The sequence below is a fragment of the Corythoichthys intestinalis genome, chromosome 1, assembly GCF_030265065.1.
Source record: "Corythoichthys intestinalis isolate RoL2023-P3 chromosome 1, ASM3026506v1, whole genome shotgun sequence".
Lineage (NCBI taxonomy): Eukaryota > Metazoa > Chordata > Actinopteri > Syngnathiformes > Syngnathidae > Corythoichthys > Corythoichthys intestinalis.
This window is the reverse complement of record NC_080395.1, coordinates 75,340,736-75,484,914: the sequence shown is the minus strand read 5'-3', so window position 1 is coordinate 75,484,914 and position 144,179 is coordinate 75,340,736. Positions and strand designations below refer to the sequence as shown.

General features: G+C 39.6%; 2 protein-coding genes and 1 long non-coding RNA gene across 6 annotated transcripts in view; 2 read left to right on the top strand and 1 right to left on the bottom strand.

Annotated features, from left to right (window-relative positions):
* The window catches only part of LOC130920112 (uncharacterized), a 56,836-nt gene extending 16,261 nt beyond the window's left edge, over nt 1-40,575 (bottom strand). The window contains exon 1 of the mRNA XM_057843028.1: nt 40,385-40,575. Coding sequence (XP_057699011.1) covers nt 40,385-40,520 — 136 coding nt within the window. The 5' untranslated portion in view covers nt 40,521-40,575. The remainder of the gene's footprint in view (nt 1-40,384) is intronic.
* Nucleotides 40,576-42,652: 2,077 nt separating this feature from the next.
* On the top strand, nt 42,653-43,538 carry LOC130920117 (uncharacterized). The gene is made up of 3 exons (XR_009064106.1): nt 42,653-42,792; nt 43,310-43,390; nt 43,488-43,538. It is a non-coding gene; the product is annotated as an uncharacterized LOC130920117 (long non-coding RNA).
* A 3,829-nt stretch (nt 43,539-47,367) lies between these two features.
* efl1 (elongation factor like GTPase 1) lies at nt 47,368-142,903 on the top strand. Of its 4 annotated transcripts, XM_057839962.1 has the most exons (23): nt 47,368-47,577; nt 47,647-47,745; nt 47,849-47,916; nt 52,365-52,449; nt 56,606-56,739; nt 59,887-60,024; nt 62,298-62,509; nt 72,106-72,229; nt 84,668-84,747; nt 84,850-84,986; nt 85,074-85,196; nt 88,806-88,905; nt 96,820-96,980; nt 103,767-103,921; nt 113,526-113,661; nt 114,388-114,519; nt 114,606-114,753; nt 119,913-120,042; nt 126,680-126,806; nt 137,236-137,440; nt 139,259-139,776; nt 139,866-140,050; nt 141,809-142,893. In XM_057839962.1, exons 2-23 carry the CDS (start codon nt 47,655-47,657, stop codon nt 141,995-141,997), a joined length of 3,378 nt encoding a protein of 1,125 aa, XP_057695945.1. In that variant the 5' UTR covers nt 47,368-47,577; nt 47,647-47,654; the 3' UTR covers nt 141,998-142,893. The 4 variants fall into 4 exon arrangements, with proteins under 4 accessions (XP_057695945.1, XP_057695937.1, XP_057695954.1 ...); XM_057839954.1 differs by having other exon boundaries at nt 84,850-85,196; nt 141,809-142,898; XM_057839971.1 differs by lacking the exons at nt 59,887-60,024; nt 62,298-62,509; nt 72,106-72,229 and having other exon boundaries at nt 84,850-85,196; nt 141,809-142,903.
* The last annotated feature ends 1,276 nt before the right edge of the window (nt 142,904-144,179 follow it).

Sequence of the window (144,179 nt, the reverse complement as noted above, 5' to 3'; positions counted from 1 at the left end):
GCCTTGCGTACGACCAAAACCAGATATTACTCATCCTTAAAGAGTATGTCATGCCCTGGGAAAATGTTAATATTCCATCATTTATCCATAAACGCATGCCTTTTGTATTCATATAATGCCACTTCGTGTAACTACACACAAGAAAATGAGAGAAATTTGGCTCGATTGTCAAGCTAAAACGACCGGCGCCCGAGATCTGGCAGATTGCGTGCGTGACGTCACTACAAGTGAAGAGAGTGCCACCGGCCACTAGGGGGGCAGCGCCTGTCTGCATCAATGTAATTCCTTCTAGTGAGGGGAGAATTAGGGGTGTTTTGAGCTGTTTATGCTGATGCATTGTGTTCGTCCTGCACATATTCCAGGGTCCCTCATGAAGAAACACCCCTCGTTGTCAATAAAAGAGAATTCAGAATTGACAGTGAGGGGTGTTTCTTCAACAAGAAAAAGGCTCAGTGCTTTAATACTGAATGGCGGCGATGATGGCGGACAATTTCGTTTCTAGTTTCAGCGACGAATCCAACGTAGAAGGACGTAACGAATGTTCGTCTAATGGTGACGAGGAGAGTTACGAAGCTTTAATCAGTGTTTTAGGTTACCAATTTGAGCCCAAACGAATGCCAATGCAGCGTAATGAAACGGTCATTGAGGGGAGCAATGACACTGATGAAACATCGGCAGCAGATCGTGTGGGAAACACCAATGATTTGTTTTGCATTTCTTTTTGTGAAGCTGATACACCGTGAATGCAAAATAAAGTAATGCATAGAATAATTATCATTTATTGCGCTATCATAACTTTTCGCTCTGCCAACAGACACAAATATGAATGGGATCAGAGGATTTGTTCTATATATTTTACGAGCGATAATTTATACATGTGTCCAGTCCTGTATCCAATGCGTGATATTTTTTTTATTATAAAAGAGTACTCACTCTGGCCATTTTGAGCTTGGCTGCTCCCCTCCTTCGCTTATCCTTAGCCTCCTTTGCCAGTCATCGTCCTCTTTCTTGATATCTCGGGACATTTAGGTGGCTGCGCGTGTATGGTAGGCACCGCATCTCCTTTGAGCAGCAATCTTTTAGCAAAACCCGATTTCACTTGTCCATAGTTCGAGAAGCTTTCAGGTGGAAAATGCCCACCATAGAAAACCGTGCCGGAGGCTCTGTCTAGAAAATTAGCCCTATTTGCACGGACGAACTTTACCCATTGTCTGCGTAGTCCAGCTTTTTTTTTTCGCGTTTAGGAACTCATGGATACTATATTCCGATAAATAGTTATTTGTACACCACATAGCACAGCAGTTTTGAACCATTCTAGTGATGTTTTGGTCAAACAAACCGGAACGCTACTCTCTCGTCAATAAAAAACAATGGCACCTGGCTCCGCCTCGACTTTCATTCACTTGTCGTGACGTCCCCGCCCCATTCGGATGTTTCCGGAACAATTTCGGAAATGTTCGTCATTTTCGATCTGTTTTCGATAATTGCTCATTAATATTATTGATTTTTTTTGTTAACTTTATCAATATTTGTTATATTGGCACATAACGGTTCTATTGATGTCTCACACCCCATTTGCCGTTACATACCCTTTAATAGATGAAAACAAAAATAATCCTAGGTTTCTGTTCAGCACTGTAGCAAGGCTGACAGTCACAGCTCAATATAACCTTATATCCCAACCACCCTTAGCTGTGATGACTTCCTAAAAATTTTTAACAATAAAATCGCAACTATTAGAAATAAAATAAATGAATTACTTCCAACTATTAGGTCTGATAAAGTGCAGACTAAAAATTCAGAATCTCCTATAAACCCCTCTAAAATATTAAATAACTTTACCACTGTAGACAAAATCGATGTAATTTCAATTATAATGTCCTCCAAACCATCAACGTGCCTCCTAGACCCGATCCCAACCAAACTTTTTAAAGAGACCCTGCCTCTAACTATTGATATTATCTTAAATATAATAAATACCTCATTTGTTACTGGCCACGTGCCGCAGTCCTTTAAATATGCAGTTATTAAACCGCTTTTGAAAAAAAACAACTACTTTTGATCCTGATGTTTTGGCCAATTATAGACCTATCTCTAATTTACCATTTCTCTCCAAAGTCCTTGAAAGAGTGGTAATTAAACAGCTTTGTCAGCACCTACAGGACAATAGTTTATTTGAACATTTCTAGTCTGGCTTTCGAGCTCATCATAGCACTGAAAGTGCATTAGTCAAAGTAACTAATGACTTGTTACTAGCCGCTGACATTGGATTAGTCTCGATCCTGGTTCTGTTGGACCTGAGTGCAGCCTTTGACAAAATCGACCATAATATCTTATTGCAGAGACTAGAATGTGACATAGGCATTAGAGGAGCAGCCCTCTGCTAGTTTAAATCATATTTATCTAATAGGTACCAGTTTGCCAATGTAAACCAGCAATCATCACCATACTCTAGAGTTAGTTATGGTGTGCCGCAAGTATCGGTCCTCGGCCCCATCTTGTTTACGCTGTATATGCTTCCTCTAGGTAATATCATCAGAAAACATAGCATTAACTTTCATTGTTACGCTGGCGACACACAACTGTATTTATCAATTAAACCTGAGCAGATCAGGCAAGTGGACAAACTAAGCACCTGCGTCCAAGATATAAATACCTGGATGAGCACTAACTATCTTCTACTTAACCCTGAAAAGACAGAAGTCCTTATAATAGGCCCGAAAAGTGTGAGGGACTCTTTAGCTGCCCAGATAGTCACTCTGGACAATGTAAGTGTAGCCTCCAGCGCCACAGTTAAAAACCTAGGCGTTTTATTCGACCCTGACTTATCGTTTAAAGCACACACTAAACAAACCTGTAGAACGGCCTTCTTTCACCTGCGCATCATAGCCAAAATCATAAATATTTTATCTAAAAGCGATGCAGAAAAATCAATGTATGCGTTCGTTACATCGAGATTGGATTACTGTAACTCCCTACTTGCAGCTTGTCCTAAAAGTTCTCTAAAAGGTCTTCAGCTAGTCCAAAACGCAGCAGCAAAACTTTTAACAGGAACTAATAGAAGAGAGCACATCACCCCTGTGCTCCAGGCCCTTCACTGGCTTCCAGTCGAGTTTAGAATTAAATTTAAAATCCTCCTTCTTACATTTAAGACCATTAATGGGTTGGGGCCATCTTATCTCACCGATGCTCTGGTTCCATACTGCCCCAACAGAACACTCCGCTCTCAGAATGCAGGTCTACTGGTAGTTTCCAGGGTTTCTAAAAGTACTGTCGGAGCTAGAGCCTTTAGCCACCAAGCCCGTTTTATGGAATCAGCTTCCAGCTAATATTAAAGAAGCCGAGATAGTCTGCACATTTAAGATTAGATTAAAAACGTTCCTATTCGGCAAAGTTTATGGTCAGGCTAGTTGAAGTCGGAGTAGACTCACGGTTTAGTCTAAGCTGCACTAGAAGCTATAATGCTGGGGGAAGTACAGCCACTGAGCTCTGTCTCCTTTCTCTAACTCTACCTACCACTTGTCTTACTTTATTTCTATTTTCCAATGCTAATATCTAGTTGTCTAGTCTCTTCATCACTAGTCACCCAGTGTCCCCTTTCCCCCCTCCCCTCTGGGGAGGGGCTATTTTTCAGCTGCAGCCTCCTGACTGTCCGGACCCCAGTCCTGGGGCTTCCTGTCTATCCGTCCTGGGAGTGGATCTCTCCTGACTGTGGTACTCCCCAAGGTTTCTCATTTTCTCCCAAAGGCTTTGGAGTTTTTGGAGTTTTTTCCTTGCCGACATGGAGGATCTAAGGATGGGGTATACCCAGGACTTGAACTTCATCTTTGTTGCTTCATTTGCTGTTTCTGATTGTGTATCATATTGCCTCTGCAAAGCCCTTTGAGACAACCTTGTTGTGATTCAGGGCTATACAAATAAAATTGAATTGAATTGAATTGAATGGAGGAGTGGAAGAGCATTCCAGTGGCAACCTGTGAAGCTCTGGTCAACATCATGCCCAGGAGAGTAAAGGCAGTTCTGGATAATAGTTGTGGCCACACGAAATATTGACATTTTGTATCTTAATATTGACAACTTTCACTAAAGGGTGTACTCACTTTTGTTGCCAGGGGTTTAGATATTAATGCCTATATTTTGAGTGGAAAATAAATGAACTCTATTATATAAGCTGCTCGTAGACTAGTTTTCATTGTGTCAAAGTGTCATTTTGTCAGTGTTGTCCCATGAAAAGATATACTTAAATAGCTGCAGAAATGCGAGGGGTGTACTCACTTTTGTGATACACTGTAAATAGAAAGTGAAATAAATGTTGAAATAAATAAGCATATATTGGAATAAATAAATACATGTTTAAGTAAATAAATAAAAATGGAAATTGAAATAAATATAAATTGAAATTAAAAAAATAAGTGGGAAATACAAATAAAATTGAAATAAATATAAATTGAAATAAATACTGTAAATATAAACTGAAATACAATAAATAAATACGTATTGAAATAAATAAGTAAATGTTGAAACAAATATTGAAATAAATAAATAAATATTGAAATAGAAGTATTTTAATGACAAATTTAATTATTTGTGTATTTATTTATTTAATTTTGGCACTCCAGGTCCTCCATAGTTGACAGAGGAGGCATCGGCGAAATTGCGCAAAAACAGAGAGACAGCGAGAACGAAAAGTGGTATTTGGTATGTGGCCCGGGGCGTCACTTGGTTTTAAGAACAAGGGAGCTTATCCCCCAGGAGTAGCACAGGATGTATGTGAACGTAGAGTACAAGCACAAAACTGAAAACAAAACCCAAATGGCTAACAAAGACCAATTTTATATGTGTGTAAATACAGTGCCTTGCAAAAGTATTCGCCCCCTTGAATCTTGCAACCTTTCGCCACATTTCAGGCTTCAGACATAAAGAAATGAAATTTAATTTTTTTGTCAAGAATCAACAACAAGTGGGACACAATCGTGAAGTGGAACAACATTTATTGGATAATTTAAACTTTTTTAACAAATAAAAAACTGAAAAGTGGGGCGTGCAACATTATTCGGCCCCTTTACTTTCAGTGCAGCAAACTCACTCCAGAAGTTCAGTGAGGATCTCTGAATGCTCCAATGTTGTCCTAAATGACAGATGATGATAAATGGAATCCACCTGTGTGTAATCAAGTCTCCGTATAAATGCACCTGCTCTGTGATAGTCTCAGGGTTCTGTTTAAAGTGCAGAGAGCATTATGAAAACCAAGGAACACACCTGGCAGGTCCGAGATACTGTTGTGGAGAAGTTTAAAGCCGGATTTGGATACAAAAAGATTTCCCAAGCTTTAAACATCTCAAGGACCACTGTGCAAGCCATCATATTGAAATGGAAGGAGCATCAGACCACTGCAAATCTACCAAGACCCGGCCGTCCTTCCAAACTTTCTTCTCAAACAAGGAGAAAACTGATCAGAGATGCAGCCAAGAGGCCCATGATCACTCTGGATGAACTGCAAAGATCTACAGCTGAGGTGGGAGGGTCTGTCCATAGGACAACAATCAGTCGTACACTGCACAAATCTGGCCTTTATGGAAGAGTGGCAAGAAGAAAGCCATTTCTCAAAGATATCCATAAAAAGTCTCGTTTAAAGTTTGCCCCAAGCCACCTGGGAGACACACCAAACATGTGGAAGAAGGTGCTCTGGTCAGATGAAACCAAAATTGAACTTTTTGGCCACAATGCAAAACGATATGTTTGGCGTAAAAGCAACACAGCTCATCACCCTGAACACACCATCCCCACTGTCAAACATGGTGGTGGCAGCATCATGGTTTGGGCCTGCTTTTCTTCAGCAGGGATAGGGAAGATGGTTAAAATTGACGGGAAGATGGATGCAGCCAAATACAGGAACATTCTGGAAGAAAACCTGTTGGTATCTGCACAAGACCTGAGACTGGGACGGAGATTTATCTTCCAACAGGACAATGATCCAAAACATAAAGCCAAATCTACAATGGAATGGTTAAAAAATAAACGTATCCAGGTGTTAGAATGGCCAAGTCAAAGTCCAGACCTGAATCCAATCGAGAATCTGTGGAAAGAGCTGAAGACTGCTGTTCACAAACACTCTCCATCCAACCTCACTGTGCTCGAGCTGTTTTGCAAGGAAGAATGGGCAAGAATGTCAGTCTCTCGATGTGCAAAACTGATAGAAACATACCCCAAGCGACTTGCAGCTGTAATTGGAGCAAAAGGTGGCGCTACAAAATATTAACGCAAGGGGGCCGAATAATATTGCACGCCCCACTTTTCAGTTTTTTATTTGTTAAAAAAGTTGAAATTATCCAATAAATTTTGTTCCACTTCACGATTGTGTCCCACTTGTTGTTGATTCTTGACAAAAAATTAAAATTTTATACCTTTATGTTTGAAGCCTGAAATGTGGCGAAAGGTTGCAAGGTTCAAGGGGGCCAAATACTTTTGCAAGGCATTGTATGTATATATATATATATACATATATGTATGGCGGAAAACACAGACAAGGCTGAAAAAGCAGTTTCTGCTCTCGCACCCCTCTATAAAATAAACTGCTATATTTTAAGCCTAAAGAACTGTTGTGTCTGATAGAACAATATGTCTATATGCTGCCATAGCAGATTCATGGCGCATTAAGCCCCCGAACTATTTTTAATTTGTCCGTTTTACCCTGAAAACCCCTGTTTACAGACGTCGCGCAACCGCTTTTGTTTCAACCCAGCCAAAAACAGAAGGTAAGTAATTATATTTATTATTTAAAATGTCATTTTAGGCTTAGAATCATTAATTGATGTCTAATATTTCGTTTAAAAATAAAGACGATTTAAAAAAATGATTCACTCGCATATTTTAAACTTTTAAACAAATTATGTCACAATGAAAAAATTGGCGTCTGTAAAAAAAGTCACGGATATCTACCTCAAAACTATCTCTTAAAGGGTATTACAACACCTGGGGAAATGCTAATATTTCATCATTTATCCATAAACGCATGCCACTTTGTGTAATTACACTAATCGCAACACCAATATAATGATAAAAATTTGGATCAATTGTCAAGCTAAAATGACCGGCGTCTAGCATATTGTGTGCGTGACGTCACAACAAGGAAACAACCGGCTCAGTGCTTAGTACTGAATGGCAGCGATGATAGCGGACAATTTTGTTTCTAGTTGCAGCGATGAATCCGATGTAACGAACGTTCTTCTAATGGTGACGAGGAGAGTTATGAACCTTTCTTTGGTGTTTTGGGTTATCAATTTGATCCCAAACGAAAGCCAATGCAGCCTAATGAAAGGGTCATTGAGGGGAGCAATCACACTGATGAAACACTGGCAACAGATCGTGTGGGAAACACCGAATGGTTTCTTTTGCATTTATTTTTTGTGAAGCTGATACACCGTGACCGCAAAATAAAGTAATGTATCGAATAATTATTATTTCTTGTGCTATCATAGGTTTTCGCTCTGCCAACAGACACAAATATGAATGGGATTAGAGGATTTGTTCTATATATTTTACGAGCGATAATTTATACGTGTCCAGTCGTACATCCAATGCGTTATATGTTTTTTATTATAAAAGAGTATTCACTCTGGCCATTTCGAGCTTGGCTGCTCCGCTCCTTTGGTTAGCCTGGGGCGGTGGGGTGGTCTCATTAGAGCCAGTCATCGTCCTCTTTCTTGATATCTTGGGACATTTAGGTGGCTGCACGTCTATGGTGGGCACCGCATCTGCTTTCAGCAGCAATTTCTTAGCAAAACCTGATTTTATTAGTCCATAGTTCGAATAGCTTTCAGGTGTAAAATGCGCACCACACAAAACCGTGTTGGAGGCTGGATCTGCAAAATTAGCCCTCTTAGCACGGACGAACTTTACGCATTGTCTGCGTAGTCCAGCTCTTTTTCTCACGTTCGGGAACTTATGGGTACACCATTGTGATAAATGGCTATTTGTACACCACATAGCATGACAGGTTTGAACCATTTTAGCGATTTTTTGATAAAACACAAACGCAACTCTCTCGTCGATAAACAACGATGGCACCTGCCTCGACCTTTTGTTTCCTTGTTGTGACGTCTCCGCCCCATTCGGCTGTTTCCGGAATACTTTCGGAAATGTCCGTAATTTTCTATTTTCGATAATAAATGTGATTTTTTTTTTTGTTAACTTTATTAATATTGGTTATCTTGCCACATAACGGTTCTATTGACATCTCACAGCCCCTTATAATACCCTTCAATTGTATTTTTTTCATTACTGTCGCATTTCCCCCAATATTTTAGATGATAAATATTCGATCCAAACAAAGAAAATTTGAAAAATAACGTTTAAAAGGGTAACTACAGTGGGGAAAACAAGTATTTGATACACTGACGATTTCGCTGGTTTTCCCACTTGCAAAGCATGTAGAGGTCTCTAATTGGTATCATAAGTTCTCTTCAACTGTGAGGGACGGAATCTAATACATTAAAACAGAAAATCATGTTGTATGATTTTTAAATAATAAATTTGCATTTAATTGCATGAAATAAGTATTTGATACATCACAAAAATCGAACTTAATAAACCTTTGTTTGCTACTACAGATACCAAACGTTTCCTGTAGTCCTTGACAAGGTTTGCACACACTGCAGCAGGGATTTTGGCCCACTCCTCCATGCAGATCTTCTCCAGAGCCTTCAGGTTTCGGGGCTGCTGCCGGGCAACACGGACTTTCAGCTCCCTCCATAGATTTTCTATCGGGTTCAGATCTAGTGACTGGCTAGACCACTCCAGGACCTTAAGATGCTTCTTACGGAGCCACTCTTTAGTTGCCTTGGCTGTGTGCTTTGGGTCGTTGTCATGCAGGAAAACCCAGCCACGACGGATCTTCAGGACTCTCACTGAAGGAAGGAGGTTGTCAGCCAAGATCTGGCGATACATAGCCCCATCCATCCTCCCCTCAATATGGTGCAGTCGTCCTGTACCCTTGGTAGAGAAGCAGCCCCAAAAAATGATGTTTCCTCCTCCATGTTTCACGGTTGGGATGGTGTTCTTGGGGTTGTACTCATCCTTCTTTTTCCTCCAAACACGACGAGCCAAGTTTAGACCAAAAAGTTCGATTTTGGTCTCATCCGACCACATGACCTTCTCCCATTGCTCCTCTGGATCATCCAGTTGGTCAGCAGCAAACTTCAGACGTGTCTGAACATGCACTGGCTTCAGCAGCAGGACCTTGCGTGCGCTGTAGGATTTTAATCCATGACGACGTAATGTGTTTCCGATGGTTTTCTTCGAGACTGTGGTTCCAGCTCTCTTCAGGTCATTGACCAGGTCCTGCCGTGTAGTTCTGGGCTGATCCCTCACCTTCCTCATGATCAGTGATGCCCCATGAGGTGAGATCTTGCATGGAGCCCCAGAACGAGGCAGATTGACCGTCAACTTGAACTTCTTCCATTTTCTAATAATCGCTCCAACAGTTGTTACCTTCTCACCAAGCTGCTTGCTTATTTTCCTGTAGCCCATCCCAGCCTTGTGCAGGTCTATTATTTTATCCCTGATGTCCTTACACAGCTCTTTGGTCTTGGCCATTGTGGAGAGGTTGAAGTTTGTTTGTTTGAGCATGTGAACAGGTGTCTTTTATACAGGTAACAAGTTCAAACAGGTGCAGTTACTTCCGGTAATGAGTGGAGAACAGGAGGGGTTCTTAGATTTAGATTTACGATCATATTCAAGTTAATAATGACAGGTTATATAACTACTGATTTCAACAAATATTCTGGCAACTTCATAAATAATATGTCAGCATTTTTTTTTTTTAAATAAAACAAAAAACATTTTTTGGGGGGGCTTAAGAATATTTTAAGCCCCCCCTAAAATAGGCCTAACGACGTGTATATGGTTATTTATTTATTTATTTATAATAATTATTCACGGTAAAATATTTGACGCAATTAACGCACATGCCCTGCTCCAACAGATTAAAATGACAGCAGTGTCATGTCCACTTGTTTTTTGTCGCCCTCTGCTGGCGCTTGGGTGCGACTGATTTGATGCACCATGAGAACTGTGTAATTATTGACATCAACAATGGCGAGCTACTAGTTTATTTTTTGATTAAAAATTTTACAAATTTTATTAAAACCAAAACATTAAGAGGGGTTTAAATATAAAATTTCTATAACTTGTACTAACATTTATCTTTTAAGAACTACAAGTCTTTCCATCCATGAATCACTTTGACAGAATGTTAATGTTAATGCCATCTTGTTGGTTTATTGTTATAATAAACAAATACAGTACTCATGTACAGTATGTTGAATGTATATATCCGTCTTGTGTCTTATCTTTCCATTCCAACAATAATTTACAGATAAATATGGCATATTTTATAGATGGTTTGAATTACGATTCATTACGATTAATTAATTTTTAAGCTGTAATTAACTCGATTAAAATTTGTAATTGTTTGACAGCCCTAATATATATATATTAGAGCTGGGAATCTTTGGGCACCTAACGATTCGATTACGATTCAGAGGCTCCGATTCGATTATAAAACAATTATTGATGCACCCCCCCTCCTTTTTTTTTTTTTTTTTTTTTTTTTTTTTTTTAATGTTTTGTACATTAGTTCCAAAATTGTTCAAAAATACTCTCAGGCTAAACCAAACTACTATTTTAGTATCAAGTTAACATATAGCAGTAAACAAATATACAAAAATAACAGTAAATAAAAAACTCCAGTCCCCATTCTGTATCAGCAGCTTTAAACTACATTCAATTAATTTAATGTTGTGAATCAACCGTAAAGTTGTTAAAATTGCTCCCGTTATTCCATAATTTCCCTTTTGTCTACTTTCGACATGTGAAAGTTTTAAAACTATTTTAAAGATAGATTCAAGTCAATATTTTACCGATTTAGGAGTATTTTAGATAAAAAGTTAATTAGGTTTGCTTGGAAGGTTCGCTACAACAGCCTTGCAGGGAAGTGTACTGATTTAAGATGGCGGCTGTCTACTAACGCCCGCATCTATCTTTTTGTAGGTGTGCTGCTAACGCTACCGAATCTATATTGCATCTAGTCCTATATAAATGATATCTACCGTAACATTATGTGGATGTACTTAGTAGCAGCTTTTCGGCAGCAGTCAGGTATGTTGTTGCGTTTTTTTATCTCGTGGCATGAGTTGAGCGAGAGCCGTGAGTTGAGCATTGGCATTACCCGAGGGGCCGGGTAATGAGAAGCATGATGTTTAGCTACTCTCGCTCCGTTCCTCATTGACCGCACGGTGCGCTGAGTGTGTTGTACTTCCGCTTTACTTGGCATATTTCAGTAATCGGAATTTGGATGTTTGTGAATCGTTCTCGAATCTTCCACGGCCGAATCGCAAATAATCTAAGAATCGGAAATTTTGCACACCTCTAATATATATATATATATATGTATATATATATATATATATATACATACAATATATACATATATTAATTATCGCGTTAACGGGCGTTAATTAATTTTTTAAATTAATCACGTTAAAATATTTGACGCAATTAACGCAGATGCCCCGCTCAGATAGATTTAAATGACAGTTCAGTGAAACGCTCACTTGTTTTGATTTATGGAGTTTTGCCGCCCTCTGCTGGCGCTTAGGTGCGACTGATTTTATAGGCTTCAGCACCCATGAGCATTGTGTAAGTAATTATTAACATCAACAATGGCGGGCTACTAGTTTATTTTGTGATTGAAAATTTTATTAAAACCAAAACATTAAGAGGGGTTTTAATATAAAATGTCTATAACTTGTACTAACATTTTTCTTTTAAGAAGTACAAGTCTTTCTATCCATGGATCGCTTTAACAGAATGTTAATAATGTTAATGCCATCTTGTTGATTTATAGTTATAATAAACAAATACAGTCCTTATGTACCGTATGGTTTGAGTTGCGATAAATTACGATTAATTAATTTTTAAGCTGTGATCAACTAGATTAAAAATTTTAATCGTTTGACAGCCCTAATATATATATATATATATATATATGTATACAGTGCCCTCCATAATTATTGGCACCCCTGGTTAAAGGGGATGTAGCGCCCTGGGAAAATTTTGATATTCCATCATTTATCCATAAACGCATGCCTTTTATATTCATATCATGCCACTTCGTGTAATTACACACAAGAAAATGAGAGAAATTTGGCTCGATTGTCAAGCTAAAACGACCGGCGCCCGAGATCTGGCAGATTGTGTGCGTGACGTCACGTCAAGTGAAGAGAGTGCCACCGGCCACTAGGGGGGCAGCGCCTGTCTGCATCAATATAATTCCTTCTAGTGTGGGGAGAATTAGGGGTGTTTTGAGCTGTTTATGCTGATGCATTGTGTTCGTCCTGCACATATTCCAGGTTCCCTCATGAAGAAACACCGCTCGTTGTCAATAAAAGAGAATTCAGAGTTGGCAGTGAGGGCTGTTTCTTCAACAAGAAAAAGGCTCAGTGCTTTAATACTGAATGGCGGCGATGATGGCAGTCAATTTCGTTTGTAGTTTCAGCGACGAATCCGACGTAGAAGGACGTACAGAATGTTCATCTAATGGTGACGAGGAGAGTTGCAAAGCTTTAATCGGTGTTATAGGTGACCAATTTGAGCCCAAACGAACGCCAATGCAGCGTAATGAAACGGTCATTGAGGGGAGCAATGACACTGATGAAACATCGGCAGCAGATCGTGTGGGAAACACCAATGATTTGTTTAGCATTTCTTTTTGTGAAGCTGATACACCGTGACTGCAAAATAAAGGAATGCATAGAATAATTATAATTTATTGCGCTATCATAGCTTTTCGCTCTGCCAACAGACACAAATATGAACGGGATCAGAGGATTTGTTCTATATATTTTACGAACGATCATTTATACATGTGTCGAGTCCTGTATCCAAAGGCGTGACATTTTTTTTTATTAATTATAAAAGAGTACTCACTCTGGCCATTTCAAGCTTGGCTGCTCCCTTCTTTGCGTAGCTTTAGCCTCCTTTAGCAGTCATCGTCTCTCTCTTGATATCTCGGGACATTTAGGTGGCTGTGCATCTATGGTCGGCACCGCATCTCCTTTGAGCAGCAATCTTTTAGCAAAACCCGATTTCTCTTGTCCATAGTTCGAGAAGCTTTCAGTTGGAAAATGCGCACCACAGAAAAGCGTGCCGGAGGCTGTGTCTAGAAAATTAGCCCTCTTTGCACGGACGAACTTTACCCATTTTCTGTGTAGTCCAGCTTTTTTTTTCGCGTTCAGGAACTCATGGATACTATATTCCGATAAACAACTATTTGTACACCACATAGCACAGCAGTTTTGAACCATTGTTGTGATGTTTTGGTCAAACAAACCCCAACGCTACTCTCTCGTCGTTAAAAAACAATGCCACCTAGCTCCGCCTCGACTTTCAATCACTTGTCGTGACGTCGCCGCCCCATTCGGCTGTTTCCGGAACACTTTCGGTAGTGTTCGTCATTTTCGATCTATTTTCGATAATTGCTCATTAATGTGATTGATTTTTTTGTTAACTTTATCAATATTTGTTATCTTGGCGCATAACGGTTCTATTGATGTCTCACACCCCCTTTGCCGAAACATCCCCTTTAAGATGTGTTTTTTAGCTTCTAATATTTTTTTTTTCTCTTCAAATAATATGGGACCTTTATAGAAAAAAAGGGAAAAATCCAACCTTCAATACAAGTGCATTTATTCAGTGGGGAAAAAATCCCACATAAAGAAATAATTATTTGACATCAAATAATGTGTGTCCCAATGGCGTACCGCACGCAGGCTATTTTTAGACCGTGACGTCGCATCGTAAAGCGGAAGTAAAGCCGAAGCGGGACATTATAGACTCGCCCTCGCATAGAGACAACGTAATTTGTGCTACTTTTCGCCGTTAATCTTTCAAAAACGAACATGCCGATCAGGCATTGCTGTTTTGGAACTTGTAGAAACGACTCTAGACATTACAACACATGAAGGATGTTTTCTTCATACGTTTCCGGAAACCAAACACTCAGGAGGAAAAAATGTGAAGACCGAATCAACTTGCGCGGACTTTAACACAAGCTCGGTGAATCCATTCACATTTCATATGCAGTAAACATTATGTTGGGTTGGCATGGTCTTTCAGAGGACAAAGAGGTAAGCCATTTTTATATTTTTATAGCGTAACGTTGTGCCGGACTGCTTCTGTCTGACAATGAATGACCTGAAAGAATTACAATGGTATCTGACTGCCACTGTTACCGTTTCTGTTATGTATATACATATATATATATTAAAAAAAACAACATTAGTAAGGGGGAAGTGTAAATAAATTATAGGATTAGAATGTGTTATCATGAAAAAATTAAAAGTGTTCGTTGGCTGTCACTGAGTAGCATTTGCGATCGCTACACAAAGCTAACTAAATTACCCCCAAGAACGGTAAGAGACGTAGGACAACCAGAGTATATATATAAGAAAGACAGGGCTGATGGTAAAGGATAGCTTGTTGAAACAGGAGAATGTCATTGTCAGTTGCGTCGATTAAAAAAGCTAAAGCTATGCTTAGGTCGGCTCGTTTTTTTCGTCTTTTTCAGCCTTCGACACTAAAGCCATCTCTTTAACGGAACATTTTTATGTTCTTCGACATCTTGCCAGTCAATTTGGCACCAGGCACATCATTTTCGGAGAGAATTGGTAGGTTTAGCTATGAAAACATCTCCTTCGTACACGATTTCCATTCATTTCCTATTAGGGAATAGGGACAAACGCTTGTCCCTACTTAGCAACAGTAGCTAATGTCATGAATATTAATGAGCGGAAGTGACGTGTTGCTTGCGATACGCCATTATTAGCACCACTGGTGTTAATACTTTGTACAACCCTCTTTTGCCAACAAAACAAGGTCTGGGGACTGAGATGGCCATGGGAGGAGCTTGATTTTGTGTCTGGTGAACCATTTTTGTGTAGATTTGGCAATATGTTTAGGGTCATTGTCTTGCTGAAAGACCCAGTGACGACCCATCTTCAGCTTTTGGGCAGAGGGCAACAGATTTTGATTTAAAATGTCCTAGTATTTCAAAGCATTCATGATATCCATAACTTTTTTTTACAGACGCCATTTTTTTACATTGTGACATAATTTGTTTAAAAGTTTAAAATATGTGAGTGAATAATTTTTGAAAGTCCTTTTTTTCTCTCTTAAATATTAGACATTAAATAAGGATTCTAAGCTAAAAATGACAGACATTTTGAACAATAAATATGATTCATTACCTTCGTTTTATGGCTGGGTTGAAACAAAAGCGGTTGCACAACATCTGTAAATGGGGGTTTTCAGGGTAAAATGGACAAATTAATAATAGTTTGGAGGCTTAATGCGCCATGGCAGCATATGGACATATTGTTCTGTCAAACACAACAGTTGTTTTGGCGTAAAATACAGCAGTTTCTTTTAAAGAGGAGTGCAAGAGCAGAAACTGCTTTTTCAGCCTTGTCTGTGTTTTCTGCCATATTTATATGGCTGAAAACATTCAGGTGACTTGAAGTTCCGCTCTGAGACCACCAATTTGGCCAACTTTCAAAATTGTCTGATATCCATGTGTGATACATCATTGGAAAGTTTTAAAATCTAAATTTTCAGGGGGGGAAGAAAAATTTTGAAAAGGAGGGCATTTAAAAAAAAAAAATGCTTTAAAAACAGCAAAACCGTATCTGGAGGTGAGAGCACGCGAGAGCAGAATTACAGACGCCATAATTTTAACGAGATATTATCGCGTACTGACCTTGTTTTGATCCAAAAACTCCATGTCGCATGTATCAGTGAGTGTCAAGGCACAGCTGTGAATGGCCACTGCTGGATTTTTGGGGGATTTTATGGGTGAAACATGGTAATATAACAAGGGTCCCGATGCAGAAATCGCAGACATCAAGGAGTGGTGGAGATGTTCTTTTTTATATATATACCCTTTTAAACGTATTTTTTTTCCATTTTTTTCTTTTTTGGATCGATTATTTATCATTTAACATATTGGAGAAAAAGGACAGTAACAAAAAAAATACAATTAAGCAATAGTTATGAGGTAGATATCGGTGACTTTATTACAGACGCCTTTTTTTTTTTCATTGTGACGTACAGTTGGGCAAATAAGTATTCAGTCAACCACTAATTGTGCAAGTTCTGCCACTTGAAAATATTAGAGAGGCCTGTAATTGTCAACATGGGTAAACCTCAACCATGAGAGACAGAATGTGGAAAAAAATACCAGAAAATCGCATTGTTTGATTTTTAAAGAATTTATTTGCAAATCATGGTGGAAAATAAGTATTTGGTCAATACCAAAAGTTCATCTCAATACTTTGTTATGTACCCTTTGTTGGCAATAACAGAGGCCAAATGTTTTCTGTAACTCTTCACAAGCTTTTCACACACTGTTGCTGGTATTTTGGCCAATTCCTCCATGCAGATCTCCTCTAGAGCAGTGATGTTTTGGGGCTGTTGTTGGGCAACACGGACTTTCAACTCCTCCTCATGCCGTGGCGTCAAAATGATAACAAGAACGGTGAGCAAAAATCCCAGAACCACACGGGGCGACCTAGTGAATGGCCTACAGAGAGCTGGGACCACAGTAACAAAGGCCACTATCAGTAACACAATGCGCCGCTAGGGACTCAAATGCTGCACTGCCAGACGTGTCCCCCTGCTGAAGAAAGTACACGTCCAGGCCCGTTTGCTAGAGAGCATATGGATGATCCAGAAGAGGACTGGGAGAATGTGTTATGGTCAGACGAAAACAAAATAGAACTTTTTGGTAGAAAAACAGGTTCTTTTGTTTAGAGGAAAAAGAATACTGAATTGCACCATACCAACTGTGAAGCATTGGGGTGGAAACATCATGCTTTGGGGCTGTTTTTCTGCAAAGGGACCAGGACGACTAATCTGTGTAAAGGAAAGAATGAATGGGGCCATGTATCGAGATATTTTGAGTGAAAATCTCCTTCCATCAGCAAGGGTATTGAAGATGAGACGTGGCTGGGTCTTTCAGCATGACAATGATCCCAAACACACAGCCAGGGCAACAAAGGAGTGGCTTCGTAAAAAGCATTTTAAGGTCCTGGAGTGGCCTAGCCAGTCTCCCGATCTCAACCCCATAGAAAATCTGTGGAGGGAGTTGAAAGTCTGTGTTGCTCAACGACAGCCCCAAAACATTACAGCTCTAGAGGAGAGCTGCATGAAGGAATGGGCCAAAATACCAGCAACAGTGTGTGAAAAGCTTGTGAAGAGTTACAGAAAACGTTTGGCCTCTGTTATTTCTCTCATGGTTGAGGTTTACCCATGTTGACAATTACAGGCCTCTCTAATATTTTCAAGTGGGAGAACTTGCACAATTAGTGGTTGACTAAATACTTATTTGCCCCTCTGTAATTTGTTTAAAAGTTTAAAATATGTGAGTGAATGATTGTTTTGTCGTTTCTTTTTTTAAAAACAAAAAATGAGACATCAATTAATGATTCTGAGCTAAAAACGACAGAAATTTTGAATAATAGATATAATTAATTACCTGCGTTTTATGAATGGTTGAAACAAAAGCGGTTCCGCGACGTCTGTAAACGGGGGTTTCCAGGGTAAAACGGACAAATTAATAACAGTTCGGGGGCTTAATGCGCCATGAATCTGCTATGGCAGCATATACACATATTATTCTATCAAACACAACAGTTGTTTTGGCTTAAAATACAGCAATTTCTTTTATAGAGGAGCGCGAGAGCAGAAACTGCTTTTTCACCCTTGTCTGTGTTTTCCGCCATATATATATGTACATTGTACACACATATAAAATTGGTCTTTGTTAGCCATTTGGGTTTTGTTTTCAGTTTTGTGCTTGTACGCTACGTTCACATACATCCTGTGCTACTCCTGGGGGATAAGCCCCGTTGTTCTTAAAACCAAGTGACGCCCCTGGCCACATACCAAATACCACTTTTCATTCTCGCTGTCTCTCCGTTTTTGCGCAATTTCGAAGAAACTGCTTTTTCAGTCTTGTCTGTGTTTTCCGCCACATATATATATATATATATATATATATATATATATATATATATATATATATATATATATATACACTCACTGTCCACTTTATTAGGTACACCTGTCCAACTGCTGTTTACCCCTTAATTTCTAATCAGCCAATCACATGGCGGCAACTCAGTGCATTTAGGCATGTAGACATGGTTTAAGACAATCTCCTGTAGTTCAAACCGAACATCAGTATGGGCAAGAAAGGTGATTTGAGTGACTTTGAACGTGGCATGGTTGTTGGTGCCAGAAGGGCTGGTCTGAGTATTTCAGACACTGCTGATCTACTCGGATTTTCACGCACAAACCATCTCTAGGGTTTACAGAGAATTGTCCGAAAAAGAAAAAATACCCAGTGAGCGGCAGATCTGTGGGCGGAAATGCCTTGTTGATGCCAGAGGTCAGGGGAGAATGGCCAGACTGGTTCGAGCTGATAGAAAGGCAACAGTGACTCAAATAACCACCCGTTACAACCAAGGTAGGCAAAAGAGCATCTCTGAACGCACAGTACGTCAAACTTTGAGGCTGATGGGCTACAGCAGCAGAAGACCACGCCGGTTGCCACTCCTTTCAGCTAAGAACAGGAAACTGAGGCTACGATTTGCACAGGCACCTTTAACATTGTGTTTTCAATTTTTATTGAAGTGTGCAATAGATAGTTTAGTCTTGGCCATAGGAGCAACAGTTTTGTGGTGAAAGTTTGGGTTTTGTAGTTGAAAGTTATAATACTGCAATGCATGACTTTATTCTTTTAATATGACTTTTTTCTTGTAGTGACACTATGACTTAAATCTCTTAGTTGCATTTTTTTCTCTTTTGTTTAGCCTTAATACTCAGTCACACAAAAGCAACACGCTATAAATCCAAAACCATAATCTACTGACCGGTGCTTAATTTGTCAATCATAAGGTGCCAGAACGCAAAGTACATATGACAGTGTAAGGATGACGAGACGGGCACATTTCCCGGAACATACGCAGAACATGGTGCTGAACACAACACGCAAATGCCCACGTGCCATACTGTGGGACTTACAAGCCTCAATTTCAGATAATATCCTTGGTATAAATGATATGACAACAATTTACAATTATTTAGACTATACTGTTCACAGCAATTGCCCACATAACCACAGGTGGGACTTAGAGTAACGTACAGTCTAACTTGTAAAATAAAACATAACTGTTGAGTGGGATGCTCACATTGAATCACTATGGCAACCAAATGGTGTGTCACATGTTCAAATTAGCAAATGTATTTCACCTGTGTTGGACTGAATAAAATGTGTGTACGCCTGCTGGTGTTTGCACGACAAAGAGAAACGATCACTGCTGTGCTGGTATATCCGCTGTGCAATCGAGCCTGCCAGCAATAACAAAAAAAAAAAAAATCAGATCACAATAAATAACACAAACCCATTCTTTTGCAAGTCCCCCCCCCCCCCCCCCCCCCCCCCCCCCCGTCTTCCCCAGCTCCCCAGATGCTGCAAATTTCTTTTTTCCATTTTTTTAAATGTCAGGGGCGTAATTTGTTGGTCCAGCTTTTCAGTGTGTAAGCAGGATTTGTATATAATTATTATTATTACAGGTGTTTTAGCTCATTTCAATTTATTTTATTTATATGGGCTCTTATTTATTTTATTTTATATTTCTGTTTTCAAATGTGATGCAGTATTCATTTATATTCAATATTTTATGTTGTATAATTTTAGTTCCTATTCGAATATTAGTTCCTGCTTGTTGTGTTGTGATAGGATGATTTTGAGTTGAACACGAGAAGTTCTGGTGCGCACCGCGCTGAGAATAAATGAGAGTTATACTGTCCTGCCGTGTTGACGTTCAATTTTATAACCAACATGCAATTCTTGGGATTTGTTCTGTAAATGAATTTATGCATTGTATTATTTCATGTTATACTGTAAAGTCCGTAACTATGCACGGTCCCTTTAAGAGACGCTGGTACTGGAGAGCTGTGAGGTAGTAGGAAGCGAGGGGGAGACGGGCGAGAAGCAAAAGTTAGCGGTCAAATGTGGCGGCAGTCCGCTGTTATTTTGTTAATTGTTTTCTTATTGTTACCACAATAAGGTGGAGAGAGTCATCAACGATTCCTCTCTTTCTTTCCCCCCATTCGGATACATTTTTTATAAAGGTTTTAAATCATTATTATTATGTTCTAAACACGAGAGGTGCCCAAATAAGTCCCGGAACACAGGGAGGCCAAAATCAAGAGGTGCCGGATCTTGTTCCGGCCGGATGCGGCACAAATTAACCCCTGCTACTGACGCAAGGCAACACTTCAGAAGTGGCTCCAGCAGATACCTGTGGCCTGTGCTACGAACTGAGTTCAACCTCCCCAGAAGTAATCCCCTCACCAGCGGGTAACCGGACTTGACAAAACCTGGTTTTCTAATTTGTGGTCAATCAGTGCTACGACGCTGATTATGAGGTTGATTAGTCGAACCTGTGGCAACCCAATCAGAGTTACTGCGCGTTCACATAAAAGGGGGCGGAGACCAGAGTCAAACACTACTTGTGACGATGGCACGGGCACCTTACTTCACGGAGGAGGAATGCACGATAATCATGCGGAGTTATGAGGAATTAAAATCCACCCTCACCTCGAAATCCAACACTGCTTCAGCGAGTAGCGCGCCACTGGTCTGTTGGCAGCGAATTACGGATTATGTGATTTGTGAATGCGTCACTATGCCAGTTTACTCATGAAAAGAAATAAAGCCTGCTGTCAGGACAATAAAATAAGATTTGGTTCGTTAACTGTAAGAATAAATTATCGTATGTGCATCACCACATGAAACAGGATGATTGTATGTTTAGTCCCATTGATTACAGTATATAATAAACCGCAGGATTCAGTGAGGGAAAATGTAGCGGTTTATATTCCGGAAATTACGGTGACTGTATAACATAACCTGCATGTACACTTTTTGCTGGGGACAGGACATTAATAAGACCAAACAGATTATTGAACGGGGGTCAGGGCCACATTTGTTATGTATATGAACCTAATGAATTGATAGGCAAATTATCAAAGCAAAATAAAACTATTGATTTACACTGTTATGTGAATTGGTTCAAGTGAAACAATGTTTGATTATTCATTTTATTTTATAATATTATTTATTTTCAAAACTACTAAAGAAACATTGTGAAGTGCAAGTCCCTTTATCAAAGGGATCCACGGATAAAAACACTTCTTAAAAGATAAATGTTATTACAAGTTATTATAATTTGATATTCAGGCATGAAAATGGGTAAGGGTTTAAAAAGGTGAGAAGGGTGTGGAGGAAATATGTTTCGGTAGGGCTGTCCGAAACGACTAATTTTCTCCCGGCTAGTCAGCCGACTATTTTTACAATTAGTCGACGAATAATTTTTAATTTTTTTTTCAACGATATTGGAAAAAACTATCATTGCGATTTTTGGGGAGTTTGCGATATTAAAACAAGAAATTTTTTACCAAAGAACCTGAATATTTCCATTTGGAATAGCTGCACTGTTGATCAAGAAAAACAGTTTGGTCGCTCTTCCTAGCAAGAGGGAGAGTGAGACCCTGCGGCGCTGTACGAGCATGAAGCAGAAAAACATGGATGTATGTTGTTTTTAAATAAAAACCCGATCCTTTTCACCCGATTCCGATGCTCTGAAAATGGGCGCCGTCGGCCCTAATTCATATAACGCAGTTTAATACAGGATCTGCACACTTTCTGCGTTCATGAAGTAAAACAAGAGTTCAAATGTTGGAAAAAAAAAACAACTGTGTGCGGTAAAACCTGAAAGGTTGGAGGGGAGGAGCATGCTGTGACGTCGTTACTCTCGCGAGACTCCGTAGACGCATGACGCAATCAACTGGCTAGGCTAGCAAGTAACTTTGCTCAAGAAGACTTAAACTAATTTTTCCCTAAAAATTTTCACGATCGTGATTTACCTTTTTTCTCCGACTCCGCCACACATCAAGGAAACGCCATGGCAACATCCAGTCAACGCAGTGATCTCCCGGCGAAGCGTAAAAAGGCAGATTCTATTGATTCGGCTACATCGACCGACGATCTGTTGTTAGCAAGCCCACCCGAATACACAAAGTCACTTAGCGAGGGAATTGGATCAATCGATAAGAAAATATCGATAGCATTAGAAATCCTTCAAGCCGAGATTAAAGAGTTAAAAGAAAGCCTCGTGTTTACTCAGCAGGAGGTAGTATATCTCAAGTCGCAAAACGATATCCTTAAAGGCGCCTTCGAGTCGACGACAGGTCTATTACAATCCCTGAAAAAAGAGAACAAGATAATGAAAGAATCTATTTTGGACCTTCAATCAAGGAGCATGAGGGACAATTTAATTTTCTCTGGCATCGAAGAAAATACAGTAGACAAACCAGAAGCCCTCGTTAAGTCATTTATGGCAACATCTCTCAAGCTGCCCAAGGAAATGGTGGATTCGATCAAGTTTGCGAGGGTACACCGTCTTGGGAAGCCAAGAGGAAGCGGTCCGCGTCCAATAATCGCCAAGTTCGAGCTCTACCAGCAGAAAGTACTGGTGAAATCCAAAGGAAGAGAATTACAAGGAACAAGATTCGGTATGAATGATCATTTCCCGCGCGAGATCAACGAAAGACGGAAAATCCTCTATCCAATTCTGAAGCGGTCCAGAGCAGAGGGCAAACGTGCAATTATCACGCTTGACAAACTTTTCATTGATGGTCAACTATACCGAGACCAAGTGCTCACCCCATGGCTATTCTGACCGATAAGTAATGCCTAAATATTTCTATTATGCATACAATGCTGAATGTAACTGTCTTGATTTAAGCAAGACATATGTATAGATTAGGGATGCTTAATACTTAGTTTGCTATTCCTAAACACTTCCAGTATGCATATAATGCTGAATTAAATTGTTTTGGGTTGATTAAGGCACATATGTAGATTAGGGCTGCATGATAACTATTTTGTCTGTACCTTCGAAACACTTCCAGTTCGTATATAATGCTGAATTAAGTGTTTTTTTTGTTTGAGCAAGGCACATGTGTAGATTAGGATTGCATGATAATCACTTTGTCTGTACTTCCTAAACACTTCCAATATGTACACAATGCCGTATTAAGTCGATTTTATTTCAACAATGCACACGTACCGATCAGGGTTGCATGATAATCACTTAGTCTTTAAGAGTCACGCATGTCTCACACTACACATTTCTGTACTGGCGCTCATATCTTTTCTTTTTCTGGGTTATTTGTCTCACCTTTTCCACACCGCTGTTTTCAAACACACACTAAGTACACGCTTTAAAATTGTAATGTTTAGTGATGATGCTACCCATGTATTTAATCCTTCTAACAACGTCTTAATATCGTGTGAATTATGCCAAGCGGTTTACAAAAAATTGCATTCATTTCTATTAGAATTTGATTTATTACATACTCGTATGGCTTCCAATGAATGTGAATGGTTGATGACACGCAGGACCAAATATTATAACACACATCCTGAGATCATTACTTTCCTTAAGATACTTAGAAATATCCGCATATGACATATATAAATTTTGTTTCATTTAATGTGAATGGCTTCCGATCGCAGGCAAAGAGAACTAAAATTATGGAATACATCACCAAATTAAAGGCAGACCTCTTCTTCATGCAAGAATCACATCTAGCCAAATCCGAAGAGAAATATCTTAAACACTCAAATTTTAACTTGATGTATTCAGCCAGCTATAACAGCAGACAAAGAGGAGTATCAATATTAATAAATAAAAGAATCTCATACACATTAAATAGTGCAATTGCAGACCCGGAAGGTAGATTCATAATAGTACAAGCTACCATAAGTAATAAACTGTTCACATTAGTGAACATATATGCCCCAAACAACGAGGATACACAGTTCTTCCACAATATCTTTGGTAAACTGAGTGACATGTCAGTGAACTCAACAATTATTATAGGAGGGGACTTTAACACTACACTTGATCCAAGTATAGATAGCTCCAATTATAAACTCACTAAACAGTCACAAACTGCAAGAACCATTAGGAAATATATGGACGATTTTGGCTTAAGTGACGTCTGGAGAGCAAAACATTTAACAAAAAGGGAATATACCTTTCAATCCCTAGCCCATGGTTCGTGCTCAAGAATCGATTTTTTTCTGGCGAATAATTCCGCTATTAATAATATTTCGCCAAGAATACATCCAATAATCATCAGTGATCATGCACCAATTTCTTTAGCCCTTAAAACTGACTCCCGCACGATACCCCACGCAACCTGGCGCTGTAATGATTCCTTATTAGATGACCCAGCATTTGATACATTCGTTAAGAAAGAATGGAAAGACTTTATGGAACTTAACGATTCCCCAAACATCTCACCGTCATTGTTTTGGGAAACAGGAAAATGTGTAATTCGAGGCAAGATTATCTCATATTCATCATATTAAAAAAAACAAGAACAGAAGCTGGAAAACGAATTAGAAATGAAAATCAAACAACTGACGGAAGAATTCGCCAATAATCCCACAGACAATACCACAAAAGAACTTTTCAGCGCCAAAGAACGGCTCAATAGTATTCTGTCTAAAAAAACTCAGTTTCTGTTACAACAACTACGATATACCAATTTTGAGCATAATAACAAATCCGGGAAATATTTAACAAACCAACTTGAACGTAACAAAGAAAAAACATTAATTACAACAATACAAGATTCAGCCGGCATAATAACACAATCACCAGAAAAAATTATACTTATACTTGGGGACAAACGATCATAATGAAGACATTGACCTATTCGTTAATAATCTTGACATCCCCCAAATAACTGAAGAAAGCCAACAATTGCTAGATACCCCACTTACCCTCGCTGAATTATGGAATGCCGTAAAGGACATGCCAAAAGGTCGCGCACCGGGGCCCGACGGGTTCTCGACATCATATTTTAAACACTTTTGGAATATGCTGGCACCACTTTTCTATAGAATGGTTCAAGAAATCAGTGCCAAGGGTCAAATTAAAGACAACATGAACACTGCAGTAATCAAACTACTGCCAAAAGAAGGGAAAGACCTAACCCAACCAGCAAACTATAGACCAATATCCTTAATGAATACAGATATTAAAATTATTGCAAAGGCTTTAGCTACTAGATTAGAACAAACTCTTCCCACTATAATTCATAAAGACCAGACCGGCTTTATTAAAGGACGTAACTCTACAAACAATATAAGACGCTTGTTAAATCTTATTAATATTGCACAGAATTATAAACAGAAAGCAATTATCCTCTCTTTGGACGCAGAAAAAGCATTTGACAAAGTCAACTGATTTTTTCTCTTCAAAGTTTTGGAAAAATTTGGCTTCGGTGAGCCATTTATCCGCTGGATAAAAATATTCTACAACGCCCCAAAAGCCACTGTAAACACAAACGGGGTCATTTCACAAAGTTTCTGTCTTCAAAGGGGAACTCGACAAGGCTGTCCACTCTCACCCCTATTATTCGCTCTATTTATTGAACCATTAGCAATTGCAATAAGACAAAACGCTAATATCAAAGGGATCTGCTCGCACACATCGGAACACAAAATTAACTTATACGCAGACGATATACTTTTATATCTAGAAAAACCAGAATCCTCACTACATGAGACTTTTGAACTAATAAAGACATTTTCACAAATATCAGATTATGCTATAAATTGGTCAAAATCAATTATAATGCCCTTATCAACAAACTCATGGAATCCTGCAAATCAAAATCACAATATTCCAATAGGGAATATAAAGTATCTTGGAATCAACATTTCACCAAAACTTACAGAATTAACTAAACTAAACCATACACCCCTCCTAGCAAAAATATGTGAAGATTTGACACACTGGAATAATCTACCCATCTCACTTTTGGGCCGGATAGCAACAGTCAAAATGAAAGTATTACCACAAATAAACTATTGGTTCTCAATGATCCCCTTTAAACCCACTCAAAAATGGTTTCAAGACCTAGACTCAGCCGTCACAAAATTCTACTTTAAAAACAAGAAAAACAGAATTAGCCTTGCCAAATTGCAAAGAAATAAACCAGAGGGGGGTCTAGAGGCCCCTAATTTCCAACACTATTATATAGCAAATCAAATACAATATCTTATTAGGTGGTTATACCTTAACACTGAACAACAGTCATGGCTAGAATTAGAGCAAACAGACTGCAACCAAATACAATTGGCAAACCTCCCCTTTATTAGTTCTAGTATTAAGCACCATAGCTGCTTCAAAAACCCAATGATAGCATGTACCTTGAAAGCCTGGTGGAGAGGTATGGAAATTACGCAATCACAACAAGCCCCGTGTAAATTCTCACCAATCTGGCACAACCCAGACTTTGGAGTTAATAAAATTCCTATTTATTTCAGCACATGGGATGATACGGGAATAAACCAGTTACAGCATTTGTTTAAAGATAATACATTCATGTCATATGAAAAAATATTACAAGATTTCCAGATCAAAGGGGTCAATTTCCTTCAATACAATAAAATCAGGGCAGCCATCAGAAGCAAATTTCCATCACTAACGGGTACGTTAGACCCACCACCTTTCGTAAATAAAATAATAAATATACATCCTCAACAAAAAAAAATACTTTCAAAAGTATATAAAGCCCTCTCATGTAACAACTCTACTTGCCTACCAATCGAAAAATGGAATAACGAACTTTCGGTAACATTAGATAATAACTATTGGTCCAACATCTGTAAAAATGCATTTATAATGACAAAGAATAAGAACCTTCAGCTTATACAGTTCAAAATACTGCACAGATGGCATATTACTCAATCTAAAATGCACAAAATGGGGTTCTCCCAATCCGATAAATGTACAAGCTGCAACGAAGATACTTCAGATACATACTTTCATGCTCTTTGGCAATGTAAACCAATACAAGATTTCTGGGCACAGGAAACGAAGAAACTCTCTTTCCTATTGAACTGCAGGATTCCATTGTCTCCAACTCTTTGTCTGCTTGGCGATCTGAATACAGTGAATATCTCTATCCATCAAACCCGTCCACTACTAGCAAGTCTAACGATAGCCAAAAAAACAATACTGTTGAATTGGAAAAACGAACAAAACATTAGCATTAACCAATGGCTAAATCTAATCATTGAATATATAACATTAGAGAAAATATCTGCCAAACAGACAAATAAAATGGACAAATACGAACAACAGTGGGAAACGGTCGCAAGAATGATGAACATAGACTAAGGATTCTCTCTCACCTGCGAAGGAATGCCACAAAAATAATAAAATTGTATACATAAATGGATGTATGCGGGGTGTCCAGGGAAGTTGTATGCATCCTTCTGCAGCTGGAAACTGGACATGTTTAAATCCGAATTGTTTTATACACTCCCAACAGCATGTAATAAATAATTTTTCTTCCTTCACAGTTTAGTCGGTCAATGGGCTTATTTTACAAGGATACTCATGGACAATTTGGTTTCCAGCTGCTGGGGATCATATGCAACTTTTTTTGGAACACCCTATATATTACTTATCAGACTTGGAACAATTAAGGAACTATGCGTAAATAATACACTTCACTGGTCCTTGGCATACATCTAATGGTGTTTGATAAACCTCTTCTTCTATCAGCTTTACAGGTGGAGTTTGTTGGCGTCCTGCCCTGGGCCGTCCCGCCGCCGGTCTTGGCCCCCGGGATTTTCGGCCGGGGCTTGTCTGGTTGCGTCTGGCTGTGCGGGGGGTCCCGTCGGGCGCGCGCTGGTGTCGTGGGCGGGTGCGGGAGCCGCGCGGGTGCCGGTCCGGGGCCGCGGCCCTTCCCCGGCCGGCCGGGGTGGGGTGGAGTTGGGGTGGGGGCCGGGGGGTGTATGCGGCAGCCATGGTTCCCTCCCAGGTCCGCCCGGCCGGAGCCGCGTCTCCCTGTACCGGGTGCCGGGGAGGTGCCCTCTGGTGCCATTCCGCGCGCCCCTCTTGGCCCGGGGGTGGGTTGTGGGGGGTGCGCTTCCCTCCCCTTGGTCTGTTTCCGGCCCTGTCCGCCTCCCTAGGCCGCGGCGGCCGCGGCTGCCCCCCGGCCGGTGGGGTCGTTGGCGGGGCCTCTTGGGGCCCGCGGGGCCTAGGGTGAGGCTCGCTGTCCCTTGCCGGTGGGGTGAACGCCCCCTGGTCGCCGGCGCTTGGTGTGGCGCCTGCTCGGGGTGCGGGGTGGGTGCTCGGTGGGTGGGAGGGGGGTGGGCGGTCGCGGAGGCGCCGTGGGTGGTCTGGGGCGGGGATTGATCGGGGCCCTGACGCTTCTTCCGCCCTGGGGCCGGTGGTTCTGGTGGACGGGGCCACGCCCGCGGGAGCCTGCCTCTTAACTCACGCACTTCTCACTTCGGCACTGTAAATATTTTTCACCCTGGCACTTACATGCTCATACATTTCTCCGGGGAGAGTTGGGACGGGGCTTTACAGTCCCGGCCCAGCTCCCCCGTTTTTAATACACCACACACCAAGGCTGTGGGATGGTTGGGACCTGTTGGGGGGGGGGGGGGCCTCACGGCTGCCTCCTCACCACAGGCCCCGCCATCCCTGCACCTTTTTTAAATGCACCACACACATCATACTCCACAGGAGAGCTCCGGCAAAGGGCGGTGGGACGGGCGGCTGGACAGAAACTCCATGCTGCGGTCCCATTGCCCCAAGCCAAGCTCTCCTATTTTAATGCATACATTGCACTACCCTCCCCTCAAACCCCCATCATGGTGCTGGGTGATGGCTGCCAGTCGGGAACCTGGCAGCCACAGTAATAGGGTGGTAGGTGGGTCCCACACTATTTCTATATGGCGTGGCTCCCGGGGTGTGGCCTCCCCTCTGCCTCGGCTGCCGGCCGCGGGAGTGGGTTGGGGGGTCGGGTCTCCGATCTTGCATCGCCCCGTGGCAGTTCCTGGGCGTTCTCCTGCCTCCGCCTTCCCCTCTCTTCTCTGGCTGGGCATCCGCCCTGCGCTCCGTCGCGGGTCGCTGGCTGGGCGCCGGTGTATCAGCGGGGTGTCGCCTGCACCGGCGGGGGACCCTGCCTTGCCTGGGGCTTGGTGGGCCGCTGGGGGTCCCGTGACGTGCTGTGCCGGTTGGGGGGCTGTGGCTGTGGCTCGTGGCCCGGGTGGGCGGGCGGGGGTGGGTGTAGGCGTGGGGTTGGTGATGCGTCCCCTCCTGCCATCCCTGAAGGCCGGTTGATGGGCGCGCGGGTGGCCCAGGGGACCACCCTGGGTCCCGGGGGGGGGGGGGGTGGGGGGGGGGCGGTGAATCCTTTGCTGGGCGGCGGGAGGAGTGATGGGCTGCGCTGTGGCCCTGGGTTGGCGCCCGCGCGGTCTCTCCGCCCGTCTGCGTGGCTGTCGCGCGCCCGGTGGGGCTTGCACGCTGCTGGATGTGGTAGGGCATGCTCGGGTTGGGGGTTCCGGTGCCGGGATTGGCGATGCGGCGGCGTAGGGCTGGTCGCCAACGGGCTTACACTCATAAGAGATTCACACGATTACTGGGTTCTAGATCACAGAACTGATTTGTGTACACTCTACCCCTTTCAATCACTTAGCTTATAGTCTTATAGACACCCCCACCCCCATTCTCCTCTTTCACTGGCCAATTGGCCCCCACATGGTGTAAACCGGAAATACATCTCGCTGACGATAGCACCAGCATATTAGTAACTAGTTTAGATGTTCAATGTATTTCTTGTTGTTGTTTGTGTATGTGTTTCTTTTCTTTCTTCTCTTGTATTTCTTTTCTTCTGTCCCCCCATAATCCCTTCCTGTTCGCTGCTTTGTCATAATAAAAAGGTATTTTGAATGATCACAATGGGAGTATGTCAGACTCTCCATGTGAAACATTAAAACTGTTCAGAATCCGGGAACTTAGACTTCCATTCTCTGTGTCAAACAGCTGAACAGGACAGGTTTAAAAAAAAAAAAAAAAAAAGGAAAAAAAAAACAATTGCATGTCCTGCGATGTGACTATTGCGCATGCGCACATTGCGATGAAGATGTGCAAGCTTAGCTGATCGCATTTACTAGTGCGAAAAAATGGGATGTAAACAGATTCAGAACACTGACTTACCTTTTCCAACATTATTCAAAACAATTGTTAATTATAAAAATCTTGCATTATTATTATTATAGTATACTACTATATATAATAGTATTATAACAATTATAATATTCATTGCCAGTCATCTTTTTTAAAAAGGGTGTCATTTTAAAGCTATTCTTAGTGTAGAATCTGAATTCTTTGGTATTATAGTATTTACATATTATACTATTAACCCCACATATTTCAAAATTAACTCCAGAAATCGTTATCTATATGATGAACGCGACGGGCTTTTATTTTGAAATGTTCACCGGAAGGACGTTCACTAAACCGCTAACAACTCGCAAAAAGCACTTAACGTCATTGCTTGTGGTGTCACCAATAGATTTTTTTCATTTTTTTCATTTTTTCGTTTGCAAATGCTGTTAACCAGCGATTTTTCATGTTTGAAATGTCACCTTTTAACTCCAAGCTCGCGTTTTGGATAAGACTGCCAAAGTTTTATAGCAGGCTAAAGTAGGTCGTCTTTTGTTCCCCATTAGTGTCAATGTAGCAATGCTAACGTTTACAGTGTTTAATATAGATGTGTTTCCTTATTTTGTATGTGTGAACTGTAATTCTACGGCGTGTTGATGATCAATCAACATCTGGACACAATAACTGGAGTCATATTATATGTCATCTAAACGCACGCACAAATGTATGCACGCACGTGGTGATAAAACGCAGCCTTGAAAATTACTCATTTTTATTTACCTTGCGATAAATGGACTCATTGCATATCGCGACAGGCTTAGCGACTTCAATAAAACATGTTGTTAGTTAGATGAACTCACGAACCCCCCCACCCCTAAAAATTTTCTTCTCGGATCTACACAATTCATGTTGGTCACCCTTTTTGACTTCAAAACGGCAAATTTCGCCGAAAGGTGAGTGATTTTCATGCCTGGATATTGAAACCCCTCTTGATGTTTTTGTTTTTATATCATATGTAACATTATTTTAACTAGGCCATTGTTGTTGACGTCGCAGGGCGGTGACCTCACAAGGCCACGCTGCCAGAATTCAACCTGTAATTCTTAAAAAAAAAAAAAAAAGTGTCACTCTTTAATTATGTAAGGTAGTGATTTAAATACGCCACAAAGTGTAAATGGTGAGTTTTACATTAATTAGGGATCAAGCCAATGAGTGCGTTTTTCCCTTGACTGACGCTGTAGTTTCTTTAATCCACAGTGGGAGAGAGAAAGGAGAGTGGACACAGGCATTCAGATTCGTAGCTCGGACCGTGCCGTTTATTGGCATAAGCTTCGGCAACTCAAACACAACACACATACTGTAAGTATCATATAGTGAAAATACTACAAGACTAATACTCATATCTCTCGAAAAACGTCACCAAGAAGAAAAGTGCTTCAATCTGTATTACTGAGGCCCTATTCTCACACAGTTAACACAACAATGCAAAGCGTGGCATCCGCAATCAAAATAGATGCGCAAAATACACATAAAACTTACTCAGACTTTGGTCAAACTATATTTAAAAATTTAAGCAACTCCTTTAGCTCAACAAATACACTGGATGGCAATATTTAGTCACAATACAAAAATTATGATGCTGGGAGCCATTTTCAGGAGTCTTGTGAAGACAACACTTGAATGAACGTGAATCACAATAGACCCAATCTAAAAAAAAAAAATCAGGGAGATACGGCGTCAGTTGAGGGACTAAACGCACACATTGGCTTGATGTCTTACTAGGAGTGTAACGGTACACAAAAATCTCAGTTCGGTACGTACCTCGGTTTTGAGGTCACGGTTCGGTTAATTATCGGTACAGTAAGAAAACATAAAGCAAAATATAAATGTGCTAGTTGTTTATTATACACTTTTGTGCTTTCAACAATAGGAACATTAGCCTATACAAAGCTGGAATTCTGCTCAAAAAGTAGCGGGTATTTAAACATAATCCAACAACAATTTGCCTTTCACACCGCGCGTATTGGTCAGCTTTCTTTCTGAAAGAAAGAAGAAAAAAGAAGTCCTGTGCTAAAGAGAAGAGCAATCCCAATGACAAAGATTTTAACATGTATTTTACAAATGAAATGCCCCAATGAATCTTTTTTTTTTTTTTTCTTATGAACAGTTTTCAAAAGCTTTATTGGTGGATTTTCTCAAGTTAGAGCGCCACACAGAAATTAATCAATTTAATTGTGTAAGCAGGATTTGTGTATTATTCTTATTATTTCATTACAGGTGTTTTAGCTCATTTCAATTTATTTTATTTAAATGGGCTATTATTCATTATATGTTTACATTTTTACAAATATATTCATTAGTAGTATTCATATGTAGTATTTATTTATATTGTATATTTTATGTTGTATAACTTTAGTTCCTATGTGAATATTAGTTCCTACTTGTTTTGTTGTGGTAGGAGGGTTTTGTATTGAATATGGGGCCGTGTTGGTTATTATTATAGCAGAGAAGACAGTTGTAAATCAACAAAGACAAGTCAACTGTGCCCCCGATCTACACCCTCGCTACACGTTACTACATCTACACGCTATTGACACCTTGTGTTGTATTTAAATTACAACCTTACATAGTTAGAGTAACTGTGAAGTACGGCAGCGTGGCCCTGTGACGTCACCACCATGCGACGTCAAAAACAATGGCGAGCTACTAGTTTATTTTTTGTTATTGAAAATTTTACAAAATGTATTAAAACGTTAAGAGGGGTTTTAATATCAAATTATTATTACTCGTACGAACATTTATCTTTTAAGAACTACGTGTCTTTTTATCCGTGGTTCCCTTTAAAAAAAAATGGGTAGGTATCAAGGAATGGTTCCACTTCTGAGGGACACTGGAGCACCACTAGACTCAAACTAAAGTATTGTAAAATAAAAGTGATTTGGGGGGGTGGGCTAGTTTAGTCTGTCCATTTCAGCTTTTGACATGGAGAATGGAAATCTGAGTGTCGGATTGGTCTGAACAGTTTTAATGTATCACATGGGAGTATGACGTACTGCCATTGTAATCAATCAGCATGCCTTGTTTATTAGGAGAAAGCAGCGAACTGGAAAGGGTAACGGGGGAACAGAAGAAAAGAGAGAAGGAGAGAGAGACAGATGTTTATTTTCTTATTTCTTGACTCTAGACTTATTGTCTTGAGCTTGACTCGCTCAACTCAAACCCCGCCTAGTTAACGCCCGCTCATCAAATCTGATGAGCCAATGACAGAAAAAATTATTTCATGCAGCCCACTGGGGAACAAGAGTGCAAGAATGAAATAAATAAAAAAGTGAAATAAATAAAGGTTGACATATAAAATTAAATAATGAAATAAATGAATAAAAATGGAAATAAATATATAGATGTTGAATAAAGAAATGTTGAAATAAAGTAATAAAAATGAAAATAAATTTTGAAATAATTAAATAAAAATTTAAATAAATATTGAAAAAAAAATAAAAAGTGAAAAATGTTTATTAAAATTGCAATAAATAAATCAATATAAATTGAAATAAATAAAAATTGAAATAAATAAATTCAAATTGAAATAAATAAATATTGAAAAACAAAGTCTTTTAATGACATACTTACTAATTTATTTCATTTTTGCATTTCTGGTCCTCCATACTTGAGTGATGTCGTCGTACGTGCTTTTTCTGATGCTGTACCGTGTTTTGTTTGCATAAACATGTTAACACAAGGGCGTAGGTTTGCATAGGGACAGGAGGGACAAAACACTACCAACTTTTCAGGAGGCTCAAATTGTCCCCACCAACTTTAAAGCAACCTTATTTGCATTAGATAATGTGTTCAGTTATATAGTTCATTTAGATTGTCTTCCCATATGTTGTAACACTACAATTGACCCTACCATTATAAAGTGAATTATTTTCAGACTTACATTTACCCCTTTTTCACTTGCTGAATGTGCCATTCGATGTTTTTTTTTTCCTCAAATGCACGTTTGATTAGCTGATGACTTGGACCCCCCTCCACACACACACACGCAACTAGTGCAGAATTACGTTACATGGGAGGGATATTAAAAGTTTTTTTTTTGGCCAGCCGCCCGCTCTAAGTAATGTCAAACGTAATTGTTGTGAAACGCATCACTAATTTTGCTTCTGGAAGTGTGACCTGCATCACAGTTTAGCATTACCATTAGATTAAACTGTGTGAACTTGCTAACAGAGTAGGAAGCTGTTTAGGAGAAGTGTCCTTCTGTATGTTTTTTCTACTATTTTAACGTTAATTAAAATGTGAGAAATATAGTGAACTCTGCTCAGCTGTAGGAAATTTAGTGTACCAAGGTTTACCCCCTTCTCACGAGTTTTCATTTTTATTTTGCTTATGTGGTCTTAAAGCAGCCCAAAGGAGCTTTCATTTTTTGTTGAGTTTGGCTGTGCTTGTGAAGAAGAGCAGTAGTGTTTTACCTGAAGGAAGGCTCCATTTTGATTTATTTTTGTTATTCCCTGACTCAGAATTTTTTTCCTTGTATTTAATTTATTCAAATAAATAGGTTTCAGTGGTATTAAGACGAATGTTTATTTACTTTTTTTTTTTTTTTGCATTCCTAGATACTTAAGAGATGATTAACAAATTTGTATTTCTTGTGTATGTTTCTTTAGTAGTTTTTAAAAACAAAGGTTTGAATCAAATGGTGCATCACCCGAACCAATACTTATGCGCAGCAAAAACCCACCTTCTTCAAACTGAAAAAAAAAAAAAAAAAAAATTACATCCCCCTGATTTCAGTGTAAATTTACAAGAAATAAGTGACATTATCTGCCAGTGCTTCAAGTAAATTTTACTCAAATTTCTTGAAATAAGAAAAATATCTAGCTTATAATAAGCTTAACAGACTTATTTTAAGCAAAAGGTTTGTATATTTAATCTTTAAAAAAAAATTGTCAGAATGTTCTTAATTCAATAATATAACTAGCTAACAATATCACCAACATATTCATAGTTAGTGTAGGCGTTCAATGCATTTGTTGTTGTGCTTTTCCCGTCTGTCACTCCTTCTTTTCTTCTGTTCCTTCCTGTTCGCTGCTTTCTCCTAATTAACAAGGTACGTTGAATGATTACAATGGGAGTATGTCACACCCATGAGATATATTAAAACTATTTAGACCAGGGGTCGGGAACCTTTTTGACTGAGAGAGCCACGAACACCACATATTTTTATATGTAATTCTGTGGGAGCCATACAATATGTTTAAAACTAAAAATACAAGCAATATGTGCATTTTATGTCATTTCAACACTTTTAAAGTACAACAAGTCTGAATTCTTTTTAATAACTGAAATGAATAATAATAATTTGATTAAGTTCAATAATAAATAATTATTAAATCATATTAAAATAGTTATTTTAATATTTTGTTGTGTCCACAGATAGATTCACTTTATGGTTAAAATGTTCCATCTTATTTCGTTGTTTGTGGAAAATATACGCACAAGTTTCAGCCTGAAAAGACTGTTGGACTTAGGATTTTAAACCAACAGGGGGCAGCATTCGCTTCTTGGTGTGCATGGGCAATAAATGTTCGCATTTTAGAGCGAATAAGAAATGAGCCATGTGTGTGCAGCAATGCGAGACGGACGTTGTAAACTAGTATTTTTTTCTTGTTTCAGGTGAGAAAAAGAGTATAATTTGACTGTGTATATTAGTGGATTGCTTTATTTTGGGATAACTGTGATGTGTACTGTGTGTTAATATAGTTCAGAAATATGTTAATCGTTAAGTATGTTTATGTATGACTGCAGATGTGTTGGTAATGGCGAGCGGACGACGAGTGAATGCTAGTAGTGTCGAAAATGCAGTTCAATGTTTTGTCCCAACAACTTGAATTTGTTTATTAATATAATCATATAAGAATTCGAATTTTATAGCATATAAGAAATGAGCCGTCTGTGTGCAGCAATGCGAGACGGACGTGGTTGTTGTTGTTGTTTTTTTTTTTTTCCATTTTCTTGTTTCAGCTGTACAAGAAAAATGAAAATAAAACAAAATTAAATGTGTTGCAACAGACTGAAGCACTTAATCTCTGTCTGCACCATGCTACAGATGCATAGCTATTATTTCAACCAAGGGCATAGGTTTGGTGTCAATGTTGACAGGGACAATATAACCTTAATCATAACCTGCATGTACACATATTTCTGGGGACGGGACATTAATAACATCAAACAGATTGGGTGAACAGGGGTCAGGGCTACAGTTCTCTCCAATAAGAATCGAATTAATTGATAGGCTAAATTATAAATGTAAAATAAGTCTGTATTGATTTATACTAACTAAAATTTTCACACTGCAAATTTGCAGTATATCGTCTTAATCTGATAATTTTTCTTAAATCTAGTCGCATAATTTTCATCTTGTTTAGAGTTTTAAAGGCTAGTTAACGGATTAATGCGTCAGATTCTTCCACTTACTTTTAGTAAATATTACCATTTCTTCTTATTAAGCCCATACATCTAAACGTCATTTTTCACCTAAATCAAGAAGGAAAATGCTTTCAAAAAATGTTCCGAACAATATCTATGCTTGAATTAAGAGCATTACTTTTTCTTTTTTTTCTTTAACCTGTCCTATTAAGCTGCTTGACACAGAGAATGGAGATCTGTGTGTCCGATTGGTCAAAACAGTTTTAATATATCAGATGGGAGTATGACATACTCCCATTGTGATCATTCAAGGTACCTCGTTTAGAAGAAAGCAGCCAACAGGAGGGGAACAGAAGAAAAGGAGGAAAGAGAGAGACAGAAGAAGCACAAACAACAACAACAACAAATACATTGAACACCTACATTAACTATTTACTTGAAGCACTGGCAGATAATTTCACTTATTTCTAGTAGATTTACACTGAAAACAAGGGAAGTTTTTTTCTTCAGTTTTAAGGAGGTGGGTTTTTGCAGTGCATGTGTATTATTTCAGATGATTCAAACCTTTGTTTTACAAAACTACTAAGGAAACATTTTAAAAAACTTCCAGAATAAATGTCTGGATTTTTATTAGGAAACTTAGAAACTGTATTATTTGAACACAAATTATATTAACATACACAAGAAATATAAACTTCATCATCTCTTAAGTATCCAGGAATGCAAAAAAAAAAAAAAAAAAACTCGTCTTATTGCCATTCAAAACTGTCTGTCTAAATAAATTAAATACAACAAAAAATCTTCTTAGTCAGGGAATAACAAAAATAAATAAAAACGGAGCCTTCTTTCAGGAAAAACACTACTGCTTTTTTCCACAAGCACAGCCAAACTCAACAAAAAAATGAAAGCTCCTTTGGGCTGCTTTAAGACCACATAAGCAAAATAAAAATGAAAACTGGGGAGAATGGGGTAAAATTTGGTACACTAAATTTCAATAAAAACTCAGCTGAGCAAAGTTTACTAAATTTCTCTCAGTTTAATTAACGGGAACATAATAGAAAACACATACAGAAGGACACCTCTCCTAAGCACCTTCCTACTCCGTTAGTAAGTTCATACAGTTTAACGTAATGGTAATGCTAAACTGTGATGCAGTTCGGACTTTCAGTAGCAAAATTAGTGGTGCGTTCACAACAGTAACTTTTTACATTACTTACAGTGGGCTGCTGGCCAAAAAACCCCTCTAATATCCCTCCCATGTAACATAATTCTGTACTGTGAGAGTTGCGTGTGTATGTGTGGAGGGGTGGGGTGGTGGTAGTGGGGGGGGGGGTTATGTTATCATCCAATCAAATGTGTGTTTGAGGGGGAAAAAAACATGGAATGGCACATTCAGCAAGTGAAAAAGGGGTAAATAAAAATCTGAAAATAATTCACTTAATAATGGTAGGGTCAATTTTATTGTTACAACAAATGGGAAGACAATCTAAATGATCTATATAACTGAACACTATCTAATGCAAATAAGGTTGCTTAAAAGTTGGTGGGGACAATTTGAACCTCTTGAAAAGTTGGTAGTTTTGTCCCTACCGTCCCTATGCAAACCTACGCCCTTGATTTCACCAGACTGCCACATGCATCATCAGACTTTTCAGACGTTCTCCACTGCCACACCTGTCCTGAATGTCGCCTGATCACCAATGGAAAAAATGTGAGCGCCCCTTACTGGTTGCTCTTTTAAACGCTTCCTCTGTGACCCTTAAACCCGCCAGGTTTTCCCCATTACATTATTACATTAAATTTAAAACATTATTTGAAATCATTTTTTCTTGATTTAGGTGAAAAAATGACTGACTTTAAGATGTGTAGGCTTAATAAGAACAAATGGTAATATTTACTAAAAGTAACTAGAAGAATCTGACGCATTAATCTGTTAACGAGCCTTTAAAACTCAAAACAAGATGAAAATTATTCGACTAGATTTAAGAAAAATTATCAATTATGACATTTTACTGTAAATTTCCAGTGTGTACGTTAGTATAGGTCAATGCAGATTTATTTTGCATCAATCATCAATTCTATCAATGAATTATGTTCGTATTGGAGAGAAATTTAGCCCTGACCGCCGTTCACACAATCTGTTTAGTCTTATTAAAGTCCTGTCCCCAGCAAAATGTGTACATGCAGGTTATGTTTTTATATCGTCCCTACCAACATTGAGACCAAACTTACGCCCTTGTGTTAACATAAATATATATATAAATGAGTACACATTATCTTTGAGTTGGGCGCTCACATTCTATTGATTGTGCTGATTAATTGCCACGGCAACGAACTAGCTTGTGTGTGACACATGTCAAATTAGAGCATGTATTTCACCTGTGTTGAGCTAAATAAAAAGCGTGTATCCCTGCTGGTGATTTCACGTGGCGGTTTTGGACCAAAATTACCCGGGGGCCGAGGTGGGGCCAGTGTTTATTCTGGGGGGTGGGGGGTGGTGGGGGGGGGGGGTAGATATAAGGACAAAAAAGGCAATATTTAAACTTTTAAAAACGTTTCGTGTATTTCGTGTGAGTTTTTAACAAACTACACAGTCACATTCACTACACAATGAATGGATATATGAATGAATAAACAAACCAAAGTGTGCTCAATAGAGCGTCATCTCTCTCAAACCAGAAAAAAAACTTTAAAAAAAAAATTTTAAATACTGCGGTCTATAACACTATAAGTCAATACATAAAGCTTTATGATATATTTTCTATTTTTATCATTTTCCTATTTTCTGGCGGCGATCAGAAGCCGCTCGTTCGTTTTTGCACCATTTTAACGCCTCCTCTGTTAACAGTTACCTAGTCCTTATTAAATGTGTAATTTAAATCTTGTCCATATGAGGGAAGCAAAGGCCTATTTTTTTTAAATGCGACCAGGGTCATGTGCATTTGCATGTGTTCAATTATTGAGCCATGATTCTGAATAGGAACATACACAGAAAATAACGGAATTATAAATAAATGATTTAATAAGGACAGTGTAGTAACTTTCCGTTTCAACAAACTTTTCTTCGAAATGAAAAAATCGCTCATTCGTTTTTGCGCCATTTTAACGCCTCCTCTGTCAACAGCTACAGAGCCCTTATTAAAAGTATAATACAAATCTTGTCCACACGAGGGAAGCAAAGGCCAATTTTTTTTTAGAGGCGACCAGAAGTCAAAAGTGCGTCTGCATGCGTTTATTTATTTATTGGGTAAAGTTTTCAACTAGCGCCTCGGCAGCCACGATTCCGAACAAATCCAGAAATAAAACGGTATTAAATACTACTGCCACATAAGGACAAACTAGTAACTGGTAGCAAAAAAAAAAAATTAAAAAAAATTAAATACACTTTTTCAACATATATTCAACCCCTGTAATACGCTATTGTTTTAATGTTATATATATATATATATATATATATATATATATATATATATATATATATATATATATATATATATATATATATATATATATATATATTTTTTTTTTTTTTTTTTTTTTTTTATCAACAACAACAACAAAAACAAAAAGGCTACCAGTCGGAAATCCCCGTATGCCTTGACTTGTTTCAGAATTTTCAGAAAAAAATATGTAGGGAAAAAAGTGCTCATTAACTGAGATTAAAATGTTTAATCCCTTGACAGCACCAGTTTTAACACAAAAATGAATTCTCATCACCGGGATCTGCCTTTCGTCTCGTCTTTGTAAAATATACAATATTTATGTCAAAGTTAAGTTACCTTCTAGTCTGTAAAGAACCACCTTTGCGTGCATAATTTTGCACTCAGCTGAGTGTCGGTGACGTGACGGTTCCTGTTTCAATCGACAAAATTCATCCTGGAACTTGTCCTGGAACGGTGTCCTTGTAACAGACATTTTTCTCGATTTACGACGCCCGAGAGAGCGCTTCCTCAGTGTCTGACCCCCAGGGTCTTTTCGTCAAATTAACTAGGTAGCGTCTGGCAGAGCGGAAGTCACTCATGTAAAAACACAGTGGATCCGGTCAAATTTCAAAATAATATACAACTTTTATTATTATTATTTTTAATCAGTTTCGTACTACTGAAAAAAAATATAACGCTGTTATTAACAACATTAGCCTTGAATGAATAAAGTAAACACCCGCTAGGTTGTAAAAAGTATATATTGGAGTCAGGTTCTGGAACGTGTGTGGCTCATTCCCAAGGGCGTAGGTTTGGTCTCAATATTGTTGGGGACGATATAACAGTATAACCCGTATGTACACTTTTTGCTGGGGACGGGACATTAATAACATCAAACAGATTGGGTGAACAGGGGTCAGGGCTACATTTCTCACCAATACGAACCTAATTCTTTGATAGGCTAAATGATTAATGCAAAATAAGTCTGTATTGATTTATACCAACTTTCATACTGCAAATTTACAGTATAACATCTTAATCTCATCATTTTTCCTAAATCTAGTCAAATAATTTTCTCCATCTTGTTTTGCGTGTTAAAGGCTAGTGAACAGATTAATGGGTCAGATTCTTCCACTTACTTTAAGTAAATCTTACTACATTATTTGTTCTTATTAAGCCCATACATCTAAAAGTTGGTCATTTTTCACCTAAATCCAGAAAAAATGCTTTCAAAAAATGTTTTCAACGATATCTATTCTCGATTTAAAACCATTTCTGTCAAACATGTTTTTTTTTTTTTTTTTTTTTTTTTTTTTTTTTTTTTTTTGTTAATATTAAATATATAAACGTTTTTGCTTAAAATAAGTGTTAAGCCCTTTTTCAGCTGGCTATTTTATTTCAAATCGGAGAGAGTGAAATTTCTTGAAGCACCTGCAGATAATTTCACTTATTTTTAGTAGATTTTCACTGAAAATAAGGGAGTTTTTTTTTTTTGGGGGGGGTTGACGATTTGCAGTGCATATGTATTGGTTTACAGCATGACAATGATCCCAAACACACAGCCAGGGCAACAAAAGAGTGGCTTCGTAAGAAGCATTTCAAGGTTCTGGAGTGGCCTATAGTCAGTCTCCAGATCTTAACCCCATAGAAAATCTGTGGAGGGAGTTGAAAGCCCGTGTTACCCAACGACATCTCCAAAACATCACTGCTATAGAGGAGATCTGCATGGAGGAATGGGCCAAAATACCAGCAACAGTGTGTGAAAAGCTTGTGAAGAGTTACAGAAGACGTTTGGCCTCCGTTATTGCCAACAACTGGTACATAACAAAGTATTGAAATGAAATTTTGGTATTGACCAAATATTTATTTTCCACTATGATTTGCAAATAAATTCTTTAAAAATCAAACAATGTGATTTTCCGTTTTTTTTCCCACATTCTGTCTCTCATGGTTGAGGTTTACCCATGTTGACAATTACAGGCCTCTCTAATCTTTTCAAGTAGGAGAACTTGCAAATAGTGGTTGACTAAATACTTATTTGCCCCACTGTACATAGTGTAGCACTTGCAAGAATTGCCAGCGGAAATTAGTTTCAGTAAATCAGCACAGAAGTCTAGCTCACTTTTTACTTTTTATTTTTCTCCGCGCTCTCTTTGCGTTGCCGCATCAAAAACACCAACAAAAGAGTTGCGCTGACGACAGCACTTCCAAGTGACGCTACAATAGTATTAAGAAGAATGTCTTTTCCTATAGTCATCAAATGACCTGTATACATTTTGTTTTGTGTAAATGTCATTAAAATATGGTTAAAATTAGATGCATAATACTTGTATTAACATTATTTACTTTGTTGCAAATACTACACTATGTATGTGTATGTGCGCGCGTTAGAGGTAAGATCTTAAACCCGAACCTGACCCGCCCCGAATTTCAGGCATGCAGGGTCGGGACTAAAATTGTCAATTGTTATGTTCGGGTCCGGCTAGGCTTCTCTCTCTCGCTAACTTTTTTGTATAAACATATATATTTATATATGTAAATAAAAACGATGTATGGATGTTAAACTAAGGAATACAGTACTTGTTAAAAAATAAATAATTTGGATGAAACAGAGAGGGCGCTGGATGGGAATAGCGAACACGAGCCGCGCAGAGCCTCTCCTTGACAGAGAGGCGCACCTATGCCTATTACGGTAATTGCACACGCTTCTACAGTGTTTTCGGATGGGCAGGCATATGTAGGCGTCAAGCTGCCGCCAGCTCCCGGTGAGTATGAGAACATATTCTTGCCGGTGACAACTTCCGGTAACTAAAAACAAATACACGGAGCATTTTTCAATTTTTGTCTCGTGGTAAATTCTATTTTGGTTAAAGAATTTAGAAAAAAAAAAAAAAATCAAACTGTTTTGGGTTTTTTCCCTACTCGTTCCAGAAAAGAAACAAGAAAATCAAGCTGTATTTCAATTTTGATTTTTTTGTTTTAAAACGAAAAATAAATAACCGGCCGTTTTTCTGTTTTTCAAACCCGTGTCAAAATGTAATACCCAATTAACAAAAGAGACAAGGACCCTCAAGGCTCAAACACCTTTTTTTTTGTTTGTTTGTTTGTTTGTTTTTTGCGAAGCGAGGGAGGAGCAGTTTCAAGGACGACTCTGACCTTCAAAAGATACAACGTAACATTTAATTCGGTTTAGCACAAGGAACAATGCCATTTTATATCAGAAACAGTGTAGATGACTCAGATAGATAGATGATTCACCTGTGCATTATGTTGTCGTTTAAGGAATGAGGATGATTTTGCCTCCCCAAAAAGTTTCACCATTTGCTCCGAAACAGTTGCCAAAAGTCCTACTTCATTCACTGTGTGAGTACAGTACTGTAACCAGCGGATGTGCTCACATGCAGTGTTCATTTTATTCATATTTCTTTTTGTGCTCTTTTTTTCTGTGTTTAAATGTTAGACCACCTCTTACTGCCTGGAAGTGATATAGTCTGCACTCAGTGGAGCAACTACGCGAAGCAGCAAATTCGCCGCATATGGACGTAAGCCGACAGGAGCCGCCATCACAAGGAATCTCCAGTCAAAATTACTCCCACTCATTGCTCCCTCTAACCCAGGGGTCCCCAACCCTTTTTGCACCTTTGAGCAGTGTAGGTCTTTTTTTCACGGACCGGTGTTCTGTCAAATTTTGCACCCATATAAAATTTTGCTCCCAAAGCTATTGTGGTGAAAAAGCCCTCTTTTGTATTCAGTTGGACTCTCAATGTTATCCAACGGTGCTAAAAAACTATTCACGTCATAAACATACATGTGCAACACGAAAATGGCGTAAATTAATCAGGGCTGTCAAACGATTAAAAGTTTTAATCGAGTTAATCACAGCTTGAAAATTAATTAATCGTAATTAATCGCAATTCAAACCATCTATAAAAATGCCATATTTTTCTGTAAATTATTGTTGGAATGGAAAGATAAGACATTAGATGGATATATACATTCAACATACTGTACATAAGTACTGTATTTGTTTATTAAAACAATAAATCAACAAGATGGCTTTAACATGAACATTCTGTTAAAGCGATCCATGGATAGAGACTTTTAGTTCTTAAAAGATAAATGTTAGTACAAGTTATAGAAAATTTATATTAAAACCCCTCTTAATGTTTTCGTTTTCATAAAATTTGTAAAATTTTCAATCATAGAATAAACTAGTAGCTCACCATTGCTGATGTCAATTATTACACAATTCTCATGGTGCTTAAACCCATAAAACCAGTTGCACCAAAGCGCCAGCAGAGGGAGACAAAAACACAAGTAACAAATGGCCATGACACTGCTGTCATTTTAATCTGTTTGAGCGGGCATGTGCGTTAATTGCGTCAAATATTTTAACGTGATTATTTTAAAAAATTAATTACCGCCCGTTAACGCGATAATTTTGACAGCCCTAAAATTAATGATTAATGACACGACGAAGTCATTAAGTGAGAGAGCTTCGTGCAGTTGTTGTGTGCAGCTAACATAGCAAACGTGGGTTAATACCCGTCTTTAAAGAAAGTTTGTAGTGTTTACTTTGGAATCGCTGCATTCGCAGCCATTTTTAACGTTACGCGCATGCAAAATTTGTCAGAACACCGGCAGTGTGCGGCAGAAAAATACAGCAAATATAAAATAATATTTGTTTTTAGCCCCGTCGTGTCAAGTGCAGGGAAAATATAACTCATCCGCTGAATCAGTGGGAGGCCTGAGCTTGTTTCGTTGAGACGAGATGGTCCCATCTAGGTGTAATGGGAGAGTGAGAGAAGCCTGCTTCACAAAGATACAATGTTGGAAACTGTAGCACGGTTTTCAGTGCTCTTCTAGCGATGTCAGGATATTCCGGAATGACTTTAATCCAGAACCTCGGTAGAGTTGTTGTCTCAAATGTAGGTCGCCGTCATTTGCGATCTCTACAAGCTGATCCTCCTGTTGCACAGGCATGCTCGAATCACTTGGTTTATTCACAAACGGGTCACAAATCCACTCCTTTGCAGTTTGTGGGTCTTTAGTGATTGGGAAGTAGTGTAGATTTTGTTTTCTTCGAGGTTGTGGGCTGACCTTCTCATCTTCTTCATCGTAAAAAATATGTCCAGAGACATCTGTTTTTCAGTCATTCTAGTGTGGGGGCTAATTATTTCCGGGAAAAAATGTGATGCGCCCGCCCTACGTCATACCTTATTATCGAGGGCAAGGGCACATACATATACAAAACAAGATGTACTGCTAGCAGTCCAATCAATGGATTTTTATGACCACATTCTATCCTGTAGTATTATGTCTACAGTAGACAGGGATATTGGTGTGTTTAGGGGCACAGGCCAAAGTTAATTTGGCCAGAATGCAGTTGTTAATAAACTATTATTTCTTTCGCGGCCCGGTAGCAAATGCGCCATGGACCGGTACCTGTCCGTGGCCCGGCGGTTGGGGACCCCTGCACTAAGCTGCGCGCGTGTGCAGTCGCACACTGCTTGAACATACTCAGCGCACAAGACAATCGATGCAGCACACAAAATAAAATTCAACAGAAACGTATTTTAGTATCACTGTCAGCACCACAGTGATGTGTCAGCCCGACACCCCATTTGGTGCGTTCAATACGCCAACGCGACGCTCCCAATGGTGGTGAAACGTGAGCTTGACCCTGGTAACACACCAGAAATGTCTACGGCGCGATAACGTTGCCGCCACGACTACGCAGTGAAACGCAGCCATTAAAGTATATCAGCTAATGTACACCAGTCACAGTGCGGCCGCATCTTAGACACGTCCCAGAAGCGGCTCAACACGTTGCACGCGATAACAACGGCAGAGTTTATTATTTGACGCGAGACGTGGCCCTCCTGCATCAATACTACTAGGTAGGATCGGGCAGACCGGAAGTCACTCGTGTGACTCGTGACCCACTAAGTGGATGTGCAATTACACTTCATTCTAGTGCGGCAAAAAGTACGTTCCCCGAGTTCACATGTGCGACCCCCGGCATCGGACTATTTGAGAAGTAGCATCCTTTGCACTGTTACTTATGTTACATCAATATCTATGCACAAACTGTCATTTGCACTATCATATCAAGTAGCCATCTGGCTCCCAGTCTGAGTACTGTAAATTATATGCACTGTTATGTTACCACAACATCATCATTTGCTGCCAGTCACCTATTCACTTTATTCCCAATTTATGTACACTCTAACCATTCTAAAGATTTTGAATGTGAAAAAAATATTTGACACTCAGAAATTTGCATTTGAACACTTAATTTGTCATTGAAACCGTTTTCTTTGATTGAAGCAATCCTTTTTGTGTTTGGGCCATATTGTGGGAAGGACATTTGTGTCTAAATCATTCAATCCCAAATAAAGTTGCTTCAATCAGAAAAACTATATTAGTAATTAATATATTATATTAAAGTATGTAATATTATATTTATATTTAAAATTAATATTTTTTTCGCATTCAAAAACTTTTTTTCTATGATTGATTTTTTTTTTTTTTTTTTTTAATTTTTGATTAAAGTGATTCTTATTATGAAAATATTTTTGTTTTTGTTTTGAAGCAATTTATTTTTTTTGTTTGAATAATAAAGACACAAATGTCCTAGCCAAAACATGGCCCAAACCCAAAACTACATTACTTCAAACAAAAAAAGTTGTTTCAATAAAAAAAAAAGGACTTCAATAAAAAAAAATTCAATTAAAGAAAAATAGTTTTCAAATGCATTTTTTTGAGTTTTAAATTTATTTTTGCATTCAAACACATTTTTTGATTAAAGTGACTTTTTTTTAAATTTAAAATATATATTTTGATTGAAGCGACTTTTTTTTTTAATTGAAGCAACTGTTTTTTTTTTTATTGAATAATAAAGACACCAATGTCCTAGCCAAAATGTGGGCCAAATGCAAAAACACATTACTTCAAACAAAAAAAGTTGTTTCAATTAAAAAAAAAAAAAAAAACTTCAATCAAAAAAAAAATTCAATCAAAGACAAAAAGGTTTCAAAGGCATTTTTTTGTTTCAAATTTATTTTTGCATTCAAACACGTTTTTTGGATTGAAGTGACTTTTTTGTGATTGAAAATATATATTTGATTTGAAGCGACTTTTTTTTTTTTTTTTTTTTTGATTAAAGCAACTTTTTTTTTTAAATTGAAAAATAAAGAGACAAATCTACCTCCATACATAAACTGTTGTCTATGCTTTGTCTTTGATGGGAACGTCGCCCCTGCTAACATGGTCGTCACTTCAGCACGTTGTTTTGCTGGGCTATGTGGTAAGACCATGATGCAACGCGGCGTGACGATTCCTTCACACACACGCAACCTCTTCCGCCCGGAACTACGGTTGTCATTTGTGTGGCACGTGAAATACAACGCTGTTTCTGCATACTATATTCTGCAAATGTTTGAATGAATTGGACGTCACTGGGTGGCTTAAATTGATGCGAGGAATAATTTAGAAGTACTGTTTTCATTTAATATCGTTTCGCTCTGATATATGAGCTCCGCTCTCAGGTTTGTTTTGTTTTGTCTTTCATTGACAGTGTCATCGTCTAGCTAATGTGTAAAAATATTTATATTTAGGATTCGCTATGGTGCATACAAGTCTGGATAGGATCATTGCACTGCAAAAAAAACCTGCCAATATTAGAAACCTTTGCATCTTGGCACATGTTGACCACGGTGAGTTTAGTCTTTGACAAGCGTTTTGCTTTTGGTCAAGTAGGCAAGTTTCCAAGTGGTGTGACTGATCATGATCCTGCTTTAAATGCTATTTTTTGTTCAGGTAAAACTACTCTTGCGGATTGCTTAGTGGCAAGCAATGGTATCATATCAACTCGTCAGGCAGGGAAGGTAAGTTTTTGTCTCTTTATAAAATGTCCTCATTCCCCTGTTGACTTATGTTGTAAATGAAAGACTGGTTCATTATGTCATAAACTTAAATCATGTTTTTTATTTATTTTTTATTCTTTGTAGTTTTTTACTCCATGAATGAGCCTGTGTAACTTGTACTTCTAAGAGTAGTCTGACCACACCATACTTTTTACTTGAGTAGATTTGTGAAGAAGAAACACTATTACGCCACTACTTTGGGATACACGAGAGTCGTTACTTTTTTACTCTTTAGTCTATATATTAGATGTTACTTAATTACTTTTACATAAGTTTCACCAATGAGACGTCGCAGCAATGATCACATGACTCCAACAATCAGATGTAACAATACGGTCACATGACCACGCACAAGTTTGCAGTCGGAAGACCTATGATCATGCCGGCCTGCTCTATCACGTGGCGTCTATAAAGCACCATAAAAAATAAAGTACAGGTAGTTCCCGGGTTACGACGTACTCGACTTAACACGATTTCGACTTTACGACGTCGCATAAACGGTGCCTTATTGTACCTCACAGTATCTTATTTTTAAACTTTACTAATATGACGTGTTCTGTCCCACTAAATGTGAAGTTGTTCAGCTTGACAGACAGCAAACAGGGCAATTGTGCATTTGACAATTTGTAAAGTTGTAACACATGTACACTTATGTTCAAAATGACACACATTTTAACAATAAAACACGACGCAAAACAATTGGTGTTCAAACGTCCATCTAGTATGATCGAGACGTCCAAGTCTGCTCCTAAGTCATACAGTCCAGCCAGACCCATCAGAAGGCAGTGTAGTCCCCGGGTCACGACGTACCCGACTTACGTGATTTTGATTTTACGACGCCGGAGTCTTGTCCGCCATTCTGTCTCCAGTTGCTTTTTTGTCGCATAAACAGTACTTAGTTCTTGCCATGTCAGGATCACCTCCTCCTCCAGCAGCGTCAACGCCGTCCTGCAGTTCTTGACGGCGTCAGGTCCCACTTCCTTGTTCTCATGCTGCTGCAGCTTCTCGACCGGCGCGGACTCCTCTTGCAGGTCTCGATCCGTTTTTTTGAGTTTGGACTGCGGGCCAAAACCATTTTGTTATATTTTAAAAAAAAACGTTGACTAGCTGGATGGTATTGTATATAACTTTGTTTTTATTCATGCTGTACAAGTGCTCAATGTGACCACTACCACCAGCGGCACTGACAACATCAAGCCGATAAGACTTTTAATTTGTTAAAATTATTGACTTGTTAAAAAGACTTTTAATTGTTATTTTAATTCTTATTAAATTATTAATTAATAATTCAGTCTATTTCAATGACTTTAAAATGAATAAATGCATGATAATTTTGGCACATTCATATTGAATCACCCTGTTTATATTCAATCTTTACTCGCGAGTGAGTCGCCTTGCTGAGAAACGGGCGTTGTGGAAAAAGTAGGGAGGCGAGGGAGGGGGGTTATCATGGCCGCTCTGGTTGCCAGCGTCGCCTGTCTTAACGCGAGCCCATCGTCTGAACTAAAAAAAAACGGCCTGGGACTCGCAAGGGGAGTCCGCGCCGGTGGAGAAGCAGCAGCAGCAGCGGCAGTAGCATATATTTTTTTCAAGTCCTTATAGTCATCCAATATAACGGCATTTAACACAACGTACCCCACAGTATCTTTTACTTTCTTATTAAAGGGTACCACGGATAGGAAGACATGTAAATCTTAACAGATAAATGTTGTTAAATGAGTTATACTAACGTAATATTAAAACCCCTCTTAATTTTTTCATTTTAATAAAATTTGTAAAATCATTTTAACTAGTAGGTCGCCATTGTTGTTGACGTCGCAAGGCGGTGCCGTCACATGGGTACGCTGCCGCACTTCTAATGTCATTCTTTAACTGCATTAACATGTTGTCGGTTCTGCCCTTCCAATTTGTACCTGAGCGGAATATTAATGAGTAGGATAGCCCTGTCGATATTTCATAAAACAAGCAGCAAAAGCAAAATTAACCGGAAGGACAGGATGAGACGAGTAGCGTCGCTAGTGACAGTACACTCCTGCTCTAGTGATGGAGCAGGAGAGTGATGTCAAAAACTGTTTGCAGATCTTCATGGTAAACTACTGTGTGATCAAATTTATTCCAATATTATTATGGAGATTAGGGGTGTGACAAAATATTGAAATGGTGATATATTGTGATAGTTTGTATCCCAAAAGGTTATCGATATGCTTCTGCCAAGAATCGAGATATTGTTTTAAAAAGGTGTCAATGTCTAGAAAAAAAAAAAAAAGAACCTAGAAGTTGCTACCAAAATTTTCCGTTATAATGGTGTCTCAGTAAACTCTAACGCTGCATTGACGGTGCTCGACGCCCAATCCATTTAGTCTGGGAACATTCGTTCATTCAAAACCAGAGCATTCACAGTCATCCTGTCTGATTTTCAGGGCATTTACAGGGCACTTGCTGTTCATTTTAGGGCATTTACAGTTCCTTTCCTGTTGAGTTTGAGTCACTACCTATTCATTTGGGTGATTCCCAGGTCACTTCCTGTTCTGTAACTCAAAATAAAAAGGAAGAGACCCATAAAATCCACCAAAATCAATAGGAAGTAACTTGAAATCAGCAGAGAAATGACCCTAAATGGTCTTAAACTACTTCATTGCCTAGCATTGGCTGCCACTGGTGGCCATAGACGTTCAGTCTGTTTGAAGTGGGAGGGATGACAGCGAATAAACGGATGGGACGTTTACTAGTGATAAACTCCAACTCATAGCAGAAGCTTGTTTTTCTGTTTATTAGTTGTTTGTAGAATATCCTAGAATGATTTCCTGACCAATGTATCGATAACCGTTGTATCGCCATATCGTCAGATCATCGTTATCGTGAGCTTTGTATTGCAAATCATATCGTATCGTGAGGTACCAAGAGGTTCCCACTCTTAATGGAGATAGTTAGCATCCAGAGCTGTCGTGTGCTTTACATATCATTAAGGTTCACCAAACCCAGTTAAACACAGCAGCTTGATTATTCTTTGCAGATACACCGTACATCACAGCACACGAAAATGTTGATGCAGTTTGCCTCTACTGAGACGCCTAATGGCGTCTTACCTTATTTTAGTCACGTAAAAGTGCTGTCCTGATCGATGATCATCCTCAACTCAAACTGACATATATCTTTTAAGAACTACATGTCTTTGTATCTGTGTTCCCTTTATTATGACATATAATACATGTTTTTGGACAGTTATTTTGTATTTAGCGGTACTTAAAGGGTTAACTCGGATTTATGCGTAAATTCGGATTACATCGCCAGCATAGGAACTGAACTCGTTCGTAACATGGGGACTACCTGTACAATACTTTTGGACTTTTTGGATAGTTATTTTGAGATTTTGTTCTTAACTCATTCACTCCCAGCCATTTTCACCGGAGCAAGGGCCTTTGCTCCCAGCCGATTTACTGGATTTTAACAGATTTAGCAAGGCCCCAAGAAAATTCTGTTCTATTGCTATATAAACATGGAACCCACCAAAAGAAAGATTAGACTCTGTTTTTTAAGCAAGAAAAAAAAAGTTCGTTCATATCTTTTTCCATTCTTTAGAAATCAGCATTAGAAAATAGCTTAGTTTGAGCAATTTTCCAATTTTTGATGAAAAAACAGAGAAATTGAGCTTTTTGTGAAAGCGTACATTTCAAACATAACTTTGACTTTAAAGCAGCAATATTTGCTTTAGTTACATCCCAAACATCTGAATAATGTTTTCCTTTTACAAAATAACATAAACAACAGGACAAATAGAGCTTTTGTTTGCAAAGTAACAATTTATTTACACATAATTAAACTATTGAACTGTTGAACTATTTGCGCACATAACAACGGGGAAGGCTCTTGGCTGCTCCCGGTTGAATAAGGTGGCTCCCAGTAATCTGATGAGTACGGATCAAGATCGGTCTCACTTTTTTAATCATCTTCATCGGTGGTTTCAACGGGCTCAGGAGTAACGCAACGTGAGCTCCGCAGAACGCGTGTGGAACCTGACGCTGTTGTGGCCGTCACCGTCGTCTCATCAAGATAGATTTTTTTTTTATCCTTCTTTGACGATGGTTTCGTTTTCTTTTCAAAACACTCCTCCACTGTCGTTTGCCTTTTTTCCCGATCGTTCTCCACATTTTTCTCAATTTCTCACACGTCTTCACAAGATCCCTCCAACTTTGTTTTCAAAAGCCATAGGTTTCAAAGGGAGAGAAAAAAGTGGGTTATACTCCCAAAAATATTGTTTCTTCTGGAATTCACAGACGTGGCTAAATGAACAAAGAAATTTAATTCTGGCATGGCTTATTGTTCTAATTGGTCACTTTTCTATGTCATGTTTACTTAAACATGATTGGGATTGTCAATTAGACCTGCTTTCTGTTTCTTTGTGTTTGCAGCTAAGATATCTTGACAGCAGAGAGGATGAGCAGATCAGAGGAATTACCATGAAGTCCAGTGCCATCTCTCTTCATTATCAAGAAGGTAATAGTGATTTCAAGTCATTGAGATGTTTAAATGTTTCTGCAACTACACTGCTCCAAAAAATGAGGAACACATCAGATTTAAATAGGAGGAAAAATTATCCTGATAATCTCTTATTATTTTAAGTAGGTAATGTATTAGTAACAAAATGATGCCACACTTCAGTAGAAATGAAAATGATCACCCTATAGAGGCGCGAAATCTCTGTAGTACACATGCCTGACAACGTCTGGACATACTCCCAATGTAGTGATGGATGGTGTCCTGGGGGATATCCTCCCAGATCTGGACCAGGGCATCATTGAGCTCCTGGACATTCTGAGGAGCAACCTGGTGGCGCTAGATAGACCAAAACATAAAGTCCCAGAGGTGTTCTTTTGGGTTTAAGTCAGGTGAACGTAGGGGCCAGCCAACTGTATTAATTCCATTATCTTCGAGGTACTGCCTGCATACTCCAGCCACATGACCAGGAAGAGCCCAGGTCCCACTTAACCAGTGTAAGTTCTGACAGTGGGTCCAAGGATTTTATCCCGGTACCTAATAGCAGTCAGGTTGCCATTATCGAACTTGTAGGAGTCTTTGCATACTTCCATGGATATGCCTTTCCTGACCATCACTGACTCACCTCCGAACCGGTTATGCTCAATGTTGTTGCAGGCAGCAAAATGTTCTCCATGGACTCTCCAGACCCTTTTAACGTCTGTGGCGTCTCCTTAGGTTGAACCTACGCTCATCGGGAAAGAGCATAGAGCGGGAGTGTCGTAGTTGCCAATTCTGATGGTCTATGGCAAATGCCAATCAAGCTCTACGGTGCTGGGTTATGAGCTCAGAGTCCACTACAGCAGGGGTCTCCAACCTTTTTTGCACCACGGACCAGTGTGATTTGGGTCTTTTTTTCATGGATTGGCAATATGCGGCAGAAAAATACAGCAAATATAAAATGACACGACGGGGCTACAAACAAATGTTAAGTGCAGGGGAAAAAAATATAATTCATCCGCTGAATCCGTGGGAGGCCTGAGCTTGTTTCGTTGAGACAAGAGGGTCCCATCTAGGTGTGACCAGAGACAGTGAGACAGTGTTCCTTATGTCCAGTCTGCTCCGTAACTTTGTCTTGGTTGCCGTCATCGCAAAGAAGCCTGCTTCACAAAGATACAATGTTGGAAATTGTAGCAAGGTTTCCAGTGCTCTTGTAGCGATGTCAGGATTTTCCGGAATGACTTTAATCCAGAACCTCTGTAGAATTGTTGTCTCAAATGTATGTTTAAGGTCACCGTCATTTGTGATCTCTACGAGCTGATCCGCCGCACAGACATGCTCTAATCACTGGGTTTATTCACAAACGGGACACGAATCCACTCCTTCGCAGTTTGTGGGCCACATAGTATGCAGAGCAGACTTGCGGCGCCTGACAGTCACCTGTTGCGACAAACCCATATTTTAGGCAGGTTTGTTGGAAGAGTTTGTTTTCTTCGAGGTTATAGGCTCATCTTCTGGCTCGTCAGGTGCCCTTTTCCTTTAAAAAATCTGTCCAAAGATTTCTGTTTTTCAGTCATCTTTGCTAATGTGGGGGCTAATTATTTCCGGGAACAAATGTGATGCGTCCACCCTACGTTCTACGTAATGCGTTTTTATCGAGGACAAGCGCACATAGATAAAATAAAACAAGACGTACTGCTAGCATTCCAATGGATTTCTATGACGACACTCTGTTCAGTTGTAGTATTATATCTAGAGTAGACAGGGATATTTGTGTGTTAAGGGGCACAGGCCAAAGTTCATTTGGCCAGAATGCAGTTGTTAGTAAGTTATTTATCATTTCTGTGCGGGCCGGTAGCAAATGCTCCACGGACCGGTACCAGTCCGCGGCATGGCGGTTGGGGACCCCTGCACTACAGGACATAGGGCCCTCAGCTCACCCTCCTGGAGCCTGTGTCTGATTGTTTGGTCAGAAACATTCACAAGTGGCCTTCTGGAGGTGATTTTGTACATCTCTGGCATTGCTCATCCTCCTTGCACCAAGCAGCAGATAGTTTAATCCGGAGCATACTCAAGACGTTGTCAGGCTTGTGTACAAACACATGGGGCCCACACAAACTCCTGAGAACCATTTTGATTTGATACAATGAGATTTTGGCAAATTGAAACAGTCTGCTGCATCATTTTTTCATTTTCATTTCTATCCAATTATGTGGCTTCACTTTGTTACTAATACTTCACTTACATACTATAAGGAAAGATATTAAAAATAATTTCCCCCCCGTTTAGATCTGAAGTCTTTTCGAAATGTTCCTCTAATTTTTTTGAGCAGTGTATTAAACATGCAGTATTAGAAATGTTAGCATTGTCGAACATGCCGACAACAATGTCACCGTCCTTTGAATAAACTTATACACTAGAGCTGAAAGAATAACCAACATCGCATTGACATCGAGGTTTTTACCTCATGAAGCTGAGGTATTTTGTTGTGAGTAATGGTTTTTTTTTTTGTTGTTGTTGTAATTTTCTTATGCTTGGTCTGAATAACTTCATTGAGAAACCTACTCGTCAATCAGCGTCGAGCCTCACGTTTCCTGGCTTTGATGGCCAATCAGAGAAATGGTAATGGGGACATGTTTGTCTGCATTGCACTGGCTGCTAAAAACAAGTAGCTCACGCAAGGGCTCAAAGCGCTCCATCATGATGACGAAAATCCATCAGCAGGGGGCGCTAGAGGGCAATCACGAGATTGATGCAGATCAGTGCAGGAAGCAGGGGTTGGAGTGCTAGTATTCTGTATTCTGTATTGCCCTATGATTAATTTCACAAGCATTGGTGATTGTTACAGTTGTTGTTGAATCGTATCATATTTTTTGTATTAGGATTGTTTTGCTCAGAATACAGACACACAAAAATATTCCAAGAACACCCACCAAGATCAGAAAAAAAATCACTAATAGCACACAAAACCTGAAACCACTGAAAATCTCATACAAAGAAAATACATTAAAGCAAAAAAATTCAGGGAACCCTCCCCCCACACACACCAAAAAAAAAAAAAAAAAAAAATCACAAAACGAGCATGTGCAAACCCTGGCAAAAAGTATGGAATCACCAGTCTCGGACGCACACTCACTCAGACATTTTATCATGTAGAACAAACTCAGATAAAAAGCTTGAAAAAATAATGAATTAGTTCAAAAGTGCAACTCTTTAGCATTCAGAAACACTAAAAGAAATGAATAGAAAACATTGTGGTGGTCAGTAAATGTTACTTTTATTGCGCAAGTGCAGGGAAATATATATGGAATCACTCCATTCTGAGGAAAAAAAATATGGAATCATAAGGAACAAAGAAAGAAATAACAATTAAAACACATCTTAAGTATTTAGTAGCACCACCTCTGGCTTTTACGACAGCTTGCAGTCTCTTAGGCATGGACTCGATGAGTATTCTTCATCAGTTTGGTGCCAACTCTTTTTGCCAGATCATCCTTGCAGGTTGGAGCCTTGTTGTGGACCAGTTTTTTCAATTTCCACCATAGGTTTTCAATAGGGTTGAGATCTGGACTATTTGCAGGCCATGACATTGACTGGATGAGTCTTTCTCCAAGGAATGCTTTAACAGTTTTAGCTCTGTGGCATGATGCATTGTCATTTTGGAAAATTACATATTTTCAATTGAAGGGATAAGAAAGCTGTCTAAAATTTCACTGTAAACTTGTGCATTTATAGAAGATTTAACCACAGCCAGTGCCTTTGCCTGATATACACCCCCATGTCATCAAGGACTGAGGGAATTTTGATGTTTTCTTCAGTCAGTCATCATTGTAAATCTCACTGGAACAGCACCAAACCCAAGTTCCAGCGTCATCACCTTGTCCAATGCAGATTCTTGACTCTTGACAAGGCGATGATGCTGGAACTTTTGTTTGTTTGTTCAGCGCAGCCCATCCTATCCCAGGAATTACTACCTTAAGGGTATAATGTAATGCATTACTATTTCTGAGAATAATGTGTTACTTTTTTGACTAACTCGGTGAAATCCAACTGATTTTTGTTTTTACTTCCATGGCAAAATCTGTGGCTAACATTTTTCCATACAAGCTAAAGATTCACTATTATGGTACTTTCTTGGAATCAAGTTTTTTTTTTTTTTTTTTTTTTTGCCTGTCAGGTGATAGAGAATACTTACTGAATTTGATTGACTCTCCGGGGCACGTTGACTTCTCTTCTGAGGTTTCCACTGCTGTCCGGCTGTGTGATGGTGCCATTGTTGTTGTTGATGCTGTAGAGGGAGTATGCCCGCAGGTACGTGTATCGTGCTTTCTTCTAAAGATAGACGGGTAGGAAAGATGTTTGGCCCATCGCAATCCCAGGGCTCAAAGCTAACCACTTCCCTTTCAGCGATACCAATACTTAGTATTGGATCACAACACTACAACACTACAAATCAACAGAAATGGTCTCAAAAGCATTAACTCATTTCCTTACCGTTTTCATTAGTATCCACTAGAGGTGCACGATAATTATCGGTTCGATAATTGTCGGTCCAATAATAGGAATTAAGATGTCATCCCAATAAATCCAATAACATTATTTATCGGTCCGATAATATACTGTATAATGTTTTTGCCACGGTGTCGGTGGATTGGTATGTGTGCGTTTGTTTCCATTCCTGTTTTGCCAGTATGCAAAGATTTTTTTTTACTGTTCTAGAGGCCGTATTTTTCCATCACTGAGTGATTAACCTTACTATATCAATTAGCAAATGTTTTCATTTTACAGTGTTAGTTATAAGTTAGTAAGTTACTGAGAGACCTTTTGGTTATTGTTAGGCTTCCTGTCCTATAATTGCCAGGTTAAGAAAGTTGTTTCATGGGCCAAGACCACAAAAGTCTCCTGTCCTGTTGCACCAAATGTTTTATCTGCTGACAAAGCACAATACCTGTTTGGTTTATGTTTGTGATAGTTCCGTGCTCATTGTTCAGGGGAACACATAGTCAATAGTATTGAGTGATTGTGATTGACTCAAATTATATTTATTTGAAAAAATAAATATGGGCACTTTATTTGAAGTCAAAACTGTTCTTGTCTTTGTATAATCTTCATGTCATCATGAAAATTCTGGTTAGGTCAAAGGTAAATCTATGCTGAATCCACCAGTAGTATTTTTGACTTACATGTGTTCAAAAACTCGGGTGAATATACATTTAAAAATTTATATATATATATATATATATATATATATATATATATATATGTGTATATATACTGTAATTTCCCGATTATAATGCACACTTTTTTTTCCCCAAAATCAACTTGTAAAATCATGGTGCGCATTATAAACTGGTACATGGATGGAGACAGAAATATACATATATTACATATATATGTATAAACCGATTTTTTTTTTTTATTGACACGGCCACATTGTGTTGAAGAAACGTATGCAGCGACCCGTTGCCGACCATTACGGTACGTGACGTCACCATTTTGTTTCGTTAATACTTCCCTTTAATCGGCCGAATGATTTAGTCTGTTAAATTCTGCTTTTTTCACTCTTCATAAAGCACAGAATTTAGTTTCTTGAACTCATTTGAGTCAACGTTTATTGCAGCTCCGCAACTCGGACCATAACAAACGTAACAGACTTCCTGTGTCTGTCCGTCAACTATATCTGTCCCTCGGGAAACTCAAACCCAAATAACAATAGTTCCTATTGTTACTGTCGTGTTGACAGCGATGAGCTCTCACGGATTTCCGACTTACGTTCTCACTTTTATTTTACCGTATCAATCCGTGGAAGAAACATTTATTCATCATGATGAAACGAGCAAGTTATACAGTGGACTTAAAAAGAAAAGTCACATCTGTTTTGTTTTCTCCTAGATTCTGGTAAATTGGAGAAGTTGTCAAATCATATTATTACCGTAAATATTGTCAGTTTATGGTAATGTTTTGAACTACCCATGTGCTATCCTTGTGCTGTGTTTCACCAGTCAGTAAATTGACATTTCTGTATCTGTACACGAGCTCTGTTTTCTTGTGTTCTTCTGTTTATTGGTGCTAAAATTAGGGTGCGTGTTATAAACGGGTACAATAATTTCCCCTAGATTTTACAAGTAAATTTGGGGTGCGCATTATACATGGGTGCGCCTTATATTCAGGAAATTACGGTATATATACAGTGCCCTCCATAATTATTGGCACCCCTGGTCAAGATGTGTTTTTTAGCCTCTAATATTTTTTTTCTATTCAAATAATATGGGACCTTAATGGAACAAAAAGAGAAAAATCCAACCTTCAATACAAGTGCATTTATTCAGTGGGGAAAAAATCCCACATAATGAAATAATTATTTGACATCAAATAATGTGTCACAAATATTAATCCAACAAAACAAGGTCTGGGGACTGAGATGGCCATGGAAGGAGCTTGATTTTGTGTTCCATTTGAAGCCCAGGACCGTGTGCTTTGGTCAGATGAGACCAAGATTGAGCTTTTTGGCAACAAACATTCTAAGTGGGTCTGGCGTGCCATGAAAGATGCGCATGCTGAAAAGCACCTCATACCCACTGTGAAGTACGGGGGTCAGTGATGCTGTGGGGCTGGTCCGCTTCCAAAGTCCCTGGGAACCTTGTTAGGAACCATGGCATCATGAATGCTTTAAAATACCAGGACATTTTAAATCAAAATCTGTTGCCCTCTGCCCGAAAGCTGAAGATGGGTCGTTACTGGGTCTTTCAGAAAGACAATGACCCTAAAGATATGGCCAAATCTACACAGAAATGGTTCACCAGACACAAAATCAAGCTCCTCCCATGGCCATCTCAGTCCTCAGACCTTGTTTTGTTGTTGTTGTCTTGTTGTATTTGATGTCAAATAATTATTTCTTTATGTGGGGTTTTTCCCCCACTGTATAAATGCACTTGTATTCTTTTTTTGTATATCTTAACCAGGGATGCCAATAATTATGGAGGGCACTGTATATTATCGGTTATCGTATCGGTATCGGCATTGAGGAGCAGGAAGTTATCGATATCGATTTCAAAAAATGGATATCGTGCACCCCTAGTATCCACACGGGCAATTTCTTTACAGGTTCTGGATAAAGATCCCCTTTTTCTAATTTCACACCCGTTTGAATAATTCCACGTCTGTTTGCGCTAGATTAGCCAGCGAATACATAAGGCATAATACGCCAAATAATAGAATTATTAGTTTCTCTTCTCCAAAACTTTTACAGATTTTCAATGTAAAAAAAAATCGATTAACCATTGCAGCTCTAGTTGATATAACATTGGAATTATGGTACTGTATTTTTGTTTTAAATATAAAAGTACAAAATGTCATTGCACCAAAGTGAAATACAGGTTCACGTCTTGCTTTTGTTGCTTTCTCTTCCATGTTCTTCAAATGTGTACATATATATATGTTATGTTTGTTTCCTAATAGACTCAAGTCGTGCTGAGGCAGGCATGGTTGGAGAACATAAGGCCTGTTCTGGTTATTAATAAAATAGATCGACTTATCATGGAGCTCAAGCTTACCCCTCAGGAAGCTTATGCCCATTTGCAAAAGATCATGGAACAGGTGACTATCTAGATATTTTCTACACATACTCTTAGGCTAGGTTCATACTACAGGTCTTAATGCACAAATCACATTTTTTGTCATATCCGTTTTTTTGGCATGCTCGTTCAGACTGCCTTTGTCCATTGAGACTGTTCAAGTATTACGCATGCACACTAATTCGCAGTCCGAGTTGCGCATAGCAAAGAGACTCGCATGCGCAGAAGCATCAAAACAGATTACACATGATAGGTGTACGTCATTCCAGAGTGATCATATTTTGATTTCCAAAAAAGAGGACACAAAAAGCAGACAGTAATAATCCCCGCTTAGTCTTATATTCAAAGTTTATATGGACTGATACAACGCATACACGCACACACATGAGCCTTGACGTGTGTGTGTCAAATGACGTGGGTGCGTCAGTTTGCCCCGACTCGACCATGTGTGCAATATTGAAATATTGCTCATTTGACACACAGAATGAAAATCTAAAATTGTAAGGCTTATTCTTCCTTTTAGTTTTTTATGAAAAAATCTGAAAAAATGTGGCCCAGATCGGATTTGAACCACATACGAAAGTGACTCAGATCGGATTTGAAATGGTCCACTTCTATACGACTTGTCCTGTTCAGACCGTCAAGTTAATGCCTGACTCGAGTCGGAAAAACACGAAAAAATCGGATTCGTGCATTGAGACCTGTAGTATGAACTTAGCCTTATAGTGTGTAGAGCAGGAGTGGTCAAACTGGTCCTCAAGGGCTGCAGTGGGTTTTTGTTCCAACCAATCCCGTACAGACGGTTCGACCAGTGAGGTTTCTGCAGAAACAAGAAGCACCATACGACAATCATGAGGCCTGTCAAAACTTCTGTAGGTTTCATTGATCCATTGCATTTCATAGTGTTAGGAGGTGGTTGTCTTCTTTTTTTACTGTACGACAGAATAACAAACAGAGACGGGTGGGCACTGGGGGTGGTCTGAGGTGGGAGGTGGTCGGGGCCCTGGTGCCTCTCTCCCCCTGTGGCCGGCAGTTCTGAAGGGCGGTGCCTCGCCGGTGGGAGCTTGCCTCTTAACTCACGCACTTTTCACTTTGCACTGTAAATATTTTTCACTTTGGGCACCTACACACACATTCAGGTTTTTGGGGAGAGCCTGAACAGGGTCATACAGTCCCAGGCCGGCTGCCCTTTGATTTTAAAGCATCATACACCGAGGATGTGGGGCGGCTGGGGTCACTGACATGACAGTTCCCTCCATGATGGTCTCATTGGTCTCAAACCTTTTTTATTCTACTTGGTATCAAAAGACCTTTCCATAGAGTACCCCACCTAGGTCTAGGACGTTAACAAATCCAAGTTAACGGAGGATTGTGCTAAAATTCCTCTTATATTGTATGAGATCCGACCGTCCTTATGTAATTACACCAACCTAATTATGAACTTGTTAATATTTGGGACAACAAAAGAGATTCTCTGCCCCTGCTGTCTGGACTAGCTGAACTTTCTGTGTGTGCGGGCTTTCTCCACAGCATCTGAGAGGGTGTTCTCCACTGTTGGAGACACCATAAGTCCAGAAAGATCACGTATCCTACCTGAAAAAGCAGACATGCTTATTTTTCCGCAAAAGAATTGTTCATTTTGCACATTTGCACAACGCACTGTTCTGTTATATTTGACAGTATTTATCTTTTTTTATTATTATTTTTGAGTTCTATCAGCTCATGTGTCCTTTTAAAAAGGAAGTTTTTTTTATTGCTATTAGAAAAATGTTTCAGTAAAATGTTGCACATTCTTGTCTATTTGCTACAGTTACATATTGCCACAGTTAACATCGAGGCTTTGGGCCTCTTTTGACCTCGTCGTGAGTTTTTAAGGTTGTGACCTCTGATTAAACAAACTAGATGCCAATCAAAATGTTTGCTCTTCTTTTTCCCCAAATTAGAATCGAAAAGGGAATCGATAAAGAATCGAATCGTTAAGCAATATCGATAATGAAATCGGAATCGTAAAAATCCTATCAATTCCCATCCGTAGTAGTTACTTTCATAATTGAAGAACTACTAATGATTTACTTTTTCAGAGGAGTAACTATTACTATTACTCCTTTTTAAAAGTAACTTGCATGACACTACTTGTAAGGCACCAGATTGGTGAAAATTTGTCGTCTTGATGGTTTGGAACAAAAACACGCACCCACTGCATCCCTTAGTGGAATAGTTTACCTATCCCTGGCTTAGAGTGTTCGCCCATTTCAGCTTCAGTACACTGATGCGCTATGCCTTTTTTATCTTGAGGTTAATGCGGTGACGGGAACCTTGTTCACATCCAGAGTGATGGAAGGGCAAGCGGAGAAAACAAAAGAGGAGAAAAGGAATGAGTCACCAAATGGAGATCAAGTCTATGACTGGAGTGCTGGGCTGGAAGAGGTTGATGATTCTCATCTCTACTTCTCTCCTGACCAAGGGAATGTGGTCTTTGCAAGTGCTATTGATGGGTGGGGCCTGAGGTGAGGCTGCTCCCTTTTGTTTTATGTATTTTGGACTGTGATCAGTGTTGCTAAAACAACAAGACTCAAACAAAAACAGTTGGCAGGTCAATAAAATGTGAGTTTCTTTTAAAAAGAAATTGCTGGTTTAACCGTTTTGATTAGTTATAACAGTTAACCCTATATGTCTACATAAAGTACAATGGCAGGCCCTGGCACTGTCTGGTAGGGGTGCAGGCACAGGAGGTGCATTCGAGTGATTGTCTACTGTTATAATTGGCGGTCATAGCGTTGCAATGACGCCCCTGTGGACTGCAGTTACTGTCTGTATGCAAGGAGGTGGGAAGAGGGATTGGATCAGTTAACAGTGTCACTCACCTAGGGTTGACTTTGATTCTCAATGTGCGAAGAATCTTCGTTCACACTCATAAATTCGTACAGTAGTTCTAGCTTGTTTTTTATTGGGTACGACTGTTAGCATCATATCAAAAATAATTAATGTGAGCAGTGAATGTAGTGGTTTAAAGGGAGATAGTGTGCAAAATGTTCACTATAGTTGGTTTATAGTTAAAATTGTACGGTTTAATGTTAAATAAGCTTAACACTTTAAGAGGACTTTGAATGTTGACTTTATGTCTGTATGTTATTCATCAGATACCAAATGTGTGTACATGTATACACACTTTAACTTGAGCCTAAAAAAGTATTTGATTTCATCTCTTGTGCTAACTGGAGCCCTGAGGTGGTCAACATGTCTTAACCGACTAGTCCCAAGTAGAATCTTCCACTTTCTTTATTATTTCTACAATTTTTAAAAAATGTTTGTGATGTTACATTCATATTCACTTGTACATATTTATTGTTGTGCACTTTTAACTGGTTTGATAGCGTTAATAAATGTAACCTCAAATACAGGACAGGGGGTGGTGCTGTATTTTGTGGGTCACAGCATCTTCAATCTAATGAACCGAACTGGCATTTTATTGCCTCACAACTCATGAGCTTTGAACTGCATGTAATTGCAGCTTTGTAGGTATGCAGTCAAATTTAACAGTTCTAGAAATTAACATTAAAAGGCACTAGATGAACTGTGTTATTTTTGTTTGGTAGCGTTTCTGGGTATACAGTGCCTTGCAAAAGTATTCGGCCCCCTTGAACCTTTCGCCACATTTCAGGCTTCAAACATAAAGATATAAAATTTTAATTTTTTGTCAAGAATCAACAACAAGTGGGACACAATCGTGAAGTGGAACAAAATTTATTGGATAATTTAAACTTTTTTAACGAATAAAAAACTGATAAGTGGGGCGTGCAATATTATTCGGCCCCCTTGCGTTAATACTTTGTAGCGCCACCTTTTGCTCCAGTTAGCTGCAAGTCGCTTGGGGTATGTTTCTATCAGTTTTGCACATCGAGAGACTAAGATTCTTGCCCATTCTTCCTTGCAAAACAGCTCGAGCTCAGTGAGGTTGGATGGAGAGTGTTTGTGAAAAGCAGTCTTCAGCTCCTTCCACAGATTCTCGATTGGATTCAGGTCTGGACTTTGACTTGGCCATTCTAACACCTGGATACGTTTATTTTTGAACCATTCCATTGTAGATTTGGCTTTATGTTTTGGATCATTGTCCTGTTGGAAGATAAATCTCCGTCCCAGTCTCAGGTCTTGTGCAGATACCAACCTGTATTTGGCTGCATCCATCTTCCCGTCAATTTTAACCATCTTCCCTGTCCCTGCTGAAGAAAAGCAGGCCCAAACCATGATGCTGCCACCACCATGTTTGACAGTGGGGATGGTGTGTTCAGGGTGATGAGCTGTGTTGCTTTTACGCCAAACATATCGTTTTGCATTGTGGCCAAAAAGTTCAATTTTGGTTTCATCTGACCAGAGCACACATGTTTGGTGTGTCTCCCAGGTGGCTTGTGGCAAACTTTAAACGAGACTTTTTATGGATATCTTTGAGAAATGGCTTTCTTCTTGCCACTCTTCCATAAAGGCCAGATTTGTGCAGTGTACGACTGATTGTTGTCCTATGGACAGACCCTCCCACCTCAGCTGTAGATCTCTGCAGTTCATCCAGAGTGATCATGGGCCTCTTGGCTGCATCTCTGATCAGTTTTCTCCTTGTTTGAGAAGAAAGTTTGGAAGGACGGCCGGGTCTTGGTAGATTTGCAGTGGTCTGATGCTCCTTCCATTTCAATATGATGGCTTGCACAGTGCTCCTTGAGATGTTTAAAGCTTGGGAAATTTTTTTGTATCCAAATCCGGCTTTAAACTTCTCCAAAACAGTATCTCGGACCTGCCTGGTGTGTTCCTTGGTTTTCATAATGCTCTCTGCACTTTAAACAGATCCCTGAGACTATCACAGAGCAGGTGCATTTATACGGAGACTTGATTACACACAGGTAGATTCTATTTATCATCATCGGTCATTTAGGACAACATTGGATCATTCAGAGATCCTCACTGAACTTCTGGAGTGAGTTTGCTGCACTGAAAGTAAAGGGGCCGAATAATATTGCACGCCCCACTTTTCAGTTTTTTATTTGTTAAAAAAGTTTAAATTATCCAATAAATGTTGTTCCACTTCACGATTGTGTCCCACTTGTTGTTGATTCTTGACAAAAAAATTAAATTTCATATCTTTACGTTTGAAGCCTGAAATGTGGCGAAAGGTTGCAAGATTCAAGGGGGCTGAATACTTTTGCAAGGCACTGTATATACAGTGGTACCTCTACATACTATTCATACATAATTCGTTCCAGGACGTCGTTTGTAAGTCGCAATGGTCGTATGTCGAGCAGGATTTTCCCATAAGAATACATCATACTTCCATTTATTTGTTCCACAGCCTGAAAAACTACACTAAATCTTTAATAAATGCTGCTGGTACTATTGCAAATACCAATTACAGAGAAAATAAATTATGAATAAAAATCGGAATAAAAATAAAATAATAGTAATGATAACAATAATAATACCTGTAATAATATAACGAATTGGGTTCTAATGTGGCGGATATGTTTTGCGTGGTGTACCTGAACGCACCGTGTAGCTGACTTTACAGAGTGAGGGAGGACTTTTTACTTTCACTTTGTTCAGCTGTGGCGGACAGTAGGCATGTTGTGTTGCACAAGTTCTGAAATACATGATTAAAAACCTGACAAAGCTGGCGATTTTTTTTGGGGCGATGTTACCACAATAATATTTGTCACCTTAACTTATAAAGACGTACGGAGGTTGGAGGAGGACCATCGAGATCGTAGACATTCTACGGCCGTATTGTCGAGCCAGTTCAGAGACGCCCGCAGCACGCTCAAATTTTTCTATCATTTCCATCTTCATTTCAATGTTGAGCTTCATTTTTTCCCCCTTTTTTTCACCACCTGCACTAACATTCTTGGAAGTCATGTCGATTTCTCTCACAAGAAATTCCGCTGTGCGCCTGTGTTCTGGTTGCGGCGCATAAATTGTCGTATTTTGAGCATGTCGTCGGATGTAGAAACAAATGGCGAGTCAGATTTTACATTGGATGTCAAAAAGATCGTGTATCGAAGAGATTGTGTGTCGAGGTACCACTTAAGTCTGTCGCGATATGCAATAAGTCATATTATTGCACAGTAAATAAAAAAGAGGGCGGCAATTTTCCCGGCTGCGATTTATCGCCGAGTGCTTGCGTAAATACATTTGTGCGTGCGTGTGCTGCGTGCACTCGGCACACGTGCATGTTGATTGCATATGAGAACCCAGTTGCTTTCACAGATGTTTATTGGCCATAGACACGCCATGGAATTGAAGTTCAGACATACAAAATAAAGAAACACTTCTATATTAAACATTGTAAAATAGTGATGCACGATAGTACATTTTTCAACCGATACCGATAACCGATAATGTCAAGCCGATAATTCTATTAAAAGATTTATGTAAAATTTTAAAGTATACACAAAAGAAAATATTACTGTGCAAAAATATAATTTATTGCTCTTTTTTTTTCAACATAAAATATGAACAAGTCGTCAATTCAAACATCTAAATAATGACAGATTGTCTGACATTGTGTAATGGTAAACTTTTGGCAACAATTACTTAAAGAGTAAATACCTAAGTTGCACAAAATGCCTTTAAAAGTAAGCCATTCCTAACTTATAACATTAAAACACTGCAAAACACACCTCCTTAAAACTAGTCAGTTTTAAGTGTGAATCTATTGGCAATAAGTGAAATTATCTGCCATCGCTTCAAGTGTATTTATTTCTCTCAGATTTCTTGGAAGAAAAATAGCTAGCTGAAAATAATCTTAACAGCCTTGTTTTAAGCAATACATTATTATACTTAATCCTAAAAAAAAACAAAAACTTGGAAGAAGGAAAGATTTTGAATAATATTTGTTGCTACAGAATATTGATTTAAGAATTTGATTATCTACTGTGACTGTAATTGATTAGAGAAATATGTTAAATAATTTGAAAAGTGATTGCTAATGTTATATGCTTTGTTGCACACTGTGAAAATGATTAACTCAAAAGAGCGAGATGTCATGTACCCATTCTGCAGCGCTTTGTTTACATTTGCCGCTTTCACGACATTTGCTTCACAGCAGCTAAACTGATACACCTGATACACGGCAGTACTATCTGGACGGAGTTGGAGCTCGCATCCGCGTGCGTGTTGTTTTGTGCCTGAGTTTTGTTAAGCCGAAAATAAAGGCAGCGTTACAAAGTCATCTGGCCGCTCGTCATTTTACATACTGAATGCATTATTGACTGGCTGACTTCGTTTTCTCCATGTTTAAATTATTATCTAACCATTGTGCCATCATGATAAGCTTGCTTACTGGACATCACTTTTTCATGAAGAATGGTGGTCGTATAAACTGCATTATTTTTTTCTATCCAGGGCTTTGGTTCTCGGGTCATTTAGGTAAAAAAAAAAAAAAGTTTCGTCGCGGCGGCAGCTACGTTCGTACCGGATAATCCGCCCGCCCCCGCCTATGGCGAGGCGGCAGCGGCCTGCCTGCCGGACCAGCCAGAGCGGCGGGCTCCGTCGGAAGACGGCTACTTGCCGACTATCGGTCTCCAGTCGTGCCGGTGTTTAGCCTTAGATGCGAATTTACCACCCGCCTTGGGCTGCATTCCCAAACAGCCCGACTCTGTATCGTCACAAGCCCTGTAGTTTAACTTGGTTAGTGTTTACAATAGCTTTAGCATTCCCTCTAGCAGCAGCCTCGTATTCGTTCCAAAAAACTTTGTGATGCAGTTTTAAATGGCTGCTGGGTTAGTGGTTTTGAATGAGGACGCTTTCTTTCTGCCTCGTGGAACTTCTACGGTACATGTTTCGAAGATGGCGAAAGCGTAGTTTTTTTTAGTAACAGCCGCCATAATATTCAACTACTTCTTGTCGTGTAACACCTCCTCCTCAACCCCTCCTCCCTCAGGGGCTTCAGAGAGGGGAGGGGTTGAGGAGGCGGCATGCTGAATTCTTCGGTTGTGCACATTTGGAGGCAAAATCAAGTATATAATTATCGGATTGCATTATCGGTTGAATTTTTTTATTATCTGGATTATCTGTGTGACGTCATAATTGCCATTATCGGCCGATAATTATCGGTGACCGATATTATCGTGTATCTTTAAAAAAACGTTAGCATTGCTAAATTGAGGCTAATGGAAAAACGACAATGTACTCATGACTTTAGCCTGCTATAAAACATTGGCAGTCTTCTCCACAGTGCAAAATTGTGCTTAAAAGGTGACACTTCAAACATGAAGACTTGCTGGATTAAAGAATTTGCAAGCGATGCAAACAAAAGAAAAAAAATCTATTACTGATACCACATTCATGACGAAAGCGAAGTGCACTTTGTTTTTGCTTCTTTTTACTTAGTGTAAAGCTTATTGTTAGTGGCTTAGCAAACGTACCTCCGGTGGACATTTCAAAACAAAAGCATGTCATGTTCAGATTTCTGGAAGCAATCGCATATACTTCAGATTCTACACTAAGAATAAATTTAAAATGACACCCATAATGAAAAATCTGATTGGCCATGATAATATGATGTAATCAGGCATCAAAATCTCTCACCTTTCGGCAAAATTAGCTGTTTTGAAGTCAAGTAGGGTCACCTATGGGAATTGTGTAGATCCGAGGAGAAAATTTATTGGGGGGTGGGATCCTAAGTCAATCTAACTCACTAACGACATGTTTTATTGAAGTTGCTAAGCCTGTCGCAATATGCAATGAGTCAATTAATCGCAAGGTAAATAAAAATGAGGGTGGCAATTTTCACAGCTGCGTTTTATCGTGCGTGCGTTCATGCATACATTTGTGCGTGCCTGTAGATAACATATGAGACTCCAGATCTTTTCGCAGATGTTTATTTGTCATCAACACGCCGAAGAATTACAGTTCAGACATACAAAATAAGGACACACATCTAAATTCAACACTGTACGTTAGCATTGCTACATTGAGACTAATGGGGAAAAAAAAAGACAACCTACTTTAGCCCAGACCCGGCTGGAGAAAGAAATTACAGGGGGGGCATTACATTTTTTTGGGGGGGCACACTTCTTCAACGTAAATTTAGCCGTAACAGTGGCGTTTTTACCCGTTATATTTCCTGATGAAAGTGTCAGTCTGTGAAACTGCAGGAGGTGGCAGCACTATCCCTTCATGTTGACGTTCGGCCGCGTCTTTGTCATGGCTTGAGTTCGTCTTTAGTTTCTTGAAAAAAACACGAATGTCCATTCCAATTTGAATTAGCAACGGAGGAGCCGCTCAATCGCCATTTCTGTAACCGGAGCAATCCCTATCCAATCGCAGTACCCAATGGCCAGCTACTCAGCCCGCCCCCCCTTATCTGTGATTGGCTAGAGATTGCCTACATTCGCTGCTCAGATTGGTTGAATTGAATGAGGACCGATCAGGATAGGATGACTAGAGCAGTGTTTTTCAACCTTTTCTGAGTCACGGGACGTTTTTCATGGGAAAAAATCTCGCGGCACACCACACCAAAATGTTCCAAAATTACTTTCCGTACAGTCTATTTAATTATAAAATAATTTCTCAGTATTTGTACTTACTCAGTGTGAAACGTTTAGCAATTAGGCTTGAAAAACTATCAGACAGGGGACTTGAGCAATGTCTTTTAAGCACATCAGTGCTGGTTGTCTCGCTGACAGTGGCTTTGCAGGCAGGTAGTATTAACGTCTCTGCCACAGTTTGGGACTTTTGGGATTTAGCAACAAAGTAACTGGCTTTCAGGGCTTTCTTGGTAGGTTCTTGGCTTACTTTGTAGTTTTTCTCAAAAAAGTTGCCCATTTCTCTGTGTTTTCACAAAGGCGTACAAAATAGTCCATCGACTTGTTCTGAAGCGACAGGCGTTCATTTGGAGATGACGTTTAAGCTTGTATGGCGCCATGGCGCTAGATAGCCGCTCGTGTCGCGTTCAATAACTGCTCGGTTTTCTAGCCCTCTCCCACCTTGCTGTCCTCGATAATGTGTTGGAATAAAACAAAGAGGGAGGATCAACGGTCATCACATATGGATAAAATGAAAAGGACACTTTTGTGTATATCGACACTTGACGAGTCAAACAATGAGCCGTAGACGTGCTGGGGTCCACATTGTTGCGGAGAGCAAGGTGGCTGATGGCTAGAAATCCGAGCAGCTCTTGAACGCAACACGACTCGTCTGCACACAACCGAGAACTTTTTGCTTACTCCTTCCTTCCTACTGCAACTTTTCCCGACGATGTTAAAAAAAAAAGCGACATTGGATAATTTCTCGCAGCACACCTGACGATCTCTCGCGGCGGCGGCACAATCGGTTGAAAAACACTGGAATGTAGGGTTCATCCTCTCCGTGTGTGTATGTTTTTGTGGAAGATTAAAAAAAACATTACACAATTCAGTTTAATCGCGCTAGGGCGGGCACGGCCGTCCCTCAGGGCAGGCACGGCCCCCTAATGCCCGCCCATGCCGCCGGGTCTGCTTTAGCCTACGATAAAACATTGGCAGTCTTCTCCAAAACGCAAACGTGGGGTTAAAAGGTGACACTTCAAACATGAAAAATCGCCGGTTAACAGCATTTGCAAACGAAAAAAAAAAAAAAAAAATTGGTTAGTGACACCAAAAGCAATGACAAAAAGTGCTTTTTTGCAGACTGTAAAGCTTACGGTTAGCGGTTTAGCGAACGTACTTCCGGTGAACATTTCAAAATAATAGCATGTCATGTTCGTCGTATGAATAACCATTTCCGGAGTTAATCCCACAAACTTCAGAATTAATACTAGAATATGTAAATACTATAATGCTACAGAATTCAGATTCTACACAAAGAATAGCTTTAAAATGACACACTTTATAAAAAAATATGATTGGCAATGAATATTATAATTATTATAATACTAATTTATATAGTAGTATAACTACTATAATAATAATGCTATTTTTTTTTTTTTTTTTTAGAATTGTTTTGAATAATGTTAGAACAGCGAAGTCAGTGTTCCATATCTGTTTACAGTCCATTCTTTTGCACTATTAAATGCTATCAGCATTTGACCTCATTGTTTATGTGTAATTCATTATTGTTAATTACATGTTTATTTGTACTTTAATAAAGAATTTAAGTGTTCCAAAATGTTTTTATGAACTAATAAGTGTCAACAAAAATTAATTGCTAAATTAATATTTAAAAAAATATATGATTAGTAGACTAATCGTAAAAATAGTTGGCTGACTAATCGGGAGAGAATTAGTCGTTTGGGACAGCCCTAGTGAACCGGAACATATTTCCTCCACACCCTTTTCACCTTTTTAACCCCTGACCCAATTTCATGCCTGTGTAATGTTAATAATTTGGCTTCAAATTTAATGCATGCACATTTAGCAGGACAAGATGACAGTCATTTTGGATCAAATTAACACTTAATGGGCTCTAATTTGTAGACAACATAAATAACATTGGATTTCTCACCTATTTCATATTCTGCACCCAACTAGCTTTAAAATGACTCATTATGCATTGTTTTTTTTTTTTTTTTTTTTTTTTTTTTATGCTTATAAATTTTAATATAGTTTGTGTTTTTTTTTTTTAAGAATAACAATTTATTGCGTTTGAATCGCTGATTTATTAGGATGTATTGTCACTATATTTGTGGTTGAATAGGTTGAAAAAATAACAGGCAATAATATTGCATATCGGCAATAATTATGAGACAATATATCACTGACTAAAAAATTTTTCGCGACAGGCCTAGTACCACTGTATATACTGTATATATTTTCTTCTGGTTTTAATAACAAAACTATAGATTGAGATGTATGAGGAAAACTTTGAACGGGAGGTTGTAAATTAGGCTGTTTTTTTATTGAACTGGGCTGATTTATGGTGTATTTTATTTTCCCCAAAAAACATACAGTGGTGATGTTTGTAAGGAATTTTTTAATATTCAAACATAAATACTAATATTTGCGTGCTGTTGGTAAGTACATATTTTTAAAGGTTAAAGTGTGCGGGTGACTACTTACCCACCTGATGGCCTCTTGTGAGGGTCATGCTATGCATTTGGCCAGGTCTGTCTTAAACCTTATATCTTGTGTGTGTGTCTTTTCAGCATCCAACATTTTGCCCAAATATACAGTGAAAAGATGGGAATTAATCCACAGGTACTTCTCAAAACTCTTTGGGGAGATTTCTATCTCAATACAAAAGTTAAGAAGATCATGAAAGGAGCTCAGGTAACAAAATTATAATTGTTATAGTAATTATATATGTGTATTACATACAGTGGGGCAAATAAGTATTTAGTCAACCACTAATGTGCAAGTTCTCCCACTTGAAAATATTAGAGAGGCCTGTAATTGTCAACATGGGTAAACCTCAACCATAAGAGACAGAATGTGGGGTAAAAAAAACAGAAAATCACGCTGTTTGATTTTTAAATAATTTATTTGCAAATCATGGTGGAAAATGAGTATTTGGTCAATACCAAAACTTCATCTCAATACTTTGTTATGTACCCTTTGTTGGCAATAACGGAGGCCAAACGTTTTCTGTAACTCTTCACAAGCTTTTCACACACTGTTGCTGGTATTTTGGCCCATTCCTCCATGCAGAGCTCCTCTAGAGCAGTGATGTTTTGGGGCTGTCGTTGGGGAACACGTACTTTCAACTCCCTCCACAGATTTTCTATGGGGTTGAGATCTGGAGACTGGCTAGGCCACTCCAGGACTTTGAAATGCTTCTTACGAAGCCACTCCTTTGTTGCTCTGGCTGTGTGTTTGGGATCATTGTCATGCTGAAAGACCCAGCCACGTCTCATATTCAATGCCCTTGCTGATGGAAGGAGATTTTCACTCAAAATCTCTCGATACATGGCCCCATTCATTCTTTCCTTTACACAGATCAGTCGTCCTGGTCCCTTTGCAGAAAAATAGCCCCAAAGCATGATGTTTCCACCCCCATGCTTCACAGTGGGTATGGTGTTCTTCGGATGCAATTCAGTATTCTTTCTCCTCTAAACACGGGAACCTGTGTTTCTACCAAAAAGTTCTATTTTGGTTTCATCTGACCGTAACACATTCTCCCGGTCCTCTTCTGGATCATCCAAATGCCCTCTAGCAAACTGCAGACGGGCCTGGACGTGAACTTTCTTCAGCAGGGCGACACGTCTGGCAGTGCAGGATTTGAGTCCCTGGCGGCGCATTGTGTTAGTGATAGTAGCCTTTGTTACTGTGGTCCCAGCTCTCTGTAGGTCATTCACCAGGTCCGCCTGCGTGGTTCTGGGATTTTTGCTCACCGTTCTTGTTATCATTTTGATGCCACGGGGTGAGATCTTGCATGGAGCCCCAGATTAAGGGAGATTATCAGTGGTTTTGTATGTCTTCCATTTTCTAATAATTGCTCTCACAGTCTATTTCTTTACACCAAGCGTTTTACCTATTGCAGATTCAGTCTTCCCAGTCTGGTGCAGGTCTACAATTTTGTCTCTGGTGTCCTTCGACAGCATTTTGGTCTTGGCAATAGTAGAGTTTGGAGTGTGACTGACTGAGGTTGTGGACAGGTGTCTTCTATACCGATAATGAATTAAAATGGGTGCCATTAATACAGGTAACGAGTGGAGCCTCGTGAGAAGAAGCTAAACCTCTTTGACAAGCAGAAATCACCAAATGACCAAATACTTATTTTCCACTGTAATTTGGAAATGAATTCTTTAAAAATCAAACAATATGATTTTCAGTTTTTTTTCCACATTCTGTCTCTCATGGTTGAGGTATACCCATGTTGACAATTACAGGCCTCTCTAATCTTTTCAAGTAGGTGAACTTGCAGAATTGGTGGTTGATTAAATACTTATTTGCCCCACTGTACGCCGTAATTTCTGGACTATTGGGCGCCCCTGATTACAAGCCTCACCCAGTACATTTTTAAAGGAAAAAACATTTTGTACATACATAAGCCTCTCCTGCCTATAAGTCACGTGTGCCCACTTAGTAACAAGAGACTAGAGCTGAAACGAATACTCGAGCAACTCGAGTAACTCGAGTTTAAAAACTATTCGTTTATTTTGACAGCTTTAAGCATCACGTTTTGCTCGGACTACTTTTAATGTGGGACAACGTGCTGATGTGACGTGCGTAGAGGACGAAGCAAAAAAACAACAACAAAACTTACTGCAGCAGACAGCAACAACACACAACGCCGACGTTGCTAAATACTTGCCCGCACGATGCTAGTTGGTAGCAGGTATGTTGAACTAGATGCAAAATGACAGACTCGGCCGCGTCTGGGCAGCGTTAGTAAACGGCCGCCATCTTAAAGCAGTAGAGCGCTAAGCGCTAATAAAGAGCGCTAAGCGCTAATAAATAAGATTAACATTACTGTCACAAGCTCACGTAACGTTAGCCCTGCAGAGGGCTAGGTTTCTATTAATTATGACCACTGTCGATGCGTGGCTAACGTGTCTTACATACAGGCTTTAACATAACATAGTGTTGTGGAGTGATGAGGGTGTAAAATAAAAACTCAATAATGCTAACTATCAATTTTAGCTCAGTAGTCATTGCTGGATAAAACACCAAGTAGCACTGGTCCCTAATGTGCTCCAATACATCCTGTATCATACATTTATTTTGAACTCTGCAAAAACTCAAAATCCTATCAGGACTTACAGTTTAGACTAACTTAAAACTTAACTAGAACTTAAAAATGGCTTGACACAAAGAGAAATTCAATTGAAACACGTGGGAAAAAATCTTTTAAGTGATGTGTGTTATCAAGCGTAACGGCATTTTTAGGTAAGATATATATATAAATATATATATATATATATATTTTTTTTTAATAAGATCTAAAAGTTTTTTGCAGTGAATTAGTCTTTTTTTTTTATTCTAGTTACATCTGAGATGCAATTGTTGGCTGCTTTCAACAATATACATCGAAAATAAAGACATTGATTGACTGAAAATGGATCAAGATTAGATGAAATGTCTTGTTTTCTCATGTATATTTATAATTGCTCTTCACCTAAAAATATATTTGTTTTGTCCAATTACTCGATTAATCGATAGAATTTTCAGTCGATTACTCGATTACTAAAGTATTCGATAGCTGCAGCTCTACAAGAGACATTGACAAAGAAATACAGTTTTCAAAGTTTTAATAACACACCTTAACTTTTCGTTCCAAACAGCGCCGGCACTAGGGTGTCCCAGGCCCCCTATATAAAATCACGTATTAACAGATTCGGACTCACACACCCCTTCATTGTATTCCACTTGCTAAAAGAACCGAGCACACGAAATTTCACTCCCATAGCTGGTTGCTAAGCCTTCCCTCATTGACATTCCTACTGGACTGGCAGTGGTTAACGTGTCGTCTCTTCTGACTAATGATCGCCTCTCTCCCAGACCGATTGTCTACCTTGCACATTTCACATTGGACAAGGTGTTACATGCACTGGTGTGCAATACAACTGGATAGTAGCAATACAACTGGATAGTAGCAATACAACTGAAGACAGGGAAACGACAGCTGCACTACTGGAACCTGGCCTTGTCAGCCATGGGGAATTGGCGACCTGAAAGATGAGCTGCCGCTCGTCTTCGTCCTTCGTCGGAATGTCGGTCGCCAGCTTCACCGCTCGCTCGGCAACACCATTCACCGACTTCAGCTTGGACACGACAACTGGAACTTCCCGCAGATCCGCGACTGTAGCTGTGAGAGGCAGCTTCAGGCAGTGAAACAGGTTCTACGACCTCCGAGTGATGAAGTCGCCCAGGTCAGCCCTCTTGAGTGTAAGGGTCCTCCTTCCTTCCAGCCGCCGCCGCAGTTCCTTCCCTTTCTCCTGAGCATCGTAGAGGTTGTAGTCGATCTTGTGATCTTGGCCTTCTCCTCTTCCTCGGTCTTTGTTGAAAACATCGCCAGGGGGGCCAAGTCCTCGCTCAAGTACCAGAGATGCCCACGGTACTTCTTGAGAGCAGCCGAGCCGACTTCACTGTCAACAGCTGTGTATCTGTCCAGCTCCTCGCATATCTCCAGGTCGTTGACAGGTGCATCGACGGTCACTGGAGCTTCGAACCACCGCTTGAGGTAGACCGTCACTGCGAACACGTTGATGTTGCGCAGAGCTCTTGCTTCATGTGGAGTGAGTTGGAACTGCTTCCGGAAGATGTAGATTTTCAGCGAGTAGATGCCTTTGGCCATTCATCGAGCCCGGTGGTACGCCCCAGGCCGGTTGAAGCAGAAAACTTCTGTCCCGGGGCCCGTGAGGAAGAAGCAGGCGAGGAGGAGGAACTCGCGGTAGTCGTCCCTGTGGTGGGTGGTCTCCAGCTGGCTGTCAATAAACCCGACGACTTCGTCCTTCTTGAGACGCACCCAGTCGGAGAGGTTGTCGTTCGGATCGTCGTCAAAGGGAGATGCCTTTGAGTGGTCCAGAAAATTCCATTCTGCTTTGAAGCGGACGAACAGGGAAATATCAGGGCCAGAGGATCGGAAGAAGAGGTCGAAGACAGCTGCGATGACCAGTTCCATGCTATGATGGTGGCAGGCGAGGAAAAGGATGTGGCGGTCCAACTGTGCCTGGAGGAAGGTGCACGCTCCACTGTGGATGCTGGTATTTGCCGCTGTGGTATCGAAACAGAGGCCCGTGACGCACGGCAAGACCTGAGGCCAGTCCTCCAGCAGTTTGAGTATCGCCGTCGCCATGGACTGCCCGGAGCTCTCTGGGATCTTGGGGATGGCGAGGAGCCAAGTGCGATTTTCTCAAAGTAAAGTCACATTCCATCAGAAAAAGACTTGCTTAAACCACCTCCCACGTGGTAAGCTTCCCAAATCCAATGAGTTTTTCAAAATCGGTGATATTTTGGGGGGAAATCCCCCCGCCCCCTTCGAGTTTCAGATACTGTAGCTTTTCTGGATCAGCCACTGTCAACACCAGGTCAAGGCAACACCGCATACGTTCTATGCATGTGAGTGCAAATGGACAGTTGAAAACAGATCAGGATGACGTCCCTATCCGGCTGGCCCCTGTATATGGCATAGCAGACATTACATGTGCTCTGAGGGAACCCTAAATATTAAGCGATCATTGTGAATTTTTTCTCACAGTACTATGGCAAGAAGTGGAATGCATTGAGAGGGTGTGCGAGATTAGTTTCCTGGATTTACTTTTTTGGGACACCCTAGCCGGCATACACGGCAGTTATATAGCAGCGGCATGGAAGATACATAGCATCAGCATGGCGGTGCCGCACTAATTGTGCTGCTTAATAAAAACATAAAAGTATTTGTTAGCAATCTTCATCTTCCTCCTGTGCATTCAAATCATGGAAGTCTTCACCCTCAGTGTTGGATATGAAGACGCTCAGATGCACTTCGCCAAGCACCTACTCAGTCTCTCCTTCGTCGTCGCCTTCAACGTCTCCCATAATGAGGCATATTCACTCCCAGCCTGTGCCGTCTTCCTCGCCTCGTCACGCAGCAGACTGGCCCCTCAAAACCCGTTGGTGATGGCGGACTCTTTCACAGCGCTTCATGCTGCCAGGCTCCCCCGGCAAACCTGTCCAAAAGCTGCTCTTCGCATGCGGCAAGTCTTGTCAAACGATCTCTCGCCGCTCATCATCAAAGTGTCCCATACAACTCGGATGGCCAATTTAATTTCTTGTCGCATTTTCCATGATGCAGTTCTGCCAATTCTACTCATGCACAAAGACGAGGGTCCGCCACCTCTATTCATGCACAACGCACAAAGTTAAACTACCGGAAATAGTGCAAACTAGCGTCTTCCTCGACACATATATTACACGTGTCTCACTCCCACATTCCATGCTCGAGCGCCCCTGGCGGCCGTCAGAAAAATACACAAATTGGCCGCATCATTGCACACGCCGCAGGACCCAAAATGAGGGAAAAAAGTAGCGGCTTGTAGTCCGGAAATTACGGTATGTTATTTATTCATTAATTTTCCATGCCGCTGATGATTGTTTTTTTTTTTTTTTATTGGCATTGACCGTTGGAAATGTCAATTTATTAACAAAAAAATTCCCACATGATTATTCAGATGGATTATCATATTGATGTAAACATAAAGACCGAGCCAGTAATTAATGGTTGAAAATGACCAGGGATTTGAGGTGTGTGTATGTTTGTTGGGGGGGGGGGTCTGCAAAATAAAGAGAACAACTTCAACTGAAGATATCATACCTGTCAACCCGAGGCCGTTGGCAATCAAATAGTGACAAATGCCCTTACAAATTGGTGACTAATCTTACAACGTTTTATATAGGGTGCAATATGAAACAAGAATAAAACTCAATTTTTAAAATAATATGAATTTATTGATAATATTGTAACATATAACCTGGTGCAATCAAAGAACAATCAATATCTTCAGCTACATCATGATTACTAAAATTTAACAGCGACTTTTGTTATAATTGTCTGTAGCACTTTTAGCAATTTCTATCATGTCTTTTGATGGCTGCACTTCAGTTCACAGTTCAGTTTAACTTGAAAGTAGTTTGATAGTGTGTCCAAATATAAATTAAAAAGGTCAATTGATAAAATTAACTTACTGATGCAATGTTTGAGTCAGGGAACATTTCTTTTGCCAATTCTGAGAAGTGATCAGCAGTAGTTGCAGGCAAATTGTGTTCGGCAACAAATTAGCAGAATAAAATCTCTGCTTTCATCACCTTTCATTCTGCAAACTTCATCTTTATGACCAGTGTTGTTAATCTTACTTTAAAAAAGTAATTAATATTTACAAATTATTTCTCCCAAAAAGTAATTGAGTTAGTAACTCAGAGACCTGAATGTAAGTAGTAAAGTAACTGGTGTTACCTTTGATGTTTTTTTCTTAATTTCTCCCCCCCCCCCCCCCCCCCCCCCCAAAAAAAAAAAAAAAAAAAAAAAAAACAGTAACCTTTATTTACTATGTTTGGAAGTCATTTAAAGGGTATGTCATGCCCTGGGAAAATGTTAATATTCCATCATTTATCTATAAACGCATGCCTTTTGTATTCATATCATGCCACTTCGTGTAATTACACACAAGAAAATGAGAGAAATTTGGCTCGATTGTCAAGCTAAAACGACCGGCGCCCGAGATCTGGCAGATTGTGTGCGTGACGTCACGACAAACGAAGAGAGTGCCACCGGCTACTAGGGGGGCAGCGCCTGTCTGCATCAATATAATTCCTTCTAGTGAGGGGAGAATTAGGGGTGTTTTGAGCTGTTTATGCTGATGCATTGTGTTCGTCCTGCACATATTCCAGGTTCCCTCATGAAGAAAAACCCCTCGTTGTCAATAAAAGAGAATTCAGAATTGACAGTGAGGGGTGTTTCTTCAACAAGAAAAAAGCTCAGTGCTTTAATACTGAATGGCGGCGATGATGGCAGACAATTTCGTTTCTAGTTTCAGCGACGAATCCGACGTAGAAGGACGTAACGAATGTTCGTCTAATGGTGACGAGGAGCGTTACGAAGTTTTAATCAGTGTTTTAGGTTACCAATTTGAGCCCAAACGAACGCCAATGCAGCGTAATGAAACGGTCATTGAGGGGAGCAATGACACTGATGAAACATCGGCAGCAGATCGTGTGGGAAACACCAATGATTTGTTTTGCATTTCTTTTTGTGAAGCTGATACACCGTGACTGCAAATTAAAGGAATGCATAGAATAATTATCATTTATTGCGCTATCATAGCTTTTCGCTCTGCCAACAGACACAAATATGAATGGGATCAGAGGATTTGTTCTAAATATTTTACGAACGATAATTTATACATGTGTCCAGTCCTGTATCCAATGCGTGACATTTCTTTTTTTATTATAAAAGAGGACTCACTCTGGCCATTTCGAGCTTGGCTGCTCCCCTCCTTTGCTTAGCCTTAGCCTCCTTTATCAGTCATCGTCCTCTTTCTTGATATCTCAGGACATTTAGGTGGCTGCGCGTGTATGGTCGGCACCGCATCTCCTTTGAGCAGCAATCTTTAAGCAAAATCCGATTTCACTTGTCCATAGTTTGAGAAGCTTTCAGGTGGAAAATGCGCACCACAGAAAAGCGTGCCTGAAGCTGTGTCTAGAAAATTAGCCCTCTTTGCACGGATGAACTTTACCCATTGTCTGCGTAGTCCAGCTTTTTTTTTTCGCGTTCGGGAACTCATGGATACTATATTCCGATAAATAACTATTTGTACACCACATAGCACAGCAGTTTTGAACCATTTATGTGATGTTTTCGTCAAACAAACCGGAACGCTACTCTCTCGTCGATAAAAAACAGTGGCACCTGGCTCCGCCTCGACTGTCAATCACTTGTCGTGACGTCCCCGCCCCATTCGGCTGTTTCCGGAACACTTTCGGGAATGTATTTTCGATAATTGCTCATTAATGTGATTGATTTTTTTTGTTGACTTTATCAATATTTGTTATCTTGGCACATAACTGTTCAATTGATGTCTCACACCCCCTTTGCCGCTACATATCCTTTAATGTTGTGAATCAACTTCTAAAGTTATATTTGCTGCTGTTTTTGCATTAATACACTTCTGTCTACTGTCGACATGTGAAAGTTTTAAAACTGTTTCATCATTTAAAGATTCAAGTCAAGATTTTGCCGATTTAGGAGTATTTTAGATCAAAAGTACTTAGGTTTGCTACGAAGGTTCACTACAAAAGAGCCTTTCTGAGAAGTCTACTGCTTTAAAATGGCGGCTGTTTACTAACGCCGCCGAATGTCATTTCGCATGTAGTTCTATATACACGTGATATCTAGTGTAGCATCAAGTGGGCGTATATTGTAGGCTGTCGGCCACAGTCAGGAAATATTGGAGCCACCTAAACTAGCATCGCGTTTGCAACAGCATCACAACACTCTTACCCTATTCCCACTCCCGCTGTTCTCTCTCCATGTCTCTGATTTTTCTCACGTCATTCAACCAGCGTAGTAACGCACAGTAACACACATTTTCTCCTTGCCGAAACGGTGACAAAATCCAAACGGAGTTAAAAAAAAACAAAAAAAAAAACAATGCACGAAAAACATACAGATTTTGAACTTACAGCGTACACATTTAAAAATCTCTGCTCACTTGTACAAATTACGCCGAAACCGTACAACTTCACAGGTATGAGCTGTGAAAAAAGTGCCAATGTTGCACCACTATATTTATTATTCAACTCAAAATGGGGAGAACATTTTTTTTTTATCATGTTCTCTCTGTGATAAACCTGGCAAGGACAAAGTGTCAATAAGGCACTGCCATATCAAACATGGCTCACAAAGTGAGCACAGGCCGGCAATTCTTGGACCAGAGTCCAGACCGGGGGTCGGCAACCCGTGTTTTAGCGCTGCCCGCGTGGCTCCCTGCAGCATTTTCAAAAATGTTTGAAAACGGACTAAGATGGTTGAGGGAAATATATTTTTTGTTTTGATATGGTTTCTATCAGCAGGGCGGGATGCCATGCAGATGGCAATTGTAAACAAGCCACAACACCTGTTGGCAGCCAAGTACCCAGTTGGGAGTGAGAGAAAAGGTGTGATTCCATTACTTCTGGAGAACTTAGGCTCGGTTCATACCGTAGGTCTTAATGCACGAATCCATTTTTTTCGTGTTTTTCCCGACTCGAGTGAGGCATTAACTTGACGGTCTGAACGGGACACGTCGCATAGAAGTAATCCATTTCAAATCCTATCTCGGTCATTTTGGTATGTAGTTTATATCCGATCTGGGCCACATTTTTCCAGAATGTGGCGGGCGGTCTGAACTGTCAAGTCTCCTGAATTGGAATACATGCAGCAATTACATCAGCAAAGTACGAGAGAGACTGGGCGCTACAGTAGCGGTGCAGCTGTGCGTTAGCGCCTAGCTTTGCTTAAACACGGCTTTTGGGGAAGGGTTGGGCTTGACAACAGTCATAAAAAAATAAAATGGGTTGAGGATAAGCCTGAGAATGCTTGGTTTTCTTTCTGCTCCATATGAGCAGTATTTCAAGATTGCTTACACAGCCGAGACTCGCAAACTGTCCGTATGTGCGTGTGTGTCATGCACGGACGGTGCGTGCATGCTATCGATCCCTATAAACTTTGAATGCAAGACTAAACGGGGATTATTTATGTCTGTTATTTGTGTCCTCTTTTTGGAAATCAAAATATGAGGGACCTTTGAATGAGGTTGAGCCAGCATGTGTGGTCATTTGTTTTGATGCTTCTACGCAAACTTCAAAAACAAAACCAAGGTAATAAAGAAAATAAAAGACATGCCCAGAAAAGGGGCATGTCATGCACGTTCCATTTTGTTGTTTTTCGAAACCTCAGAAAAACAACAACAAAAATCGGATTTCTTTATTGCATTTTTATAATTTCATGAAAGCAATGAAACAATTCATTAATATTGTAATGAAGTTAGACTTGAGGTAGGCATCATACAACAGAGTAGTCACGAGGTGCCTTGGATGCATTGCACGGAAAATAAACATTAAATCCTGAAGGCTCATTATGTATTTTTAGCCGATTTAGTAATTTTGATAGTTGGCTAATATAGCTAATTCAGATACCTACAACGTGTTGCCTTCATTATTAGGCTTTTTTAAATTTCCAGACATATTTGTTTTTTTTTGGTTCAATATGGCTCTTACAACATTTTGGGTTGCCACCCCCTGGTCCAGACAATGCCATTTAGTGTCAATTCCCAAGATGCATTTCGCTGGGCTTTTGCACAGATTTTTAATGATAAATTATGTGTTGTATTAGTTTTCTCAGTGACTATTTCTTTCTGGTAATGCAGTATTTATATGTGAGGAGTTTATTATTCATTATTTTTCCATTTATTATTCATTTTATTTATGCACCATGAATGCAAATGATCTTTGCTCCCTCAACAAATCCCAAGCATTGTATTTTAGAGACACCTAGAGGTCATTCTAAGCATAGTTGCTATGACTGACCGATGGACAAAGGCTCCAAACATTTACATTTTAAGCTACCATACATATTGGTGTAAAAACCGACTCCAATATTTTGTGACAATGGCGCGAGAAGTGGGGTGTTGAGCACCCTCTGATGGTCGGTAGATTTTGTTGTCGTTAAAAATAAATCTATAGATAAAACATTGAAACAATGGAGTATTTAACTTTGGGAATTAAATATATCTGGTGGAAAAGTTTTTTTGGTTTAATACCATGCTTGCTGCCAGGTCACGTTTTGGATGGTCACATGCCGCAAAAAGAATTGGCAATTTTTTTTTTCTTTACAAGAACAGTGACATTTTCTAAAATTCGATTCGAGGTCAAAAATAAAGATGATTATGATAGTTTATAATAGTGCCCAGCGAAGATAAGGTAGCTGTAGATTTAAACCGTGGAGAACATCAAGTAGTTTGCGTTGTAGCCAGAATTGTTAATCTAACTGGTGTTACTTTTCGTGTTTTTTTTACATTAAAAAAAAAATCAACAAAAAAAAGCATAGGTCACACTATGTGAAGTTCAAAACCAAATTCTTAACCCTAAACTTAAGAGACACAGGGATATTGTGGATATTGCGATAACTAGATAGTAACCTTTGCTATGTTTGGAAGTCATTTAATGTTGTGAATCAGCTGTTGAAGTTGTTAAAATTGTTCCCGTTATTGCATTAGTTACCTTCTGTCTACTTTCAACAAAGTTTTAAAACTGTTTCATCTCTTAAAGATGGATTAAGTCAAGATTTTGCCGATTTAGGAGTGTTTTAGATATAAAGTTACTTAGGTGCGCTAGGAAGGTTCTCTACAGCAGAGCCTTCCTGAGAAGTATACTGCTTTAAGATGGCTGCTGTTTACTAACGCCGGCGAGTCTATCATTTCACGCCGCCATGTCTGTCATTTCACATCTAGTTCTATATAGAAGTGATATCTAGCGTAGCATCAAGTGGGCGTAGTTTGTAGGCTGTCGGCTACAGTCAGGTATTATTGGAGCCACCTAGCCTAGCGTCGCGTTTGCAACGACATCACAGCTCCTTTCACTCCTTCCCACTCCCGGTCTTCTCTCTGTGTCTCTCAGACTTTTTTCGTGTCATTAAACCTACGTAGTAACGTATAGTAACGCAGACCTTTACATCCTGAGTAACGGTAAAGGCCTTGCCAAGATGAGAAAAGCAATTAATTAGATTACTCACTTCTGAAAAAAATAACGCCGTTAGTAACGCTGTTATACTATAACGCCGTTATTAACAACACTGGTTGTAGCCATCTTACTCTTTGTTGTTGCTGTTCAGCTGTCGCCGGGCAGAGCCCTATCTGAGGCTTCTTGGACCTTTTAGTTTTCAAATGTGTTTGTGTGTCATTGCGCCATCTAGCTGCGGTTATTTGCTTTATAATAAACAGGCGTTTTCATTTCCAATACAAAAACTATACTATACTATAACTATGAATACACACTGTAGGTGAAATAGAATGCAGCCCCCCCGCTGTGAGTGACTTTCAGGGCCCGTTTTCCGATATTATTTTAAATGCTTTTTTATCGGCCGATGTTATCTCCCATATTGAACAACTTTAAAGTAGGATATAAATGTTAGATCTTACTGTTCAAATCTCCTTGACAGCCAGTGGCTATGGTAGTGAATAATCATTTTATACCACTGTAATGAGTTTGCACAACACTTTCCTGATGTACTGTCTTTCCCCTTGTTTTCTCTAGGCCAAAGGCAAGAAACCACTGTTTGTTCAGCTTGTTCTGGATAACATTTGGAGTTTATATGAAGCTGTCGTTACCCGTAGGTGGGTCAGAAAATCTTTTAAGAATTGTATATCAAACAGCCTCACTTCTTTGCATATTTTTACACATGATATTATACCTGTCATTTTGTAAATCTTTAACAGAGACAAGGAGAAGGTTGAGAAGGTGCTGGCATCTCTTGGTATCAAGGTGATGGCGAGGGATTTTCGCCACTCTGACCCCAAAGTCCTTCTGTCTGCTATATGCAGCCAATGGTTACCAGTGTCTCAAGCTGTCCTCTGTATCCTTCTTTATTGTGTAATTCTTTTCTCATTGTTTGTCAGATTGTATTACTATTATTTTGGATTATTCTTTGACGCTGCTATAGCAATGGTGTGTAACAAGCTTCCTAGTCCATTGGACATTACAGCAGAGAGGGTGGAGAATCTGATGAGTGTAGGAGTGCGGCGATTTGACACCTTGCCTGCGAGAACACAAGAACTAAAAAATGGTATGAATGCAAGCACAGCTTGCTTTCTGTACTCTTTAACTTAGTTTTAAACAAGCAGTAAAGTGAAAAATAATTGGGTTGTACAACCCCTAGCAAAAAGTATGGAATCACCAGTCTCGGACGAGCACTCACTCCAGGGGTCGCGTTAACCGAATATTTTCCGTCGTTGACCGATTTTCTAAAACGGTGACGGAAAAAACTGAAGTCCATCTGTCATTTTGACAGGTTGCAATTCACACCCCAGACCACAGGGTGGCGAGTGAGCATATTAATTAGCTATTGTCTCTCTTGATGCATGACGTCGTTGGCCTTACTCTGAAAAATGTCAATGCAACTGAGTGTCCGAAGTTTCTTCAAAAAGCCCCAAAACGACGATGGTGTTGATAAAAGAGGTGAAAAAACAGGGACTGCACAAGCGGGCACGCAATTCAAGTCCATGCGCACCAGGAGGAAGGTGTAAGACTCCGTTCAGGCCACAGCAGGTGAACTGTTAATTTCATTGTTCCATATGTAGCCGAGACCATGGTCCTCAGTCGGAAAAGGGTGGAGTGCCCTCTCCGGGTCGGGGATGAGATCCTGCCCCAAGTGGAGGAGTTCAAGTATCTTGGGGTCTTGTTCACGAGTGACGGTAGGAGGGAGCGGGAGATCGACAGGCGAATCGGTGCGGCGTCTGCAGTAATGCGGACGCTGCACCGGTCCGTAGTGGTGAAGAAGGAGCTGAGCCGAAAGGCAAAGCTCTCGATTTACCAGTCGATCTACGTTCCTACCCTCACCTATGGTCACGAGCTTTGGGTCGTGACCGAAAGAACAAGATCCCGGATACAAGCGGCCGAAATGAGTTTCCTCCGCAGGGTGTCCGGGCTCTCCCTTAAAGATAGGGTGAGAAGCTCGGTCATCCGGGAGGGACTCGGCGTCGAGCCGCTACTCCTCCGCGTAGAGAGGAGCCAGCTGAGGTGGCTCGGGCATCTGGTTCGGATGCCTCCCGGACGCCTCCCTGGAGAGGTGTTCCGGGCATGTCCCACCGGCGGGAGGCCCCGGGGACGACCCAGGACACGCTGGAGAGACTATGTCTCTCGGCTGGCCTGGGAACGCCTTGGGATCCTGCCGGAGGAGCTGGTTGAAGTGGCTGGGGAGAGGGAAGTCTGGGCTTCCCTGTTAAAGCTGCTGCCCCCGCGACCCGACCCCGGAACAAGCGGAAGATAATGGATGGATGGATGTAGCCTATCTACTGGGGCCACAGTCAGCTGTTTTTGTCACTATGGAGAAAAAGTTACATATTCATCTGCTTGATGTGTGATGGCACGGTGTGGATTCTCTGTTAATATTCTGTCCAAACAAGCTTAATTTAAAATGAATGAAAACTAAATACTATTGAATATGTTGAAGCGGTATGCAATGTTAAGAGTCTTGTTAGCTCGAATTGCTGTGTCCAGCCGCTGTAGCTCTGCTGCTCTCTGTGAACTCTCTATTCAAGCCGGAACGCGCGCGGCTCTTAAGTGTCTCTGTCACGTGACTGTGTCGTAGCCGGTAACGCGTTCAGCCAAATGCCAAACAAAGGGACACCACAATGTCATTATCATCATTTAAAAAATTTAAGTGACGGGTAAAAATAGATTATGACCGGATTTTTATGACCCTGTCAGTCAAAATGACGTACAACGAAAAAGTCTAGCGCAACCTCTGACTCACTCAGACATTTTATCATGTAGAACAAACTCAGATTAAAAAAAAAAAAAAAAAAACTTGAAAAAAATAATGAATTAGTTCAAAGGTGCAACTCTTTAGCTTTCAGAAACACTAAGAGAAATGAATAAAAAACATGGTGGTAGTCTGTAAATGTATGTTAGTTTTATAGAGCAAGTGCAGGGAAATATATATGGAATAACTCCATTTTGAGGAAAAAAAATAGGTAATCATGAGAAACAAAGAAATAACAATCAAAACACATTTGTAGAATTTAGTAGCACCACCTCTGGCTTTTATGACAGCTTGCATTGTCTGAGACATGGACTTGATGAGTATTCTTCATCAATTTGGTGCCAACTCTCTGGTTGCAGTTGCCAAGTCATCCTTGCAGGTCCAGAGCTTTGCTGGGGACCATTTTTTTCAATTTCCACCAGTTTTTCAATAGGGTTTAGATCTGGGCAATTTGCAGGCCAGGACATTGACTGGATGAGTCTTTCGCTCAGGAATGCTTTAACAGTTTTAGCTCTGTGGCATGATGCATTGTCATCTTGGAAAATGACATATTTTCAATTGAAGGGATAAGAAATCTGTCTAAAATTTCAATGTAAACTTGTGCATTTATTGATGATTTAACCACAGCCATCTCCCCAGTGCCTTTGCCTGATATGCAACCCCATATCATCAAAGACTGAGGGAATTTTGATGTATATTCTTCAGGCAGTCATCTTTGTAAATCTCATTGGAACAACACCAAACCCAAGTTGCAGCATCATCACCTTGTCCAGTGCAGATTCTTGACTCTAGTCAGTGTTGTCAGGTTGGGTGGGTCCCCGGCCAGTTGGGTTGTTTTTAACGACATGTGTCAGGAGAGAAAAAAAATGTTATTCATGTTATTCACGCAAATGGTTGATTTTCATAATTATTGAGATCAATAACTGACGTGTTAACCTGGGCCAGCGGTTTTGATAGTTGAGCCAGTTGACTTCAAAAGCCACTGGCCCACAATTTCCCTTATCGTCGACCCGTGTCGTTCCTTTTCGAGGCTGGCCTGACCGCAGTAGTTTTGCAGCTTGGCAAGATTAGCACCATTTAATGTTATCCTAACTCTGATGCAGGTCGGACTTTCAGTAGCAAAATTAATGTTGTTTCACCCACCTCTACAACATTGACGTCTTTTCGCATTACTTAAAGTGGCTGCTGCTGGCCGAAAAAATGTCTAATATCCCTAATCTTCAAAGGGGGCGGAGGAGGCAGTATGTTGTCGACATGAATCTGTTGGAGCTGTTTGAGTGTGAGTGTGCGTGTATGGGGGTCAAGTCATCAGCTAATCAAACATGAGTTTGAGGGGGAACAAAATGGACCCCTAAGTCCCTAAGCCCAAGTGATTAGGGATAAATGTAAGTCTGAACATAATGAAAATGATTCGCTTAATAATGGTAGGGTCCATTCTATCCTTACAACATATGGGAAGACGATCGAAATTACCTGAAGTTATTATATAATGCAAATAAGGTTAAAAAGTCGGTGGGGACAATTTGAGCATCCTGAAACGTTGGTAGTGTTATGTCCCTACCGTCCCTATGCAAATCTAAGTCCTTGTGCGAGAACTAATCTCCGAATTAAACTGGACAGATATAGTCTCCTGATAAAGCTTGTCAGATAGAAAAGCAGAAGAGACGGGCAGATTCTTGCAAACTATGGTCTGATGATGTGATATTAGTGTAACAATCATTTTACCTCAAAGTTTTTTTTGTCCCTTGTGATCACAGTCAATCAACTGCTTGCCAGAGAAAGTCATAGAATTTAAAACAACAAAATAGAAAGATAAGATAAGAATCAGTAACTGTTAAAGGTGGCTTTTCAGAATCAGTACATCTTCTCTATATGTAACGATTCTTGCTTTTCATTCATCATGTTTTCCAGCATTTCTCCAGTGTTCAAGTGATGGAGACGCCCCTGTTATTGTTTTTGTGTCCAAAATGTTTGTTGTAGACGCAAAAGCTTTGCCTCAGAACAAACAAAGGTAAGCATGACATTGCATATAGAACATATTTCTGTTAGGCAAGCACCTACCATGGAAATTTCAAACCCGCCCCTTGTTTCTAGGTGGGAGAACTTACAAAATCGCAGGGTGTTCAAATGCTTATTTTCCTCACTGTAAATGTGTGGGTGTGTGTTAGAGCTGTCCTGACTAGTCGACGTAGACGTAAATGCGTCTACATCCCGTCGACGGTTGATGAAGGGTTAAAAAAGGTTAATGAAGGGTTAAAAAAATATTTGCGTGGAACGTTGAGAATATCGGACCCTCGCTATGCAAGCGGGGAAAACGGCCCAAAGCCAAAAAAGCGAACCAGAGTGGCCAAAACATTGACTTATTTCAGCGAAACAAAGGAGGGTACACTCTTGTGTCCTGTCTCTTCAGTGCCAAGCTTGGCTGCACGTCGGACGTGAATAAACACCTAAAGTGCCGTCCCCAGTCGTAATTTTGGAAGACGACAAGAGACAAGAAGCTCGCAGATCGTAAGTCCATCAAACTAACTAACGATTGCCAAGCCAGTCGCGATATGTAATGAGTCCATTAATCGCACAGTAAATAAAAATGAGAGCGGTAGTTTTCACGACTGCGTTTTATTGCCGTGTGCGTGCATACATTTTTGCGTGCCTGTTGATGGCATATGAGACTCCACAGTTTCACAGATGTTTATTGGTCATCAACACGCCCTAGAATTAAAGTTACTGTATTTTTCAGACTATAAGTCGCGTTTTTTTTTTTTTTTTTCATATTATGGCTGGGGGTGCGACTTATACTCAGGAGCGACTTATGTGTGAAATTAATAACACATTATGATATCATTTCATATGTTATTTTGGTGTTTTGGAGTGACACTCATGGTTTGGTAAACTTGTTAGCATGTTCTTTATGCTATAGTTATCTGAATAACTCTTAATAGCTATGGCCACGTTCGCGTTCTGCCTTTGGCAATGTGTGTTTGTATTATTGACTTTTTTATATTGAAATGCATGCTTTTAGTTTGTGGCGCTTTCACGCCCACGTGAGGGCGCACTCGCACTTGTTTACGTGAAGAAGAGCGCTCACACGCCAGAAGAAGACGGACAGCTACGTAGCTGTGAGTGAGTGGGCGAGTTAGCGAGAGAGAAACACGGCTGCAAACCTACGTTCATTGTTTATGCTTTTAAAATATCTCTACAGAGGCAACGCCTGTGTGTATCATCTTTTCTGTTGTTGTTTGTTGTGTGTTTTCCACTCGCGATCGGACACTTAGAGCCAGTTGTGTGGTTGTTTGAACGATGTGCTAATGCTAGCGAACGCATGCTAACCGTTTATGTCATTGCTGTAAGAGCACCTAATTATCATTATTTACATTAATCCGAACCTGTTTAGTATCGAGGACCAAATTGATTCAGCAAATTATACGGACGTCCAGCATCGCCATTTGGGAGTTCGCTGTATAGCCAGGACCGAGCCGTAGCGTCCTGGTGAGGGCTGTATATTCGCATTTCATTGTTCATGCACTGTACACTGTACATTTATTCAGCATGTTGTTCTATATTGTATTTTTATATTAAATTGCCTTTCAAGATGACATATCTGTTCTATGTGTTGGATTTTATCAAGTAAATTTCCCCCCAAAATGCGACTTTTTTTTCTCTTTGTGGCATTTTATGGCTGGTGCGACTTGTAGTCCGAAAAATACGGTAATACATACAAAATAAGGAAACACATCTATGTTAAACACTGTAAACGTTAGCATTGCTACATTGAGGCTAAGGGGGGAAAAAAGACAACCTACTTTTGCCTGCTATAAAACATTGACAGTCTTCTCCAAAACGCTAATTTGCAGTTAAAAGGTGACACTTCAAACATGAAAAATCGCTGGGTAACAGCATTTGCAAACGAAGAAAAAATCTATTACGGACACCACATATGCAATGAGGAAAAGTGCTTTTATTGCTGAGTCTAAAGTGTACGGTTATCGGTTTAGCGAACGTACTTCCGGTGAACATTTCAAAATAAAGACACGTCGTGTTCGTCATGTAAAGATTTTTCGAGTTAATCCCACACACTTCAGAATTCAGATCCTACACTAAGAATAGCTTTAAAATGGCAGCCTTTCTGAAAAATCTGATTGGCAATGAATAATTATTACAATCACTATAACACTATTATGTATAGTAGAATACTATAATATTAATGCTCGATATTTTTTAAGAATTGTTTTAATCATGTTGGAGACGAATTCAGTGTTCTAAATCTGATTCCATTCCATTCTTTTGCACTAGTTAATGCTATCAGCATTTGACCTCATTGTTTATTCGTGCTTTAATATGGCTATTTATTTATTTATTTATTTTTACTTTAATAAAGAATTTAAGCGTTCAAAAATGTTTTTTGTGAATTAATAAGCGTCAACAAAAATTCCATTGGTAAATTGGTAAAAGGAAAAATCTTTTTTTTATTAGATTAGTCGACTAATCGTAAAAATAGTCGGCTGACTAATCAGGAGAAAATTAGTTGTTTGGAACAGCCTCAGTGTGTGTATTACATATAGTGTTGGGGTTACCTGTAGTCAAAGATTTTGGTATCCCTCAGTTTTCATAAGAATAGATATTTTAAAAATGCTGTACTGTCCCCATCCCATGGGCTCACCTTCTGTGGGAGGGCCCAAGGAGGTCCGATGCGTGGGCAGTAGGGTGGCAGCCAAAGGAGGGGTCCTATTCGGTCTGATACCTAGCTGCAGAAGCTGGCCCTAGGAACGTGGTCTGTCACCTCTCTGGTCGGGGAGGAGCCTGACCTCGTGCGTGACTAGATGTAGTCGGGCTTATCTCTATGCACAACTGGGGCTGTCTTCTCGAGGGTGTTTGGACACGGTTCTGCTCTCCTTTGCCCATGGTGAGAGGCGACAAGCTTGTGTGGGCGTACTTATTGCCCCCTGCCTGTACATTGGGGTTCACCCCAGTAGCCGAGAGGTTAGCCTCTCTGACTGTTGGTGGAGGGACGGGTCCTAACTGTTGTTTGTGCTTATGCACTAGGCCTGAACGATATTGGAAAAAACTATTGCTGCGATTTTTGGGGGGGTTTGCGATATTGTATTGCGATATTAAAAAAATATGTATATATTTTTTTCAAAAAAATAATTACACTAGATGACTTGAATAGCTGTTTGGAAAGACTTTGGATGACTCACCATGACCACAGTGTACAGTGATCCCTCGTTTTTCATAACCTGCCGTGATAAGGGAAAAACCGCAAAGTTGCGCACCCCGCCCCCTAAATTTTAAATTTTTTTGTGCGTGTGCTCAATGTATTTATTCAGATTTAGCATTGGGGAGAGATACATATAAGACATGTTTTTTTTTCTGACTTCTTCCCCAAAGTATGATTTTAAAAAATTGTGTGTGTGTGTGTGTGTGTGTGTGTGTGTGTGTGTGTGTGTGTGTGTGTATATATATATATATATATATAAATGGTTTTAAGCACTTCAAATGTAATAATTATGATCAGTTTTAAACATAACTGTCCAACCAAATCATTTTTGAACAAGAATAAAGTACTGTAGTAGAAAAATGCTAGGCTTTATTAGATACTTCTGTTTATCTACCTTAGCTGTGACATGTAGAAATTACAAACTCCTCATGATCACTTCTGGCATTTATTTTATATGTCTCGAACGTCTCCACACACACGCATTCATTCCAAAGCGGCTTCCTTGCAGAAACTGTTTAACAGGTGAAACGATGATTGACACTTGCTGCTCTATGATGTCCGCCTCTTTGGCAAGATCAAAGACAACCAGCATTTTTAACTTTAATAAGCAAGAGCTGCAGTGACTGTGAGATTCAAAGAGCTGGGAGAGGGAGGGGGTGAGGCTGTGAAGAGCAGAAAGCAAGGCGTATGTGGATTAAAAAAAAAAAAAACTATCGCACGTCCTTGCGATGGGACTATCGCGCACATCGCGATGGCGATGTTTAAACGATATATCAAAAACAGCAGCTCAGCGCACCCACACTTTTTGGAGTTCTTGGAGGGGATTCTGGAGAGTAGGGATGGAAATTGATGATTTTTAAGATTTCGATTCCATTATCGATATTGCTTAATGATTCGATTCTTTATCAATTCTCTGATCGATTCTAATTTGGACTAATGGACGTATGAGGTTCTGGGTTCAATGTTTTTCATGGTTCATTCGCCTCGGGAGTCGGTGAGAACACAAGGAGCGAAGAGTGGAGTTGGTCTTTGGCAGTTTTAATCCAACTGGGCAACAGGCACAACTATATACAGGCAATGGCACTTGATATGAGAATCACTCAATGAGCAGATGAGAGCATACCCAGAAAGATGTTGATGTATTTGTATGTGTGGAAAAAGACTGGAATGTGTGGGTACAGTGTATCACAAAAGTGAGTACACCCCTCGCATTTCTGCAGATATTTATATCTTTTCAAAGGACAACACTGACAAAATGAAACTTTGACACAACAAAAAGTAGTCTGTGTGCAGCTTATATAATAGTTCATTCATTTTCCCCTCAAAATAACTCCAAAAAATAGCCATTAACATCCAAACCCCGGAAACAAAAGTGAGTACACCGCATGGGAACTACGTACATCCATAAATGTCCAAATTGAGTACTACTTGTCATTTTCCCTCCAAAATGTCATGTGACTCGTTACAGCAGTGCTGTCAGCATTGGTGCCGAGATTGAAGAGGTGGTGGTGGGATGGGGTTGGGGGGGGTGTTCATTCCCACCACCATGCTTGACTGTAGGCATGACACACTTATCTTTGTCTCACCTGGTCGCCGCCACACATGCTTGAGACCATCGGAACCAAACAAATTCATCTTCGTCTCATCAGACCATAGGACATGGTTCCAGTAATCCATGTGCTTTGTTGACATGTCTTCAGCAAACTATTTGCGGACTTTCTTGTGTACCGTCTTCAGAAAAGGCTTCTTCCTGGGGTGACAGCCATGCACACCAATTTGATGTAGAGTGCGGCGTGTGTTCTGAGCACTAACAGGCTGACCCCCCTCCCCACCTCTTCAATCTTTGTAGCAACGCTGACAGCACTCCTGTAACGAGTCACATGACATTTTGGAGGGAGAATGACAAGCAGTACTCAATTTGGATATTTGGGGATGTACGTAGTTCCCATGCGGTGTACTCACTTTTGTTGCCAGGGGTTTGGATATTAATGGCTATATTTTGAGTTATTTTGAGGGGAAAATGAATTAACTCTGTTATATAAGCTGCACACAGACTACTTTTCATTGTGTCAAAGTGTCATTTTGTCAGTGTTGTCCCATGAAAAGATATACTTACATATCTGCAGAAATGCGAGGAGTATACTCACTTTTGTGATACACTGTATATGTGTGGATCTGAAAGGAAAGAAAAAGACATCATATTAGTGCTGATGCAATAAACAATGCAAATTGACTGTAAAGCAGTCAAGAACACACATGACTCTCACAGTATAAAGAACATAAAGGTGTGGGGGGGGGGGGGCGAGTCTGCGCGCACAACCCGGAAGCACGCTGCGTGCACGTGCGGTCATCTTGGCCATAAAAGTGGCGAAAACTAAGCACTTTACACTTGGATGTACAACAACATCTTAAGATGCTAAACTAACACATTCCCTCTTAACACTAATGTGCAACGCGAACATCATGTAAACAACGCTCTCCTCGACACAGCGAGGATGAGCTGGAGCAACCAACCGACGGAACAGTAAAAACATGAAACGGTCTCACTTTTAATGGCTCCAACTTATCATAAGAACTTTATGACATGAAGAGGAAATACTTACATTTTTTCATGGACGCACACAGATTAACACATCCTCGCACACATCTTAACAGGTGGCCGCACTCTGCTTGAAACACGCACCTTGCGCCTATTCTCCGTCCCAGAATACGCAGCGCATTTGACGTAGGACAATAAAAGGAAGTAACTGACTGGCTGCTATGGGAACGAACGCATACCCAAGGAAACTTTCTAACAGGAGTATTAAAATAGCTAATAAAATCATTTAGGATTATTTGGATAAATATGTTATACTTTTCTCATAGAGTATTCGACGAGGAATTTGATAGACCCATTAAGATGTTTTTTTGGGAAAAATCAACGTTTTTTTAAAGTAGTCTCATAAATAATGACGTAGCCTTTGAACATCAATGCAAAATTACTCGGTGACAACTGTACAGATTGTACTTGGTGAGTGGTCCCTCTTTGAGTAATCATTTAGTCATACTTACTGAATCGAATGTGTTGAACATGACTAAGTTATGTGACGTAAATCGTGCTGAATGAAATCTATAAGTGAATCGTTAGATAATATGCCAAACGGTTCCATGGAATTGAAACATACAGAACTGGTTCTCGATTCCCATCCCTACTGGAGAGAGCTCATTGAGGAGCGTGATTGGGAACTCAGTTTCCTCCACAGTGTGTCCGACTCTCCCTCAGAGATAGGGTGAGAATCTGGTAGGGGCACTGAATAGAGCCGATGCTCCTCTGCATTGAGAGAAGCCAGACGAGGTGGCTCGGGCATCTAATTAGGACGCCTCCCTGATGAGGTGTTCTGGGCATGTTCCATTGGGAGGTGGCCACGGGATGACCCGGGACACACTGGGGAGACTGTCTCCCAGATGCCCCGGGAACACCTCGGGGATCCTCCCGGAAGAGCTGGATTAAATTGCTGGGGAAAGGGAAGTCTGCACTTCCCGACTGAAGCTGCTATCCCCGCGAGTCAAGCTTGGATAAGCGGGAGAAAATAAATGGGTGGATGAATGCAGTACTGAAAAAAAGAGACTAAAGCCAAACATTGTGGGAAAGCTATTATTTGTAAATAACTGTTTTTAACAAATTATGCTTATAGCACTTGGTGCATTTCGTAAGTATAGTAATACAAGCACATTCATATTTTCTTGAATAAATATCCATAAAATTTTCAAAACATTTGACCAAGACCACATGATAGTGCCACCGAGAAAATGAACCATGAAGCTTTGAAACAATTGGCTAAAAACATCCATTGCCTCAAGAACCTTCATTTGACCATCAATCACTTCCCTTGGGATTTTGTCCAACATTGCTTCGCGGGCTGCACGCATTTTAGCATGCAGTGCAGCGCTACGGATCTAAATAACATCCCAAGTTCATGTTCTGTGTTAATTATTTCTTCAATTTCTGTTCCAGTTATTTTTTTAATTCCTACTTATGCTATGTTTAGTTTGTTATATGGGTTAATTTTAGTTTCACTTTGAAATCGCAAGTTTGAATGACCTTCGATTTAATGACCTGATATTGCAGGCTCTTTTTCCGCTTACACATAAGTGTGAACTGTTCCCTCCTGCCTCATGATCATCAGAAAACGACTGGTTTCTAACTTGCTACTCGTGGTAAAGTTGCTCGGTCAGTAAATCGATTCGCCCAAGATATTTATGTTGCAGTGTATACTCTTTATTTCGCGATCCACTTTTTCTCCAACTCGATGCACATCTTGACGTTTATGTTTCGCGATATATTTAACAATAATAACAATAACGATATTAAGTCCCAAATCTAATGCACCGTACTCACTCATGAATAATCCCATGCTGAAAGGAAAGCCATTTAATCATTGGCTACTTCAACCATAAAAATGTGAAATGTCATAGTTTGTCCATCTACCTTTTACCTTAACCCTTATTGTGATGTATGCTCATTTTTTATCCTTTTCAAAATCTTTTGAATTTTGCTCCAATTTGTAAATTATGCTTATTATTGACTAGAATTGACAAGGAAAATAAGGAAAAATATTATTTGCAAAATTTAGAAATGTTTATCAAATAATGTGCGATAATTAACATTGCAATGACTTAAATGATGTTTTAATAGACCTTTTTTGTGTGTGTTTGTGTCTAAATATGGAGACCTTTGACTCAGGCAGAGATTGCCCAGCGTAGTGAACTGGCAAGGCAAAGGCATGCTGAAAGGATGGCAGCAGGACAGATGGGAACAGTAAATCAACAAAACCAATCACTGAATGCTCCTTCAGATGTTCAGTCAGGAGGACTCTGCAAAGGCAAATTGGGTACGTTAACCCCCTTTTCTGCTTCTTTTGCAACCGACTATGTGCAGTTTTTTAGTATGCTTTCGAAGCCTTAGAAAACCACCTTGGTTGAACAGCCTTGTCTCGGTCCATCATATTTTTAGGAGTAAAAAAAAAAAAAAAAAAAAAAAAGAAAATATATATATATGGCGGATAACACTCAGGTGACTTGAAGTTCCATTCTGAGACCCCTAATTTGGCCATATTTCAAAATTGTCCTGTATGCATGTGTGATACACCATTGGTAAGCTTAAAATCTTACCGTAATTTCCCGAATATAACGCGCACTTTTTCCCCCCAAATCAACTTGTAAAATGCGCATTATAAATGGGTACAGGGATGGAGACAAAAATATAAATATATAAAGACCGATTTTTTTTTTTTTTTTGACACGGCCATGTTGTGTTGAAGAAACGTATGCGGCGATCCGTTGCCCACAATTACGGTACGTGACGTCACCATTTTGTTTCGGTCGTGGTGAGCTAGGGAAGGAGTCGGAGTATCAAACAACGGAGCTAATCCGCGTTGCTTTATTGACATTTAGGCTGCAACAAAATACGGTAGTAATATCTGTCTCACATGCAACCCGCGGAATATAACTATCTTTCCGGCTGTTCCCTCGACAAAACCCCCCCCCCCGGGAACTATACAACGTGCCAACATAAGTTCCGCCGTTTAATTCTGTTTAACTCGCTACACGGTAATACTTCTCTTATTGGTCGAATGATTTCGTCTGTGTTAAATTCTGATTTTTTCACTCTTCATAAAGCACAGAATTGAGTTTCTTGAACTAATTTAAGTCAACGTTTATTGCAGCTCCGCAACTCGGACCGTAACAAACGTAACACAACACAGACTTTCTGTGTCCGTCAACTATATCTGTCCCTCCGGAAACTCAAATCCAAATAACAATAGTTCCTATTGTTACATTCAAGTCCACAGCGATTTGCTCTTCTGATTTCCGATCTAAATCACCACTTTTATTTTACCGTATCAATCCATGGAAGAAACATTTATTCATCATGATGAAACGAGCAATTTATACAGCAGCCTTTAAAAGAAAAGTCACATCTGTTTTGTTTTCTCCTGGATTCTGGTAAGTTGAAGAGGTTTTCAGATCATATTATTACCGTACATATTGTCAGTTTACGGTAATGTTTTAAACTACCAATGTGCTATGCTTGCGCTGTGTTTCACCAGTCAGTAAAATAACATTTCTGTATCTGTACACAAGCTCTGTTTTCTTGTATTCTTCTGTTTATTGGTGCTAAATTTGGGGTGCGCATTATACACGGGTGTGCCTTATATTCGGGAAATTACTGTAATTTTCTGGGGGAAGAAACATTTTGAACAGGAGGGCATTTAAAAAAAAAAAAATTAAGCAGCAAAATTCTAACTGTAGGTGAGAGCACACGAGAGCATAATTAAAGACACAATGATTTCAACTAGATATTATCGTGCACTTCCCTGGTTTCGATCCAAAAACTCCATGTAGCAGCATGTATCTTCGAGTGTCAAGACACGGATGTGAATGGCCACAGCCGGATTTTGGGGGGATTTTATGGGTGAAACTCGGTAATACAAACAGGGTTGCGATGCAGAAATCGCAGACATCAAGGAGTGGTTGAGATGTTGTTTTTCATATATTTGCCCTTTTAAACGTTTTTTTTTTTTCTTTTTTTTTTTTTTTCAATTTTTCTTTGTTTGGATCGATTATCTAAAATATCAGGGAAAATGCGACAGTGCCAAAAAAAAAAAAACAAATCAAGCCATAGTTATGAGGTAGATATCGTCACTTATTTTGACACCATTTTTTTCGTTGTGACAAAATTTGTTTAAAAGTTTAAAATATGCGAGTGAATAATTTTTTAAGTGTTTTTTTTTTTTTTTTTTTTTAAAGAAATATTGGACATCAATTAATGATTCTAAGCTAAAAATGACAGACATTTTGAATAATATAATTACTCCTTTTTATAACTGGGTTGAAACAAAAGCGGTTGTGCGACGTCTGTAAACGGGGGTTTCCAGGGTAAAACGGACAAATTAAAAATAGTTCGGGGGCTTAATGCGCCATGAATCTGCTATGGCAGCATATAGATATATTGTTCTATCAAACAAACAGTTTTGGCTTAAAATACCGCATTTTTTTTAAAGAGGGGTGCAAGAGCAGAAACTACTTTTTTCAGTCTTGTCTGTGTTTTCCGCCATTCATATATACCGTAATTTCCCGAATATAAGGCGCACCCGTGTATAATGCGCACCCCAAATTTACTTGTAAAATCTAGGGAAAATTATTGTACCCGTTTATAGCGCGCACCCTAATTTTAGCACCAATAAATAGAAGAATACAAGAAAACAGAGCTCGTGTACAGATACAGAAATGTAATTTTACTGACTGGTGAAACACAGCACAAGCATAGCATTTGTAGTTCAAAACATGACTGTTATGTACTTATGACCATAAACTGACAATATTTATGATAATAATATGATTTGACAACTTCTCCACCTTACCAGAATCTAGGAGAAAACAAAACAGACGTGACTTTTCTTTTAAAGGCTGCTGTATAACTTGCTCGTTTCAACATGATGAATAAATGTTCCTTCCATGGATTGATAAAGTAAAATGAAAGTGAGAACGTAAGTCGGAAACTGTGAGAGCTCATCGCTGTCAACACGACAGTATTAATAGGAACTATTATTATTTGGGTTTGAGTTTCCCGAGGGACAGATATAGTTGACGGACACAGGAAGTCTGAGTGCTTACGTTTGTTATAGTCCGAGTTGCGGAGCTGCAATAAACGTTGACTCAAATGAGTTCAAGAAACTAAATTCTGTGCTTTATGAAGAGTGAAAAAAGCACAATTTAACACAGACGAAAGAATTCGGCCGATTAGAGTGAAGTATTACCGAAACAAAATGGTGACGTCACGTACCGTAATGGTCGGCAAAAGGGTCGCGCATACATTTCTTCAATACAACGTGGCCGTGTCAATAAAAAAAAATCGGTTCATATATATACATATATATATTTCTGTCTCCATCCATGTACCCGTTTATAATGCGCACCATGATTTTACAAGTTGATTTTGGGGGAAAAAAAGTGTGCGTTATATTCGGGAAATAACAGTATATATAAATATACATACATATATATATACATAAATACGTATGTATATATGTATGTATATACACGACCAAAACACTGCTACAATGCATGCTAACTACACATATGATAAGGAAATGCCACAAATTGTGAACTTAGGACGGACACTTGCAAATTTTTATCTCGTTGTCGTCTCGTCAGATAAAACTGGCATTCGTCTGGCCGTTTTAATCTCCCAAAACACTCTTTAGCTAGTCATGTCATCATCATAAAAAAATAGTTCGGCTACGAAATATTTTCGTTATTATCACCGTTGACGAAAACAACACTGATCGCTACTCTTACTTGAGTAAAATGTTTGGATAATCTACCAACCTCAGGTTATGCCTGCAAACACTACTGATTCAGAACCCACAGTGGCCAACACTTAAAGGTGCTGTATGAAGTTATCTCATATATTCTAGTAATATCTTACCAGTTAGTCATCACTATAACCTCTAACGATATAAGTATAGCTTTTTCATTAGCTCGTTAGTTGACTTCGTCATCTTTCCCAGTTTATTCTATGAGTGCGCTAGAGTTAAAGTGATGTGTCCTCTTTTTTTAAAGGGATTATACTGAGTTTGTCACTTTTTTTTTACTCCTGACTGCCACCTCCAGTATAAATTGTAACCACAGCCTGTGTTAAGCTCATGTATGCTAGGACGAGCACAAACATAAAGCAACGAGCGTTTGGCCCCTCAAATCAGCACCATAAACGTAAAAGCGTGATTGTTTACTGTGAGTAGAAAGTCTTAAGTGGGTTAGAAAAGTGGTTTTGGCAAGAGGAGACTTAGCAGTCGCTCGGTGAACCCGCCCCACTGGCGAAGAAAGGGAAAGGGAAGAAAAAGGCCTTTTTTGGGGCAGTCTCAGTTGTAATATCAGGGCTCTGTGTACTCATCAGGGCATTGGTGGAGCACGCATGGAGTAGAAAAGTATTTTAAATTAACGCAAAAAAATTCCCTATATACCTATACCTTAGGCATTCATGAGAAAACTCATTTGCTTCCACACGCAACGCTTGGCTCACACTAATTATAATTTTGATGAGTTAGAAAAAAAAAAAAGTCCCGATCTGATCACGTGATTTGAAATCGCCCCAATCACTCTATTTTTCAGAATCTGGTAAAAAGGATCGGGTTTTTAATTAAAAAAATATTTATTTTTCTCCTTCATGATTGTACAGCACCACACCGTCCGCAGTTATTTTGTCTAAAGGTTATTCTATCAGGTATTAGGCTGAGGGTGCCAATAGTTTTGTCCGGCCCATATTTGGAGTTTTGTGTAAGGTGATAATGACTTAATTTTTTTTCATTCACTTTTGTGTTTTTTCATTGCAAGCAAAATAAATGATAAATGAAGATATTACTACCAAAACATTTGTAATTGCAATCATTTTCTGGGAGAAATTGAGCATTAACTGACAGAATTGCAGGGGTGCCAATACTTTTGGCCAGCAGTGTATTTACAAATTAGGCACCAGTTGTATTGGAAAATCACTGAATAAAAGCAGAAAATGTTGCTCAGTTGGTAACATTGCAACATTGTAAAATTTTACTGCAAAGCTCTTCGTTGTTTTTATCATTTACGTATCTTCATGTAAAAAGAAAAACACTCGGGGTGTTACGGTACACAAGAATGCAATTTCGGTTCGGTTCATTTTCTGTGCAAAAGAACTTTTAGGGAAAAAAATAAGAACAATAGAACTTGTGTAAATAAATCAAAATGACCCTTTGGGTGATATTTCAAATAAATGACACTCTTAGTCTTAAGTTCATACGTTTAAAACAAAAATAAACAATTGTATCAATTATTAAATCTTTAAAATTAGAAATGAACAAACAAAACCGTAAGCTTTGAATTCTCAACCAACAACCTGAACATGACGAATGTAATAATCCAATTTTTTTTGCTATAGTGATCAACATTTCCACATTTTCTGCAGAAAGCACATATGGCAGTGACAATATCTAGCAGACTTTTCTTTCATGTAGATTCAACATTTGTTGTCTGATTGTCCTGTTTTAAGTGGGTTGACATACAGTGTATCTGTGCCGCAATTGTCGACATAACTATGGATTTATCCACTTGCTTTTGTCCATTTATAAGTTTAATGAGCAAGCCAAAAATTGTTCAGCATTGTTGGCACCAGTGTTGTCTTTGTCAACGATGACAATAACGAAAATATTTCGTCAACAAACATTTTTTTTTTCGTGAAGATGATGAGCTAAAACGTGTCTTGGAAGACTAAAACATAACGAGATGGATGCCAGCTGTCATCTGACGAGTACGAGATAAAATTCGCTATAGTTCCGGTCGTAATTTCACAATGTGTGACATTTTCTTATTGTATGTGTACCGTATTTTTCGGACTATAAGTCGCCTTTTTTATCTCCATATTTTGGCTGGGGGTGCGACTTATACTCTGGAGCGACTTATGCGTGGAATTATTAACACATTATGATATCATTTCACATGTTATTTTGGTGTTTTGGAGTGACACTGATGGTTTGGTAAACTTGTTAGCATGTTCTTTATGCAATAGTTATCTGAATAACTCTTAATAGCTATGGGCACGTTCGCGTTCTGCCTTTGGCAATGTGTGTTCAATTGTATTATCGATTTTTTTATATCGAAATGCATGCTTTTAGTTTGTGGCGCTTTCATGCACACGTGGGGGCGCACTCGCACTTGTTTACGTGAAAAAGAGCGTTCACACGCCAGAAGAAGACGGACAGCTACGAAGCTGTTAGTGAGTGGGCGAGTTAGCGAGAGAGAAACACGGCTGCGAACCTACGTTCATTGTTTCTGCTAAAATATCTCTACAGAGGCAACGCCTGTGTGTATCATCTTCTCTGTTGTTGTTGTGTGTTTTCCACCCGCAATCGGACACTTAGAGCCAGTTGTGTGGCTGTTTGAACGATGTGCTAATGCTAGCGAACGCATGCTAACAGTTTATGTCATTGCTGTAAGAGCACCTAATTATCATTCATTTATATTAATCTGAACCTGTTTGGTATCGAGGACCAAATTGATTCAGCAAATTATACGGATGTCCAGCATCGCCATTTGGGAGTTCGCTGTATAGCCAGGACCGAGCCGTAGCGTCCTTGTGAGGACAGTATATTCGCATTTCGTTGTTCATGCACTGTACACTGTACATTTATTCAGCATGTTGTTCTCTGTTGTTCTTTATTTTTATTTTATGTTCTATGTGTTGGATTTTATCAAGTAAATTTCCCCCCAAAATGCGACTTATACGCCGGTGCGACTTATATATGTTTTTTTTCCCTCTTCGTTGGGCATTTTATGGCTGGTGCGACTTATACTCTGGTGCGACTTGTAGTCCGAAAAATACGGTAGTTAGCAAGCATCGTAGCAGTGTTTAGTTGTGTCACTCATGTGACGTGCTACACCCCCCCCCACACACACACACACACACATACACACACGGGTGTGAGTAAGCATGTATCCACTCCAGTCTCCTTATGTGAAACACATGGAAAGTTTTTTTCCATATCTTGCCTCCCCAAGGCCAGCAGGTGATTTTTCATACTTTGTCGCCTTGGCTGCCAGTTGTTCAAACTTGATTGAACCTGATTTTTCCCCCTCACTTTTGACAGATGAATTGGACACCCAAGTGGTGAAGGAGGACAAAACAGGGGAGCAAAACGAGACCTTCATAGCATTTGCTCGGGTGTACAGCGGAGTGGTGAGGAAAGGACAACGAATATTCATTCTTGGACCAAAGTACGATCCTGCCCAGGGTCTGACCATGGTAAACAAAATGTCCCACAAAGCAATAGTAATGGTCGAGTTAATAAATCGAATCAAATATATTTTTTATAGCCCTTAAAGAAAAAAAAGTATGAATGCAGTTTTCCTTGAACTTTTGAAAATTCAAATTCATTAGCAGAGATAAAAAAATGGCCAAATCCAAAAGGTTATGTATTGTTTGTAATATTCTAACAGTGAGTAAACAGGTTAACAGGATTACTCTAATGGCCCAAAACATTCTGGCTAATGACTTCTGAATTTCTACCGCAATGCGAGCTGTGTTGCCTTATTCCATCTGACAAAAAGTCTGTGGATAACCAGAGGTGGTTAGCCAAAGGTTTAACTTAAGTAGCATTACTTTAAAATAATATTACTTATAAGTGAAAGTAGTCATCCAAAAATAAAAAAAAAGGAAAAAAGTATTCAGTGAAATGAATACCCAAGTCATGTTTTTTTAAATCACTGGACAGTCTGACGAGCAACCTGGCTCTGCCAGATAGACCTAAACATAATGTCCCAGAGGTGTTCTATTGGATTATGGACAAGCGAACGTGGGGGCCAGTCAAAGTTATCAATTCCTTCTTCCTTCAGGAACTGTTTGCATACTCCAGCCACATTAGGTTGGGCATTGTCGTGGACCAGGAGGAACTCAGGTCTCATTACAGTGGGTCCAAGGACTTCATCCCGATACCTAATAACAGTCAGGGTTAGGCCTGAACGATATTGGAAAAAACTATTGTTGCGATTTTTTTTAGGTTTGCAATATATTGCGATATTATATTGCGATATTAAAAAAAAAAAAAGATCTATCTTTTTTAAAGAAATTTTCACTAAATGACTTGAATAGCTGTTTGGAAATACTTTACATAACACACCGTGACCACAGTGTATTCATATAATACCGTTTAATTTGTGAATGATGAAGATTTCTGTATGAAGGTTTCCAGGAAGTCATGTCTGCAAAAAATAGATCATTTATTGAATACAATATTTTACACTCCAACAGCAGCAAATACATTAAATGATAAATAAAAGAGCAGGTGCATTAGTCCCCTAAGTTTTTGACAAAATATAACAATAAATAAAAACTTCTGTAAAATAACAACAAAGTTGTCAACATATTTGAACAAAAATATTAAATATGACAAATAAAAGAGTTGTTCACAAACTATAACAATAAATAAAAACCTCAGTAAAACAACAAAGTTGTCAACATATTTGAACAAAAATATTAAATATGACAAAAGAGTTCACAAACTATAACAATACATAAAAACCTCAGTTAAACAACAAAGTTGTCAACATATTTGAACTTAAATATTAAATCTGACTAATAAAAGTGCAAGTGCATTAGTCCCCTGAGTTGTTTACACAAAATATAACAATATAAAACTGCAAAACGGCAACAAAGTTGTAAAAATATTTCAACAAAAATATTAAGTATCAAAACTTTATGTGCAGCTGTACTATATATAGTTATTTGAAAAATACGGTTTACAATAAATTTAAATATAAAAGAAACAAACTCAATTGAACTTGTAAATAATTGAACTGAATAACTGCAAATAACTGTGATGAATAACAGAACCATTTTAACTCCCAAATTTCCTGCCTTCCTGATAGCTGTCACATCAATAAAAAGAAGAAAAGACATTCCTTCAGCTGTGTTATGTATTTGTCTGCATATCGTCCACCTTCCTTGCTCAGCAATTCTCAACTGGGTCTCATAGGTTTTTGGCCAAGACTATTAGTTTATCCACTATAGCAGGCTTGAGACAAGAACGTTGGCATTTAACAATGTTCCCACCTGTGCTAAAAAGTCTCTGATGGGGAGCTCGTAGCAGGAATGCATAGATACCTGCGTTTTAAATGGTCCCACATGTTTGACAGATTACTTCTTGTTGAGGCAACCATGGCGAGGCACTGTCGACAGGGCTGTTTTTTGTCCCTTATAGTCTTGTTCTTGCCAAAATACTTCCAAAACTCCTTTTGGATACAGTCTTCCTTGCTCCTCCAACGTGTTGATTGCTTGCTTTCACTTTGAGAACGGGCCCTCCTCCCTCCGCTCTGCTGTTCGGCCCCTCCTCCCTCCACTCCGCTGTTGCAGGGGGAGGGGGAGGAGCCGATGACTTGCTGGAGAGAAAGAGAAACTGTGCGCTTTTTTCCCCTCTCCTTCCTCAAAACAAACGTTTGTGGATTAAAAAAAATGAAATTAAAAAACTATCGCACGTCCTTGCGATGGGACTATTGCACATGCGCACATCGCGATGGCGATGTTTAAACGATATATCGTTCAGGCCTAGTCAGGGTGCTATTAGCTAACCTGTAGAGGTCTGTGTGTCCTTCCAGTGATATGCCTTCCCTGACCATCACTGACCCACCACCACACTGGTCATGCTGAATGATGTTGCAGGCAATATAACGTTCTCTAAGGCATCTCCGGACCCTTTCACGTCTGTCCCCTGTGCTCAGCTCGAACCTGCTTTCTTCGGTGAAGAGCACAGAGCCAGTGGCGTAGTTGCAAATTCTGGTGGTCTATGGCAAATGCCAATCAAGCTTTAGAGTGATGGGCCTAACTATAGGATGTCAGGCCATTCTCATGGAGCCCATTCCTAATTGTTTGGTCAAAAACATTCACACCAGTGGCCTGCTGGAGGTCATTTGGTAGGGCTCTGGCAGTGCTTATCCTGTGCCTCCTTGAACAAAGGAACGGATATAGATCCTGCTGAGGGTTTAAGGACCTTCTATAGCCCTGTTCAGCTATCCTGGATTAATTACCTGTCTCCTGGAATCTCCAACAGGCCCCCGTGTTGCTCCTCGACTGTCCTGGAGCTCAGTGAAGCCCTGGTCCAGATCTCGGAGAAGATCCCTCAGGAGAACACACACTACTACTACTAAAGGACATTACATCAAAGTTGGCTCTAGTGTGTTTGTCCACTTTCATTTTGAGTAAAACTCCAAATCCGGACCTCCATGGGTTGATACATTTTATTTTGTTGACTTTGTTGTCAGTACATTCAACCAGGGAAAGAACAAAGTACTTAATAGGGATGGCCTTGGGTTGGGAGCAAGAGCCCCCACCTGGCAAAAGGCCACTCTGGCTGAACGGCGGCACATGGTGGTGGAAGAAGTGCGCCACCAGGAGGAAGCAGCTAGGTGTGTCAGAGCCGTTACCCAAGCTTAGCAAGGCCGCTGGATAAAGCGGGAGGGCGTGGACAGAAGAACAATCACGTGGAGCGAATTGGGGAGCATGGAGTCTAAGGCTAAGTTCATACTACAGGTCTTAATGAACAAATATGATTTTTTGTCATATCTGTCTTTTTGGCGTGCCCGTTCAGACTGCCTTTGTCCATTGAGACGATTCAAGTATTACGCATGCGCACTAATTCGCAGTCCGACACGCGCTGAGCAATAAGACCCGCATGCGCAGAAGCACCAAAACAAATGACCACACATGCTGGCTGTCATCCGTCATTCCAGGGATATCATATTTTGCTTTTCAAAATCGGGCACAAATAACAGACGTAAATAATCCCCGTTTAGGCTTATATTCAAAGTTTATATAGATCAATAGCATGCCATGCACGCACTGTCCGTGCATGTCACACACACATACGGGCAGTTTGCCCCGACTCTCGGCCATGTGAGCAAAGTTGAAATAGAGAGAAAACCTCTCAGGCTTATCCTCAGCCCATTTTTATTTTTTCATGACTGTTGTCAAGCCCGGGCCTTCCCCAAAAGCCGTGATTAATGCAAGCTAGGCGCTAATAACGCACAGCTGCACCGCCACCGTAGCGTCTCTCTCGCTCTTTGATGACGTAATTGCTGCATGAATTCCAATTTGGGAGACTTGACAGTAAAGACCGCCGCGACATTCTGCAAAAATGTGGCCCAAATCGAATTTGAACCACATACGAAAGTGACCCAGATCGGATTTGAAATGGTCCAGTTCTATGCGACTTGCCACGTTCAGACCGTCAAGTTAATGCCTCACTCGATTCAGAATAACACGAAAAAATCGGATTTATGCATTAAAACCTGTAGTATTAACGTAGCCTAATGGACTAAGCTTCATCATTACAGCCACAAATTATGTCCTGCCCTCTCCAACTAACATACATGGTGAAGACCCAGCTTGTCCCTGTGTGCAGCCCCGGCAACCCTCAAACATATCTTAGTGGGTTGCAAGACCAGCCTAACGCAGGGGAGATGCACCTGGCGCCACAACCAAATGCTAAAATGCCTGGCTGCCGAACTTGAGAGCAGGAGGGTAACCACACATGCCGTGCCTCTAAAACCCCCATCGTACCTTCCCACAAAAAACATCTTTCATTCAGGAAGGGGAGAAAGATGGTAAATGGTGTTATACTTGTATAGCGCTTTTCCATCTTTCAAGGCGCTCAAAGCGCTTTATACTACATCGCCAGCCACCTACTGGTGACGCAGCAGTAGGAGCAATGTGGGGTTCAGTATCTTGCTCAATGATACGTAGGCGAGTTCATCAGGGCAGATAATCGAATCTACAACCTCTGGGTTGGGGGATAACTACTCTACCACTGAGCCACGCCATCCCCGGATTAGATATGGACGTAAAACAGTCTCGATTCTTGGTTAAAACATGCAGTTATGTCAAAGTACAATGCTAGTCTGTTAGTGAATGTAGCTAGCGGCTGCCTGATGTAAACAGAGCTTTTCCGGTGAAAATTATTGTGAATAAATGCTGAAATCCCCAAATTCTTTACAGATATTGGTGTAAAACAGTCTCGATTCTTGGTTAAAAGCGGAAAAAAAAAAAAAAAATCGTGCAGTTAGTGTGTTAGTGAATAATTGCTTTAATCCCAGAATTCTTTATTGATATGGACGTTAAACAGTCTCGATTCTTTGTTAAACGCAAAAAACATGCAGTTAGCGTTTATTTTATGTAAATATGGCGACGTCCAATGCTGGTCTGTTAGTGAATGTAGCTAGCGGCCGCCTGATGTAAACAGAGCTTTTACAGTGAAAATTCTTGTGAATAAATGCTTAAATCCACGATTTTTTTGTAGATATCGATGTAAAATAGTCTTGATTGTTAGTCTTGATTGTTAAAAGCAAAAAAAAATAAACGTGCACTTAGCATTTATTTTGTGTAAATATTGCGAACTATGATGCCAATGCAGTAGCAGCTAATTTCTCCCATTGATTTTTTTCACATGGTACGAAAAATATAATAATTACCTTGAATCTTCGAACAAATCACTCCTGAGACAATCCTTCCTGTTTGTATCCAGTAAAGCTTTCATACTTTTTTAACAGAAATCCGGCGTTAAATTGCTACGTGCGTGTGTTTTTGAATTGCTCTCCTTGACGTGGGCAGCCCCCTACTTGAATGGGAGGTGCAGTGCAAGACGGATCTGACCTGTCAATACATTATGAAATCTATGACTGTACTATAGCTTTTACATAACCATATTAGGCCCAAAAAATGGACAAAATTAATCAAATTCCGACAAGGAAAATCTACAGAAATAAAAAAGCATGAGAGCCCTCACATGGGGAAAACGTATTTCCTACCATGAAATTACAACGATCATGTTTCCGTTTTTTTCGTAGTCTTTCGATGCAAAATAAAAATGAGGAGAGTATTTGAAAAGCGCACTTCCGATGAATGTTGAAATACTTTATCTGTTACAGTACTTTAAAATCACCACGTATTTAAACAGGCCGGCGTGATCATACAGTAGGTCTTTCGACGTAAAGCTTGTTTGTGGTCATGTGACTTTACTGTCCCGTTGAATTTGAGTCATTTTCTATTCATTTGGTGACATTCCTGAGGGACTACCTTAAAAAGACAAAAAAAAAAGAGAGAGTGAAAGGCAACAGGAAATGATGTCAAATGCCCCATAATAAACTTGGTGCCTGGCATTGGCTGCCATTGGCTGCCATTGACGGCCATAGACGTTTTTTCATTCGTTGCCACCCTCCCACTTCAAACAGATTGGACGTCTACTAGTGATAAATTCATTCGAATTCACAGCGGAAAAGCGCTTGTTTTTCTATTTATTAGTTATTTTGTTGAATAATTTCCTGACCCGTGTATCGATAATTGTCATTTCACCATATAGTTAGATCATCCTTGTATCGCAAATCGTATTGTATCTGGAGGTAACCAGAGGTTCCTACCCCAAGTGTAAAGTCTGCAAAAAGACTTTTTCGTTACAGACAATGGAAGTCAAAGCTGTCGAGTCGCAAACAATCAGAGAAAAACACCATCGGCCTGTGCCAGCAGCTCTGTGTTTACAGTGAAATGAAATTAGTTGTATTTTCTTCATCAGAAATTGTTGTGACATTTTTTGGTCTTAAATGATATTTTTACCGTCTTGATTTTCAAATGTGTACAGGACCCCTGTAAACATGTAGATTCAAAAGGAAAAATTAAGGACACTAGCCCAAAGTAGTGGAGTAAGAATAGCGTTGCTTCACAAATCTACTCAAGTGAAAGTAAGAAGTGTGGCAGTGTAAGACTACTAGAAGTACATTTTTTCCAAAAACTTAGATAAATAAAAATAATATATTTTATTACTAGAGCGCTTTTTAAAACACGAAAAGACGCTTTACAAGAATGACGGGAACACAATGACTCAATTGGAATAACAAAACAATCAGAAAATTAGATTAATTCTGCATTTAACACCATCATCCCGGACATTCTTATTACAAAGCTGGACAACCCCCCCCACCCCCCTCGGACTTCCTGTCCAACAGACCCAAGACTGGGAGACTTGGCCCCCACCATTCTTCCACCCATACACTGAGCACCGGCTCACCACAGGGCTGCGTGCTGAGCCCCCTTCCTGTACTGCCTCTACACCTACGACTGCAGTCCAATCCAGAGGAGCAACACCTTTGTCAAGTTTGCTGATGACACCACAGTGGTTGGACTAATCTCACAGGCACCTTACAGACAGGAATTCCACAAACTCTCAGCCTGGTGCTCAGACAACAACCTGGCCCTGAACACCACCAAAACCAAAGAGGTCATTATGGACTTCAGGAGGAACGGTACCGCCCCGCCGCCCCTGTACATCAACGGCGAGTGTGTGGAGAGGGTCCACACCTTCAGGTTCCTGGGAGTCCAGATTTCAGATGACCTCTCATGGACAGCAAACATAACAGCTATCATAAAGAAAGCTCAGCAGCGTCTGCACTTCCTGCAAGTCCTCAGGAAGAACAAGCTGGATAGGAAGCTGCTGATGGCCTTCTACCACTCATCTATTGAGAGCCTGCTAACATACTGCATTTCCACCTGGTACGGGAGCTTCACTGCTGCAGACATGGAGAGGCTTCAGATGACAGTCAAGACAGTGCAGAGGATCATTGGCTGTCGTCTTCCCTCCCTGATGGTCATCTACTCCTCTCAATGCCTCAGCAGAGCTCTAAACACCCTCAAGGACAGCTCACATCCTGGTTCCCGGCTGTTTGAACTGCTCCCCTCTGGGAGACGCTATAGGTGTTTAAAAGCAAGAAGAAACAGACTGAGGAACAGTTTCTTTGCTAAAGCCATCTCCACCCCGAACAGCCATATGTAACACCACATCACCCAATGTCCAATATTCATTTACATGCAATATACTATGTGCAATACTTACTAAGTACAATATTCAATGCCTCACTGTCAACTTCTGCAACTTCTTTTCACACATATTCTATTTGCAAATCTTATTACGAGCTATATTAATCTGCAATATTCGATGCCTTCACAGTCAACTGCTGCTACTTCACTTCAATTATTTGCACTGCCTGAACATAGGACTACCTCATAAATGTTTTATATTTATTTAGATTTTATACTTTATTCTTGCAGGCCACTTTTGAGATTTTTTACTTGTCCTGCACTGAAAAGGGAGATGCTCCACAATTTCATTGTACAACCGTATAATGACAATAAAGGGCTATTCTATTCTAGATTAAAAGCAGGATAAGAGTAAATAAAAAGTTTAAGAGGTCAGCATAAGACTGAGATAAGGATCATGGTGGGTAAGAGAAATTTAACAAATGTAACAAAGTATATGTATTGCATTACTTCCCACCTCTGGACATGATCACAGATTAGAGAAAATGTGTTGTATTTATGAAATCAAGTGTAAAATTTTAACAGCATATTACATTTATTACTTGTAGCAATTCAGGGTGTAGCCCTGCCTGTTTTTAGTTGGGATAGATGCCAGCACCTCTGCCATCCACGTGAGGATAAGCAGCACGGAGGATGTTGGATGAATGTATTACTCATTCTATATATGATACTTTTTTTATTAGTCTAGAATTTTTTTTATTGCTTCTCTGAAGTAGGGCTGGGCGATATGACCTTAAACATGTATCACGATAAATTGAGCAGATTTATCTCGATAACGATAAATGACGATAAATTCGCCCAAGCGGACTGTTATATAATTTGAAAATCTGAATCAATGCATGAAATACAGATTAACTATTTCTTGTTGATTTATTTACCAGCATTCAATTTGATATACTGTATTTAACAATTGTACATGCAGTCTAAACATTAAGTTTATAAAAATGTATTGTAAGCAATAAGAATTCAAGTATGAACATTTATAACAGCGTGTATGACTTGAACATATTGTCAAAATCAATATGCCTGTGCAAACATGTAATTGTAACACAAATGACTTGCAGCTTGAACCGTACACTTCAAAAAGACAACTTATTGTTAATGGCTGCTGTGACATAATTATTAAATACAAGTGTTTACTTTATGGTTTAAGGGTTTTTTTCCCCCAGTGCATTTTTTAATAAATGCACGCACAATAAAAATAGCTGGGGCCATTTCTCGGTCATTATAAGTTTTGCCGTTGGATTGTACTTTATGCTGAATGCTTTACCATCACAAAAGCTATCAGAGGAATCACACACAGACGGATACAAAATAACGCCACATAGTAATTGCTAGATGCAGTCCGTGCCCAATCCACTCATTAAATTCAGCCATTTCGACAAGGTTAGAGCCGCTATCCGACTCCATAACGTTCATTTGTAGCGTTAGCCGCTAGCTAGCGTTAGCCTGGCTACCAGTAGAAAGCACTGAAAGCACCATCTCCGGAAATCGTGAGAACAAAGGAGGACAGCGGGTGAAAGCCCGTCTGGATGCCACCAAGAGTCTACTAAATGTCGGTTGAAAGTTTGGTGAACCGCAGTCCTTAAGCCACACTCCATCACGTTTTGCTTGTAGCGTTAGCTGCTAGCGTTAGCTTACCGGGCTTTTGTTTGATTGGCTTCCTGATGATCACGTGACTCCCTACGTAAGCACATTCACTGCTTTCTTAAAGGGGAATGAACATAGACGAACAACACAGAATCAAAGCGGGATGAAAAGACTATATTTTCTTGTTTTATTAATTTACCGAATTTACCGACATGGTCAGAATTACGTCGGTCATCGTTAAGAATTTCGGTGACGGTAAATTTAGGGTTTACCGCCCTGCTCTACTCTGAAGGTGTAGAAAGCCCAGGGGTCTTTCCATGGGTCATGGGTGTGCTCTAGCCTATCATAGCTGAATTTTGGCAACTCCTTTTTGTATGATTGTTCTGCCTCCTGTGCCTTCCAGCTACCAGAGCAGTGCAGTGCTTCTGACAGTTTGCCAGCGGTGCCTCATCTGTCCTGTTGTTCCATTGAAAATGTTTACCTGCTCATGGGTCGAGAACTGGAAGAGCTAGAAGAGGTGCCCTCTGGCAATGTGCTAGGTATAGTAGACAATTCATTTGCCAATTAGGGTTATGATTCTTTAAAAAAAAAAAAAGGTTTATGCATCCATGCATTTTGGTGAAATTGTGTAGAGATGCTTTGTTATCTCTCCCACAGCTCACTTGCTGTATATTTTCATTTCATTTTCATTCTTTTTATTCACTTCAATCATTGTTAACTCATTAGCTGCCATTGACGGTGCAGGTTGTCCAAGCTACACTGCTTGCTGGTCAAAAGTATTGGCACACCTGCAATTCTGTCTGATAATTCTCAATTTCTCCCAGAAAATGATTGCAATTACAAATGCTTTGGTTGTAATAGCTTCATTGATTTTGCTTGCAATGAAAAAACACAAAAGGGAATTATTATTATTTTTTTTTAAAATCATGATCATTTTACACAAAACTCCAAAAATCGGCCGGACAAAAGTATTGGCACCCTTTCAAAAATCATGTAATGCTTCTCTAATTTGTGTAATTAACAGCACCTGTTACGTACCTGTAGCACATTATAGGTGGTGGCAATAACTAGATCACACTTGCAGCCAGTTAAAATGGATTAAAGTTAACATATGACACATATGATGAAAATTGCAGTCCTCTCATCTCGTTAGTGAGATAACTTGCATAATTGGTGGCTGACTAAATACTTTTTTTGCCCCAGTGTAACTTCTATACATAGTAATATTTTTTTTTTTAATTACTACTCCCCCATACTTTTTTCAGGTCTGAAAGGTCTGGAAGATTTTATTTTGAAATCAGCTACTGTGTCTTCCACTCCTGCTTGCCCACCCTTCACCCCACTCAACTTTGAGGCGTCACCCATTGTACGCGTTGCCGTAGAACCAAAACACCCAGGTATGTTTCTGATAGTGGGCACAATTGTTTTTTCGTAAATACAGGTATGCCGTACTTTGGTTTTTTCATTATTCTGTATGCATCAGGTGAGATGCCAAAACTGGTGCATGGAATGCGTTTGTTGAACCAAGCAGACCCATGTGCTGAAGTGCTAATCCAGGAAACAGGCGAACATGTTTTGGTCACTGCTGGAGAGGTTCATCTCCAACGCTGCCTGGATGACCTCAAGGACAGGTCAGTGTCATTCTCTTCGTCACCAGAGTTGACTGTTCTTTTGCAACCTGTTATAAGTGTATACTAAATGAAATAATAACTGTAGACTTTGAAAGACTTATATTTTCCTCAACCACTGTTGTTTTTGGCAGCCCTTTTAATTTTTGTCTTAGTCTTTGGTTGAAAATATTTTTTAGTCTTAGTCATATTTTAGTCATTTCAGAATGTTTTCATCTTCGTCTAGTTTAGTTGAGAGTTTAAAATTAAAACATAAAATATTTTCATTTGTAAATTGTCATTTGTTTTAGTCCATAAATAAAGGTTTCCAACAATTTCAAATGAACGTAGACAGACAAGCACATATTGTAGCGTCTACAAGGACAATGCCAACTTTGGGATGACATACACACTCGGTAGAAAAAGCAGTATTTATTTTCAATTAAACCTACCAAGAAGCAACAAACTGTATGCATCCTCCAGATCAGGAGTCTCCAAACCGGTCCTAAAGGGCCGCTGTGGGTTCTGTTTTTTGTTCATACCGATCAAGCACTGACTTTTTAACCAATGTGGTTTCCACTAAAACAAGCAGGACCTGACTGCAATCAACTGATTACACTTATAAAACACCAGATTGGTGAAAAGGTCTGGTCTTGTTTTGTTGAAGTATGGGGGATGGTCAGTGATGCTGTGGGCTGTTTCGCTTCCAAAGGCCCTGGGAACCGTGTTAGGGTGCATGGCATCATGAATCCTTTGAAAGACCAGGACATTTTAAATCAAAATCTGTTGCCCTCTGCCCGAATGCTGAAGATGGGTCGTCACTGGGTCTTTCAGCAAGACAATGACCCTAAACATATGGCCAAATTTACATAGAAATGGTTCACCAGACACAAAATCAAGCTCCTCCCATGGCCATCTCAGTCCCCAGACCTCAACCCATTGAAAACCTGTGAGGTGAGCTGAAGAGGAGAGTACAGAGGAGAGGACCCAGGTCTGTGGATGATTTAGAGAGATTCTGCAAAGATGAATGGCTGAAGATCCCTCTTTCTGTCTTTTCCCATCTTTTGAAACATTATAGGAGAAGATTAGGTGCTGTTTTGTTGGCAAAAGGGGGTTGTACAAAGTATTAACACCAGCGGTGCTAATAATTATGACACACATTATTTGATGTCAAATAATTATTTCTTTATGTGGGATTTTTTTCCCCACTGAATACATGCACTTGTATTGAAGGTTGGATTTTTCTCTTTTTTTCCATTAAGGTCCCATATTATTTAGGAAATAAAAATATTAGAAGCTAAAAAACACATAATTATTATAAACCCAATAATTATAGAGGGCACTGTATATATATATATATATATATTAGGGCTGTCAAATGATTAAAATTTTTAATCGAGTTAATTACAGCTTAAAAATTAATTAATCGTAATTAATCGCAATTAATCGCAATTCAAACCATCTATAAAATATGCCATATTTTTCTGTAAATTATTGTTGGAATGGAAAGATAAGACACAAGATGGATATATACATTCAACATAAGGTACATAAGGACTATTTGTTTATTATAACAACAAATCAACAAGATGGGATTAACATTATTAACATTCTGTTAAAGCGATCCATGGATAGACAGACTTGTAGTTCTTAATAGAAAAATGTTAGTACAAGTTAGAGAAAGTTTATATTAAAATCCCTCTTAATGTTTTCGTTTTAATAAAATTTGTAAAATTTTCAATCAAAAAATAAACTAGTAGCCCGCCATTGTTGATGTCAATAATTACTTACTCAATGCTCATGGATGCCTATAAAATCAGTCGCACCCAAGCGCCAGCAGAGGGCGGCAAAACTCCATAAAACACAACAAGTGAGCGTTTCAATGTGTACTGTCATTTAAAACTCCCTGAGCGGGGCATCTGCGTTAATTGCGTCAAATATTTTAACGTGATTAATTTAAAAAATTAATTAACGCCCGTTAACGCGATAATTTTGACAGCCCTAATATATATATATATATATATTAGAGCTGAAACGAGTACTCGAGCAACTCGAGTAACTCGAGTTTAAAAACTGATCCGAGTAATTTTATTCATCTCGAGTAATCGTTTATTTTGACAGCTCTAAGCATCACATTTTGCTCGGACTACTTTCAATGCGGGACAACGAGCTGTCACGTGCGGAGAGGAAGAAGGAAAAAAAAAAAAACTTACTGCAGCCGACAGCCACCACAAACGACGCGGACGTTGCTAAATACTAGCCCGCACGATGCTACATTGGTAACAGGTACCGTCTGATGTGTCTCATAGAGATCACATGTATGTTGAACTAGATGCCAAATGACAGACTCGGCTGCGTCTGGGCAGCGTTCGTAAACAGCCGCCATCTTAAAGCAGTAGAGCGCTAAGCGCTAATAAAGAGCGCTAAGCTCTAATAAATAAGATTAACGTTACTGTCGCTACTAGCTCACGTAACGTTAGCCCTGCAGAGGGCTAGGTTTCAATTAATTATGACCACTGTCGATGCGTGGCTAATGTGTCTTACATACAGGCTTTAACATAACATAGCGTTGTGGAGTGATGAGGGTGTAAAATAAAAACTTAATCATGCTAACTATCAATTTTAGCTCAGTAGTCATTGCTGGATAAAACACCAAGTAGCACTGGTCCCTAATGTGCTCCAATACATCCTGTATCATACATTTATTTTGAACACTGCAAAAACTCAAAACTCCTATCAGGACTTACAGTTTAGACCAGACATGTCCAAAGTCCGGCCCGGGGGCCAAATGCGGCCCGTGGTCAAATTTCATCCGGCCCCCAGCCTCTTTCATGACATCAATAATGTCTGGCCCGCACACAGACCTAATAAATTGCTCAGCAAGAATGCTACCAGCATATGAAGTAGCTTACATGCTAAATGCTGCTTCTCATTTATCCACTAAAAGGCAGCAGCACTCTAAACAACATTACCCCGCATGACATTTTACTCCCAATTTTCTAAAAATCGACAATCAACAACAACAACAAAAAAGTTGACTGCGACGGCCGACGCTTCAAGGATAGGTGGAAATTGGACTATTTCTTCACTAAAATATGCAAAAACTGTGTCTGCCGCATTTGCGAAGAGACAGTCACTGTTTTTAATGAGTTCAATGTGAGGCGTATTACCAAACAGACACGCTGACATGTACGACAAGATTACAGAGAAGATACGTAGCGAGAAATTGAAGCAACTTTAAGCTAGTTTAATTTTACAGCGAGAAGAGATGAAAGAGAATGCCACAAAGGTGAGTTGAAACAATTTGTGGAAATTATTAAGTAAAAAAATAATAAAGCAATTGTGACACACAGAATGGCTTGCTAAAATTTGCTTAAATATATTGTTCTACATAAAGGACGTCAGCCAAAGTCGGCCCCCCTCATTTTTACCACACCAAATCTGGCCCCCTTTGCAAAAAGTTTGGACACCCCTGGTTTAGACTAACTTAAAACTTAACTAGAACTTAAAAATGGCTTGACACAAAGAGAAATTCAATTGAAACACGTGGGAAAAAATATTTTAAGTGATGTGTGTTATCAAGCGTAACGGCATTTTTAGGTAATATATGTATATATAGATACATATTAGGGCTGTCAAAATTATCGCGTTAACGCGCGGTAATTAATTTTTTAAATTAATCACGTTAAAATATTTGACGCAATTAACGCACATGTCCCGCTCAGACAGTATTCTGCCTTTTGGTAAGTTTTACAGCAAGGCTTTTTGTGCTGCAGCAGAACAGCGAACTCTTGTGGTCGCTTTGCGACATGGTTTATTTTTTTCTTGCCAGTTCATATGGCTGCACGACGTCTCGGGCTGACGCCTACGTTGTAATGTTGTGCTTATATGATCCTTGGACAAGATTTGTCCGTAAGTATGGTTGTTGTAAAGAATGTACATATTATGTTAGTAAGCGAAATGTTCTATTTTTTGTATGAGACGCTTTTTGTTTATGTTTAGTGAACCTGTATAGCGTGCTAAGCTAACGTTGTTGCTAATGCAATGCTTGTGTACTTTTTTTTTGTAGTTTTATGACGGTCTAAAGAGGACAATGGTTTGAGGCTATTTTATTAATAAATCAGATGAAAAAGGAAGAAATGTGATTATTAAGTCGTCGTTCACTAGCTGTCTAGCTTTGGAAAAAGTAGATGCTTCGGAGTGAGGACAGCATAGACAGATTTAAATGACAGTAGAGTGAAATGCTCACTACAGTCCTTATGTACCGTATGTTGAATGTACAGTGGGGAGAACAAGTATTGGAGTGCAGTGTATCAAATACTTGTTCTCCTACTTGTTCTCCCCACTGTATATATCCATCTTGTGTCTTATCTTTCTATTCCAACAATTTATTTTACAGAATACATATAATTTACAGAAAAATATGGCATATTTTATAGATGGTTTGAATTGCGATTAATTACGATTAATTAATTTTTAAGCTGTAATTAACTCGATTAAAAATTTTAATCGTTTGACAGCCCTAATATATATATATATATATATATATATATATATATATATATATATATATATATATATATGTATATATATTTTAATAAGATCCAAAAGTTTTTTGAGTGAAAGCAGTGAATAGTCTTTTTTTTTTAATTCTAGTTACATCTGAGATGCAATTGTTGGCTGTTTTCAACAATATACATTGAAAATAAAGACATTGATTGACTGAAAATGGTTCAAGATTAGATGAAATGTCTTGTTTTCTCATGTATATTTATAATTGCTCTTCACCTAAAAATATATTTGTTTTATCCGCTTACTCGATTAATCGATAGAATTTTCAGTCGATTACTCGATTACTAAAATATTCAATAGCTGCAGCCCTAATATATATATATATATATATATTTTTGTTGTTGTTGTTGTTGTTGTTGTTTTTTTGTTTTTTTTGTTTTTTGTTTTTGCAAACAGAGTGGTATCGGAAGGGTATTGGCTGATACTGCACAGCCAGGTATCAGGCCCAAAAAATGGTATCGATGCAACACTACTAACAAAAAGTCAAGTGCTAATATGCTTCTCCAAAATACAATTTACAAATGTTTTGAGTTATAAGCAAGTTCACAGAATGAAATAGTCATATCTCAAAGTACCACTATATGACACTATTCTCAATTTAATTCTTTAAGGTTTGCTAAAATCGAGATCAGCGCATCTAAGCCAATCATTCCCTTCCGAGAGACAGTGGTGCGCCCTCCGAAAGTGGACATGGTGAATGAAGAGCTTGGCAAGCAGGAAAAAGTGGCTGTCATTCATCAGGTGGGCAAACATTTCCCTTTTTGTCAACACTCGCATTGTTCATCTCTGATCTGTGGCAAGTACAATATGTATCTTTATACACCACCAGCAATATTTGTACCGATCCAGTACGGTGTGATTCAGCACAACTTGATCCAAAGCAATGCAATTTGCTTCGATTTTCTAAACTCAGGCAAATGAAGTATGCAAATGTGTGCCTTCACAATGAAATAATTACAGATTACTTTTTAAATTTAGCAGCACTTTTATAAACATCTGGATACTAATTGACAGTAAGGCGTCCAGTGTAATATGCTTAAAGAAATTTGATTCATCCTACCCTATACAGTCTTGTATACAATATACTGCTTCAAACAAACTCCACCCAAACTACCATAATATAATAATACGGTATTATGTTGACTACGGAAGCTTTGGTTCTAATGCATCGGAGAGAATCTTATTCACGATTCAAAAATAAAACCAAGTGAAAGTGGATTTTAAAGGGTTTTTTCTTTTCTTTTTTTTTTTTTTTTTTAAAGGTTATAGACTGCCTCAGAGAACACCAGTAAGACTTGTGGTTTCTGACTAGAGCACCTCAGGGTGCTAAAGCGTCTTTATTTGGTTAATAAAGATATTTTTGTTCAATCAAATACAGTGGTATGAAAAAGGATCTGAACCTTTTGGAATGTCTCACATTTCTGCATAAAATCACCATCAAATTTGATCTGATCTTGTCAAAATCACACTGATGTAAAAAACAGTGTCTGCTTTAACTAAAACTACCACATAACAGTTATAGGTTTTCATCTTTTAATGAGGATAGTATGCAAACAATGACAGAAGGGGGGAAAATTTAGAAGTTAATCCTCTGCCTATGGAGTCTTAATGAGCAATCAAAACCACTTTTTACCAAACAATTTAAGTCAGGTGTGTGCTCACACACTGATGAGTGATGTAAAGCTGCCCTACCCACTATAAAACACACACCTGATAAGAATTGTCTTGATGAGAAGCATTGTCTGATGTTCATCATGACTCGGTCAAAAGAGCTGTAAGAAGACCTGCGATCAAGGATTGTTGATTTGTATAAAGCTGGGAAGGGATACAGAACCATCTCTAAAGGTCTGGATGTTCATCATTCGACAGTCAGAGAAGTTGTCTACAAATGGAGTGAGTTTGGCACTGTTGCTTCTCCCAAGGAGTGGCTGTCCAGCAAAGGTAACGCCAAGAGTTCAGCGCAGAATACTCGGAGAGTTGAAAAAGAACCCTAGCGTGTCTGCTAAATACACTGGCACAGTCCAACATCTATGTGCACACATAAAATATACAGTGTATCACAAAAGTGAGGACACCCCTTGTATTTCTGCAGATATTTAAGTATATCTTTTCATGGGACAACACAGACAAAATGACACTTTGACACAATAAAAAGGAGTCTGTGTGCAGCGTATATAATAGAGTTCATTTATTTTCCCTTCAAAATAACTCAAAATATAACCATCAATATCTAAACTCCTATCTAAAACTATGGCCAAGAGTGGTGTTCATGGGAGGACTCCACAGAGGAAGCCACGGCTGTCGGAAAAAAAAAAAACATTGTTTCTCGTTTAAAGTTTGCAAAAAGTCACTTGGACAAATTTTGGCAAAATATTTTGTGAACTGATGAAAACAAAGCTGAATTGTTTGGGAGTAACGCACAACGTCATGTGTGGAGGAAAAATGAAACGGCTCACCAACGTCCACACCTCATCCCCACTGTAATGCATGGTGGAGGGAGCATCATGATTTGGGGCTGTTTTGCTGCGTCAGAGACTGGACAACTTGCAATCATTAACAGAAGAATGAATTCAAAAGTTTATCAGGACATTTTGCAGGAAAACCTGAGGCGGTCTGTCAGAATGTTGAAGCTAAAAAGAGGATGGATGCTGCAACAAGACAATGATCCAAAACACAGAAGTAAAACAACTTCAGAATGGTTTCAGAAGAACAAAATACAGGTTCTGGAATGTCCATGTCAAAGGCCAGACTTGAACCCCATTGAGATGCTGTGGCATGACCTAAACTCAGCGATTTATGCAAGACATCCCAGGAATCTGACTGAACTACAGCAGTTTTGTAGAGAGGAATGGGCAAAGATTAGTGCTGATCGATGTGCCAGACTGCTCTGCAGCTACAGAAAGCGTCTGGTTGAAGTTATTGTTGCGAAGGGGGGGAGGGGTCACAAAATATTAAATGTAATGGTTTACTTACTTGTTTTCCCCCTTCTGTCATTGTTTGCATGCTACCCTGATCAAAATATGAAAACCAATAAGTGTTTGGGTAGTTTTAGTCAAAGCAGACACTGTTTTTTCATCTGTGTGATTTTGACAAAGATCAGATCTTATTTGATGGGGATTTTATGCAGAAATTTGAGAAATTCCAAAAGTTTCAGATACTTTTTCATTCCACTGTATTTCTCTGTTACGTCTGTTACGTCTGTTTATGTAAATATCCCATATTGAAACATTCACACCTGCAGCTCATAAAGATGCACTCTATAGATTGGTATCACATAGATTTACAAATTTCACATGGAGGTCATGCATACTAAAATATTCAAATATTAAAAAGAAAATTGTCATAAATGATTGTGTACATACACTACTGTTCAAAAGTTTGGGGTCAAATCGACCCCAAACTTTTGAACTGTAGTGTGTCATATGGGATTTTTCATTATGTACATTACGGTTCAAAAGTTTGGGGTCGCTTTGACCCCAAACTTTTGAACGGTTGGCGTGTACATAATTGCACTGTGGATCGTGATGACTTTCAAGTCAATACTGCACTCAACTCAGATGTTGTGTAGTTATAACTGTTACTGTAAACCAGTGCTTCTCAATTATTTTCTGTTACGCCCCCCCAAGGAAGACGTAAATGTTTTGCGCCCCCCCCAACTCTCTGCCGCCACTGTAAATAGTATCATTTGTCTATAATATAACTATTATAAGTACGCCTCAGCCTAACATTGTCCTTTTTTTCTATTAAAGAAAAAAAGTAACATTGATCAACTTATAATAAAGTATAACTTTATTAACATTGTTTTGCTTGTAACAGAAAAGACTTAACGCACATCAATTTGCCTGAAGTAATAAATAAATAAATAAATAAATAAGTCACATCCAAACTGTAAAAATACACTCAAGGTCATTTTTGACCATTTGATACTGAAAAATAAAATGTAATAAAATCAGTAAATAATAACAAATTCAAATTGATTAGAAACATTTACTCTTCAAGACAACATGCCAAAAAAATTTGACCGAAAAAAACAAAACTGAATAGAAGGGGGGAAAAAGTGTCTTTGGACAGAAGGAAAGTTTTTATTTTCGCTGATTCACCACAGTGCTCACTGGTTTACTGATATAACACTGACAAAGCGGGACGATTGTGACAATTGGCAATATTCGGCACGTTTTCGCTGAAAAACAATCAAGCGGCTTATCAATGAGATTGAGGTCTAATGTCTTTTAAGTGGCGTCTTAACTGATTTGGCTTCAGACTCTCCGCTATAATCATTTTTAGACTCAGCAAACAGTGGTCTTTCCTCATTTCCCACTATATTAAAAGTCAAAGCCAAAAGGCAAACGGCCCGAAAAAAGCGCATTCTCGGCGGCCGAGGGAGAACCGTAGGTGAGGGCGGTGGTCGTGACGATCCCAAGCCGAAAACGGCACTTCTCGGCCGGACACGTGAGAACCGGAGAAGACAGTGGGTCGCAGCGTGAGCCCAGCTCTACTCGAGTCTCTTCCGTGTGCTCTTGCTTACCTTCAAAAATACTGCACGCACTTTGAAAATGAGAGCGCCACTGCCACCCACGGAGTGGATGTGCAAGTACCCTTTATTCTAGTACGGCCAAAAAAAAAAAAAGCATGTTCCCCGAGGTCACTCGCGCCACCCCTGGCATCGCTCTGCGCCCCCCTGGGGGGGGGCGTCCCACCATTTGAGAAGTACTGCTGTAAACAAAGAAATAGTCAAACCCTGATTGACTTCACATCTTACTGTTCACAGTGCCGCTCATGACAGGCACAATGTTTTCCTCCGCATTCGTGAAGCTCATGTTCAGTGAGGAAAATAAGTATTTGAACAGCCTGTGATTTTGCAAGTTCTCCCACTTGAAAATGATGGGTGGGTTTGTCCACTGCTTGTCCACTGTGAGTGAGATTTAAAAAAAAAAAAAAAAAAATCTGAGTGTATGATTTTTTTTAAACAATTTATTTGGATTGTACTGCTGCAAATACACTGCTAGCCAAAAATTTTGGCACCTCTGCAATTCTGTCAAATAATGCTCAATTTCTCCCTCCTAATATTGTCATTTATTTTGCTTGCAATGGAAAAAAATAAAAGAGAATGAAATAATGTTTTAAATCATTATCATTTTACACAAAAATTACAAAAATGGGCCGGAGAAAAAGTGTTGGCACCCTCAGCCTAATCCTTGGTAGCACAACCTTCAGACAATGAGTTTCTTACAATGCTCTGCTGGAATTTTAGACCAACCAGTCTCCAGTGCTTTCTCTCCAACCTTTTCTAGTGCTTTTTGAAGTGTGTTTTTGTCATTGTTCAGCTGGAACACCCATGACCTCTGAAGGAGACCCAGCTTTCTCACACTGGGCCCTACATTATGCTGCAAAATTTGTTGGTAGTCTTCAGACTTCATAATGCCATGCACACGGTCAAGCAGTCTAGTGCCAGAGGTAGCAAAGCAACCCCAAAACATCAGGGAACCTTCGCCATGTTTGACTGTGGGGACTGTGTTCTTTTCTTTGAAGGCCTCATTTTTTCCCGTGTGAACTCGGTGTTGATGCCTTTTCCCAAAAAGCTCTACTTTCTTTCTCATCTGACCAGAGAACATTCTTTCAAAACATTTTTGGCTTTTTCAGGGAAGTTTTGGTAAACTCCAGCCTGGCTCCAAACAGCTTGAACATGTTTGGATGTTAGTCGAGGTTCTTTATCCACCATCGGCAAAATCTATTGTGAAATCTCTCTTCAATTTTTCCTTTCCATCCACACCTAGGGAGGTTAGCCACAGTGCCATGGGCCTTACACTTATTGATAAAACAGTGCATGATAGATACAGGAACGTTCAGGTCTTTGGAGATGGACTTGTAGCCTTGAGAATGGCCATGCCTCCTCACAATTTTGCTTCTCAAGTCCTCAGACAGTTCTTTGGTTTTCTTTCTTTTCTCTATGCTCAATGTGGTACACACAAGGACACAGGACAGAGGTTGAGTCACCTTTAATCCATTTTACTGGCTGCAAGTGCGGTTTAGTTATTGCCGCCACCTGTTATGTGCAACAGGTAAGTAACAGGTGATTTTAATTACACAAATTAGACAAGCATCACATGATTTTTCAAAGGGTGCCAATGCCTTTGTCCTGCCCATTTTTGGAGTTTTCTGTAAAATGTAGGGCTGTCAAACGATTAAAATTTTTAATCGAGTTGATCACAACTTAAAAATTAATCGTAATTAATCGCAATTCAAACATCTATAAAATATGCCATATTTTTCAGTAAATTATTGTTGGGATGGAAAGATAAGACACAAGACGGATATATATACATTCAACATTCTATACATAAGTACTGCATTTGTTTATTATAACAATAAATCAACAAGATGGCATTAACATTACTAACATTCTATTAAAGTGATCCATGGATAGAAAGGCTTGTAGTTCTTAAAAGATAAATGTTAGTACAAGTTATAGAAATTTTATATTAAAACCCCTCTTAATGTTTTCGTTTTAATAAAATTTGTAAAATTTTCAAACAAAAAATAAACTAGTAGCTCGCCAATGTTGATGTCAATAATTACACAATGCTCATTGTGCTGAAACCCATAAAATCAGTCGCACCCAAGCGCCAGCAGAGGGCGACAAAACACCAAAAAACACAAGTAACAAGTGGATATGACACTGTGCTGTCATTTTATTCTGTTTGAGCGGGGCATGTGCGTTAAATGCATCAAATAATTTAACACGATTAATTAAAAAGATTAAGTACAATAATTTTGACAGCCCTAGTAAAATGATAATGATTTAAAATGATTTTTCATTTTTTTGTGTTTTTTCATTGCAAGCAAAATAAATGAAGATATTACTACCAAAGCATTTGTAATTGCAATCATTTTCTGGGAGAAATTGAGCGTTATCTGACAGAATTGCAGGGGTGCCAATACTTTTGACCAGCACTGTACCATGAAAGTTTCAAACCCGCCCATCATTTCCAAGTTGGAGAACTTGAAAAAAAAAATCACAGGGTGTTCAAATAGTTATTTTCCTCACTGTATATAGTATTTGGTCGGGTACATCTAAGTCTAGTAAAGTCATATACTGTATTTTGATGTTTCTCTAACGCCCTAATGATTGTGGCACAAAAAAATCACCCCCTTAAATGACTGTTATAATGGTCAATAATAATGTTTCATTTTCTACAGCCCAGTGCTTCACTTGACTTTTTTTTAACATGGAAAATAAACGTTACAGACTGCTCTTTTCAGTTTATGAAAATATTATCAACAATTAGTCATGAAAACAAATAACAGGTTTTATTATGTCAGCATTATTGGCATTTCCAAAATAATCAAAGAAGTGTATGTGTTCTCGTGTTCGTGTCAGGTTAAAGAGGAAGGCTCTCGTGTTCGTTCTTCAGAGACGCTTCATGTCGACAGTAGCGGTTTGGTCACCATCACCACCCCCAGTAAACATGCCACAGTCAGCGTCCGTGCAATCCCCTTGCCGCAGGGTAAGACCAAAATATACACTCACCGGCCACTTTATTAGGTACACCATGCAAGTAACGGGTTGGACCCCCTTTTGCCTTCAGAACTGCCTCAATTCTTCGTGGCATAGATTCAACAAGGTGCTGGAAGCATTCCTCAGAGAGTTTGGTCCATATTGACATGATGGCATCACACAGTTGGTGATTTGAGTGACTTTGAACGTGGCATGGTTGTTGGTGCCAGACGGGCTGGTCTGAGTATTTCAGAAACTGCTGATCTACTGGGATTTTCACGCACAACCATCTCTAGGGTTTACAGAGAATGGTCCGAAAAAGAAAAAATATCCAGTGAGCGGCAGTTCTGTGGGCGGAAATGCCTTGTTGATGCCAGAGGTCAGAGGAGAATGGCAAGACTGGTTAGAGCTGATAGAAAGGCAACAGTGACTCAAACAACCACCCGTTACAACCAAGGTAGGCAGAAGAGCATCTCTGAACGCACAGTACGTCGAACTTTAAGGCAGCTGGGCTACAGCAGCAGAAGACTATGCCGGGTGCCACTCCTTTCAGCTAAGAATAGGAAACTGAGGCTACAATTTGCACAAGCTCATCGAAATTGGACAATAGACGATTGGAAAAACGTTGCCTGGTCTGATGAGTCTCGATTTCTGATGCGACATTCGGATGGTAAGGTCAGGATTTGGCGTCAACGACATGAATTCATGGATCCATCCTGCCTTGTATCAACGGTTCAGGCTGGTGGTGGTGGTGTAATGGTGTGGGGAATATTTTCTTGGCACGTTGGAATGCCACAGCCTACCTGAGTATTGTTGCTGACCATGTCCATCCCTTTATGACCACAATGTACCCAACTTCTGTTGGCTACTTTCAGCAGGATAATCCGCCATGTCATAAAGCTGGAATCATCTCAGACTGGTTTCTTGAACATGATAATGAGTTCACTGTACTCAATTTGCCTCCACAGTCAGCAGATCTCAATCCAATAGAGCATCTTTGGAATGTGGTGGAACGGGAGATTGGCATCATGGATGTGCAGCCGACAAATCTGCACCAACTGTGTGATGCCATCATATCAATATGGACCAAACTCTCTGAGGAATGCTTCCAGCACCATGTTGAATCTATGCCACAAAGAATTGAGGCAGTTCTGAAGGCAAAAGGGGGTCCAACCCGTTATTAGCATGGTGTACCGTGGTGGCCGGTGAGTGTACACCAATAATTAACTTGGTTTTCATGGCTCTGAATGTTTGCTACTGTACTGGTATAGTGCAAGCAGCATGAATTTTTTTCCTGTTCAGTGACATTTTAAATGTGATATAAAATTATTGTGTGTGTGCCCTGCAACTGTCCGGCGACCAGAGGTGGGTAGAGTAACCAAAAATTGTACTCAAAAAAGAGTAGCTTTACTTTAAAATAATATTACGCAAGTAAAAGCAGTTATCTAAAATATTTACTCAAGTACAAGTAAATAAGTGTTCAGTGAAATATAGTCAAGTAATGAGTGGCTGCTAACGATGTCAGATTTTTTTTTAAACAATGACATATATTTTAAATCAGCATAACGTCATTTATATGAACTGTTACTAAGGCAAAAAAAAAAAAAAAAAAAAAATCCATGAAAATCATTGAATTCTGACTAAAAAGACCTACGAAAATGAGACCTCACCAGTCCAAGGGCATGAGTGCCCTTTAGTGGAATAACATTTCTTACTATAAAATCAAAATGATCATGTATTCATTTTTGCATGCTCTATCGCTGCCAAAATAAAAAATGGTAGGTAAGGGGGGAAAGGTGTTGAAAGCCATGTTTTCGAGTAATGTTGACGGCAGTGCTCTATGTAAAAAATAATTAATGATGTCACGTGATTGAAAGGGCCGGCGTGATCATAGGACTTCCTACTGCAAGCTTGTGTGTGGTCATTTGACTGTATTGTTACGTACGGTTTGGTATACAGTGCCTTGCAAAAGTATTCGGCCCCCTTGAATCTTGCAACCTTTCTCCACATTTCAGGCTTCAAACACAAAGATATGAAATTTAATTTTTTTGTCAAGAATCAACAACAAGTGGGACACAATCGTGAAGTGGAACAACATTTATTGGATAATTTAAACTTTTTTAACAAATAAAAAACTGAAAAGTGGGGCGTGCAATATTATTCGGCCCCTTTACTTTCAGTGCAGCAAACTCACTCCAGAAGTTCAGTGAGGATCTCTGAATGATCCAATGTTGTCCTAAATGACCGATGATGATAAATAGAATCCACCTGTGTGTAATCAAGTCTCCGTATAAATGCACCTGCTCTGTGATAGTCTCAGGGTTCTGTTTAAAGTGCAGAGAGCATTATGAAAACCAAGGAACACACCAGGCAGGTCCGAGATACTGTTGTGGAGAAGTTTAAAGCCGGATTTGGATACAAAAAGATTTCCCAAGCTTTAAACATCTCAAGGAGCACTGTGCAAGCCATCATATTGAAATGGAAGGAGCATCAGACCACTGCAAATCTACCAAGACCCGGCCGTCCTTCCAAACTTTCTTCTCAAACAAGGAGAAAACTGATCAGAGATGCAGCCAAGAGGCCCATGATCACTCTGGATGAACTGCAGAGATCTACAGCTGAGGTGGGAGAGTCTGTCCATAGGACAACAATCAGTCGTACACTGCACAAATCTGGCCTTTATGGAAGAGTGGCAAGAAGAAAGCCATTTCTCAAAGATATCCATAAAAAGTCTCGTTTAAAGTTTGCCACAAGCCACCTGGGAGACACACCAAACATGTGGAAGAAGGTGCTCCGGTCAGATGAAACCAAAATTGAACTTTTTGGCCACAATGCAAAACGATATGTTTGGCGTAAAAGCAACACAGCTCATCACCCTGAATACACCATCCCCACTGTCAAACATGGTGGTGGCAGCATCATGGTTTGGGCCTGCTTTTCTTCAGCAGGGACAGGGAAGATGGTTAAAATTGACGGGAAGATGGATGCAGCCAAATACAGGAACATTCTGGAAGAAAACCTGTTGGTATCTGCACAAGACCTGAGACTGGGACGGAGATTTATCTTCCAACAGGACAATGATCCAAAACATAAAGCCAAATCTACAATGGAATGGTTCAAAAATAAACTTATCCAGGTGTTAGAATGGCCAAGTCAAAGTCCAGACCTGAATCCAATCGAGAATCTGTGGAAAGAGCTGAAGACTGCTGTTCACAAACACTCTCCATCCAACTTCACTGAGCTCGAGCTGTTTAGCAAGGAAGAATGGGCAAGAATGTCAGTCTCTCGATGTGCAAAACTGATAGAAACATACCCCAAGCGACTTGCAGCTGTAATTGGAGCAAAAGGAGGCGCTACAAAGTATTAACGCAAGGGGGCCGAATAATATTGCACGCCCCACTTTTCATTTTTTTATTTGTTAAAAAAGTTTAAATTATCCAATAAATTTTGTTCCACTTCACAATTGTGTCCCACTAGTTGTTGATTCTTGACAAAAAATTTAAATTTTATATCTTTATGTTTGAAGCCTGAAATGTGGCGAAAGGTTGCAAGGTTCAAGGGGGCCGAATACTTTTGCAAGGCACTGTATATAAAGGAGTCATGTGATTAATGTTGCGACTTCTAACTAGTGAAACTGGTAGAGCCACTGTACTGGTAGAATAAAGTCAGATCTAATATGTAGAATAAAGAGAAAAATGTAACGATGAGTTTAGGCCAAACGAAGAAAGAGTAGCATTTCTTCACAATTCTACTTAAAGTAAAAAGTATGGCATGCTAAAACTTCTCTTAGAAGTACATTTTCCTCAAAAAGTTACTTCTCAAATAGTGGGGCACAGAGCGATGCCGTGGGTGGCGCATGTGACCTCTATAAACATAATTTTTTGCCCTACTAGAATAAAGTGTAATTGGACATCCACTCACTGGGTGGCAGTGGCGCTCTCATTTTTCAGAGTGCGCAGTATTTTTGAACCAAACAAGATCACACAGAAAAGAGCACGGGCGATATGAAGAGCTAAGATGAAGAAATATGACTAAGCGTATGCAACTTTTGTCTTTGACTTTTAATACTTTTTAATAATTTAAGTCTTTTTACTGTGAATATGTTTGCAGCGGACAGCAGGAAGGTAAAGACTTCACTTAAAGACGTTATACCCCAATCTCATTGATAAGCTGCTTGATTTCTTTTTTCCAGCGAAAATGTGCTCAAATCTCGCCATCAATCATCTCGCTTTGTCAGTGTTACATCAGTAAACCAGCGAGCACTGTTAGCATCGTATAAGGTGGAATACCAAGTTGGTCAGTGCAAAATAACCCCACACCATAGCAAAGGAGCTGATACTGCCTGCAGCAAAAATAAAAATTGCCCTCTGTCCAATGACATTGTCGTTTTTGTTGTTTAATTTTTGTTTTTTCGGTCAAATTGTTGGCATATTGTCCTCATGAGTTAATGTTGCGATCAATTTGATTTTTTCATTATTATTAATTTATTTTATTCAATCTTATTTTTCAGTATCAAATGGTCAAAAAATGTCCCTTGAATGTATTTTAACAGATTGGATGTGACTTTTTTTCTTAAATTCAGGCAAATTGATGCGCTTTAAGTCTAATGTCAATAAAGTAATACATTATTGTAAGTTGATACTATTTACAGTGGCAGCAGCGAGACGGGGAGGGGGGGGGCGTAAAACGTTTGTCTTCCTGGGGGCAGAGGCATAAGAGAAAATAAGTGAGAAGCACTGCTCTAAGTAAATGTAAGGGAGTAACTCATTCCTACCCACCCCTGCTAACAACCTCACACACTCAATGTTACACCTATGGAGAATTTCCAGTATTCAGTCAACCTAACATGCATGTTTTGGAGATATGGGTGTAAACCCATATCCCAAAAACATGCGTGTAACATGTAAACTTCACTCAGAAAGGCTGGAACCCGGGATTGAGGTCTTATTCTCAAAGTTCTGTTTTGTAGTGCTAATCAGTTATCCACCATGCCTCTGGAAAAAAACCAAGTTTCTTTTAGATACTCTTGACTGCAAGACAAAGGACGGTGACGCCTCTTTCTTTAAACTACTTTCAGCTAGGTACATATTCAAACAGGATTCCCAAAAAGCTGGGAGGCTATACAAATTGTGAATAATAACTGAACTTAACCATGTGGAAGTGCCAAATTTCAATAGAACACATCATAGATCATCCGGAAATTCAGGAAATCTGGAATCATTTCTGTGTGCAAGGGTCAAAGCTCAAAATAAAAACATACGGGATGCCAATAATCTTAAGGCCCTTAAATGGCACTGCATCACAAAAAAGGATGCTGCTGTAAGCTTAACAGCAATACTCTCAGAAATCATTGTCATTGAAGACAATCCACCGTTGCCAGCTGCGCACCTGCAACAAAAACATACAAAAATCAAGCACTGATATGTTCGTTTTTATTCGGTAGGGTTACAGCTGCTTGCGCCGAAACCGTTACCCAATTGGCATCGGGGTTATGGTGCACAATCATAGTCCTAAAAATTCCTTTCATAAATAGTCAACTTACAAGCTCATATTTAAATAGATATTAAACCCTCTACGGCAGACATGCCCAAAATCTGGCCCGGGGGCCAAATGCGGCCCGTGGTCAAATTTCATCCGGCCCCCAGCCTCTGTCATAAAATCAATAACGTCTGGCCCACACACAGACTTAATAAATTGGTCAGCAGTACTGCTACTAGCATATGAAGGATCTTACACACTAAATGCTGCTCCTCATTTACCCAGTAAAATGCAGCAGCACTCTAAGCAACATTACCCCGTGTGACCCTTTACTCTCAATTTTCTAAAATGGCGACAATCAACAAAAAACAAAAAGTTGACTACGACGGCCGACGCGTCAAGGATAGGTGGAAACTGGACTATTCTTCACTAAAATACGCAACAACTGTCTGCCGCATTTGCAAAAAGACAGTCGCTGTTTTTAAAGATTTCAATGTGAGGCGATATTACCAAACAAGACACGCTGACATGTACGACAAGATTACAGGGAAGTACAGGGAATTACGTAGCAAAAAATTGAAGCAACTTGAAGCTAGTTTAATTTCACAGCAGCAGTATTTCGCAAGAGCCCGAGAGTCGAAAGAAAATGCCACAAAGGCTAGTTGCGAGATTGTTGAAATTATTTATTTAAAAAAAAAAATAAAGCAAATGTGACACACAGAATGGCTAGCTAATTTTTGCTTAAATACAGGGTGACCCAAAAAAAAGTTTACACTGCCATAATACAACTTAAATGCCATGTTTATTCATCTTAGAATTAGAATTTAATCACAAATTATACATTATTGTAAAGAACATGTACAGTACACTCTATTTTTCAATGTGTCCTCCCTTAAGTGTCACAACAGCCTCCAGGCGCCTGCGGAACACTTGACAGGTCTTCTTTATGTAGGATGCTGTCATCTTTTCCCAAGATCTAACAATGGACCTCTCCAAGGCTGCCACAGAAGTTTGTGGCTTCTTACAGGCACTGTCCTCCATAGTTGCCCATATGCTATAATCCAGGGGATTGAGATCTGGACTCTGGGGTGGCCACATATCACCTTGTCAATCAACTTTTTGGTCCGCACTGATCGGGTTTTCCAGACCCTTGTTTTCGTGAGGCTGTTCCAGTATCTTTCAGCTTCTTTTTAACTTTGTAGACTGCACATCTGGATATTCTCAGATTTGCTGCAATCACAGTAGGTGTCAGACCGGCACGCAGCAATTCAGGTACAGCTAAAGTTTTCTTCATTTAAACAGAAGCACAGGAATTGTAGAGACGAGAGATTACCAGCTGCATTGAGCGACCTTAATGAATCACTTAAGCATGACAACCTGTTTCAATGGCTTTTAAACAAGCAGTCAACTGAGTGTAAACTTTTTTTTGGGTCACCCTGTATATTGTTCTACATAAAGGACGTCAGCCAAGGTCGGCCCCCCACATTTTTAACACACTAAATCTGGCCCCCTTTGCAAAAAGTTTGGACACCCCTGCTCTATGGACATACGGTGTTAGGATGTATTGATTCTGTTGTAGACAGAGTTACTTTAGCTATAAATGTGTAGTGTAAGCAGAATACTGCTTATAAAGTCGTGTACGGGCAGTGTTGTTAATCTTACTTTCAAAAAGTAATTTGTTACAGTTACAAATTACTTCCCCCAAAAAGTAACTGAGCTCAGTGTAAGAGTATTTAGTTACTCAGCAAAGTAACTGACGTTACTTTTCATGTTTCACACGTGACGACAATATACAGTGGGGCAAATAGGTATTTATTCAACTACTAATTGTGCAAGTTCTCCCACTTGAAAATATTAGAGAGGCCTGTAATTGTCCACATGGGTAAACCTTAACCATGACAGATAGAATGTAGAAAAAAAACAGAAAATCACATTGTTTGAATTTTTTAAAGAATTTATTTGCAAATCATGGTGGAAAATAAGTATTTGGTCAATACCAAAAGTTCATCTCAATACTTCGTTACTGTATCTACCCTTTGTTGGCAATAACAGAGGTCAAACGTTTTCTGTAACTCTTCACAAGCTTTTTACACACTGTTGCTGGTATTTTGGCCCATTCCTCCATGCAGATCTCCTCTAGAGCAGTGATGTTTTGGGGCTGTCATTGGGCAACACGGACTTTCAACTCCCTCCACAGATTTTCTATGAGGTTGAGATCTGGAGACTGGCTAGGCCACTCCAGGACCTTGAAATGCTTCTTTTGAAGCCACTCCTTAGTTGCCCTGGCTGTGTGTTTGGGATCATTGTCATGCTGAAAGACCCAGCCACGTCTCATCTTCACGTCTCTCTTGCTGATGGAAGGAAATTTTCACTCAGAATCTCTCGATAGACGGCCCCATTCATTCTTTCCTTTACACAGATCAGTCGTCCCGGTCCCTTTGCAGAAAAACAGCCCCAAAGCATGATGTTTCCACCCCCATGCTTCACAGTGGGTATGGTGTTCTTCGGATGCAATTCAGTATTCTTTCTCCTCCATACACGAGAACCTGTGTTTCCACCAAAAAGTTCTATTTTGGTTTCATCTGACCATAACACATTCTCCCAGTCCTCTTCTAGATCATCCAAATGCTCTCTAGCGAACCGCAGACGGGCCCAGACAGGTACTTTCTTCAGCAGGGGAACACGTCTGGCATTGCAGGATTTGAGTCCCTGGCGGCGCATTGTGTTACTGATAGTAGCCTTTGTTACTGTGGTCCCAGCTCTCTAGAGGTCATTCACTAGCTCCCCCCATGTGGTTCTGGGATTTTTGCTCACCGTTCTTGGTATCATTTTGACGCCATGGGGTGAGATCTTGTATGGAGCCCCAGATCGAGGGAGATTATCAGTGGTCTTGTATGTCTTCCATTTTCTAATAATTGCTCCTACAGTTGATTTCTTTACATCAATCGTTTTACCTATTGCAGATTCAGTCTTCCCAGCCGGTGCAGGTCTACAATTTTGTCTCTGGTGTCTTTCGACAGCTCTTTGGTCTTGGCCATAGTGGAGTTTGGAGTGTGACTGACTGAGTTTGTGGACAGGTGTCTTTTATACCGATAATGAGTTAAAACAGGTGCCATTATGAGAGGTAACGAGTGGAGCCTCGTTAGACCTTGTTAGAAGAAGTTAGACCTCTTTGAGGTGGCGTGGCTCAGTGGTAGAGTAGTTGTCCCCCAACACCGAGGTTGTGGGTTCAATTCTCCGCCCTGATGAACTCGCGTAAGTGTCCTTGAGCAAGATACTGAACCCCACGTTGCTCCTGGTGCTGCGTCACCAGTAGGTGGATGGCAAGATAATGTAAAGCGCTCTGAGCGCCTTGAAAGGTGGAAAAGCGCTATATAAGTATAACACAATTTACCATTTGACAGCCAGAAATCTTGCTTGTTTGTAGGTGACCAAATACTTATTTTCCACTCTAATTTGGAAATAAATTCTTTAAAAATCAAACAATGTGATTTTCTGTTTTTTTTTTTCCACATTCTGTCTCTCATGGTTGAGGTTTACCTATGTAGACAATTACAGGCCTCTCTAATCTTTTCAAGTAGGAGAACTTGCACAATTGTTGGTTTACTAAATACTTATACCCCTCTGTATATTGTATAACATCTTTCACATAAAAGATGATTATATTCACGGATTTAATTTAACTGATTTTTTCACACACAGACACACACACACCCCAAAAGAAAACAAAACAAAAACAAAGTAGGTCAAACTTTCGATTTTTATTTTTTTTAAAGATTCACTGGTAACAGGTTTACAAACTTGCTGTGAGAAAAAAAAAAGCCTTTTTGTTTTTCCTGTTGCACTGAACCTGCACTGAACTGTGACCCCCGTACCAACCTACACACTGAAACGTGACTTGTATGTATCGTCACACCTCTACCAGACCTCAACATTATTGAGCATTTTTGAGTTTCAGTTTTAGAGATTCAATTAAGACGTTGATTTCCAACGCCATCGTCTCTAGTTAGAGGGTATTCTAACTGAAGAATGGCTTAAAATTCCTTTGGAAACAATTCACATGATGGATGACTTAATACTTCGGAGAATTGAGACTGTAATTGCCTCAAAAGGTGGACCTACACCATATTAAATTATTTTACGTTGATTTTTTTAAGGTGTTTCCATTATTTTGTCCAAGCCCTGTATATGGGTATATTTTTCAATATGCTGGTGAGGTGCTGAATTACCTGCCTTTGCTCTCGTTGTTTTGATTTAAAAAAAAAAAAAAAAAAAAAAAAAAAACATAACACAACGTTCATGAATACATCATTCAAGAAAAGTTTAATGCAGATGACTATTTTTGGAAGAAAAAAAATAAAAATAAAAAATAATATATATATATATGCTGTATATATATATATTGTAGCATCTACAACGCCGACTTGGTGATGATGATGCAGACTCGGCAGGAAAACTACATTATTTTCAATGGAATGTACCTACCTGAACACCGCGGACTGTATGTTTTTTAAAAAAAAAAAAAAAAAAAAAAAAAAAAGGTTGTCCGAGAGTCCGCTAAATTCTATTGCTAACGAGTATGTGAATGATGTTCTAACGCTCTGAGACATCTAGCCAAACATCATTGTGTTTGCAACGACATCCCTCCTCCCCACTCCCACTCTGCAATTTCCAGGGCAAGCTGGCAGTCGGATGTGTGACAAAATCAGACAACTTGAACTTTAACCAAATTGTAGTAACGCACTAACGCACACGTTCACATCTTCACTAATGGTAACAGTGTTGCAAAGATAGGAAAAGTAATTAATTAGATAACACACTACTGAAAAAATAACGCCGTTAGAAAGGCAGTTATACTCTGCCATTATTAACATCACTGTGTACGGAGTACTATACTTTTTTCACAATCATTACTCTTTTGTATTTCCCTGTACAATGCTAACATAAATCATTTCTTTCAGAGGTAACTTGTCTTCTGGAGGACAACTCAGAACTAATTCGGACTGTAGAACAAGTCAACATGTCGTTGAGGGAGGGTAGGAATCTAGACATTAGTGTGAGAACCTTGGAAGCCATTGCTGACCTCAAGACCAAACTGGAGAGCATGCTCCAAGGAAGGAAGTGGAGAAATGCTGTGCATCAGATCTGGGCATTTGGACCTCGCAGGTTTGTAACTCATCTGTCGGTCTTGCTCTTAATTATTTATGTATTTTACTTAAATATACTCCTTTATTTGAAGTAAAGAACAATACTGTGTGCTTAAATAGTACAATCAGCATGTAGCTTTGAAGTGTTAAAATAAAAATGTGCATTAAAGTATCAAACAATAGAAAAATTGAAATACTGTGCATGTACTGCAGGGTAGACTTTGAGTATTAAACAATAAAATACTGTGCATTCAAGTATTAAAAAAATACTGTTTTTTCTACTAAGGGCTGATTTATGCTTCTGCATTCCGTTGACAGCGAAGCGATGGTGTAGACCCTACGTCACCATTAGTGCTGCAATGATTGATCAGTTAACTCAAGTAATTCGATGAGAAAAAAGCTTCACATCCAAGTTTGCTGCTTTGAGGATCGTTTATTGTAATGGTTTGTTTTGAAAAAGGTTGCATTTAGTTTTATTAATTTGGGTGGATGCACTGCCCTCTAGAGGCAACAATGAATATGACATAACTCATATAACATGGCTGGATCCAGCTGCTCCCTGTTAAGACCAACATAAGGTTGTAAGTTTTTGTTTAAGCTAATATATTTGTTTATGCATTCGTTATGTAGTTTAGAAGTATGGTAGTTTGTGTGGGAATATGTGTTTGAACAATTTGTTCAAAGTTTTTTTTTCTCCATTTTATAGCACTTAAGCTAGCGGACTTTTGCTATGCAAGTTAGCCAATCGTTCTTTTTTTGTACTTTGATCCGCATATAGTTTTTTACCGTATGAGGCTAAGCTCAGTTATTTTCATTTTTTTTGTAAATAAATGTGTTGCTCTAGTGAAATAAAAGTGCAATTCTACATCGTTTGAAGATATACTCAGGTATTTTATTTTGTATTCGCATTTAATGGTCTTGAAAGTGCAATCTTAGCAAGTTAAAATAAATGTTATTGCAAGCATAAACACGTTTCCCTTTTTTTACATCTCCTAAAATGTATTCTGCAAAGCATTAAATGTTTGTAATTAGATTACTCAATTATTCGAACTAACCATTGGATAGATTAATCGATTACCTAAATAATTGATAGCTGCAGTCATCCTCGTCAATGAGCAAAGTTCTGCGTCAAGGGAGCTTGTTGCCCTGTAATTCACCGCCAAGCCACTAGAGGTGTGTGGCTTTGTCTTTGAACGGTTTTCTGCAACTCTTGTCGAATTCCTTAGTTTTCCTCCGGTCATAGACAGCAATGGCAACGGAGATGGAATGCGTGTATTTGGAGTTGTATCTAATCAATATTGATCAATAAATGCTGTTAATGAAAATGTTGAGGCGTTGGTGACATAGTTGACGTTTGCGTAGGTGTTTGAATGTTTGAAAATGGCGGTGTTGTTGTGCTGAACCGGAAACAACATTTTGAGCGGACCAATCACAGTCCTCTAACGTTTACGTCACTGCAAGATGATGTAAGGTGCAGTCAGGATTTTTTGGAGGTGCATGTCAGACTACGGCGTAGGGTCCAAATCAGGTCCACTTTAACGGAGTAGGTCCGCCATAACCACAATTCAGAAGCATAAACCAGTTTCTTCTCCTATCGGATAGAGTAGTAGCATTTGAGAGAAATGGAATAAAGCCTGTAAATCAGGGGCAAACCAGTCCAAATCCTGGTCTAAAACAATTTTCCTAGATTTAGTCAGTGTATGGAAAAAAAGGCCGTCGCGCCGGTGCTTACCTTCGTCAAACTCCGAGGGCTCGATTGAACTCAGGTTAACAACCACTGTATTAGACAAATGATAATTTTTAGTTGAACTTGATATTCTTTTTCATTCTTATTTAGGTGTGGCCCGAACATTCTACTAAACAAGCTTGTGGATTATCAGCGCCCATCTCTGTGGCAGTGTCTTTGTCGAGAAGATAAATCTGGGGGAGATAGAGCTCAGATACCAAGTATACGGGAGTTTGACAATAGCATTGTCAGTGGCTTCCAGTTAGCAACGCTGTCTGGGCCGATGTGTGAAGAGCCTCTAATGGGGGTCTGCTTCTCCATTGAGAGATGGGATATACAGCCTCCCAACTTGGCACAGCAAGATAACATGGAGAGAAATGCAAAATTTCAAGAGGCTTTGGAAGAACGCAGAGCTTTAGAAAGCACTGATGCATTGGAGGTCTCTCCCTCTGAGTCAAGCCAAGCTAAGTGTCGGGAAGAGACTTCTGCTGCAGACTGCTACGGACCCGTCTCAGGTCAACTCATTGCTGCCGTGAAGGAGGCATGCCGCCACGCGTTCCAAGCTCAGCCCCAAAGACTTATGGCTGCGATGTATACTTGTGAAATCATGGCCACTGCAGAGGTTCTGGGTAAGAGACTGGTCATTGCTTTTTCCTGATGCATCCACATTTACACCATGTCTGGTTTGTCATTTTACCTGTGTCCTCTTGTCATGCAGGCCGAGTATATGCTGTGCTTGGGAAGCGAGAGGGCCGCGTTGTCCATGAAGAAATGAAGGAAGGAACAGAAATATTCATCATAAAGGCTGTTCTGCCTGTAGCTGAGAGTTTTGGTTTTGCAGATGAAATTCGCAAGAGGACTAGTGGACTAGCCAGTCCACAGATGGTCTTCAGTCACTGGCAGGTAATTGTAGTTGCATTAAAATGTATTGTTCAACATTTGAAATGGCTTAGTTTTCTTCACGAATCATCAGATGTTTTGTGAACACTATCACATAGTCAAACATTGTGTTTAATTAATACTCCAAAATATTTCATGTTTTTATTAGGCATTCACAGTGCAGTTTGGAAAAATTATGTGACCCGCTTAGCTAATTACTTCCCTCAGAAGTCTAATCACTGTGATCAAATTAGTGTTTGTTCAAAGCACCCCTGCCTTGTGGAAAACAACAACAACAAAAAAACAGGTCTGAGTTTTTTTTTTATTTTGAAAAAGTACCAGCCACGAACCAAGCCCTCAGAACTATCATTAATTTAAAACTCCAAGGAGTCCTCGGGTTGTGATGTCCTCGACCTTTATGACGCCCTTTAGTCCTCCGCCATTTAGTCACCAGCTAGTGCAGAGTAGGCTAAGAACCTCTGAGTACCTCATGATGCTAGGGATATCCTGATCGCATGTTTTTGCACCAGAGTCCGAGTCACCTGATTTTGAGAATCTGCCGATACACAGTCCCGATCCGATACCGAAAAAAAGTTTTTCCAAACATGTTACTGTCCCATTGTGCCGCCTTCATAATGTCAATTATTTTTAAATAAGAATAACTTAGGCTAGGTTCAGACCGTAGATCTTAATGCACGAATCCAAATTTTTCATGTTTTTCCAACTCGAGTGAGGCATTATTTTAGCGTTCTGAACGGGACAAGTCACATGGAAGTGGACCATTTGTGGGTCATGTGGTTTAAATTCGATCCGGGTCAAATTTTTCCAGAATGTGGCGGCGGTCTGAACTGCCAAGTCTCCAATTAAATCGGCATTCATGCAGCAATTACGTCAGCTAAGAGCAAGAGCGGCAGGCAGAACGGCAGCGATGGAGCTGTGCGTTAGCGCCTAGCTTGAACTCAGTTTCTAGGCAAAAAATGAAGAAAAGGATAAGCCTTATAATGCTCTATTTGCTTTCTGTGTGCCAAATGAGCAATATTTCAGTATCGCTTACATGGCCGAGTCGAGGCAAGCTGACGCGCACACATAACACTTACTGTATGTGTGTGCGTCATGCACGCACAGTGCGTGCATGCGTTCTATCAATTCATATAAACTTTGAATATATGACTAAACGGGGATTAGTAATGTCTGTTATTTGTGTCCTATTTTTGGAAATCAAAATATGATCACTCTAGTATGACGTACAGCCAGCATGTGTAGTGTTGTTTTGATGCTTCTGCGCATGCAGGCCAGTTTGCTCAGCGTGTGTCGGACTGCGAGCTAGTGCGCATGTGTAATACTTGAATGTGCTCAATGGACAAAGGCAGTCTGAACGGGCACACCAAAAAACAGACAAAATATCAGAGTTGTGCATGAAAACCTCCGATGTGAACCTAGCCTTGGAAAAATGCTTGTCTTTATTAGATGCATCATTGAGTGAGTCAACTCAAATCCAAACAAGCACAAACGAATGGCATATTTTCTCTATAATTTTTTGCATCTGATGGGGCGCCAACTTCAAAGAGGTTAAAAAGGCTTACGCTTACCAGGTTGTTTCCTCGTTGTTCCAAGTTTGACAATCATTTGAAAGATGAAACACATAATTCCCAAAAAGTGACATTTGTATCTCATTTTATCTCCTGTTTAAAATGAGATTCAATTTGATCATTGGGGGACAAGGTTGGCATTTTCGAGGCAACTCCAGACTCTGTAGTTTTCAAATCTGCATTCTTTTCTCAGGTGGTCAGTAGCGATCCATACTGGGTTCCCACCACAGAGGAAGAATATCTGCACTTTGGAGAAAAGGCAGACTCAACTAACCAGGCACTCAAATACATGAACGCCGTCCGCCGCCGAAAGGGCCTTTATGTGGAGGAGAAGATAGTTGAACATGCAGAAAAGCAACGAACCCTAAGCAAGAACAAATAGATCTACAAAACGCATTATTTCTCGAAGATATGACACAGAATCTGCTGGACAACTTTTTGTTACCCCACAAAGGTTGGATTTCACCCAATTAAAGACATATTTTTATTGGACTCTCTTTAAAAGTTTATATCTAAATAACATTGTTTTGCAACAGGGACTGTAAAGTCATTTTGATTTTTTTCTCTAAGTACATTTCAAGGAGCCATGTGTAACAATTGGACTTATTATTGAAATGGCCCTAGTATTTTAATTGAAATTAAACATGTTGTTTAGAAATACTTTGAACACGGTTCTCATTGCTTAAATCGAGATTTTCGCATTTTAAAAGTCGATACTCTGCTCGTTTTATTGTTTTGATTCCATGTTTAGAAAGGATGATTTCCCCTCCACCAATTGGCCTATTAAGAGATCAGGTTAAGGATGTTAATGTTAATGATAGATTCTGAATCTCAAATGAATGAATCTCAATCTCAATTGAGTCGACAAGGATATGCATTAGACTTGCCTTCGCTCAATGGAGACAACTGAAAAGGAAAAGAGAAAACAGACGACACGGTGTCGACGTACCCCAATTTTCCGCATAAGCCGGATTTCACCGTTAACGTAAAAATAACTAAAATAAAAATATAAGATGATGTACTTACCATTACTGCTGGGATGTGGATGGAGATTTCGGGGTTTTCAATTATTTGTTTGCAACCGAAAGCAGGGAGCACAACTACGGTGACGGCAACCAAACGATACCAAAGCAGCATTCTCGCTCCGGCCAGCCCACCCACTATTCATTGCCGGTGCGGTGCATTTGGGGACAGCGTGCGCTGATATCAACTACGCATCCAGGTTGTTTCGGCGGATGGATATACACAAATCAGTCGAGGAAACCTTGATAAACGTTTTTTTTTTTTTGTTTTGTTTCTTTGTTTTGAGAGTTCTGGGACTTTGTGGAAATATGTGCTCACGTCTCTCTAAGCTAAAAGATATTTTGCTGTGTGTTGGTGTGGAAATCTAGTTCACGAATAACCAAAAAACAAGCGGTTCGGGCTGTGCGGCGCGTTGAAAAAACGCGGAGAATAAAATGAGTAATAAGAATAAAGTTGAGCAATTTGCAATGCAAAGCCCCATATAAATATTCACCTCTCTCTCTCTCTCTCTCTCTCTCTCTCTCTCTCTCTCTCTCTCTCTCTCTCTCTCTCTCTCTCTCTCTCTCTCTCTCTCTCTCTCTCTCTCTCTCTCTCTCTCTCTCTCTCTCGCGCTCTCTCTCTCGCGCTCTCTCTCTCGCGCTCTCTCTCGCGCTCTCTCTCTCTGGCTTGCCAAAGCCCCTTACTAGTTGCTGTTTTTAACACTTCTCCAGTGGCCCTTACGCCCGCCAGGTTTTCCCCGAGGTCCTAGCCCCCTTCCTATTACATAAAGACACTTTATTTTGTTTTTTTTTAATTGAAGATTTGTCTCCGAGCCAGATGCAGCCGTCAAAACAGCCATATCTGGCTCGCGAGCCATAGGTAAGCAACCCCTGTCCTGGACCATTTGACTTTATGAGCCAAAACCAGTGCAAGGTAGAAGTACTCTTCTTTTAGGTTGGAGCACACCTCTTATTGTTCCAATTTATCACTATTTTTAATAGTTGTTTGTGACTACATTTTCACTTCAATAGCTAATTGGTCTTGTGACCTTTTTAATCAGTAACAGTGCATATTTGTAGAGCTCTCCTTGCTGTTTTTGGAACTTTTTTTTTTTTTTTTTTTTTTTTTTTATCATTAAGGCAGCTACACATTCTCCATTTGTTTCTGTAAATCCAAGCACAAATGAAATATGATTTGCCAAAATACTCCACACAATTATAGAATGTGCGGGCTTGATTTTACAATAGTGTTTTAATTAGTCAGGCAGTCATCATTGATTTTTTTAATTGAAAAAAATACAAGTAAATGTAGGTCTCCAGCGGGATTCGAACCCGCCTTGTCCCGTGCGACAGACGAGCGTGTCGCGCTTGCGCCCTATAATTAATTAATTTTAAAAATAGCACAATAAGTGGGGGTTCGAATCCCGGTCGTGTCGCTCTATTTAATTAAGCAACTGTAACTACTGGAAAATTATATAATGGGTAAATAAAGTAAATAAAGACAAACGTGTTTGTGTTTTATCACCCTATGGTATAATAATAACAGTTCAAAACACAACCAGT

Bases quoted from the DNA above. Each gene is read 5' to 3' on its own strand.
- efl1 (XM_057839954.1), top strand. From the start codon at position 47,655: ATGGTGCATACAAGTCTGGATAGGATCATTGCACTGCAAAAAAAACCT. The intron at 72,230-84,667 runs GTAACAAAATTA...TGTTTTCTCTAG, and splicing joins AGATCATGAAAGGAGCTCAG to GCCAAAGGCAAGAAACCACT. The intron at 114,520-114,605 runs GTATGTTTCTGA...TGTATGCATCAG, and splicing joins CGTAGAACCAAAACACCCAG to GTGAGATGCCAAAACTGGTG.